This window comes from Elephas maximus, chromosome 2, assembly GCF_024166365.1.
Source record: "Elephas maximus indicus isolate mEleMax1 chromosome 2, mEleMax1 primary haplotype, whole genome shotgun sequence".
In the NCBI taxonomy this organism is placed as follows: Eukaryota; Metazoa; Chordata; class Mammalia; order Proboscidea; family Elephantidae; genus Elephas; species Elephas maximus.
This window is the reverse complement of record NC_064820.1, coordinates 11,065,525-11,209,703: the sequence shown is the minus strand read 5'-3', so window position 1 is coordinate 11,209,703 and position 144,179 is coordinate 11,065,525.

Sequence of the window (144,179 nt, the reverse complement as noted above, 5' to 3'; positions counted from 1 at the left end):
GTAAGTAGGGAGCATTCACATTAAAATGACTATTGAAAGTACAGTACATATAAGCCAGTAACAGAGGCATTTATTATGATTATCAAGACATATATATTATAGGTTACATACGTACGTTACCGTTCTAGGCCTAGCAGAGCAATTGCTTTGTATACAAGAGACATGAGATGTATGTGTTGCCTGTGGGAAACCGGAGAGTTGCTATGTCCGGTTATGCCCTGTACGTCCCTTTCTCTGATCGGGATTTCTGAACTCTGTTATGACCTTATGGAAGCATGAACGTATATGCAGTCAAATGTTGCCCTAATGGACATTATGTAGCACATGACTGTGAAATAAATGGATGTAATATGTTTAGAGAAACAAAAGAACAAATTCATACCATGACGAAGGTACCAGGGACTATCAAAATTGACTATTAGAATTGACAAATAGAAGTTGAAAACAACCAAATAACCAAATAGAAATGAAGAATGTAATATAAACTCAGTGGAAGGGGCAGGTAGAAAATTACAGACTGAACTGGAGCTAAAGATATGATTATATATGGAATCTGGAAGACAGATTTTTTCTTTTCAATTTTTATTGTGCTTTAAGTAAGTTTACAAACCAAGCCAGTCTCTCATACAAAAATTTATATACACCTTGCTATATACTCCAAATTGCTCTCCCCCCAATTAGACAACACACTCCTTCCCTCCACTGTCTATTTTCGTGTCCATTGGGGCAGCTTCTGACCCCCTCTGCCCTCTCATCTCCCCTCCAGACAGGAGCTGCCCGCATAGTCTCATGTGTCTACTTCTTCCAAGAAACTCACTCTTCACCAGTATCATTTTATTTTCCATAGTCCAGTCCAATCCCTGTCTGAAGAGTTGGCTTTGGGAATGGTTCCTGTCTTGGGCTAACAGAAGGTCTGGGGACCATGACCTTTGGGGTCCTTCTAGTCTCAGTCAGACCATTAAGTCTGGACTTTTTACCAGAATTTGAAGTCTGCATCCCACTGCTCTCCTGCTCCATCAGGGATTCTCTATTGTGTTCCCTGTCAGGGCAGTCATCAGTTGTAATAGGGTACTATCTAGTTCTTCTGGTCTCAGGTTGATGTAGTCTCTGGTTTATGTGACCGTTTCTGTCTCTTGGGCTCATAATTACCTTGTGTCTTTGGTGTTCTTCATTCTCCTTTGCTCCACGTGGGTTGAGACCCATTGATGCATCTTAGATAGACGCTTGCTAGCATTTAAGGCCCCAGATGCCACTCTTCAAAATGGGATGCAGAATGTTTTCTTAATAGATTTTGTTATTGTCTGACACAGTTTAGGAGGTTAGAAATCTGAATTCAGACTGCCGGTTCTAAGGGAAGGCTTTCTCCCTCTTTCTCTGTCTTTATTCCTCGGCTCCTTGGTGATCTTCATGTGGCATGGCATCTATCTTCCCCCATCTTCATCTCTGCTTGCTTGCTTAATCTGTGTAAACTGCTCTTTTATATCTCAAAAGAGATTGATTTAAGATACTCCTTATACTAACATAACATAACAAAGAAAACTCATTCCCAAATGGGATTATAACCACAGGTATGTTGTCATTGAAGTTGGTTTCGGCTCATAGAGACTCCATGTAGAACTGCCCCATAAGGTTTTCTAGGCTGTAATCTTTACGGGAGCAGATAAGAGGTTAGGATTTACAGCACACATTTTTTGGGACACAATTCAATCCATAATAGCAGCTGAGCACTTAACCATTATACCACCAGGGCTCCTTACATGAATCTAAAAGAAAAAAAAACCAAGCCCGTTGCCATCAAGTCGATTCTGACTTATAAAGACACGGTATCTGGGGGAATATAAAAGATGTGTTATTCACAAAAATATCTCCTTCAGCAAAGCAGGTCCAACAAGCTCTTGGAAGCAGGGTTTTCTGTGAGCGGGAGTTTATTAAAGAAAAAAAAATTATAATTCAAGCTCAGAATTGGTATAAATTGTTCTCTCCATTGATTTGTGGCTTCACAATACTTTTTGGAAAAGGTAACATGATTTTCTTGAATTCTGAGCATATGACATATAAATAATAAATGTAAATGCATCTAGGTTTGTGTATTAATGTTTATTATAAATTGGAAAATTTCCCAGGGGAAGAATAATGTAAATTAATCTTGTAGTTCTTGATGTCTTGAAGAAAAAGGAATTAATTGAACAATAACTCATTGATACTTAGAAAACATTAGACATATCCTTTTTTTTTTTTCTATTGCCGAAAATGTTTGGGATTTGAGCTATTATTTCTTTTAAAGTAAAGACGTAAAAGATTGTGCTTTTGACAAACAGGCTCCCTGAAGTCAGCATGAGTGGTGGAGGAAAGGAATCTAGGCAAAGCTGGAACACCTTCCTTCATGTTCTCTGGTGGCCATCTGGGCTTGTGACCCTAGCTAGGGTCACATTTAAACTCCCTCTTTCGTAGGAAAAGGCATTTCAGCATCACTAATGGGATATATCACTTTTCTGCTCTAGGAGTCCTGCTCAAATCTTGCCGAGATCAGCGACATCTCAAGCTGGTGACGACTCATCCCTTTCTTCAGTACTCTGTGTCGTGGATTGGATTGTGTCCCCAAAATATGTATCAACTTGGCTAGGCCATGATTCCCAGTGTTGTGTGATTATCTACCATTTTGTCACCTTATGTGATTTTCCTATGTGTTGTAAATCCTACTTCCATGAATTAATGAGGCAGGATTAGAGGCAGTTACGTTAATGAGGCAGGATGCAATCTATAAGATTAGATTGTGTCTTCAGGCAATCTCTTTTGAGATATAAAAGACAGAAGTGAGCAGAGATGTCGGGGGGGGGGCGGCGAGGGAGGGGGTACCTTGTACCCCCGCAAAAAAAAGTAGTGCTAGGAGCAGAGTGTGTCCTTTGGACCCGGGATACCTGCTCAGAGAAGTTCCTAGACCAAGGGAAAATTGATGACAAGGACCTTTTTCCAGAGCCAGCAGACCGAGAAAGCCTTCTCCTGGAGCTGATGCTTTGAATTTGGACTTCTAGCCTACCAGACTGTGAGAGAATAAATTTCTTTTTGCTAAAGCCATCCACTTGTGGTATTTCTGTTATAGCAGCACTAGACAACTAAGACACCCTGCATCAGCATAAACCTGATTTCAGCATTGGTCTTCGGCACAATGTGCTTAGGATACCAATCCCACACTAATACAGACCTCTGGTTGGAAATAGGGGCATATGAGCTATCTAAATTCTCTCCTGATTCTAAGTTTTATAATGCTTTATTTATGTTAATATTGTTATTATTATTATTTTTTTTAAGCAACTGGCTTCAGCACTGAAACAATCATAGTGATTAACTGAAGTATTTTGGCCATTTCTAAGATTAAATACAACACTTCTACAATGCTTCATGGTGACCATTTACTTTGTGCAAATGATTAAAATATTGTACTACATCAATGTTCTAAATAAATACAACCTAAAACAGCCTGTTGTTAAAATAGCAAATAACAGAGGCAAGATGGGGTACTATATAGTTGCATTAGATTAAAAAAAAAAAAATCTATAGGATAATTCAGACCTCAAGGAGAAATATTTGGCTTGTCAAGCTTACTTATTTGTATCTATAATCAAAATTGAACAAAAACAGATCAATTACTCACCTTTGATCCACAGATTTTTATCAAAAGCCAAGAATTTTCCTTAAACTAAAATAAATAAATTCCAACTCACAAATTAGCCAATTCATCAATGATTTTTCAAAGTTTCAAGCACCAATAGATCTTAATGATTACAATTTGATCACTGTAGTGAAAATATATTGGCTGGAGAAGGTAAATGCATAGTATAAATATGATATGACCAATGGCTTTTAATTTTTTCTAAAAATGAAATGAAAAAAAAAAATTACTCCTGCAATGTCAGAGAGTATCCACCATTGTTATGATTCAAACGATATGCTGTAATACATGAAAGACCTTGAGGAAGAGAAGGTACAGACATACTTCCAAGGTCGATGAGGCCAGAGACCTCCCAAAGTGATTTTTTGAGACAACTCTTACACAGATGCCTAATATCAGTGGCGCAAAGGTTAAGCACTAGGCTGCTATCTTAAAAGTTAGTGGTTCGAACCCACCTGGCGGCTCCATGGCAGAAAGACCTGGTGATCTGCTTTTTTACCAAAAAACCCTGGGGGTCAGTTCTACTCTGTTACGTGGGATCACTATGAGTTGGCATTGATTTGACAGCACCCAGCACCCAATATTGGGAATTGTCACTGGGTGGTGTGAACGGTTAATGTGCTTGACTGCTGACTGGAAGGTTGGAATTTCAAGTCCACCCAGATGTGCCTTGCAAGAAAGCCCTGGCAATCTACTTTTAAAAAATCAGCCATTGAAAACCCTATGGAGCATAGTTCTACGTTGATACACATTGGTTTGCCATGAGTTGGAAAAGGTTCCAAGGCAACGGTTGTGGTGGTGTAATGTTGGGAATACTTGTTAAAAAATACAGTAATATTTCTCTTCTGGGCACAGGGTGTATACAGTACTGCAGTACAATGATCTTTGAATTATGGAACCCAAAGGAACCATCTCCATCGCAGATTAACTTTGCCCCTGTGTGTTCTGCTTCTCATTGCTGCTAGCTTGATGAGAACAGACTTTCATCTGCAGCCACAGCTAAGCTCAGAAACATGTCGACAAGTTGAGCAGACTCCATCTGCCTGAGGGCAGCTCAGTGTCCTCCACTTGGATGGTCCCCGTTTCCGTTTCTATGATGCATGACAGAGCTCTGCCTGCCCACTATAAGTCTTTGTGTCACTGACTGATTTCAAAAGAAATTCCTGTTTTGCTTTTGGGTTTGGTTAATGGTAAAAATGGAAGGTATTTAGATGGACCTGGGCCTGCTGAAACAGCTTGGTACTCAAAGGGGAAAGACTGATATGGCTGAGAGTGAGGCAGGGAGCCAGGACTGAGGAGGCCATGGACGCTGGACAATCCCAGAAGGCCCGTCTCAGATACAGGGGTCAGAACGTAGGACAGAGTGGTGCAGGTTAAGTCAGGACAAGCCTCTGTGCCAAGATTGCAAAAGGGATAGATGGGCAATTACTGTTTTATGTGGCTCAGCACTCATTCACCCTTCTTCCGGGAAATGCCCCAATTTTCATTTGGAAAGGAACCCCCTCCCCCACTGTACGTATGTTTGGTAGAACTAATCACCACCACAGGAGTTCCTAGGTGAAGAAAAAAGGTTAAGCACTGGACTACTAGCCAAAATGTTGCCCATTCTAACCTACCAAGAGTCTCCACAGAGGACAGACCTAGTTATCTGCTTCTGAAAGGTCACACCCTTGGAAACCCTAAGGGGCAGTCCTACTCTGCACACAGACTTTTGCCATGAGTCAGAATCAACTCAACGGCAATTAACAACAACAGTAACAGTCACCATCACACCCAGCTCCAGGTGTGACATGTGACTGAGACCTGGTCAATAAGAGCCCCTCATCCTCCTGAGCTCTGTTGCTGGCTCAGGGTGTGCATGTGACCCCATCAGAGCCAAAGAGATGCCATGAGACTTTGCTGGGAATTGTGGACTTGACTTTTCCACCACACTTGAATCTGATAGGAGGTAAGGTCTAGAGCCCCTGCAGCCATTCTATGACAGTTCTGTGACAGTCATTCCTACCTGAGAACGGAACCAACATGGAAGAGAGTGCACTAAGTAAGGAGGGAGAGAGAAACTGCCTCCTGTGAGCCCCTGGATCAAGCCATGCCTGAAAGTAGTTTACCCCTGAATTTTTAAAATAAATTATCATTTTGCTTTAAAAAAAAAAAACTGAGTTTTGCTTTGGTTGAGTACAGAGGAGCCAAAAAAAAAAAAAAGACTGCTTGAAAAATTCAGGAATTTGCAGGCCATGAATAAGAGAGGAGATTAGTCTTTCTATCCTTGACGTTGCATTCTGGAAAGGAGATGGGGTCCTGAGACTGCCATCTAGTTTTCTTATAGGGGAACTCCTGGCAGAGATAACTAACAAAGGCCTTTTGGGTCAATTGGCTAAAGGTGTTGCTATTATGCCATCAAGAGTAGAAGCAACTACGTGGCAGTGCCAAGACAGAGGGCCCTGGGGTAACAGGAATGCACAGACAGCTCGAGCTGTAGCTGGCAAGGACGCCACTAGTTCCTCCTGCTGTGGAGTTCTCTTAGAGACCCCGGACTTATCAGGCAGTACTGATGGTGCTCTGGCTTGCTGAGTGGACAGCCCATGTGGAAACCTACAGGGAGCATTTGCTGGAGCGATGGCTGCAGCTGGTGAAGGCATGTTCACCAAAGGTGTGGGCGTGACGATCCTGCTGAGTGTGGTGGGATAATGGGGGCCCTAGGAGTACCTTGAAGAGACAAAACAGGTAATGTGGTCTTTACAGACAAATGAGGTGGGCTTCTAGTGAGCTCTACTATGCATTGTTGGTTTGGGATAAGATCTTGGAGACGTAGTGTGAGAGAGAGCAGTTTAGCAATGAGCGAGGAGGGCCTGAGCTGAGGGGTACGTGTAACAGCAGAGAGCTTGAGGCAGAGGCTTAGCCCATCTTAGATCCAAGAGAAAGAAGGAGAACATGTGCACGTATATGCTGAGTGTGAGACTGTGGCCCAGGACAGAGGAGAGTCTGCATGAATGAAACCTAGAATGGTGCACACCTGGCTCACCAGAAGAAAAGCACCAGGCCACGCATACGAACAAGGTGAGCAAATGCTGCCCACACTCAAGGAACCAATAGCAGTGGCTGTGGAGAAGACTCTACTTGGTCCAGCCTTGTCTCTGTCTTCCTGGGTGTAATGCTGTTGTAATTTAATGCAGCCCTGAATGACCTGGGTCATGGAGGGAAAAATGTCCATTCCACAGCTTTCTTGTGCTGATTCTGGAAAGCTTACAGTGTGAGCTGAGTCAGCCAGAAGGGAAATAGCCCATTATTCTGGGGAGGCTTGCACCCATAAGGGCCCTTCTACCACTAAGAGAAGAAGTATTTCACAAAATTCTGGAAACTTGTGCCTCTGGTCAGGACCCTCTTCTCTGCAAACACTTGCCCCAGGTGACTTTTCCTCCATTGTTATTGTTGCTGTGTGCTGTCGAGTAGATTTGACCCTTTATAACAGAGTAGAATTACCCCTTCGGGTTTCCTGGGCTGTAATCTTTATGGAAGCACATTGCCATGTCTTTTCTCCCATGGAGCAGCTCAGTGGGTTTAAACCACCAACCTTTCAGTTAGCAACTGAGCGCTTTAACCATTGTGCCACCAGGGCTCTAGGAAGGTTTTATTTCTGACATGTTGTTGTGGTTAGTTGCCGCTGAGTTGATTCTGACTCATGACGACCTCATGTGCATTACAGAATAGAAGTGTGCTCCCTGGGTTTTTCAAGGCTGTGACCTTTGGGAAGTAGCTCTCCAGGCCTGTCTTCCAAGGCACCTTTTGTGCCACCATGCTGGTTATTTTTTACTATCTGCCTGCAAAACCCAACAACCTTGTCCAGATTGTGTTGAATAAATAATAATAATGTTCTCTTCTTATTACTGTGCTACGGCTGCTAACCAAAAGGTCGGCAGTTCGAATTCGCCAGGCTCTCCTTGGAAACTTTATGGGGCAGTTCTACTCTGTCCTATAGGGTTGCTATGAATCCGAATCGACTCAACAGCAATGGCTTTGGCTATGGTAGTAAGAGAACGTTATTATTTTTTTATTCAACACAGTCTGAGCTAGGTTGTTGGAGTTTGCAGGGAGGTTGCAAAAGACAACCAGCTTCAGATCTTAGTAAATGCAGTCATTACATTCATCTACCCCTGTGCTGAGTTCTTGTCCCTTGTAATGGGGGCCTTTGGAATACCCAGGCTGCTGCCTGAGGAAGGCTCCCTCCCTCCACCTGCCCTTTCTCCTCCTCCTCTCCAAGCTTGTGAGCACTGACAACACTCAACACTGCCTCACAAAGAAGCACCATTTGCTTATTTATTTATGCAAGGTAAAATGTTGTAAAAAGTCAAAGAGGAACAGGGGCGCGCCTCCTTCCCTGGCCGACGGCCTGGGCTAGGCATCGATCCGCAGCTATCATAATGAACTCTAATAACAGGTCTATTACCGCCCGCCCGCCCATTGGCCCAGGCGCCCTCCAAATTAGCCACAAAGAAGCCAGCCTGTCAGTATTAATTCCGCCACCGAGATGACTTGTTATGAGAGAACAAAGGTGTTCTGGCTCCAGCTGAACAACTTAACTCCTTGTCTCATAAAATTTAAGCTGCTATTGATCGCCTTCTTCTATTGTGTGAAGGATTAAACACGCAGACACACGGGCACCCACACAGACACACGCGCACCCACTCAGACACACGCGCACAGCCGTGCGCGCACACACATGCGCCGGGAGGCGGCACCGGACCCAGGGCCCCACATCGCTCAGCCGGCCTCAGCCCCGCCTCCCTGCCTACCCGGAATCATTCAGCAACATGAAGCAAATTAAATCAATGAATTCATCCTAGCAGATGGCCACTTTAACACTCAGTTAGCCTTTAGATAATTGAGCGTTGACTCCGGAATCATAAAATGGATGGCTCGTTTGTACATTTTACTGAAATAGATCACCGAGGTTAAATAAATGAAATCCCATTTGTCAGGCGGTAATAAATGGCCTCCCCTTCTGCAAACAGCTCTGTTTGGCCTAATAAATACAGGGACGTTACAGTGCTCCTCCCTTGATAGGGTTACAGCTTAATGAAATGGTCTTCCCTCTGCTTGTTTTTGCCTCCTCCTGCACCGTGTGATAAGTAGCGAACCAACGAAGCTTGTAATTACAATCTTACAGAGAACCCGGCCAATCTGTATATAAATCTCACCATCCAATTACAAGATGTAATAATTTTGCAGTCAAGCTGGTAATGAGGTCTAATACTCACGCCTGTGATAATCCCCGCTGGTTGCTGACTCTATCAGATGTTAGCTTTGTAATTATACTGGCAGAAAATCATTATTTCATGTTCAGCAGAAAAATGAGGTTGGTGGGAAGTTAATTTTCTCTATGCTCTGTGAAGCATAGACAAAATTTTAATGATTTAATCATTATGGTTATCCCTTTTGCAATTGACCCACGTTACTTGTGTAGAACCATTGGCACATTTAAAAGTCCCTGTTACCCGATACAGCTTGCCAGGTATGTAGCATTTAATGTAAGAATAACTGTATACAATTAAACTATTAACCTGCTGATTGAGAAAATCCATTTTATTTTTAGTTTTTCATTATTTATGTGTAAGACCCATGGAAATGTTTGTCTTGTCCACACTATTATAAATGGCTAATTAAAAAAAAAAATTGAATTATGCTTTCCCGATTCTGTTAACCCCATAGAATAGCATCACAGAAGAGGAATCCAAGCAGAGGACAAAGCGTGTGGGCCTGGGAAATTATGACCTCTGCTGTCTTCTGTAAGGAATGAGGACAAAAAATGGTGCACTTCTCCGTATCACATTTGGGGAATTTGGTTTTTCAATTTTAATAAGACTTTAATCCTTGTCAGTTTGGCTGATGGCTCTTTTCAAGGCACTTTTAAATATAATGTGAATAATTTACTTGTAACACTATTTTTCAACATTTTTGGTGATTCTTGAGTGAAATAGTGAAACACACACACACCCCCCTCACAAATAATAGTTTTAAGTCAAGCACAGGCCAAATAATGATCAGAATATTGGCATTAAAATATCTAGAAATGGAATTTAATTATAGACTTTTAAAAAGATAAAGAAAACATTACTCCCAGTGCTGTATTTTGTGGTAAAATTTTTCCTGAAATTCCTAAAAATAAAAATGTCAGGAGAATTTTCCTGCTGGCCTCCCAATTATTGTAAGTAGCTGAAGCTCTTTCTACCTACACCTATAAACTGCCTGTTTGTTGGTCTTTCATACTTTTATGGCTTGTGTATTGCTGTGATGAGGGAAACTGCCACTGGTATTCAAATACCAGCAGCGTCACCCATTGTGGACAGGTTTCAGGGGTGCTTCCAGACTAAGACAGACTAGGAAGAAAGATCTGGCGATCTATTTCCAAAAATTAGCCAACAAAAACCCAATGGATCACAACAGATGAGCCCTCTAGGCTGGAAAACACTCAAAATAACACCAAACCAAAACCCACTGCCATCGAGTTGATCCCGACTCATAGGAACCCTATAGTACAGAGTAAAACTGCCCCATAGAGTTTCCAAGGAGCACCTGGCGGAGTCAAACTGCCAACCCCTTGGTTAGCAGTCTTAGCACTTAACCACTACGCCACCAGGGTTGACACAGTGGACCCTAAAATGGCCTCGAGCATATCAATGATCGCGAAGATGGCACAGAACCAGGCAATGTTTTGTTCTGTTGTGAATGGGGTCACCATGAGTTGAAATTGACTGAACAACAATTAACAATAGCAACAGCTTACGTCTATACCAACTAGCTCTTTGTGTTGACAGAGCTAACCAGTTAACATAATCCCACAAGAAGTTGGACTGATTTTTCCAATCAGTAAACCAGGTATTTGGAATATAATCCTATTCCTGGTTCTAGGCTTATCTCTTTCCTCCTACCTATCCTTTCCTGTGAAAATTAAATCCTCTGAATTAAACTTTGCTCATGCACCTTCCTAGGATCATTGGCTGGTTAGAATGGGCTTTCATGGCTGGCAGACAAGTCCATGTTCGAGCTGGCCTGTGAAGGTGTGTGTATAGCTTTTCAGGGAGTGAACCGACGTCAAGTTTTTTGGAGGAAAATTTCAGATTGGTAAATTAGCCTTTGGCTAACCCTCATTCTTATAAAGATATTGGTATCACCTACAAATGACAGCTGTAGATTGGTACACATTATAATTATAATTTCTACATTAAAAAACCAAACCAAACCAAACAAACCCATTGCTATAGAATTGATTCTTGATCATGGTGACCCATATGTTACAGAGTAACCATAGGGTTTTCTTGGCTGTAATCTTTATGGAAGCAGACCTCCAGACTTTTCTTCCATGGTGCTGCTGGGTGGGTTTGAACTGCCAAAGTTTAGGTTATTTTGTTGTTGTTATTAGATGCCATTTAGCCTGATCCAACTCATAGCAACCCTATGTACAACAGAATGAAACACTGCCCAGTCCTGTGCTATGCTCACAATTGTTGCTCTGCTTGAGCCCATTGTTGCAGCCACTGTGTCAATCCATCTCGTTGAGGGTCTTTCTCTTTTCCGCTGATCCTCTACTTTACCAAGCATGACGCCCTTCTGCAGGGACTGGTCACTCCTGATAACATGTCCAATGTATGTAGAAGCATTCTGGTTGTACTTCTTCTAGGACAGATTTGTTCGTACTTTTGGCAGTCCATGGTATATTCAATATTCTTTGACAACACCGCAATTCAAAGGTGTCATCTTTTCTTCAGTTTTCCTTACTCATTGTCAAGCTTTCTCATGCATAGGAGGCGATTGAAAACACCATGGCTTGGGTTAGGTGCACCTTAGTCTTCAAGGTGACATCTTTGCTTTTCAACACTTTAAAGAGATCTCTTGCAGCCAATTTGACCAATGCAATGCATCTTTTGATTCCTTGACTGATGCTTCCATGGGTGTTGACTATGAATCCAAGTAAAATGAAATCCTTAACAACTTCTATCTTTTCTCCATTTATCATGAAGTTACATATTGGTTCAGTTGTGAGGATTGTTGTTTTCTTTATGTTGAGGTGTAATGCATACTGAGGAGTGTGGTCTTTGCTCTTCATCAGTAAGTGCTTGAAGTCCTCTTCACTTTCAGCAACCAAGATTGTGTCATCTGCATATTAAAGAAAAAAAAAAAACCCTGATGCCTCATTCTTTTTCATATAGTCCAGCTTCTTGAATTATTTTTATTCAGCATACAGATTGAATAGGTATGAGGAAAGGATATAACCCTGACGCACACCTCCCCTGACTTTCAGCCAATCGGAATCTCCCTGTTTTGTCTGAACAACTGCCTCTCAATCCATGTACAGATTCCTCATGATCACAATTAAGTGTTCTGGAATTCTCATTCTCTGTTATCTATAATTTGTTATGATCCACACAGTTGAATGCCTTAGCATAGTCAATAAAATGCAGATAAACATCTTTCTGGTATTCTCTGCTTTCAGCCAGGATCCATCTGACATCAACATTGATATCCCTGGTTCCACGTTCTCTTCTAAACCTGGCTTCAATTTCTGAAAGTTCTCTGTCGATGTACTGCTGCAGCTGCTTTTGAATGATCTTCAGCAAAATTTTACTTGCCTGTGATATTAATGATATTGTTCAATAACTTCTGCATTCACTTGGATCGCCTTTCCTGGGACTAGGCATAAACATGGATCTCTTCCAGTCTGTCGGCCAGGTACCTGTCTTTCAAATTTCTTGGCATAGATGAGTGAGCACTTCTAGTGCTGCATCTGTTTGTTGAAACATCTCAATTAGTATTCCACCAATTCTCGGAGCTTGTTTTTTACCAATGTCTTCAGAGCAGCTTGGATTTTTTCTTCAGTACCATTGGTTCCAATCATATGTTACCTCCTGAAATGGTTGAACTTTGACCAATTCTTTTTGAGGTAGTAACTCTGTGTATTCCTTCCATCTTCTTTTGATGCTTTCTGTGTCATTTAACATTTTTCCTGTAGGATCCTTCAATATTGCAACTTGAGGCTTGAATTTTTTCTTCCGTTCTTTCAGCTTGAGAAATGCTGAGCATGTTACACGTCTTCCCTTTTGGTTTTCTGTCTCTAGGTCTTTGCGCATGTCATCGTAATACTTTACTTCTAGAGCCACCTTTTGAAAGCTTTTGTTTGGCTGTTTTACTTCATCATTTTTTTCCTTTTACTTCAGGTACTCAGGGTTCAAGAGCAAGTTTCAGAGTCTCTTCTGACATCCGTTTAGGTCTTTTCTCTCTCTCCCATCTTTTTAATGATCTCTTGCTTTCTTCAGTATGATGTCCTTGATGTCATTCCTCAATGCATCTGGTCACTGGTCATTAGTGTTCAACGTGTGGAATCTGTTCTTGAGATGGTCTCTAAATTCAAGTGGGTTATACTCAAGGTCATACTTTGTCTCTTGTGGGCTTGTACTAATTTTCTTCAGATTCAACTAGAGCTTGCATATGAGTAATTGATGGTCTGATCCATGGTCAGCTGCCAGCCTTGTTCTGAATGATGATATTGAGCTTTAGGTTAGTAGTTGAGTACAATTTTCTTTACCCAGGGGTCTGTATAATTTCTACATATACTAAGATGAAATGCACAAAACAAAATTTAACTGTATAAATAAATCATAGAGCTTGGTTTCTCCTCTCCCAAAAATCCAGTTAAAACCCTTAAAATTGTCAAGATAATTGATAATTTAAGAATTTGTCTCTTCAGGACAGAAATTAACATGATGGTTATACATGGAAATTACAGATGTCCCTTTTATCATCACTGCTGAGTGTCTTAGAAAACTTAAAAGAACATTAATGCCACTATGGAGTTTACATGAATAAATCAAGCAATGTAGTACCACAGAGAAGATGATAATTCATCCCAATCCTTACCACATTAGATTTTTTTCCCGAGAGAACACGACATAAGAAGACAGGAATACTTCCTGGAACTCAGTGTGATTTTGGTGTTGGGTGGGAAATTCTCAGACCTGACCCAGGAAGTTGTGTAAGTTGCCCAATGCCCACCCCTAAAAGGCATCCTCCCTGTCTTTTTTGCTTTTTGTCTCACTCCTTTTCTTCTACTTATGTCTAATCCTGTTAATTCTGTTTCCTTTACGGTCTTGAATATTCATTGACTTCTCTCTGTTCACACGATTTCATTAAAAACTCTCATTCTTTCATCCCTCAAACCCTCTTTTCACCCTGTCAAACTCCTTAACATAGTATTAAGAGCCTTCTGGCATCTCCAGCATCCTCTGGTCCCATTTTACCCTCTTCCACAGCACATACAAACACACTCACATTCTCTATGGTAACCATATGGAATACCTGAAGTTCCTTGAATGTCCTATGCTTTCTTTCTCTCTCCTTTGGAAGTAATATATCATGCACTCCCATGGTAGTCTATGTGAACACCCTTCCCTGTGGTTGTGCAAAGAGCAAACTGTTTGGCTGTACACAATGACCCAAGGGGCTGTGGCCTTCTGGTTCTTCAGTGTCTGCTAGATTACTCCAAGTTTTGTTACAAAAGACCCTGAATTTCCAAGGATTGTCTGAGCTTCTGCTTGTCCAGGATTCTGTGGAATTTGGTCTCCTGGCATGCCCACCTCTGTGAAGGATTTATCAGCACACAGAATTTTATATGACAGGTTCCTCTTCAGACTGACATTGTCTTTGTGACTTCTTATTCTTTGAATACTGATAGCTATTGCAAAACTTGGAGCTCTGCTTCTGGGCCCCTTGTATCTTGGCAAGAGCCTGCAACACAGGGGAGCTCACCATGAGGTTCTTCATGCCCACCCTATGTCTTGAATAAACTCATGTTAATTCTGCTTCCCTTTCTCAAAAGGAAAGAGGGATTCAAATGTTTGTAGAAAGGACTCTATGTGGACTGAATAGAACTTTGTAATTCCTATCTGCTCCATCATAGAGGAACTGAAATTTGTGGATTGCTGAGCAGGACCACTTCACCCTGCCTTCCACAAGGGCTTTGTTGGCTGGGATGTGGACTCTGGCCCCTGCAACACAGCTGTGTTGTCTATCATTCCCATCAGAGGTAGAAAATCCTTTTGGTTGCCTAAAAATTACCTTCAAAATCCTTAGAACCCCTCATTTTTTTAAAGAACCACTTTCATCCTGCCTACATCAAACAATCTAAAGAATGCTGCATCTGTCTCTTTGTTTCCTCTCAACCTCAGATGACATGAGTATTTTTGATCATCTTCAAGATGGGAATGGTTAATAGAATCATACTCTGGTTTGGAGGAATGGACTTTAGAAAGTCAAAGCAAAGAAGATGACCTAGCTGACAAACATTCTATATGTTCTAGGTTATAGCGGTCAAAATTCAATATACATTCCTGTGAATGGAAGAGATAAGGCACAGGAGTTAAGTTACAAGGTGACTGAATTTTCTACAAAATGAGGAGTATTAAAAATAAAAAAAAAGGTAGCTAGATTTTTGTGGCTGAAATACAAGAAGGTTTGAGAAGCTTGCCTGGACAGTAGGGTAGAGTGTCTACCAGCAGATTGGGAGGAAGCGTCCCCTGCCCCTTCCCTAGCAACCACAAACCTCTAGTGCTTGGTGGGGCTTCGTCATTTCTGAGAGTTTCTCCTTGGCTCTGAAGGAAGGTGATTAAGCATATTTTGACACCAATGTTTTAATTATGTTTCTATTTTATTTTTTCTTAGTTTCTATAAACTCTTTCAGTTCTTTTTTGGAGACAAGTAAGATATATGTGTATGTACATAAGTAAAATGAGAACTTTAATTGTAATTAAAAAATAAGATGTTTGTGTGTCCATGGGATGCTTGGTCAGATGACTGATGCCTGATGCTGGAAGTCATCCCTTGGTGCCACTGTGAGACATCATCCATATTTGCCCCAGGAAGGGCTAGCGCTGAAGTAAATTAAGACTGGGAGCCAAAAGTCAGTCAATGTGGGTTTGAATTCTGGCTCAGCATTTTACTGTGTGAGCTTAGACTAAGCAGCTATTCTTAAATGGATAATGAAAAATAGGCCCTATCCATGGAACTCTTGTGAGCATGGAATGTATAGGTGGTGCTTAGCATATGGCCTGGAAAATAACAATTCCTCAGAAAATGTTAGCCATTATTTTATCTGGATTTGGAGTCAATCTTACATTAACAACCTGCTTTATGCAGATGACACGACTTTGCTTGCTGAAAGTGGAAGAGGACTTGAAGCACTTATTGATGAAGATCAAGGACTACACCTTAAGATGAAGAAAATAAAAGTCCTCACAACGGGACCAATAAGTGACGTGATGATAAAAGGAGAAGAGATTAGAGTTGTCAAGGATTTCATTTTGCTTGGATTCACAATCAATGCCCATGGAAGTAGTAGTCAAGAAATTCATATTGGGCAAATCTGCTGCAAAAGACCTCTTTAAAGTGTTAAAAAGCAAAGATGTCACTTTGAGGACTAAGGCACTCCTGACCCAAGCCATGGTGTTTTCAGTAGCCTTATATGCACATGAACACTGGACAATGAATAAGGAAGACTGAAGAAGAATTGACACCTTTGAATTGTGGTGTTGACAAATAATATTGAATATACCATGGATTGCCAAAAGAATGAACAAATCTGTCTTGGAAGAAGAAGAGCCGAAATACTCCTTAGAAGCAAGGATGGTGAGACTTCATCGTTTACTATACCGGTCCCTGGAGAAAGACATCATGCTTAGTAAAGTAGAGGATCAGCAAAAGGAGGAAAACCCTCAATGAGATGGATTGACACAGTGGCTGCAACAACAGGCTCAAGAATAACAATGATAGTGAAGATGGCACAGGACTGGGCAGTGTTTCTTTTGGTTGTGCATGGGCTTGCTATGAGTTGGAATCAACTCAAGGGCACCTCACAATGCCAACAACTACATATGAACTATACAAAATATATCTTCTAGTTGGAAGGGAGCATTTCAAAAGCATTGTTTAGGTAGAGATGGTATGGATGCTATCTGAATGGCTCAAGGTGATGGAGTCCATCCTTGCTGAGCACTGAAAAGATGGTGTCTCCTTCCTTCCCCACCAGGCACCAGGTCCCAGCTAAACATATCTTATAGATACTACCGTCTTCAATCTTCACTGCTACTCTGTCACTTATAGGCTGCGACCCCCATTCTATGCAGGAAGAAAGAGAGGCACAGAAAGTTAAAGAACTTACAGAAGATCCTGTAGCTGGAAACAGACCAGACTCAAAGCCAAACTCCTCACACCTTCACAATCAGACTTCCTCATAACACGGAAAACATCAACAAGTTGTCCATTAATCGTTTACTATACTTCAGAGTTTGGCAGTTTAGCTCTGCTATCACTATATTCTATTTACCCATTTCTTCCAGAGTTTTGAGTTCTTTACTGTCTTCACTGGAGTTCTTGGTTAGTACAAATGGTTAATGCACTCAGCTGTTAACTGAAAGTTTGGAGGAATGTACCCAGAGGTGCATTGGAAGAAAGGCCAGGTGATCCTCTTTGAAAAATCAGCCATTGAAAACTCTACAGAGCACAGCTCTGCTCTGACATGCACGGGGTCACCAGGAGTAGAAGTCGACTTGACTGAAACTGGTTTTCGTTTAACGTCTTTACTTGTTTGCTATGAAACTTGCCAACTCACCATGAAGCGAACAATTGGATTTTTATTGTCCAAGTGAATTCCCTACATTACCATCCCTTCATGTCATCGATGAAAAATACACTTCTAAGACACATCCTTTCCTGCTTCCTTATGATGCCTTAAATGTTGACGAATCACTTTCTTATTCCTTAAGGAAAAACACTGCTAATTTGAACATATTCTTTTCCATCTCCTCTTCTACTAAAATGTCCATTTGTTCTTTTCTTTATGCAGAAATCACAATGACCATCTGGCAAAAATTCAATTAACTTCATTGAAAGTTTTTCCTATTTACTAAAAGAAAGTCAAGATTTCCCCAAATATTGGAAATATAAGTGACATTTTTATAGTCTTTGTTTTCCCTAAAAATATTACCAACTTTAAAAAAAAAAATTTTATTGTGCTTTAAGTGAAAGTTTACAAATCAAGTCACTCTCACACAAAAACTTATATACACCTTGCTACTTACTCCCAATTGGTCTACGCCTAATGAGACAGCCCGCTTCCTCCACTTTCTCTTTTTGCGTCCATTTCGCCAGCTTCTAATTCCCTCTACCATCTCATCTCCCCTCCAGCCAGTTGATGCTAACATAGTCTCAAGTGTCCACCTGATCCAAGAAGCTCACTCCTCACCAGCATCCCACTCCATCCCATTGTCCAGTCCAATCCCTGTCTGAAGAGTTGGCTTTGGGAATGGTTCCTGTCCTGGGCCAACAGAAGGTCTGGGGACAGTGAAGACAGGGGTCTTTCTAGTCTCAGTCAGACCATTAAGTCTGGTCTTTTTCATGAGAATTTGGGGTCTGCATCCCACTGCTCTTCTGCTCCCTCAGGGGTTTTCTGTTGTGTTCCCTGTCAGGGCAGTCATTGGTTTTAGCTGGGCACCATCTAGTTCTTCTGGTCTCAGGCCGATGTAGTTTCTGGTTTATGTGGCCCTTTCTGTCTCTTGGGCTCATAATTACCTTGTGTCCTTGGTGTTCTTCATTTTCCTTTGGTCCAGGTAGGTTGAGACCAATTGATGGATCTTTGATGGCTGCTTGCTAGCATTTAAGACCCCAGACACCACTCTTCAAAGTGCGATGCAGAATGTTTTGTTAATAGATTTTATTCTGCCAATTGACTTAGATGTCCCCTGAAACCATGGTCCCCAAACCCCCACCCCTGCTACACTGGCCTTCAAAGCACTCAATTTATTCTGGAAACTTCTTTGCTTTTGGTTTAGTCCAGTTGTACTGACCTTGCCTGTATTGTATGTTGTCTTTCCCGTCACCTAAATAGTTCTTATCTACTATCTAATTAGTGAATATCCTTCTCCCACCCTCCCTCCCTCCCCCTTTTAGTGACCATCAGAGAATATTTTCTTCTCTGTTTAAACTATTTCTTGAGTTCTTATAATTTTTTTTTCTTATAATAGTGGTCTTATACAGTATTTGTCCTTTTGCAACTGACTAATTTCACTCAGCATAATGCCTTCCAAATTCCTCCGCATTATGAAATGTTTCACAGATTCATCACTGTTCTTTATAGACGTGTACTATTCCATTGTGTGAATATATCATAATTTATTTATCCATTCATCTGTTGATGGGCTCCTTGGTTGCTTCCATCTTTTTGCTATTGTATACAGTGCTGCAATGAACACGGGTGTGCATATATCTGTTCGTGTAAAGGCTCTTATTTCTCTAGGATGTATTCTGAGGAGTGGGATTGCTGGATCATATGGTAGTTCTATTCCTAGCTTTTTAAGGAAGCACCAAATAGATTTCCAAAGTGGTTGTACCATTTTACATTCCCACCAGCAGTGCATAAGTGTTCCAATTTCTCCACAACCTCTCTAACATTTACTATTTTGTGTTTTTTGGGTTAATGCCAGCCTTGTTGGAGTGAGATGGAATCTCGTTGTTTTGATTTGCATTTCTCTAGTGGTAATGATCATGAGCATTTCCTCATGTATCTGTTAGCTACCTGAATGTCTTCTTTAGTGAAGTGTCTGTTCATATCTTTTGCCCATTTTTTAATTGGGTTATTTGTCTTTTTGTAGTTGAGTTTTTGCAGTATCATGTAGATTTTAGAGATCAGGAGCTGATTGGAAATGTCATAGCTAAAAACTTTTTCTCAGTCTGTAGGTAATCTTTTCAGCCTTTTGGTGAAGTCTTTGGATGAGCACATGTGTTTGATTTTTAGGAGCTCCCAGTTATCTTTGAGTTTTTCTTCTGCATTGTTAGTAATGTTTTGTATACTGTTTGTGCCATGTATTAGGGCTTCTAACATTGTCCCTATTTTTTCTTCCAAGATCTTTATAATTTTATATTTTATGTTTAGGTCTTTGATCCATTTTGAGATCGTTTTTGGCCATGGTGTGAAGTATGGGTCGTGTTTAATTTTTTTTTGTTTGTTTGTTTTGCAGATGGATATCCAGTTATGCCAGTACCATTTGTTAAAAAGACTGTCTTTTCCCCATTTAACTGTTTTGGGGCCTTTGTCAAATATCAACTGCTCATATGTGGATGTATTTATGTCTGGCTTCTCAATTTTGTTCCACTGGTCCATGTATCTGTTGTTGTACCAGTACCAGGCTGTTTTGACAACTGTGGTGGTATAATAGGTTCTAGAATCAGGTAGAGTAAGGCCTCCCACTTTGTTCTTGTTTTTCAGTAATGTTTTACTTATCCGGGGCCTCTTTCCCTTCCATATGAAGTTGGTTATTTGTTTCTCCATCTCATTAAAAAGTGTCATTGGAATTTGAATCAGAATTGCATGAAATCTATAGATCGCTTTTGGTAGAATAGACATTTTTATAATGTTAAGCCTTCCTATCCATGAGCAAGGTATGGTTTTCCACTTTTGAAGGTCTCTTGGTTTCTTGCAGAAGTGTTTTGTAGTTTTCTTTGTATAAGTCTTTTACATCTCTGGTAAGATTTATTCCTAAGTATTTTATCTTCTTGGGGGCTACTGTAAATGGTATTGATTTGATGGTTTCCTCTTTGATGTTCTTTTTGTTGGTATAGAGGAATCCAACTGATTTTTGTATGTTTATCCTGTATCCCGATACTCTGTTGAACTCTTAGTTTCAGAAGTTTTCTTGAGGATTCCTTAGGGTTTTCTGTGTATAAGATCATGTCATCTGCAAATAGAGGTACTTTTACTTCTTCCTTGCCAATCTGAATGCTCTTTATTTCTTTATCTAGCCTAATTGTTCTGACGAGGACCTCCAGCACAATGTTAAATAAGAGTGGCGATAAAGGGCATCTTTGTCTGGTTTTGGATCTCAAGGAGAATGCTTTCAGGCTCTCTCAATTTAGGATGAAGTTGGCTATTGGTTTTGTATAAATGCCCTTTATTATGTCAAGGAATTTTCCTTCTATTCCTCTTTTGCTGAGACTTTTTATCATGAATGAGTGTTGAACTTTGTCAAATGTCTTTTCTGCATCAATTGATAAAATCGTGTGATTCTTGTCTTTTATTTATTTGATGGATTATATTAATTGTCTTTCTAGTGTTAATCCATCCCTGCATACCGGGTATGAATCCCACTTGGTCATGGTGAATTATTTTCTGATATGTTGTTGAATTCTATTGGCTAGAATTTTGTTGAGGATTTTTTCATCTAAGTTCATGAGGGGTATAGGTCTATAATTTTCTTTTTTTGTGGTGTCTTTACCTGATTTTGCTATCAGGGATATGGCGGCTTCATAGAATGAATTTGGTAGTATTCCGTCTTTTTCTGTGCTCTGAAATACTGTTAGTAGTAGCGGTGTTAACTCTTCTCTGAAAGTTTGGTAGAACTCTGCAGTGAAGCCATCCGGAACAGGGCTTTTGTTGTTGTTGTTGTTGGGAGTTTTTTGATTACCTTTTCAATCTCTTCTTTTGTTATCGGTCTATTTAGTTGTTCTACCTCTGTTCGTGTTAGTTTAGGTAGGTAGTGTGTTTCTAGGAATTCATCCATTTCTTCTAGGTTTTCAAATTTGTTAGAGTACAATTTTTCATAGTAATCTGATATGATTCTTTTCTTTTCAGTCGAGCCTGTTGTAATATCGCCCATCTCATTTCTTATTCGGGTTATTTGCTTCCTCTCCTGTTTTTCTCTGGTCATTTTGGCCAATGGTTTATCAATTTTGTTGATTTTTTCAAAGAACCAGCTTTTGGTCTTGTTAATTTTTTCAACTGTTTTTCTGTTTTCTGTTTCATTTAGTTCTGCTCTAATTTTCATTATTTATTTTCTGTTACCTGAGAGTTTCTTTTGTTGCTCTCTATTTGTTCAAGTTGTAGGGATAATTCTTTGATTTTGGCCCTTTCTTCTTTTTGTTTGTGTGCAGTTATTGATATAAATTGACCTCTGAGCACTGCTTTCTCTGTGTCCCAAAGGTTCTGATAGGAAGTGTTTTCATTCTCATTGGATTCTATGAATTTCTTTATTCCATCCTTAATGTCTTCTATAATCCAGTCTTTTTTAAGCAGGGTATTGTTCAGTTTCCAAGTGTTTGATTTATTTTCCCTGGTTTTTCTGGTATTGATTTCTACTTTAATGGCCTTATGATCAGAGAAGATTCTTTGTAATGTTTCAATGTTTTGGACTCTATGTTCCATGTGCACTAAAAAGAAAGTATACTTTGCTGCTGTTGGGTGGAGTGTTCTGTATATGTCTGTGACGTCAAGTTGGTTGATTGTGGCATTTAGGTCTTCCGTGTCTTTACTGAGCTTGTTTCTGGATGCCCTGTCCTTCACCGAAAGTGATGTGTTGAAGTCTACTACTATATTATGGAGCTGTCTATCTTACTTGTCAATGCTGATAGAGTTTGTTTTATGTATCTTGCAATCCTGTTATTGGGTGCATAGATATTTAATATGTTTATATCTTCTTGGTATATTGTCTCTTTAATCATTATATAGTGTCCTTTCTTATCCTTTATGATGGAATTCATTTTAAAGTCTATTTTGTCAGATATTAATTTTGCCACTCCTGCTCTTTTTTGATTGTTGTTTGCTTGATATACTTTTTTCCATCCTTTGAGTTTTAGTTTGTTTTTGTCTCTAAGTTTAAGGTGTGTCTCTTGTAGGCAGCATATTGACAGATCGTGTTTTTTAATCCATTCTGCCACTCTCTGTCTCTTTATTGGTGCATTTAGTTCATTTATATTCAGGGTAATTACGGTTAGGTATGAATTTAGTGCTCTCATTTTGATATCTTTTTTGTGTATTGCTGACAGTTTCTTTTTCCCACTTAATTTTATGTGCTGAGTAGATTATCTTTATATATTGTCCTTCCCTCATATTCATTGTTGTTGATTTTGTTTCTATTGAGTCTCTATTTTTTTTCTTGTATTTTATTTTGATGTGTAGGATAGTGTGTCTCCCTTGTGGTTACCTTATCATTTAGCTCTATTTTTCTAAATTTAAACCTAATTTTTATTTCTTTGTATTGCCTTGTCTTTCTCTCCTTATGGAAGGTCTATGACTACATTTCTCAGTCTGTCTTTATTGTTTTAATATTGCCTTCTTTTACATAATAACATCGCGGTTTCCCTGTTTTGAGCATCTTTTAAATCTTGATTTCTTTTTGTGATTTCCCTGTCTGGGTTGACTTCTGATTGCTCTGCCCAGTGTTCTAGTCTTTGGTTGATACCTGATAGTATTGATTTTTTAACCAAAGAACTCCCTTTAGTATTTCTTGTAGTTTTGGTTTAGTTTTTAGGAGTTCCCTAAACTCCTGTTTATCTGGAAATGTCCTAATTTCACGTTCATATTTGGGAGACAGTTTTGCTGGGTGTAAGATTCTTGGCTGGCAATTTTTTTCCTTCAATTTTTTATATGTCATCCTGTTGCCTTCTTGCCTGCATGGTTTCTGCCGAGTAGTATGAGCTTATTCTTACTGACTGTCCTTTGTACGTGACTTTTCTTTTATCCCTAACTGCTCTTAAAATTTTCTCTTTACCTTTGGTTTTGGCAAGTTTGATGATAATATGTCTTGGTGACTTTCTTTTAAAATCTACCTTACGTGGAGTTCGATGAGCAACTTGCATAGATTTCTTCTCATCTTTCACAATATCAGGGAAGTTTTCTGCCAACAAATCTTCAAGAATTCTCTCTGTATTTTCTGTTCTCTCTCCCTTTTCTGGTACTCCAATCACTTGTAGGTTATTTCTCTTGATAGAACCCCACATGAATCTTAAGGTTTCTTCATTAAAAAAAAAAAAACTCTTTTATCTGATTTTTCTTCAAATATATTAGTGCTGAGTGCTTTATCTTCAAGTTCAGAAATTCTGCCTTCCACATGCTCGATTCTGCCCCTCTGACTTTCTATTGAGTTGTCCACTTCTGTAATTTTATTGTTAATCTTCTGAATTTCTGATTGCTGTCTGTCTATGGATTTTTACAGCTTATTAGATTTTTCATTATGTTCCTGAATAATCTTTTTAATGTCTTCAATTGTTTTATCTGTGAATTCCTTGGCTTGTTCTGGGTATTGTCTCATTTCCTTCCTGATGTCTTGAAATGTTCTGTATATCATTCTTTTGTATTCTGTATTTTGTATTCTGCCACTTCTTTGTAGAAGATCCCTTGATTATTTTGAGAACTTGTTGAGGCAATCATGGTCTCTTTTTTTGTGTGACTTGATATTGACTGTTGTCTCCAAGCCATCTCTAAGTGATTGTATTATTTTAGTTCATGTTTGCTTACTGTAGTGTAGCTTCTTGCTTTGTTTTGTTTTGATATGCCCAAATGGGTTGCTTGAGTGAGCTAGCTTATTTTTGCTTTTGGAGCTCTGACATCCTGTCCCCAAATGGCTTGAGTTGATATATCAGGTATATCAGTCTAGGAGTCTATTCGCTTTTCTTGTATGAATTCAGCTCAGTTGTCCAGGTAGCTGATCATCAAGTGCATGGTACAGGCTCTGTCCTACAGTTAGAGGGGCAGGAGTGACTGGTGTATGTACCAGTATCTGGTTGCAGCAGGGGAGGTCACACTCTGAACAAGGCAAGTGGGTTGAGAATCATCCCCCATGTGTCTCTGAGGAAAGCGTGTCCGTGTTCCCTAGAGCATACAGGTGGGTGTCTTCTGCAGTCAGGCCATGGACACCCAATGTTTTTGGTTGTAAGTACTGCGTGGTACCAGTTATCCCTGGACCCCTGTTACAAGCGGCTGGTGAACAGCGTGGAGCCACCAGTCCTTAGGCCCCTGATGTGGGTAGGTGAGGACCCTGTTTAATAGGCAAAGCAATGTCTAACATCAAACACCCACCTCTCTGCCGCAAAGTGGAAATGTTTGGAATCTGCCAACAAGGGCCTATTCTCCTGAAATAGGTTCACACAGGTCCATGCAGAGGAGAAAGTTACTCAAAGTCCCCGGACTGTTTATGCCTGGACAGGAGCTGCTTCTGTCCTGAGCTCCCCTGGTTAGTGGAGCCAGCAAATTATCTTTTCCCCCAGTTGAAAATTTATTCCTCCTCCAAGGCCAGGAGGATGGCTCTAGGTGCTCAACAAGGCTTATCTCAGGCCTAGGGAAATCAGCCCCTGAAGCCAGCTTGAGAGTTTGGGTGGGGGGGTGGGGTGGTAAAATACACCCAAGTACTTAGCTTTTGCTGAGAGTGCCATTCTTCTCTGGTTTGGGAAGTGTGAGTAGGCTGAGGTGTTGACTGCTTCTTCCTGAGGAAACTGCTCCCAAACACTAGTACTAACCTGCTGCTGCTACTCCCAGGAATGGTGCCTGATGGCTTCCCATGATTCAGGTCCGGTAACTCCTCTCCACTTCTGAACAGTCTCTTCCTCCCCCTGCCCCTCAGTTCGTTTTCTAAGCTTGCCTTTGATATTCAGAACTCCTAGCTTGTTGTAAATATACTCATTTCACTTGTTTTCTCAGGTCTTTGTTGTAAGAGGGCTCGCTGGAAGCCTCTGTCTATTCCACCATCTTGGCTCCACCTCCAATATTACCATCTTTCAGTTTCACTTTTCTCTGGTGTATGATCCAGTGGAAGAGCAATGCAATCACAGGATTTTGTCCAGGTTTTTCCAGTCAGGGGATGAAAGGATTCATCCCTTACATACACCAGGACCCCTCAGCATTTGGTTGGTCACTTTGCAGCTGTAAAAATGTTGCATTTGAAAGTAAGTCCAGTGAATGAGGAAGCTAAGACTCCATAAGAACCTGAATTTCTGGATTTTAGTCCCAAACTAGATTTTGATTGAAAAATTTCCTGCTTTGTTGTTAAGATCACAGACTTTGGAGTAAGAAAGACATGGGTCTTTCTCTTTTATTTGCTCATCTGAGACTCACTGAACATTAATTTAAAATTTCTGAGACTCAGATTCTTTATCTCTTTAAAAAAATGAGAATAGCAACCACTTCATATACCTGCTGGGATGAATAAATGAGTAATATACGTAAAGTAGTACCAGAGAACTTGGTTTCTAGGAAGTACACCGAACATGAAAACTGTATACTGGATAAAAACCAGGTTTCCTCCTAGCTCCTTCCCCAAGGCAAATCTCACTGGGGAGCTGCATTGAACACACACACACACACTCACACACACTCACACACTCACACTCCAGAAAGCCTTTAAAAGCAGTGCATGTGGTCTTTAACAGAAATAGAACTTTGTTGAAGTTCACTCAGTTTGTGGCAGAGGCCAAATTTTTATTGTACAATAGGCAATAGAGAATATCTTCACACCCTTATCTGCTCAAGATCTCAGAGTCCCAGCTGCCTCTTTCTTTCTCTTGTCTCTCCATCTCTGACAGTTTCTACCTGCCATGTTCTCCACCGCAGGGGTAATTTCACACTGTCTTACACAGAACAATCTACTTCTCTAGGTCTTTTCCATTTATAGCTCCTTCTACCAATCCAAGAAGGAAGGCAAAAAGGCCTGTATAGATCCTCCTTAACAAATGAGGGAAAAGGGGACTCAGTATTTGTCATATTTTTGTATCTGACATATACTTCCTACGCATTTATAAAGGAGGCTGGGTAGAACAGTGGTTAAAGTGCTTCACCGCTAACTAAAAAGTTGGCAATTTGAAACCACCAGTGGTACCTCAGGATAAAGATGTGGCACTCTGTTTTCGTAGAGATTTAAACCCTGAAACTCATTGTTATTGAGTCAATTCTGACTCATAGTGACCCTATAGGACAGAGTAGAACTACCCCATAGGGTTTCCAAGAATTGACTGGTGGATTTGAACTGCTGACCTTTTGGTTAACAGCCACGCTCTTAACCACTACACCACCAGGACTCAGCCTTGGAAACTCTACGGGGGTCACTGTAAGTCAGAATCAACTTGATGGCACTTTTTTTTTTTTTTAATACTTTTATAGGAGAAAATTCGATTGCTTATAAACAACAATTCCAGAAGGTGCATTAATAAGCTTATGCTTGTTTGTTTATTTGTTTTCCACTGAAGTGAATAAATGGAAGGAACAGGACTCAGTTTCAGAATGGTGCCTCATCATTGGCAGACTACCCATGAGCTGAAAACAGAGTACTTCCCTACATTCCTAGATGTAAGATTAATCCTATCACACACAGTGGGAAATGTTCAAAATCAATGACCAAAAATATCATTAAGTAAAATGCTCACTCTTTTGAAGTCTGCTTATTCTTCAATTTGTTTGCAAAACCTTTGATATTTGGCTATTAGTAAATTAGAAGTTTTCCCATGGCCAGGCAACTATCTTTTCTACATTCTCTAGTTCTTTTTAAACCTTTGGTGTCATAAATAGTCGTTAAAACTTCATATCAGAATTGCACTTTTGAATCCTAGCTATATGCCTAGAATAAAAAAAAAAAAACCTTTGGTGTCATAAATAGTCATTAAAACTTCATATCAGAATTGCACTTTTGAATCCTAGCTATATGCCCAGAATACATTTTATCAAATATTTATGATAGAGTCATGCATAAAGTGTGTGACCTCAAAAACATGAACTATCAATTTGTACTGCTCTGGACTCAATATGACTAGTTAAGGGATTAGAAATGAGATTTAAGGAGAAGTCAAAAGGTACACTTGTTTATGATAAATACTAAGGTATCTGTCATAGAATGTGGCCAACTCTGTCTTCACTTTGAATAACCAATTTCCATGTTTTATTTTCCTCCACACAAGTTGTTTTCACACATTTTTCAGAGATAACTGCAATGATTTTTCTTGTCCTGAAATTACTGAATTTAATAAGGTGGAATTTTTTTGTTGCCCTGGAATTTGGATACAGGGAGTTCAAGAAGAACAGTGCTTCTTCTTCCTTAAGGTAGAGCCTTAAAGATTCCAGTGTTTCACAGCAAATCTACAAGACAGGGTGTGACGTTGTCAAGTGGAAATCTCTTTTGGTATGTATTCTCTTCATGCCACGCTTTTTTTTCTTTTTATTACTCTACCCTAGGTATGTAATTTGAAGCTAGTTTTACAGATGAGATTTATTTGACTTTAAAAAGATTTACTCAAGGTAAAACCTTTTTTTTTTTTTACTCTTGGAGTAAGCATTATTGACATTCATTTAGCTTCTTGTTTTTAGCAGATTTCTTTTATTCTACAGAGGGAAAAATTTTGGATTAGAGAGAGATTTGGATACATTTGAAGCCCTTTTAATCTCATAAAACTTGTTGGAATGATGTTGAACATGTTTATAAAAAATACATAGTGTTTGCTTTGGTAGGAAGCTTTCCAGGAAATGTCAACAATTTCTAAGTTTTTTTTTTTTTTGGTTCTCTAGACAATAAATGATCATTGAACTATTTTCACAGGTTATTGAAGAATACTTATAGATGCAATTTTTTCCACTTGTAGTAAAAGCAATCCTAGTTTTTTAGAATAATGAATAAAAACTACTTTTTACTTTTAAATATCATAACAATTAAAAGGATAGACTAAAAGCTTTTGCAATATTAAATTTGCTAGTGAAAAACTCTTTTTGCTTCCTTCATCTAAGAATGTCTTTATTTCCCCTTCATTCCTGAACGGTAGTTTCATTAGTTACAGAAATCATGGTTGACAGCTTTTTTATAAGCTCTTAAAATGTTGTGCCACTTCATTCTAGCCTCCATGGTTTCAAACAAAAAATCTGCTGTCATTCAAATTGGTGTTCCCCTATGTTGTTGTTAGGTACCATCAAGTCAGTTCCGACTCATAGCAACCCTATGTACAACAAAATGAAATGCTGCCTGGTCCTGTGCCATCCTCAGAATCTTTGTTATGCTTGAGCCCATTGTTGTAGCCGGTCTGTCAATCCATATTGTTCAGGGTCTTCCTCTTTCTTGCTGACCCTCTACCAAGCATGATGTCTTTCTCCAGGAAATGTCACCATGTGTCTGTCAGTTTGTCATAATGTGATAGCTTGAATGTTACTGTGATACTGGAAGTTTTGTCACTGTTATTTCAAATACCAGCAGCATCACCCTTGGTGGACATGTATCAGTGGATCATCTAGACTAACATAGACTAGGAAGATGGACCTGGCAGTCTACTTCTGAAAGAATTGACCAGTGAAAAACTTATGAAGAGTGATGGAACACTGTTCCCCTATGGGTAATGTGTTTTTTCTCTTTGGCTTCTTTTAAGACTTTTTTGGGTTTTCAGAACTTTAATTGTGATGTGTCTTGCACAGTTTTGTTTATTTGTTTATCTTGCTTGGAATTTGCTAAACTTGAGCCTGTACATTTGCATATTTCACCAATTTGGGATGCATTCAGTCATTATTTCTTTGAATACTCTTTAGCCCCACACTCTTTTTCCTTTCCTTTGGGACGCCAATGATACGGATGTTGAATCTTTTGTTATTTTCCCACAGACTCCTGAGGTTGGGCTCATTTTTCCTGTCTGTTTTCTTTCTGTCATTCAGAATGGGAAAATTCTATTGATCTTTCCTCAAGTTCACTGATTATTTCTTCTATCAGGTCCACTTTACTAGTGAGATCATTTGCTGAGTTTATTTCAGGGATTAGATTTTTTAGTTATGTGATTTTTATTTGGTTATTTTTTATAAATTCTATTTAATGGCTGGGATTTTCTACTTTTTCATTTGTTTCAAGAAAACCCAAATTGATTATTGAAGAATTTTAAATAGCTGCTTTAAAATCTTTGTCACATAATTTTAACATCTTATTCATCTCAGTGTTGTCATCAGTTGATTGTGTTTTCTAGTTCAAGTTGTGATTTTCTTGTTTCCTTGTATCATGGGTGATTTCCTCTTTTATGCTGGAGATTTTGTTTGTTATGTTAGGAGATTATGGGTCCTATTTAGCAGGAAGTCACCGTTTCTAATATTGGCACACAGGTCTTGACCTACTTTTTGGGCTGCAGTTCCAGTGACAATTTAATTTTCCCAGTCTTTGCAATATTATTTTGGCATGGTTGCTTTGCTTGGTACAACCAGGGCTCCTCCTGCTCCATACTGATACTACCTGTGGGAGTTGAAGGAGTTTCCCTGAGGCAGGTGTCTCCTAGTTTGAAATGTGAGTCTCAGGCCTCCAGGGATAAGACAATTTCCTGGCCAGCACTGGCTGTGGCAGGACCTTTCAACAAATGTCCCTTTTCCTGCTACCACAGTATCTCTGGACAGGGAAAGGGAGCCTCAGGTCTGCTGGGGTAAGAGAGTGCTTCCTGTAGGTGCTTATTATTTTTTTCTAAATTTTAGTTGTTTTGTTGTTATTTTTGAGACTATATACAGCAAGACATACACCAATTCAACAACTTCTACATGTTCTATTTCCTAACATTGATTACATTCTTTGAGCTCTGTAAGTAACCATTCTCAACTTTTCTGAGTTGTTCTTCCCTCATTAACATAAACTCACTGCCCCCTCATGTTCCTATATAATCTTTTGAGGTGCTATTCTCAATTTTATCCCATATAGCTAATTCTTAAAACACTATAATGCTCAAGGCAGACCTTTTTTTTACTAGTTGTATGAAACTATTATCTCGTTTTTAGATGACTTCAGGGGAGATGTGTATATATATATATGTGTGTGTGTGTGTGGAAACGCTGGTGGCGTAGTGGTTAAGAGCTACAGCTGCCAACCAAGAGGCTGGCAGTTGGAATCCACCAGGCGCTGCTTGGAAACTCTATGGAGCAGTTCTACTCTGTCCTATAGGGTTGCTATGAGTTGGAATTGACTCAACGGCAGTGGGTACTACATATATAGTGCTTTAAGTGAAGATTTACAGAGCAAATTAGCTTCTCATTAAACAATTAATACATGTATTGTTTTGTGACACACTTTGCTAACCCTTTGACATGTCGACACTCTCTCCTTCTCGAACTTGGGTTCCCTATTGCCAGCTTTCCTGTCCCCTCCTGCCTTCTCTTTCTTGCCCCTGGGTTGGTGTGCCCATTTAGTCTCATTTTGTTTTATGGGCCTGTCTAATCTTTGGCTGAATGGTGACCTTCAGGAGTGATTTCAGTACCAAGTTAAAAGGGTGCCCAGGGGCCATACTCTTGGGGTTTCTCCAGTCTCTGTCAGACTAGTAAGTCTGATCTTTTTTTATGAGTTAGAATTTTATTCTACATTTTTCTCCAGCTCTGTCAGGGGCCATCTATTGTGATCCCTGTCAGAACAGTCATTGATGGTAGCTTGGCACCATCTAGTTGTGTTGGATTCAGTCTGGTGGAGGCTGTGGTACTTGTGGTCCATTATTTCTTTGGGCTAATCTTTCCGTTGTGTCTTTGGGTCTCTTCATTCTCCCTTGTTTCAGGTGGGGTGGCAAAAGTGAAGTGTCTTTGATGACCACACACAAGCTTTTAAGATCCCAGAGGCTACTAACCAAAGTAGGATGTAGAGCATTTTCTTTATAAACTATGTTATGCCAGTTGAGTTAGATGTCCTACTTCAGGGAATTATTTAAAGTTTAAAGATTATCTCAGGACAATAGGTTCATGGGTTTATCCACCTACCATGGCTCCAGAAAGTCTGGAGTCCATGAAAATTTGCAGTTTTGCTCTGTGTTTTCTCCCTTTTGATCATGATTCTTCTATGGAATCTTTGATCAAAATATTCAGTAATGGTAGATAGACACCATCCAATTCTGGTCTGATGGCAAAGGAGGCAGTTGTTCATGGAGGCAATTAACCACACATTCCGTATCCTCCACCTATTCCTGACTCTCTTTCTTCCTCTTTTGTTCCAGGTAAATAGAGACCAATTGTTGTGCCTTGAATGGCCACTTACAAGTTCTTCAGACCCCAGGCACTACACAATGAACTAGGACGTAGAACAGAAGCACTAAACATGTTATTAGTCTAATTAACTGGGATGTGCCATGAAACTATGACCCTGGACCTCCAACTCAAGGAACCAAATCCCTTGAGGTATTTGGTTGTACATAGCAGCCTCAGCAGCTACTCTTTTTTTTTTCTTTTTGTCAATGTTGTAAATATATCTATCGTATAACTTTTGCTAATTCAGCTTTTTGCAGGTGTATACTCATTGACAGCAATTACAATATTCAGCCATGCAACTCTACCCTTAATCAATGCAGTTTTTTCTAGCTTCTTACTTTTAATGGGATTCTTGATCAATTCCTGTTTCCAGTGGTGCCAAGTTCATCTGTTGTTTTCAAAGGGGTACTTGGTCAATCCAGGGAAGCAATGACCCTTCCAGGGTTGCCTTCTGTTGTTGGATTGGTGGACAGAAAGTGTTGGGTTTGGGTCATCTTCTTTTGTTGGTCAGGGGGATGTAATATATCCTGTTTTCTTTGTTGTTTCTCCAGTCTCGGTATCCCAAACCAGATTTTCTTCTTCTTACTACCTTATGGAGTTCTCATTTGATGGTCTCTTGCATTATTTCTAGGATTTATATTTGTTCTTAGCAGGAACAGGGAAAATGAGTCTGCACCATTCAGTTCAAACCAGATGTCCACAATATTAAATCTGAATTAGAGATATTAGGATAAACTCTTCTTGCATATTTGTCTAGATCTTCTCAGAAAATGCCTAGAATCAATGCTAATAATTTAGATTCTAAGTGTTGTATAGTAAAAGGAACCAGGGCTCCTTGTAGAATTGAATGATTCCAGGTTTCGGGCTGGGAATATGCGAGATGGACCTTGAACATCTTATTATACCAGAGAGCAAGGAAGTTCTAAAAAGACTAGGAGAACCAGGCTGAAAAACTTGGGAGCCAAATGGAAGAGATTCCTACCTGCCCAAGATAGAACAATTTGAGCATCAATAAGAGTAATTTTTTAAGAGTAATTATTATAATAGGTTTATACACATTACTCTTGTTAAAATCCAAGGGTTTATAACTATAGTAAAATCATTATTATCATCATCGTTGTCAACCTTTGGGGGCTGCCAGGACACCAAATCTAAAAATTAGTAAGAAAGAACAGAGAATTCACCCTGACTTACATAGGGGCAGACCCTCACAGGAGCTGTCTAATTTATCATCTGCCAGTTTGTCCTACTGTGGTGGCTGTGTGTTTTGATGTTGGAAACTATGCCACCTTTATTTCAAATATTGAAAGTGCCACCAATGATGAACAGGTTTCAGCGTAACTTCCAGACTAAGACAGGCCAGGAAGAAGGGCCTGGCAGTTTACTTTTGAAAAAATTAGCCAGTGAAAACCTTATGAGTAACAGTGGAACATTGTCTGATATAGTGCCAGAAGATGAGCTCCTTAGCATACAAGCCACTCAAAATACGACTGGGGAAGAGCTGCCTCCTCAAAGTAGACTCAACCTTAATGATGTGGGTGGAGTAAAGTTTTCTGAGCCTTCATTTGCTAAAGTGGCATGAGTCAAAATAATATGAAACAGCTACAAACATCCTTTAATAATTGGAATGTGGAACATATGAGTTATGAATCCAAGAAAACTTTAAATTGTCAAAAATGAAATGGAATGCATAAAGATCAATATCCTAGGCATTAGTGAGCTGGAATGGACTAGTATTGTCCATTTTGAATAGGGCAATTATATAGTCTACTATGTTGGGAATGACAGCCTAAAGAGGAATGGTGTATTCATAGGCAAAAAGAACATTTCAAGATCTATCCTGAAGTACAATGCTGTCAGTGATAGGATAATATCCAGTTAATACAACTATTATTCAAATCTGTGAACCAACCACTAGGATAAAGATGAAGAAATTGAAGATTTGTACCAACTTCTGCAGTCTAAAATTGATCATACGTGCAATCAGGATGTATTGTTAATTACTACTGATTTTCAAAAGTTGGAAACAAAGAAGAATTGGTAGTTGGAAAATTTGGCCTTGGTGATAGAAATCATGCCAGAGATTGCATGTTAGATGTTTGCAAGACTGACTTCTTCAGTGCAAATATTTTTTTTCACGAACATAAAGGATGACTATACATGTGGACCTCACCAGATGGAATACACAGGAATCAAATTGACTACATCTGTTGTAAGAGATGATAGAGAAGCTCAATGCCATCAGTCAGAACAAGGCCAGAGGCCAACTGTGGAACAGACCATTAATTGCTCATATGCAAGTTCAAGTTAAAGCTTAAGAAAATTACAGCAAATGCATGAGAGCCAAAATACAAGCTGGGAATGTCTTATCTGAATTTAGAGACCATCTCTGTAATAGATTTGATGCATCAAACATTAGTGACCAAAGACTAGATGATTGTGGAATGCTATCACGGTTATCAGACATGAAGAAAGCAAGAGGTTATTAAAAAGACAGGAAGGGAAGAAAAGACCAAAATCGATGTCAGAAGAGACTCTGAAACTTGCTCTTGAACATTGAGTAGCTAAAGAAAAAGGAAGAAACGAAGACGTAAAAGAGCTGAACAGAAGAGTTCAAAGGGCAGCTCAAGAAGAAAAAGTAAAGTATTATAACGAAATGTGCAAAGACCTAGAGTTAGAAAATCAAAAGGAAACAATATGCTTGGAATTTCTCAAGCTGAAAGAACTGAAGAGAAAATTCAAGCCTCCAGTTGCAATATTGAAGGATTCTTTGGGGAAAATACTGAATGATATAGGAAGCATCTAAAGCATGTGGGAGGAATACACAGAGTCACTGCACCAAAAAGAATTGTTTTACATTCAACCATTTCAAGAAGTAGTATATGACGAGGAACTGATGGTACTGAAGGTAGAAACTGAAACTGCACTCAAGGCATTGGTGAAAAATAAGGCTCCAGGAATTGATGGAACGCTAATTGAGGTGTTTCAACAAGTGGATGCAACACTTGAAGTGCTCATATGTCTATGTCAAGAAATTTGGAAGAGAGCTACCTGGTCCATCAACTGGAAGAGATTTATATACGTGCCTACTCCAAAGAAAGATGATCCCAGGAATGAGGATGTTAACAATATCATTAATATCACACACAAGAAAAATTTTGCTGAAGATAATTCAAAAACAATTAAAGCAGTACTGGAAATTCTGGATTCAGAAGAAGACTTGGAAAGTGGTATATCATTGCGGAAGTCAGATGGATCTTGGCTGAAAGCAGAGAATATCAGAAAGATGTTTACCTCTTTTTTACTGATGGGGCAAAGGCATTTGACTTTTTAGATCATAACAAATTATCGATAACATTGTGAAGAATGGGAATTACAGAACATTTAATTGTACATATGTGGGACCTGTTCATTGACCAAGAGGCAGTTGTTCAAACAGAACAAGGGAATACTGTACAGTTTAAAATCAGGAAATGGGTAGTCAGGTTTGTGTTCTTTCACCTTACTTATTCAATCTGTTTGCTGGGCAAATAATCCGAGAAGCTGGACTATATGAAGAAGAAAGTATCATTAGGATTGGAAGAAGATGCACCAACAAATTTCGATATGCAGATGACACATTTCTTGATGAAATGAAGAGGACTTAAAACACTGATGAAGATCAAAGACTACAAACTTTCAGTATGGATTATACCTCAATATATTAAAAAAAAAAACCAAAATCCTCACAGTTGGGCCAATAAAAAAATCATGATAAACAGAGAAAATATTAAAGTCATCAAAAATTTCATTTTACTTAGATCCACAATCAATGCCAATAGAAGCAGCAGTCAAGAAATCAAAAGATGTTTTGCATTGGGAAAATCTGCAAAAGAACTTTTCAAAGTGTTATAAAGCAAAGATGTCACCTTCAGGTCTAAGGTGTGCCTGACACAAGCCATGATATCTTTAATTGCCCCGTAAGCATATGAAAGCTGGCCAATGAATAAGGAAGACCAAAGAAGAATTGATGCCTTTGAATTATGGTGTTGGGAACGAATACTGAATATACCATCGACTGCCAGAGCAAACAAACCTGTACTGAAAGAAGTACAAACAGTATTCTCCTTAGAAGCAAGGATTGTGAGGCTTCATCTTATATACTTTGGACATGTTATTAGGAGGGAGCAGTCCCTGGAGAAGCTCATCATGCTTGGTAAAGTAGAGGAACAGTGCAAAAGTCCTCAATGAGATGGACTGACAGAGTGGCTGCAACAATGGGCTCAAACATAGTAATGACTGTGAGGATGGCCTCAGAACTGTGCAGTGTTTCTTTCAGTTGCATATAGGATCACTATGAGCTGGGGTTTCTTAAAGGCATCTAACAACAACAACATCATTTGGTCTGAAGAAGACTACAGGGATATAGTTTCAGGGATTCATCCAGGCTCCTTGGCTCCAGAAAGTGTTCAGTCCATGAGAATTTGAAATTCAGTTCTGCATTGTCTTCCTTTTGATCAGGATTCTTCTAGAGAATCTTTGATTAAAATGTTCAGTAATGGTAACTGTGCACCATGCAGTTCTCTTGGTCTTGTGTCAAAGTAGGAATTTGTTCATGGAGGCAATTAGCCACACATTCCATATCCTCCTCCTTTTCTTGACACTCCTTCTTCCTTTGTTACTCCAGGTGAATAGAGACCAATTGTTGTGGCTTGGATGGCCTTTTGCAAGATCTCAAGACCCCAGGCACTATTTAATGTACTAGGTAGTAGAACAGAAGCACTAATCATGTTATTAGGCCAATTAGCTGGGATGTCCCATGAAACCATGACCCTCAATCTCCAACCCAAGGAACCAAATCCCGTGTGTTTTTTGGTTATTTTTTATTTTGTTTTTTAATTTTTAAATGTGAGAGTCCACTGCATGCTTTATCAATGGTAGAAAAAGACCTGCAAAAGGGAGACTCTGAAGAGGGCAGAGACACTAGTGGTTATCAGAAAAGACAGGATTCTGATAAGGACGGATGGGATGGATCACAGCACACGTAGGGGGATTAGCTTTCACACGTGGAACTGCACTGCCTTACTCGTGACAAGAAGAACAGAAATTTGGGTTCCTGTAGGAATAGGCTTGGGGATGGGGCTGTGAACCCATTCTCTGATGGCTTCTATTTCTCTGTAACTTACAGGCAATGTTGTAACATCAGGATCGGTGCTGAGAGTTATAGGTAGCAATGGGGAAGCCAGACAGTTTAAAACGGGAGATGTAATTTGGAATAATTTTTGCTTGAAATGGCAGAGCAAGATGCCCATAGAAACTTTGAAAACTTGGTGGACAGTTGGGAGGCCCAGTGGGAGGTGTTTTCCTTTGCCAAGACTCTGCTGTTTAGCGTGTACACCCCAAGAGGGAAGATGGGCTATTTCCTTCGTGTTGGCATTTTCCCAGCATAGAGGAGCACATGATTTGTAAGGGTGCTTGTAGGATGAACGATGAAGTCCAACTCAGTATAAAGGGAAGTAAAGATGGATGAGGCTGGAGGATAGAAAGTGGTGAGAAGACTGCGTCCCGTGGAGGGAAAAAATATTTTCAGGGCTGACAACCCAGCAAACAAGCTGGGAGGAGGAGATGTGGGTGGAGGTGGGTTTTCCCCCGATGATAGGTCCTCTCAACAACTCACTGTTAATATTGGCAGTATTTTCCAAGAGCGCAGAAAGATATGCTGACGCTGTGTTATTCTCTGCAGAGCCTCTGTTGCTACTTATTAACTGAAAAACCATTTGTGTAGGCAGGTAAAATTTTAATGTATCTGTGCATGTTTCCTTTAATATAGACTTCACAAGGAACCAAAATCAAATTAAATCACATTGTTATGGTATTTTCCTCACTGCCTGAATGTGTAAAATGCCACAGGTATAGAGAACATATTTGACAGGGTAACTTTATTAATCTCTGGACAGAAAAATGGTGAATTCTCAAAAGGGCCATCCCAAATCATCATCCCGCCTTGACCAAGAAGGTCATCAGTACAGTTGAGAACATCTCTCAGCATCAGGCTACCTGTGGTTACGGGGGAGAAAGCACAGGAGTGAAACCAAGTCTTGGTTTACCTCCCCACCAGGAAGTTAGCCTGATTCATCGCTGCACTGAGGACCCCTAGGTTTTGAGGTAGAAACACTGCTGAGATGGGAGAGAGATAGCTGCTATAGGTGCGGCAGGCCCCAAAAGGGCTGCCTGGAACCCCAACTGAATCAGTTTGGGGGGATTACAGCCTGATCATTGGCTTCCGGGAAGAAGCATTAAAGTTAAATCAACTGTGTATTTTTTTTTTAATTGATAGATTTTATTTTTTCAGAACTGTTTTAGGTTTACAGAAAAATTGAGCAGTGAATTCAGAGAGTTCCCAGATACCCCCTTTCTCTGGAACACAGCTTCCTCTATTATTAGTATCTTACAATGGTTTGGTACATCTGTTACAAATGATGGACCAATATTGCTACAGTATTATTGACTGAAGTTCACAATTTACATTATGGTTCACGCTTTGGTTTGTTTTTATGGGTTTTTAAAAATGCATATTTCTTTTTATCATTGAGTGGATGTACCAGACTTTGTTTATCCATTCACCGGCTGAAAGGCATGCATTCTCTCTCATATACTTATGTGGGGTGGGGGGGCAGCATTAAGGTTGACGTCAATTGTGTGCTTTTAAAGTAGGGACACGTTGGGGTCCTCATGCTCCATTTGGAATAAGGAACAAGGTTCTGCTTGTTCGTTGGAAGCAAGGATGGCGAGACTATGTCTCATGTACTTGGAGTGTGTTACCAGGAGGGACCAGTCCCTGGAGAAGACATTATGCTTGGTAATGTAGAGGGTCAGCGAAAAAGTGGAAGAACCTCAATGAGATGGATTGACACAGTGGCTGCAACAATGGGCTCCAGCATGACAACGATTTTGAGATGGCACAGGACCAGGCAGTGTTTTGTTCTATTGTACATAGGGTCGATATGAGTGGAAACTGACTTGATGGCACCTAATGACAACAACAGGTTCTGCTTTGATTTCTAGGAGCCTAAATTTCTTATTGAGAATCCATTGGCGGCGCGAGTGGTTAAGCACTCAACTACTGACTAAAAGGTTGGCATTTGTACCCACTCATACGTGCTTTGGAAGAAAGGTTTGGTGATCTGTGTCCAAAAGATCACAGCTTTGGAAACCCTATGAAGCACACTTCTGTGCTGGGGTTGCCATGAACTGGAACTGACTTGATGACAACTGGTAAGTTTTTTTCAGGTACAAGCCAACTTTGCAAAGAAATCAGAAACAAAGAGGAGTAAATCTTTGTGTATTGCCTTTAGCTCTGTCGTTTCAGCTGTGCCTTGCCTAACCACTGACTAGCAAGTCAAATAAACACTAAACACTTTCTATTTATAGCAGATACATGCTTAACTATCTTACAAGGACAATAAAAATAAATTTAACATATAATATTGAATATTTGACCATGAGAATAAATTATAAATTCTTGATAAAAATGAACTAAATATTGCCTAAAGGTAGCCCTCTATTTCCGGGTTGTCATGAGTTTGCTAAGATTGTATTTCCAGGGTTGCATAAGATAGAAGGACTAAACAGTCATCTTTACTGTGATTGAGAAAAAGTCTGAGGGGGAGGACCAGGGGGTCTAAGACCCAGAAATACGAAAAATCTGAGGAAATTCACATTATACAAGACACTATGTTTTGTATGGTAAACTAAGGGTGATAAACTATTACTTCATTAAAAGTAGAGGGTCTGCGAAAACAAGGAAAACTCTCAGTGAGATGGATTAACACAGTAGCTACAACAACGGACTCAAACTTACCATCAGTCATAAAGATAGCACAGGATTGGGATAATATTTTGTTCTATTGTACACAAGGTCACCGTGAGCAGAGCTGACCCAACGGCAACTAACAACAACTACTACTACTTCTTCGTCTACACTGCGATTCCAAGTGTAACAGACTCAGTCCCTACTGATGTGTCTCATACCATCACAGCCAGGTTTTTCCAGGGAGGGTTTCCAGGAGGAACAAGGTAATTTAAAAAGATAATAATAATTTGAACACAAACAAATCTCTTTATTTCCCCCCTCATCATCATCACTGTAGATGTTATGTGTGAATGAAAATCCATTCTATCAGTGGAACGAGGGCTATTCTGCAGATGAAAACATGGATACAACATTCAGGAAGGGAGCATAAAAGCATCTCCAGAAGGTACATGCTCCCATTAACCATCGTTTAGGTGTTGTCCATCAGAGCTCTTTGCATTTGGCACTAACACCCTGCAAAATTTATTTATGGAAACTTTCCGTCATACATGGAAAGTTTGGCAGATGGTGTCTCTCATTTAATTTTTTTTCCTGATTTATTTTTTTTTCTTCTGAAACTTTAGCTCCAGGCCTTTGACCCCCCCCCAGTTCCATACCTCCCCCCTTTTTTTTAAAATCGATCTAATCAGCGGCATGTTAAACAAGAGGGGATCTTTTATGTATGCTGTGTTAGGACAAGTGGGGAAAGGCTGTAGATCACTAGAATAAACAACTTGGACTGATTCAATTACAATGCCGGGACCCAGCTTTTATCTGGCGGTGACATCATTTCAATCAAAATGTAAAATAATACAATGCAATAGTTGCGAGAGGGGGAGACAGGACACAGGCGGCTGCACTAAGTCATTTAATAAAAAGAGAAGGAGAAGGTGGGGTGGCCCCCCTCCTGACAGCCGGCGAGGGCGTCCCGTTCCCAAACTCCATTACCTGCTGTAATAGTATTCGCAAGAACCGAATGCGGGAAATTGTCTATTACTTTTTATTAGTGGAAGCTGTTATGTAGGATCCAGCCTGCTGCACGGTTTTTTCTTTGTTCGTTTAATTAACCAAAGCATGAAATCTCCCTATTGGCAGCTTGCTTCATGCGGCGTCTCTTGCTTTTCCACCTCCGAGCAGGAATTTTATTCATTTCCTTTGTCTCCTTTGAAATTTTTTTTTTTTGGCAGTGATGTTTTTGAAGACCCTCAAATCATCATGAGAAGAAAAACATAATTCAACGGCAAATATACGGTCTCTAAACTGCTTAGGCTGCTAAAACAATCAGAAGCGCCATTTCCTCCTCCACAGCACTTCGGTAGGAAAGTTTCCCTTTCAGTTCTGAGACTTTGACAACCATTGACTGGAGCACTGGCGAGTCTTCTGCTTTGCGTTTGCTTGATAAAAACAAGACTAACCAGCTCTCTCCATCTTGCCTGAAAGCAAAGAAAGAGAAAAGGGGGTCACGTTTTAGAAAGGATTGAGGTGCACCCTAAAGTCAAACTTCGTGAACCTTGATCTATTTGAATATTGACTGTGGCCTGTGAGCAGGCCAATTTCAGTCAGTTAATGGGCAGACTGTTTTTCCTTAAACTGTGTTTAGTTTACAGCGATCAGTCATTTTCTACATGAAAATAAACAGTTATCTCTCAATATTTTTGATCATTCCATAAGGCAAGCAGTTCCATAAACAAAAATGGCTTGAATGAGCCCTATAATGAGGACAGCCCTAAAATGAAGACAGCGAACACAGCACTCATTTTACAAGAAGGCTTAAAGATATTTTTTCCCTGAGAGTATTTGGATAACTGTGATAGTCAGACTTTGGGATGATTGGATTTGGTCTTCCTAGCAGAAGAGAGACAGATAACTTTTTTTTCCCCCACTGACTTCATAAAGAATACAATTTAGTTGGAAAGTTAATATCTTCATATAAGAAGTTAAATAACAGCATGTTCCTTTATGACCCAGGAGCAAAACAAGTATGGGATTTTGTAAGGGGCTTAGAAAACTGGGTCATGTTCCCAACAGGCAGTTCAACGGGAATTTTCCTCTTGTCTCTGAATTTCAGCTTCTCCAAGCTGAGGAAAAGAGGTCTTCATCCTAAAGAAAGGGCTCAGGCATACCCAAGCAGGACATACTCAAAGAAAGCACAATCTTTCTACTATTACTTGCATGCAACAACATAAGACTTAGAAGGAGATGATGGGAGGAGCTTTGTATAAGTAGTACTCTGGCTTTCATTCTTCAATCACCACCTGTGGTGAAGGGGTGATCCCTGCCCCCATGTCAGATGTTCAGAAGAGAGGCCTCCAAGGAAAGCAGGGCAGAAATTGGGACTCTCATAAAAGGGGAGATGGGCATCCCTCTAGCGGCTGAGCAGCAGAATTTTAGGTATCAGAATGCCCTGGAACCCGAGGCTGATGTTCACAGACAGTCCTGGGGAGAACAAGATATGCAAGCCTAAGATTTTGGAGATGTATGAGAACATGGACACCACCCAGAGCAATCTGCAGAGGGGCTGTTGGCTTGAAAAATCATGATGGCACAGGAAAAGAGAGGGTATTATAGGTGTGCCCATTGAGTTTCCAAAGTTTGGCATGGCAAGACTGTATTAGTTTCTCAGGTACCATGTAGACACAGTAGATGGTAGTGGGCGTGAGCCCTCTTGATGGACAGCCCCTTGCTGTTGGAGAGATGAGCTAAGAGATTGTGGAGGACTGACTATGAAAATGTCCCCAATCATCCCCATCCCCGTATCTGTCCACACCCTTTTGCAACGTGACCTTACAGCTCCGCCTATCAAGAGGTGAAGTCTATTCCCCATCCTTTGAATCTAGGCTGGCTTTGTTCGGATAGCTTTGGCAAATAGAATGAGGCAGAAGTAACAGTGTGACAGTTCTGAGTCCAGGACCCAATAGTCCTGCATGCTTCTGGTCACTGTCTTGGAACTCTGAGATCATGATGTGACCAAGCCTGGGCCAGCCTGCAGGATAATGAAAGACACGTGGCCTAATCACCCATTACCCCAGCCAGGTGACCTGTGAGTGTGAGTGAGGCCACCCCAGACAAGGCAGCCCACAACTGACTTTCTGCTGATTACAGATTCATGAGGGAGCCCAGCCAAGGTCTGCCTACCCTGGCCCAGATCAGCAGAACCCCTGAGCTGACCTGTAAAAAAACTGTAGACTCATGTTATAGCTGTTGTTAGGTACTGTCAAGTCTATCTGGACTCATAGCGACCCTGTAGGACAGAACAGAACTGCCCCATAAGGTTTCTGAGGAGGCACTGGTGAATTGAACCACCGATCTTTTGGTTAGCAGTCAACCACTATACCACCAGGGGTTCAAATATATTAAACTGATAAGAATAGGTACTACTCATGGGCAATCATAAACCCTTAGTGTTTTAAGTCACAGGATTTTGGAATGGCTTACTATGGAGCAATAGATAACAGATACAGGGAATGTCACTGGAGAATTTCTCTTTGGCGTTAGGAAACTTCACAGTAAGAAGCTTTCCGTGTATAAATCTCCATGTCCCACAAATATATCCCATGAGAAAAGCCTGACAGAAAGAAAATCGTGATGCTTGGTCACTGTTCTCTGGTAGCAAATTCCAGAACCTCAGGGATTTAGGACTTGAATTCTTACACCCAGCCTGGATCTTGGAGGAGCCAACAGTAGTTGGAGGTTAGGGAAGGCAGAAAAAAAAGATGAAAGAAAGTCCTGTGCTTGAGCTCCTCCCCACTGCAAGGGTCTGAGTCTTGGGTTAGACCTAAGCTGAGGGGAAGGAGAAGATCTAACCTGGATGTGATACACAGAGGTGATTTAATCTGGAGAAGACATCTTTATATCTGCAAAATTCATGACTGCTGTAACCTAGAGTGACTAGAAATCTCAAAGACATGGCCTAGTGTCCTCAAGGGATGGGGAAGAGAAACCTGATAAACCATGGAAAGAAGCATGATGAGAAAAAAAACTACCCTCCAGATCAGTGACTACAATAAAGCAGTTGCACAAATTTTAAGAGAGATTGACAATAGGGTTCTAAAGGTAAGTTTGAGCCCAGTTGTGGGGACCCTTGAACTGAGAGCTTGGGATTCATTTGGTAACAAAGGAAAACACCTGGAGGTCTTTGCGAGAGATGAGACATGATAAAATTGCATTTTAGAAATATGAATCCTGTCACCGTGCATTCACAGATGAGGGGACAGACTAGACTCACACAAACCCGTGGGGACAAAAATAATAACTGAAACATGAGGTGGTAGTTCCTGGACTAGAGTCATGAGAAGCAGTGGGAAGGGGGAGGGAAGGGAAAATGTGAAAACTTTAAAAATAATTGCTATTACTAATAGTAGCAGAGTCATTTTTGTTTTCTCATTTAAAAAATATTACCTAATAGAGTTTTTTTTTTTTTTTTTTTTTAATAGAGTTAGCAACATGGGGGGAAGAAAAAAAAGAAAGGGTCTAGATGCAACTTTGCTTTAGGCCCTTAAACAAATTACTCGAACTGTCACTCTTCTTAGGTTATGATGTGTTTTACAATGTCTACAACCTGCTGACTTTAATCCATAGAAATATATATATATATATATATATATATATATATATATATATATATATATATATATATATATATATATATATAAACAAAAAAATAAAAGCCGGTGGCTGTTGAGTCAATTCCCACTCATAGTGACCCCATAGGACAGAGTAGAACTGCCCCATAGTATTTCCAAGGAGCAGCTGGTGGATTTGAATGGCTGACCTTTTGGTTAGCAGCTGAACTCTTAACCACTGTGCCACCAGGGCTCCATGTATAGAACACATTAAACTGGTAAGGCATTGGCATTGCCGTGTTCAGACAAACAATGCTGTGTTAGGGGATAATAATACTAATAATAAAAATAACAATGCCACCCCAGACCCAGTGCGGTCAATTCCGACTCATAACGACCCTATAGGACAGAGTAGAACTGCCCCACAGAGTTTCTGAGGAGCACCTGGTGGATTAGAACTGCCGAGCCTTTGGCTAGCAGCCGTAGCACTTAACCATTACACAACTAGCGTTTCCAAAATAACAATAAGAAGAGCTAAATTAAATTGAATGCGTCGCATCCTCAATTGACTGATTGTCAGTGGAGTGCTTACTACACTGCTGAGCACTTTGATTGATTTGTGTTGTCTCACTGAGTTCTCATACAATCCAGTAAGGAAGATGCTCTAATGCCCCTGTTTTAAAAATGAAGGAATTGAGATGTGAAGGTCTTATGTAAATTGCCCAAAATCAAGCAAACAGTACACCCCTGCACTCCAACACTAGTTCCTAGAGATGACCGTTAGGACCTTCTACCTCAGTTCATCACCAACAAGCAGCAAAGAATCTGCTGGCCTGGTCACCAACACTGTTCAAACACATTTGGAATCATCTTGTTTATTTACCAAATACTTGTCAAATGTCCACTCTCTTTTCTGCTGCAAAAAACACAGTCTTAAAAGGGATCTGACTTTGAGTAAAATAATAGAGCACGTTGGGTTCCAAAACACTTGGAAACACTTTGAAATACATTTAAAGTCTTTGTCCTTCTTTCTCTTAGGTCTCAGTCTTTCCCAATATAGTTTCATATGCAGAAATATACACATAAGAAAAGCAAATAAATGAACTGAAAGAGGAAACAAAAACAACTAGCTGATGTACTGAATCTGTCAGTTGGGGTCTCTGTGTTCCTCAAGATCTGTCAAAATAAGCCTGATGCCCTAATCCATGCCTTGCATGAACCCACAGATCTTCCCAAAATGTTTTCAAATTCCCAGGTTGCTGCAGACTTTATGGAGTCTGCATAGTCCAGGCTCTGCTTCTGCTCTCTCTGTCCCGCTCTACATAAACCTACTGTGGAATTTAGCCCCTGTCTCAGATCATGCTAATAACATCCACACAAAGCACTTTGAAGTGAAGGAGACTTTGTGGACGGCCTGGCCACCATGCGTGGTGGTCACATGAAGCACAGTGTCCATAAGATGTGTAGCAGTCAAATAATGTATGAGGGTCACACACTGTATAAAGCTCACCTGAGTGTGGAGGTCACATGATATAGAGTGATTGATCACATGATGCAAAGTGGTTACATGTCATCTAGTGATCATATGATGTATCATGGTCACGTGATGTCTGATGGTTACACATTACACTGTGAAATCACACATCAGGCACACTTATTCTCACAGGAGCTTCTCCCACTCCAGCCTTTTCACCAGTGGTTTGTCACCAAGCTTTACCTTAAAAGGAGCCCAGTTTTGACAACCATTTTTTTCTTTTTAGTTCACAAAAGAAACACCAAAAGAGCTCTCTTGATGCCACTGACCACTGTCCTATTTCACTGTTACGATGTAAGTCATATTGCTGCTGATCACAGAAAACCTCTCTGTTGTCTCCAGTCCCTTTCTTCCATTTTTTTTCCTGAGCCCTCCTTGGTCAGGTTTTTGCTCCCACCACTGCACAGAAATGGCTTTTATCAAGGCCTTAAATCAGCAAACCCGCTAGCTGACTGAGAGTTCGCTATATCTGCACCATCAGCAGCATCGACATAGATGCTCACGCCTTCTGCTTAGAAAACCTCACTCATGGGCCTCCAGAACACAATTCACCATTCATTAATCCTTTCAGCTAGTATCTGCTGAGCTTCTGTCTGTGTGCCAGGTACTGACAAGGAGCTGCAGGTACAACATGAAACAGACAAAACTCTGCCCTCACGGAGCTTTCATTCCAGAGTGGGAAGACAGATAACAAAAATGATGAATACATTATACAGAGTGTTAGGTGGAACCTAAGGTAGAGAAGGATGTGGTACTACTGGGGCAGGAGGAGAGTTTCCCCTGATATACCACCTCTGCTCTCCAGTCTCCTTTGCTGTATACATCCACTTCCTGCTCTTGGAGGCTCCAGAGTTTAGCCCTCTTCTGCGTCTATGCTCACTCTAATTTCACCTCTCTTTAGATATTCAAATATCATTTATATACTGATGAATCCAAGTCTACTTCTTCAGTGAATAACCTCCCCCGACCTGCAGACTCATCCATCCACCTACGCACTTAATAACTCCGACATCTAGTCAGCATTGCAAACATGATCTGTTCAGGGGTGACATTCTTGTCTTCTTCTCCACACCTGCTCATGGGACCCTGCTGTTATGAACTGAATTGTGTTTCCTGACAATATGTGTTGTACATCCTAAGCCCTATACCTGTGGTTATAATCCCATTTGGGAATGGGATTTCTTTGTTATGTTAATGAGGCAGTATTAATGTAGGGTATGTCTTAAGTCAATCTCTTTTGAGATAAAAGAGCAGATTAAGAAAGCAAGCATAAACAGAGGGAAAGATACTTGCCACAAGATCACCAAGGATCCTAAGAAAAGAAACTGAAAAGAGATAAAGACTTTCCCCTGGAGCAGAAAGAGAAAGAGCCTTACCCTAGAGCTGGCACCCTGAATTCATACTTCTAGCCTCCTAAACTTTGAGAAAATAAATATCTGTTCATTAAAGCCACCACTTGAAGTATATCTGTTATAACAGCACTAGATCATTAAGACAAACCCCTTTCTTCCTCATCTCAGTGAAACGTAGCACTTTCCTTCCAATGGCTCAAGCCCTAAACTTAGCATAATAATTTATTTCTATCTCCACATCCCAGGTCTAATCTGACAGTAAACCTGTGGATACCCTCTTTTACAATGTCACCTTTACAATGACCCTGTAGCTGGAATGTTTCTCAGCACCTCTACTGATCTTAGCTGGTTCATGCCACCATCATCACTCACCTGGAACATTGCAGAAGCCTGACAGCTGGTCTCCTGTTTTGCCCTCCTCCCTCAATCTATTCTCTACCCAGCAGCCAGGGTGAGTCTGTTACAATATAAGTCAGGTTCTGTCCCTCCTTGCTCAGAACACTGGAATGGTCTCCTGTCCCTCAAATTAAAAGCCAGCATCTTTGCAAAGTCCTTCAAGACCCTACAGTGTCCAGCTCCCTGTACCTCTCTGATTTCTCCCCAGCTTGGCTCAGCTCCTTGGCCTCTACTCCAGTTGCACTGGCCTCCTCACCGATTTTGGGCTACACCAGGCATGCTCCCACTTTAAGGTCCTTCCTTTCTCCTCTAACTGGAAGGCTCTTTTCCCAGATACCCCCATGTTTTGTTCCCTAAATCTCCTTCATGTCTTTGCTCAGATGTTACCTTCTCTGTGAAGCCTTCCTGGATAACCATTCAAACTGGTCCTTACCTTCCAGTATCCTACAGCTCTTCCTCTGCCTGACAATCTTCCTTGATAGCTATCACTGCATTATATATTATTACTGATTTACTTCACTTCTTTCTCTCCCTCTTCTCATCCAATTTGGTGTGTCCAGGAATTTTGGTCCAACTGCTTCACTCTGGTTTCTCTATTCCCTAGAACCTATGAATCATGCTCCTCCAAGGGCAACAGCTTTTTAAATACACTTGATCCTTATTAGTCACCAGTTCCTTATTTATGAATTTATGTATCTGGTACTTGCTGAAATTTCTTCCAGTCAGTTGGTCAGGTGGCTGTCTTCCAAATTTCTTGGTATAGACAAGTGAGCACTTGCAGTGCTGCATCTGTTTGCTGAAACATCTCAGCTGGTATTCTGTCAATTCCTGGAGCCTTGTTTTTGCCAATGTCTTCAGTGCAGTTTGGACTTCTTTCAGTACCGTATCTTCTTTTGATGCTTCCTGTTTGTTCAGTACTTTTCCCATAGAATTCCTCACTATTGCAACTTGAGACTTGAATTTTTTCTTCAGTTCTTTCAGCTTGAGAAATGCTAAGCATGTTCTTCCCTTTTGGTTTTCTATCTCCAGGTCTTTGCATATGCCACCATAATACTTTGTCTTCTCGAGCTGCCCTTTGGAATCTTCTGTTCAGCTCTTTTACTTCATCATTTCATCCATTTGTTTTAGCTATTCAATGTTCAAAATCAATTTTCAGGTTTTTTTCTGACATCCATTTTTGTCTTTTCTTTCTTCTCTTTTTAATGACTTCTTGCTTTCTTCATGTATGATGTCCTTGCACAACTCATCTGGTCTTTGGTCATTAGTGTTCAAAGCGTCAAATCTCTTCTTGGAATGGTCTCTAAATTCAGGTGGGATATACTCAAGGTCGTACTTCGGCTCTCATAGACTTGTTCGAACTTTCTGCAGCTTCAACTTGAGCTTACATATAAGCAATTTGATAGTCTGTTCTGCAGTCATCCCCTGGCCTTGTTCTGACTGATGATATTGAGCTTTTCTGTGGACATGTTATTAGGAAGGACCAATCTCTTGAGAAGAACATCCTGCTTGGTAAAGTAGAGGGTCAGCAAAAAGAGCTAGACCCTCAAGGAGATGGATTGACACAGTGGCTGCAACAATAGGCTCAAACAGATCTATGATTATGAGGATGTCCCAGGACTAGGCAGTGTTTCATTCTGTTGTACATAGGGTCTCTATGATTCAGAACTGACTCAACAGTGCCTAACAACAAGAAAAATTTATTTCTATCTCCAAAATCAATACTCACCCGGCTTTAGCAGTCATTCATTATCAAGCATAGATATATGCAGAGTGGTGAAAATTTGAGTCACCTGAGGTGCTTGTTCCCAGTTGAAGTTGAACAAGGTGACACTCTGTCATCTTATTTCAGCTCTCATATTGTAAATAAGTGTTCATTTCGTGGTTTATTAATACCATATTTTTTTTTTTTTGGGGGGGGGAGTGTGCATAATTTTACTGTTTAAAATATCCCCCAACTGTAGCTAAAGCACTGTCTAGTGTTTCTAAGCACAAAAAGGCTGTGATGTGCCTTATAGAGAAAATACGTGTGTTAGATGAGTTTGGAGCCCTAGCGATGCAGTGGTTAAGAGTTCACCTGTTACCCAAATCCATAAGTTGCTCCTTGGAAACCCTGTGGGGATTCTAGTCTGTCCTATAGCGTTACTATGAGTTGGAATCCACTCAACGGCAACCGGTTAGATGAGTTTCATTCAGACATGAGTTACAGTGCTGTTGGATGTGAGTTCAATGTTAATGAATCAACAATATATATTAAATAAGATGTCTTTAAACAGAAACACACGTGCAACAAGGTTATATATTGATCGGATGATGAAAACATTGTGACCAGAGGCTCACAGCTACCTAATCCTGTACTTCTCCTTTATCAGTGGTTCAGTATTTGCTAATTTAGTGTTCATGATGACTTTATAGGAAATAACTTCCGCGAATAATGAGAATTAACTACACTAAATCAGGAGGACATTTTTGAAACAAATATTTTTCATGTGCTTATTTCTATAGCTAAGTATTTTTTTGGTTGTTTTGGTCAATATTGATACACATGTTTTCAGGTCTCAATGTGTACCCAGAGGGGCTTAACAGAGTGTTTTTCCAAGGGGAGGGGAGACATTTTTTTCCCCCTAAGAGACTTCCTCGGTAGGCTGATAAAAAAAAATGCAGTTCCCCCAGTCAGATTTTTAATTGTTTTGTCTTGGGAGATGCCCCCATTGTTCATTGGAATGATTCAGTTAAAAGTGAACAGCTGGTCTGAAGGCAAGTTCTTCCACTAAAGTTCAGGAGCATTGTCATAAAATGCCAGTCCGTCACTGTGCAAGTCCATGTTTAGGCACTCAGGCCAGCTGGAAGTCAAATGTTGACAGTTCTGACTATGTAGTCCCCTTAAGGCCTTGCCTTCTGCTGGGACTTTTTATCACAGACTATTTCATTCCTGCTTGTTTTATGTTTTTAGTTGGGAACAAAGTATTTTTTGTCATTGTTGTCAGTTGCCATCGAGTCGGTCCCATACTCATAGGAAGCTGATACATATTGGAGCAAAACGCTGCTCAGTCCTGTGCCATCCTCATCATGATCAGCTGTGGATAGGGCCTTGTGATCCATAGGATTTTCACTGACTGGTTTTAAGAAGTAGATCTCCAGGCCTTTCTTCCTAGCCCATTGTAGTCTGGAAGCTATACCATTCAGGATCCTGTTCAGCATCCTAGCAACACTTGAGCCTCCACTAACAGATGGGTGGTGGCTGCATGCGAAGTGCATCAGTTAGGAATTGAAATTGGGTCTCCCATTCAGAAGATGAAAATTCCACCACTGAGCCAAGAGTGCCCCCATAGCAACGGAGTCCACAGAGAGATTACACATGACTGACCGCCCCTATAGGTGACTCCACATACTCCAGGAACCATTCTGGAAACTGGTTTCTGACTTTGTGATCCTAAACATTGTAATATGTATGGTGAGAAACATTCATTACCTTCAGAAATGCAGGATTATCAGTAAACCCCAGCATAGTTAAGGAAAGAAAAATTGTAAACCCTTCCAGAAAGCATTTCTCCTTTAACTCGAAGGAGTGAAATTAAACCTGGGGCAGGGTCACATCCCTAAATCCATGAGTATGAGGGGTTAAAGTGTTCATAAAATTACCCCCTACATCTTTGAAGGGAGCAGGGAACATGCCCCCACCATTCATTCCCCATTGGAGAGTGAGAGTTTGGCTCTCAAGAGAATGACTCTCCCCACATTCCCTGCCCCTCGCTACAAGCCAGCTCTGAGCCAAGTTCCTGTCACCAGACAAGTCCTCCCATTCCAGTCCCAGGGTTCCTTTTAGCCTTGACCACACTTCAGTCTGCAAAAAAGCTATGTCTAATGACCCGTCTAAAATCCTGGTGGTGTAGTGGTTAAGAGCTACAGCTGCTAAACAAAAAGGTCGGCAGTTTGAATCTACCAGGGGCTCCTTGGAAACCCTAGGAGATGGTTCTACTCTGTCCTATAGGGTTGCCATGCGTCAGAATTGACTTGACAGCAATGGGTTTGGTTTTTGGTTTTTTAATGACCCGTCACTGTCCGAGAATGCCTCATAATTTGCCTTTGCGAAGACTGCTTTGGTTAAGAATGGACCTTAAGATATTGATAGACAAACTTCACAGTGATATGGGAGACAGAGTCATTTTGTGGCTACAGGAAGTTTGTACTGGTGATGTAAATGAGAGCAGTTCCTACAGTCCATGTCTATGTAGAAGTCATGCAGTGGCGAATTCACCTCTGCAGACCAACTGATTCTTGAATGGCCTGTTACAAGGGTAAGAGAAAGAAAAGGCATGATAAAAGGGTCATTGTTTTTTTTTGGTGCCATTGAGTTGGCTCTGACTCATAGCCACCCTGTGTACAACAGAATGAAATACTACCTGGTCCTGGGCTATCCTCACAATCATTGCTATGCTTGAGCCCGTTGTTGTGTCCACTGTGTCAGTCCACCTTATTGAAGGTCTTCCTCTTTTTTGCTGACCCTCTACCTTACCAAGCATGATGTCCTTCTCCAGGGACTGGTCCTTCTTGACAACATGCCCAAAGTATGTGAGAAGAAGGCTTGCCATCCTCTCTTCTAAGGAGCATTCTGGCTGTAATTCTTCCAAGAGATACAAGGGTAGAAAGGCTCAAGGTGAAAAACTGCAGTCTGCATTGAAATGTAACTGGGATCATGACCCACCTTGGCAGATTATTTTATTTTTCTAAAAGGGAATTTATATTGTACAGACTCAGAAAATTACTGTTTTTCTGCAGAGATGTGTGAATTCTTGTCCAAAACCAGGGGTAGAAACCCAGCTTCAGCTGCAAGTTCTTGGGGGCACTCTTTTGGATCATGGGGAAGACCCCTTAGAAGGATCTGGAACATATTGTCCAAGTGCAACCTAGATTGACTGAATCACAGGAATGATATTGAAAGTGAAGAATGCAGGCTTTGAGAAATGTGCTGAGAGTTATTTTTTCCTAAGAGATCTTGCCAGGGCTGGGGTGACACCCCAGAAGCGTGGTCAGGGATGGCCTTTTTCCCTGAAGGACATAGACTATCCTCCCCTCAGCCATGCTGGGCAGAAGCCAATTCTGGAGCCAAAAATGTGGATTCTGGGTAGTTCAAAGAGCTTGCTTTCTCGGGTGAATTAGTGCCAAACTCTGAGGAGGCGGAGCAGGTCCAAGACCTCTTCTTGGGAGGAGGTGATTGGTACCCGCAACATGGTGCAGGCTGGGCCCAATGGGTGGCTTTGTGGCAAGTACTGCTGCAAAGACCTTGAGCCTGTTTTTCTGGGAGCAGCCCTGCTGCATCCAGCTCTGCTGTGCTGGATGGTGTTTCCTCATGTCACCCCAAAGTCTTCAGCAAGTTCTCATAGAGTGAGACCCCCATTGCAGCCATCCTTGTGGGGGAATATAGGCAAGTATGCACCCGAGCTTGCAGCAAAGCAGGAGAGGAGAACACTTGCCCTAGAGAGCTTCCCCTAGTGAGAAGGGGTGAAGTGAGGGAGGCAGTGGGCTGAGGGGCAGCAGGGAAGGCTTTAGAGGGCAATGACATTTCCTGGAGCTTTCTAGACTCACCTGGGAGGGCACACTGGGCTAAAAGTGGGACTTCCCTTCTTGAGTCTGAGAAAACTTATGGCCATTGGCTATGGAAATTAAATGTGATTTTATTACTAAGTCATAAGCTGGTAAGTTTCACAGCATCTGAACCACACAGAACGGCCATTGTTTTGTTCTCTGCCTTTTGAAGGCTCTTTCTCCTCTTCTCTGCTGTTGCAGTTCCAAATACTAGCCCTTCTGAGGTGTTTCCTGTTTCTAAGTTGGAGACAGACCCTCCTCTTGGTAGATGTCTCTATCATACAGATCACGTAACCATCTCCAGGATAGTCTACCTGATAGTGGAAATGGCTTTGGTCTCCAAGAGTTTCTGAAGTGCAGGATTGCATTTTACAAGTTTACACTCGTAGAGATGTTTTACCAAATATCTTGCACAAAATAAATGCTTAATATGTGTTTATTCTATCACTTGTCTATCAGTTTTTTCTATCATGGTGACTTGCAATTTCTGTGATCCTGGAAGCTATGCCACCAGCATAGAGTGGAAGGTACTCAAAATACACAGTGGATGCAACAATGGACTCAAGCACATCAATGATTGTGAAGGTGGTGCAGGACCGGGCAACATTTTATTCTGTTTTACATGGTGTCTCCATGAGCTAGAGCTCACTCAGTGGTAACTAACAGCAATGTGTGTTTATTAAATAAATAGTAGTTCTTGAAAGGCTGGCAGTTCTAACCCACCCAGAGAAGCCTCTGAAGATAGGCCTGATGATTTGCTTCTGAAAAGTCACAACCTTGGAAACACTTTCGAGCAGTTTACTCTGCACACATGGGGTTGCCACGGGTTGGAATCAACAACAACAACGTGAAAATAGTTATTCCCATGGTAATATAAACTGAGGGTAGTTAGTCCTTTTTAACTTTGTTTTTAGGAACAAGATCTGTTTTCAGCAGACTCATTGATGTTTCTGGTCCCCATTATTTTTCCTTTAAAAAAACTAATTTGCCTTTTTTTTAATAGAATAATTGATAGTTACATTAATTTGTCCCAGATCATCACCGGAGTTTGGAAATTAAGAGAAGACTAACCTAAAGTATCGTTTTTTGTGCTCATTGCAACAATGTTCCATGTTGGTTTTTGAACATTGAACCCAAGTTGCTTTTACGTAATTGAGCTTGTAACATAATCAATGGATATCCCTGAATGATTTTAGAATATCAGTCTATGTTGTTGTTGTTAGGTTCTGTTGAGTCAGTTCTGATTCATAGTGACTTTCTGTACAACAGAATGAAACACTATCTGGTTCTGTGCCATCCTTACAGTTGTTGTTATGCTTGAGCCCATTGTCGCGGCCAGTGTGTCAGTTCATCTTGTTGAGGGTCTTCCTCTTTTTCGCTGACCCCCTGTTTTACCAGCATGGTGTCTTGCTCCAGAGACTGGTCCCTCCTGATACCATGTCCAAAGTATGTGAGATGTAGTCTCACCATCCTTGCTTTTAAGGAACATTCTGGTTATACTTTCTCCAAGACAGATTCGTTCCTTCTTTTGGCAGTCCATGATATATTCAGTATTCTTCACCAATACCACAATTCCAAGGAGTCAATTCTTCTTCAGTCTTCCTTAGTCATCATCCAGCTTTTGCATGCCTAGGAGAATATTGAAAACATCGTTGCTTGGGTCAGCTCACCCTAGTCTTCAAGGTGATATCTTTGCTTTTCAACTTTTTAAGGAGGTCTTTTGAAGTGTATTTGGCTAGGGCAATGTGTCTTTTGATTTCTCACCTGCTGCTTCCATGGGTCTTGATTGTGGATCCAAGTAAAATTAAATCCTTGACAACTTCAATCTTTTCTCTGTTTATTGTGATGTTGCTTATTGGTTCAGTTGTGAGGATTTTTTTTTTTTTTTTTATGTTGAGGTGTAATCCATACTGACCAAAGGCTGTGGTCTTTGATCTTCATCAATAAGTGCTTCAAGTCCTCTTCGCTTTCAGAGCTTTCAGCAAGTAACGTTGTGTCATGGCATATTGCAGGTTGTTAATGAATCTTCCTCCAATTCTTCTTCATATAGTCCAGCTTCTCTGCTTATCTGCTCAGCATATAGCTTGAATCAGTATGGTTAAACTATACAATGCTTACACACACCTTTTCTGATCTGAAACCATGAAATATCCCCTTGTTCTATTCAAACGACTGCCTCTTGGTCTATGTACAGGTTCCTCATGAGCACAATTAAGTGTTCTGGAATTCCCATTCTTTGAAATGTTATCCGTAATTTTTTAGGATCCACACAGTCGATTGCCTTTGCTTAGCCAATAAAACACAAGTAAACATCTTTCTGTTATTCTCTGTTTTCAGCCAGGATCCATCTGACATCAACAATGATATCCCTCATTCCATGTCCTTTTCTGAATCTGGCTTGGATTTCTGGCAGTTTCCTGTCAATATACTGCTGCGGCTGTTTTTGAATGATCTTCAACAACATTTTACTTACATGTGATATTAAATGATGTTGTTTGTCAATTCAAGACTCCAAGAATTGACAGAATACAATTGAGAAGTTTCAACAAATGGATATAGCTCTGGAAGTGCTCATTTGTCTTTTTCAAGAAAATTTGAAAGACCAGCTACCTGGACAACTGACTGGAAGAGATCCATATTTATGCCTATTCCAAAGAAAGGTCATCCAACCAAATGCAGAAATTATCGAACAAAATCATTAATATCACACAAAAGTAAAATTTTGCTGAAGATCTCACAGTTTAGGGCCTAGAAATCTGAATTCAGGGCATTGGCTCTAGGGGAAGGCTCTCTCTCCCTTTGGGCTCTGGGGAAAGGTCCTTGTCTCTTTTCAGCTTTTGTTCCTCAGCTCTTTGGCTATCTTCATGTGATATGCTATCTATTTTCTCCCATCCATGCTTCCTTGGCTCTGTGCCTAATCTACTCCTTTTATATCTCAAAACTGATTGATTTACGACAACCATACACTGATATGGCTTCATTAACATAACAAAGTAACACCTATACTGGGTAGAATTCCAACACATATTTGGGCGGGGGGCATAATTCAACCCATAATAAACATCCTCATGGGCAGAAGCACCCCTCTCCCTGGAGACCCACACCAATGCAGAGCATCAACTTTGTGCTACTCAGAACAGCCAGCGTGTTAGAAAGGAACTTGTCCTAATATCAATTTACTTACTAACGTGGCTTTACCTACTAAGATCCTAACAGTGAGAGCCTCATTATTGAGCCCTTTCCTTAAGGAAACGGGAAAATGCCAACCGTTTCCCTTAGGTTATCAAAGATTTCCTGGAATTGTTCGTCTTGGAAGATGATCCATTTTAGTTAGTAAATGACTTTGGAAAGAATCATGAGAAAATGGTGCCCATGAAAGTTGTAACTATTAATTAAACCAAAACTGTTCTGATTGTTAGGACAGGGGAGTGGTCTGTGTGGGCTCATTACCCAGAATTTTGGAATCCCTTAAATTCAGTATGCCAAGATGGTGCTCCAATCAATCAAAAGAGATTACCAATTGATTAATTTATCAGAGTGTGAATCAACTCAGTGGCAACAGGCTTGGTTTTGTTTGTCTTGAGGAGTATTTTACTGATTTTTGGATTCAGTTCTTTAGAAGATTTTAACCTTTTCATTTATTTTTGTTTTCAAAATGGTAGATTACTATTATCTGTAAATGTTTGTCATTTTTCATTTTATCTCAATAAAGGCTCAATGAGTATTCCCTAGAAGACAGGTACTGTTAGATATGCTGGTGATAACAAAACGAAGGGGGCAGATCTCTGCTCTCCAAGCTGCATCAGATCTTCATTTTAAGCTACACATCATTTTCAAAATGCCCATTTGTTTATGCATTAATTTATTTGTCCATTTTTACTGTGATGCTCCAACATCTTTAGTGGCATCCAGGCTCCTCAATGCAAGCCCTCCAAGCCTGCCACAAGACCCTAAAAACAGGCTGTCTGCTCATGTCCACTCAAGCACCTGTCTTGGGCAGCGTTTAACTTCCCTGATTCTCATCTTATCCATCTCTCAAAGTGAGCACAGTTACACTCACCAGATATGTGTGTTGGAAGGGGGACCCAACACAGTACATGTTAAGAAAATCTTTGCTGCTTTCCTCAAATTCCCCTTCTGGGCCTTAGCTCACAGCTCTCCCTTTATAGGAGGGAAAATCCTCATCCAAAGAATCACCCTGAATCCTACGCATTGTTACCTCCTGTGCTTCTCTCTCTCTAGCTGTCTTAATTCTTCCATTAGAGAGTGTCATGGATCACTCACCATGTGCAGAGCATTGTGTTAGGTACAACTTGTGCATCCATGAGCCACACAGGTTCTATTTCCAAGGGGTTTCCCATGTAATAAAAGGGGATAGAAATGTAAATAAGTAAGTTCAATACTGTGTGATTGTCTCCATATTAGAGCTATGTGCTGGGTGCATCTAGAATCACAGAAGAGAAAATGATTGATTCTTCTGGACATGTGAGGTCAGGGAAGACACTGCACAGAGAGTAATGGAGGAGTTGCGTCTTCAAGGATAACCCTGCTCCAAAGACATTTGAGTATTCCCTAGAATACGTCCAAAGACAGGACATGTGGAGAAAGGCATGTCCAGATGAGAGGTGACCCAGGTGCTGAGCAACGTAGCATCTTTGGAGGCTGAGTGGCTTATCGCTGCAACATAGGGGAGGCAGGTGCACCGCAGAAGGGCAGGACTCCCAAGTAAGCATGGTCTCTCCTTTAAATACTCCCCAGAGAGGTTCTGAGGCTTGGGTATTTAGTTTATTCAATTTAACTGACTTACGTAATATGGTTCTAAATGCTTCTTAGGCATCAGATGAAATTGTTATCAGGTACTTTTCCAATTCTTTAAACCAAATCAGGAAAAAATAAAATAAAATCTATCACTTGGAATTGTGTTACCTAAATACAAAGTTTGCTTGACATTGTTTTTTTTAACTTCATTCAATGTACATTCATTGGAGTATCAAGTTTGACCCTGCAAGTGGGTTCCAACTCATAGCGACCCTATGTACAACAGAATGAAACACTTCCAGGTCCTGTGCCAACCCCACAATTATTGCTATGTTTGAGCCTGTTGTTGCAGCCACTGTACCAACACGTCTTCTTGAGGGTCTTCCTCTTTTTCACTGACCCTCTACTTTATCTCCACTCTAGGAGCTGGTCCCTCCTGATAACATGTCCAAAGTACTTGAGATGAAGTCTCATCATCCTTGATTCTAAGGGACATTCTGGCTTTACTTTTTCCAAGACGGATTTGTTCATTATTCTGACAGTCTTTCTGGCAGTCCAGGGTATATTCGATATTCCTTTCCAATACTGTAACTCAAAGACGTCAATTCTTCTTCAGTCTTCCTTATTCCTTGTCCAGCTTTTGCATGCATGTGAGGTAATTGAAAATACCATGGTGTTGATCAGGTGCACCTTAAAGGTATAGTAACACAGTAAAAACTACTTTACTTTTTAAATAATTTATTTTATTTTTTATTGTTGAGAATATACACAGCAAAGACACACATCAGCTTCAGTTTCTACTTGTACAATTCAGTGACATTGATCACACAATTCTTCAAATAGTGCAACCATTCTCACCACTTTTTTCTGAGTTTTTCCTCCCCAATTAACATAAACTCTTTGTTCCCACCTATTCTTTAGAGTTGCTGTTGTCAATTTGCTCCCACATAGATATTTCTTCAAAAAGCATAATGCTCAAGGCAGGCATTCTTGACAGTTATGCTAAACTATTGCTTGATTTTTGGAAGACCTTAGCGAATATTCTTGTTTTAAGGTTTAAAGATTATCTTAGGGCAATAGTTTCGAGGGTTCATCCAGACTCCAATGCTCCAAGAAATCTGGATTCCATGGGAATTTGAAAATCTGGGTTCCATGAGAATTTGAAAATCTGGGTTCCATGAGAATTTGAAAATCTAGATTCCATGAGAATTTGAAAATCTGGATTCCATGAGAATTTGAAAATCTGGATTCCCTGAGAATTTGAAATTCTGTTCTTAATTTCCCCCCTTTTGATCTCTTTTATAGACTCTTTGATCAAAATGTTTAGTAATGGTAGCCAGGCCCCTTCAGTTCTTGTGATCTCATGGCAAAGAAGGCAGTTGTTCATGGAGGCAATTAACCGCATATTTCATTTTCTCCTCCTATTCCTAAAAACTGCTTATGTGCAACCAAACACCTCATGGGATTGGATTCCTTAGTTTGGATGTTTAAGTTCATGGTTTCATGGGACAGCCCGGTTAATTGGTTCAATAACTCATTTAGTGCTTCTGTTGTATGTCCTAGTTCATTCTGTAGCTCCTGAGGTCTTAAAAGCTTGTAAGCGGCCACCCAAGTCACAATAGGTCTCTATTCACCTGGAGCAACAGAGGAAGAAGAGGAGTCAGAAATAGGTGGAGAAAACTGAATCTGTGTCTAATTGCCAGTGTGAACAACTGCCTCTTTTGCCATGTGGCTAAATACTACTTTTGACATCTTATGGAATCTGACATTTAAGTCTTAAACCCACATTTTCAATACACTGTTTTATCAACCTTGAGTGGCACATATTTTAGAAGCAAAAGCATGACATTCTTAAGACTTTTTCATGCTTCCATTTGGAGTCACATCAACATGTTGCCCCAGTCCTAGGAAGGTGTGTCCCACATTGGTGTGGACAGGTCTTGGGTGCTTTCTCTGTTTTGTGAAGCCGATACAGACTTCTGACCTCATGGCTGAGCACAAGGTAGAAACAGAAAAGGTGGAAGGGGCTCCTTCCATTCCGTCTTCCCTCTCCTCTCCCTCCTTCACCCCTCCCTTTTATTTCCCAAACAAGCTAAGAGTTTTTATAATTCATCACCTGGCTGACAGATGAGTTCTGCTGGAGAATATTAGAAAATGTCTCAAATCTCATATATATGCTAATGGTATGCCGAGACTGGTCGGTGGTATGCTGGAGTTTTTAATCTGTCTTGGCCAGTGTGGAAAGTGGAGGAGACAAGTCACTGCGCTCGACAATTTATGATCAAACGACTGAATTGTAAAGGAAGAAGGACATGCAGAAAGGGAGAGTAATTTTCAGATTTAACAGCGTTGTTACTACAAATAAAGAAATCTTGATTTTGACTGTACTCGACATTAAATGAGTTTCCTGTGCCCTGTGCTGAATTTTTCATTTTCAGATTCGTATAAAGCGCCCTGCTTAGATACAAGTGACAGATAAGGAAACGATTGCATATGGAAATCAAATGTGTATAATAAAGCCATCTTCTGTTTATTAAATAAACACATGTAGATTACTTCTGTGGAGGATGCACTGATAATTCTTCATTGTGTTTCCCTTTTTTTGCAAGTCACAAAGAGTCTTATTTAACAACCAAGAATGGTGAGGTGGAAGCTCTCTGTTCATTACCTTCCCACTACCCAGGGGGTTTGGGCTCTGGGATTTATAGCTAACTCCTTCCTCTGGCTTTCTGGTCCCTGCTTCCTCTGTGTTATTTCAGTATATCATCATGAGCACCACGGTAATTTTGGAGGATGTATCATTAAGTTGTGTTTTGCTAATATTGGTCAACAGGGAAGGGGCGGGACATGATTCTAAAAAGCCAGTAGTGTGAAGCAAAGCCTCAGGGTGGTATCTCCACTTTTTTAGAAAGGCAGTGATCAGAAAAGTTTATGTCCAGTGATACCTGGGATCCTCAAGGTGGGTCTGTTCTGGGTTCCTCTCTGGGCCAGGGGCTGGCCAAGGAGGTACCACCATAATTGAAGGCGGGGAGGTAAGGGCCACACCTGGAGAGTGTGCTGTGGATTCAGCTTTCCGTTAAGAAGGAAACCCCTTACACTGGAATCTTAGATGACCTGTGTGGTATCCTCCAATGACATGGCATGGGACATCTATTGTGTTGGTATCTTACTTGGTTTGTGAATCCCTTGAGTGGTACAAACTAGAATGAAGGCACCATTAAAAAGAACACCTTCATGAAGCAGCTGGTGGTGGTCACAGCACAAAATTAACAGCCCAGCAATGTGACGATGAGATGTCACAGGTCATCTTGACCAATGCCAGAATCTGTGTCATTGCAAAGGGTGGGAGAGAGTGCAATTTGGCTGCAAAATCAGAAAAAGAAGGTCTTTTGGAGAATTGAAGAATTGAGCTGACACTGAAGAAGGGAAAGCAGTGCGTTAGTACAAGTTCTTTGCTCTTCTTAGAAATTCCGTGTTAGTAAAAAAGTGCTGACTTCCTGTATTCCTGGATTGTCTAAATGACATTTTTCTAGAAGTTCTAAGCTTCCTGGAAATCAGTTTACAGATCAGTGCCAAAAGGGGGCATGAAAAGCCCAAGGTCTTTTGATGTTTTTCAAGTCACAATATGAATCTAAATTCCCAAGTGTATAAAGGGAGTAATAGAAAGAAATTTTCGTTCTTTTTGGATTGTTACAAGCTCTAATTTTTTAAAAATTTATTTATTTGCTTACTTTATTTTTCTTTCATATCCAGAACCTACACTACCTAGATTTTATTTTAAAAATTTGATAAAGAAAACATAAAGTTATACATTTAAATATTTATAGACATCATAATCTCTTCTGCTATAACAAGGTTTAGCCCCAGGAGTCCCTGGGTGGCTCAGACGGTTAAGCATTGGACTGCCAATGGAAAGTTGGCTGTTCAAATACATGCAGAGGCATCTCCTGGTGATCTGTTTCTGAAAGTTCATAGCCTTGAAAACCCTACAAAGCACAGTTCTGCTCTGCACCCTTAGGGTCACCATGAGTCAGAATCAACTCTGCAGCAACTAGTATGTATAAATATATTTTTAGTCCTAGATTGAATTTGTATGATAACATGGCTCTCAAGGTCCTCAACCTTCCCCATGGGGACAGTTGGCAATGTACAAGGACATGAAGACAGTTGCCTTCCATGTTGGAGATTAGGTTTGATTTCGAGCCAAGGCACCTCACGCACAGCCAACCAACATCCCGCCTGTGGAGGCCTGGGTATGGCTATCAGGGCTTCGAACTGGTTCATTCTGGTTTGTAGCCCCGGTGCGAATTTGCATTCCCACCCCAGATACACCTTTTAACAAGGTCCCCAGGTGATTCTTAAGTATAATATATTTTGAGGATCACTGCTCTACTAGAGATTCCCAGAACTGGTCCCTAACCAGCAGGATTACCATTACCTGGGATCTTGTTAGAAATGCAAATTCTCAGCAGGCATTCAAACCCCAAGGAACCAGTCTGAAGCACTGCCCTGAGTACATAAAACTGAGAAACCAAACCCATAACCGTGGAATCGCTCCTAACTCATAGCAACCCTACAAGACAGAGTAAAATTGCCCCATAGGGTTTCCAACAGTGGGTGGTGAATTTGAACTGCCAGTCTTTTGGTTAGCAGCTGAGCTCTTAACCACTACACCACCAGGGCTCCATAGCTGCTCCCCCCTCCCTTTCTTTTTGTTACCTTCCTGTTAACCTGGGGTATTGCAGAGGTGAGTGGGTAGGTAGGCTGTACCTCCTTAGGTCTAGCCACTGGCTGAGCATCTGATCACAATCTGCCCACATACATTTGACCTTTCCAACCCCTCTTCATCTGTGTCCTTCTCTCGATGTTTCCCTTGATGGGAGACTTGTGGAGTCAGGTCTCAACACCCTGAAAAATGGCCTTAGCCTCCATTTCTCCAAATCACTAGAGACAAAGAACATCACAGAAAACCTGAAAATGTTGTTGCCAAGAACTTCTGCACCTTGACTGTGCTCTCATTAAATTTGCATGGACCATTCTTTCTCTATTAGCAAAGTGATTCTTCCAAGAATCCAGAACTGAACCTTCTTTATAAGGTTTCTGTAGTGAAGGAATGTCAACAACAGGCTTGGGTACGGAAAAGCCACTCCCCCACTGTCTTAGTTGCCTAGTGCTGCTGTAACAGCAATACCATAAGTGAGTGACTTTAACAGCCAGAAATTTATCTTCTCTCAGGAGGGTAGAATCCAAATTTAGGGCGCAGGCTCTAGGGAGAGACTTTCTGTCTCTGTTGGCCCAGGGAAGGTCCTTGTCTCTTTTCAGCTTCTGTTCCTGGGTTCCTTGGTGATCTTCATGTGTTGTATATCTTCCCCTCCATTTGTGCTTGCTTCTCTGTGCCTCACCTGCTCTTTTTAATATCTCAAAGGTGATTAGGTTAAAACATACCCTACACTGATATGGTCTCATTAACATAACAAAGAAAGTCCTAATCTCAAGCACTTGTCTGATAAAAAGGTCAGCTGTTTGAGCCCATCAGCTCTTTGGAAGAAAGACTGGTGAGCTGCTTCCATAAAGATTATGGCCTAGGATAGCCTACAGGGCAGATGACTCTGTCCTGTAGGGTCATTGTGAGTCAGAATCAATTGAACAGCAGGGTTTGTTTTTTAAAATAGGGGTTAGGATTTACAATACATAATTTTTGGGAACACAATTCAATCTGTAACATTGAACCATAAACACCCAGAAGGAACTGGAGTCCTCTTTTAGGCACATGTAATCACACACTAAAACCAATCCAAACCTGTTGCTATGGAGTTGATTCTGATTCTTGGTGATACCATATTTGTCAGAGTAGAACTGCGTTCCATAGGGGTTTCAACGACTGTAATCTTACGGAGGGGAGCTATGGAGGCGCAGTGGTTAAGCACTCAGCTGCTAACCAAAGGTTGGCCGTTTGAACTGCCACCAGCCACTCCTCAGAAGAAAGATGTGGCAGTCTGCTTCTGTAAAGATTACAGCCTTGGAAACCCTATTGGACAGTTCTACTCTGTCCTGTAGGGTTAGTATGAGTTGAATTGGTTCAACAGCATTGGGTTTGGTTTGTTTAATCTTACAGAAGTGTAGGTTGCCAGGCTTTTCTTCCATGATGCCACTGGGTGGATTCAAATCACCAACTTGCCATTTGTAGTGGAGTGCAAATCCTTTGTGCCACCCAAGGAACCTGATCACACACTACTAAATCCATTGCTTTTCCTTTCTTTCCTACCATTGATTAATCTTCATGTAGGGCTGTGAAGCTCACAGGCAGTGGGAGTGAGTTATGGTCTGCCAGAAGAAAAACCATTGAAATTTTGGAGGCCACTGGATGAAAGCAGTTGGTTTATAGACACAAAATTACCCCTCCCACCCTGGCCTGTAGCACCAATGAAGGGCCTCCCTTCATTGCTCTGCACACAGCATTTCGAAACCACACCCCTGGGCACCCAAGAGAAGAGTCACTGCTCTCTGCTCCTCGCTGAGGTGGCCCCACCATTTCTTCTATTGCTATCTCTCAGCCCCTTGTCCTTCTGACACGTCCAAACTCCTTGCTGAACTGTGGGACGAATCGGTTCCCAGTGAGGGGAGGAGCCTCTCCTGTGGTATACATATGCAGGACTATGAAAATATTTTCAATAATATATTATGGTCACAGGCAATTCTGTTTCAAACCAATATAAGCCATTCTGATCATTCACATTTATTAGGGTTATGGAGGCATGCACTTTGGCCTCTGAGAGTTGGCGGTAGGGGAACCTAGCGGTCTCCTCTCCAACATCATTAGTATTAAGTGGAATGTTTCAATAAAAGTAAGCTCCAGTCAGAATTCAGCCACTACCCTAATGCTGATTAGCAAATAGGCACCGAAACAATCATACAAAGTCGTATACCCATTCTGGCAAACTCAAAGGAGCCCCTTAAGAAACCCCAGCAACACCTTGAATGGAAGCCCTGCTCGAGGCAGAGACAGTGGTCAGAACGCAGCTCACTCCCCAGCTGGACTGGGTGACTGGATCCTCTGTTGATATTTGCACAGAAGAACGGACAAAACCAGGACTATTTCCAATACTTTAACCCCAGCTGAATGGTATAGGCTGCTGTGCTCATTGAGTTCTCACGTCCTGTTCAAAGGAGGGCAGAGCTACCGGAATGATTCTCTGGCCAGGCCACATGTCTTTAACACCACTCATTTTACCAGTGAAAACAACCTTCAGACCAACAGGTAAATACACTAATAACAAAGCTTCTTATGAGGATCTGAGGTAAGGTGGGTCCTTGTGCTCTAGTTGCTTCCTCTGCACTGTGAACTTCTGCCAGTGTCCTCAACCCTGGCTGCACACCAGAACCAACTGGAACTTTCTACAAGTTCAGAAACCTGGATCCACGTCCAGGAATTCTCAGGTAATTGGTCCAACTGAGGCCTGGACTTCTGTCCATGTATTACCAATATGTTTCTAAGTCTGAAAGGGGCTACCTGACTTGGCCCTTTCAGGAATAACTCACTGGACCTGTCACAGTGTGTAGGTTAGAAATGTCACACCTGTATCACAGAACGTTACAGGTGGTGTTGATAAAAGCAGTTGCACAGTGGCTGTTACAATCGGAGTATGGTTGTTGGGACGGGACCCCAGAAATTGGAACCAGAGGATTGTACCAGATCGTAAAATAATCTGTGCTTTGTAATTCAATTACTTGATTTCCATTCTTGGATTTACTAGAGTTTGCCCTTCCACAGTTTTTTTTTTTCCCTTTAAAGTCTGATTTTTTTTTTTTTTTTCACTGAAGTAAGAGGTCTGGCATTCTGCTTCTGTAAAGATTATCACCAAGAAAACCCAAAGGAGCAGTTCTACTCTGGGTCTACATGGAGTTACCATGAGTCAGAAGTGACTTGATGGCAACAGGTTTGTTTCGTTTTATGTTTATTTGTTTTGTTTTTTGGGAAGAGAGGAAAGCCCCTGCTTGATACAGTGTTGTAAAGTGGTAGTTGTCCCTCCTCCTAACACAGTTTGGAAAATGAAAACAGATTTTCCCACTGGGCTGGTTCCATGTCCCATGTGAATTGCCATTTTCTTCGATGGGGTGGCTGCTGTGTGGCCAGTGCATCAGGGTCTCACAGGAGAAGCCACAGAAGGTGGGACACTTCTGAACCACTGCTTGAGGGGCTGAGATGCATTGGGTTAAATGTTATTGACTTTAGAGCAGCAGGGTTATTTCTTGGCAGCAAGATGGAGCTTCAAGCTAGTTCCCATTGAATTAATTTTTGTGTTCAGTGTTTGAGGTTCAGATGGGAATAATTGGCTGAGGAAGGATGCCTTGCATTCTCGCCATGTAATGAAGCTGGAGACAGGCATCCCTCATCTCTCTGGGGGCAGGTTTGATTGTGGGGTCTTTGTGTGGTTACCAGGAGACCATTTTGACTCTCTGCCCATAGCAGCAGTAGGCAAGGTAGCAGATGAGCAGGTGGGCAGTGTGTTTGTGATCTCTAGCTGTTTGTTGCTGTAGGTGAGAAGGCAGGCTTGCTGAAACCTCAAGCAGGAGTGGTTTTCCTCCTTTGGCTCCCAGTAATGAGAGCCAGAGCCTTCGGGTTTGTAACATGAGCTTCTGGGGAGAGACCAGACCCAACGCATCATGAAATTCCACTCTTCAAACCCTGCAACCCTCCTCGGTCTGCAGCGTACCAGCGTTATCTGCATGGTATGTGTCAAAGGAGCAAGCTCATTCAACCCTTCAGTTCTTGTTTATTCATTGTTTGCTTTTTCTATATTAGGTGTTGCTTGTAGTGCAAGTATTCTCCCTCCTTTGTGTGCAAACTTACCTCACATTAAATGGGGATTCAGGAATTGGGAGGAAGGCCTCATAGGGACCAGAAATCCCTGGGTGGTGTAAATAGCTAATGCGCTCAGGTACTAATCAAGAGGTTGGAGGTTCAAGTTTACCCAGAGGTGCCTTGTAGAGAGGCCTGGCAATCTACTTCCAAAAAATCAATCATTAAAAACCCAAGAAGCATAGTTCTACTCTGACACACCTGGGGTGACCATGAATTGCAGTAAACTCGAAGGCAACTGGTTGCTGGTTCTTAGTGGTCAACCCTTAACTAAGCTCAGGGGATACAGAATTACCCGGCTATCAAGAAAACAGCCCATGGTGGAACATGGTGGTAAATACTACAGTTAATAGTTTTGTGACTATAATACAATCTGCCTCACAAGGGTGTTGGGAGAATAAAATGAGCTAATGTGCATGAAAGTTCTTCCCCCTGGAGGGATGGACAATGTTAATTGCCATCATTGTTAGTAAAGTGTCTACCATTGATAATAAGTGTTTCCTTCTACAATGTGTCTGCTTTCTAACCAAGTTCAAAACACCAAGTTCGCAACTTAGTAGAAAGCCAAATAAAACTTTACAAAGTATGTTCATTGGCTTATCCATGCAACAACCACTTCAAAAGATGCACTGAGCTAGTTGTTTAGGTATTGATGGTCTCTTAATTGAAAATGGAGTAATATCTCTAAAGGAGAGGCCTTCCCAGGTATAAGTCTGATGTGATACCACTATTTTTGTGCCCTGAATTTTAAATCAACCATCCCCTTGCTGGTGCATAACTCAGTTTCTTGTTATTTGTTGCATCAAGTTGGCCCCAACTCATGGTGACCCCACATACAATGGAACAAAGTATCCCCAAGTTCTTCACCATCTTCACAATCGTTGGTGTGCTCGGGTCCATCGCTGGGGCCACTTGTATTTTGGGTGCCTTCCAACCTGTAGGCTCATCTTTCACCACCATATCAATGTTCTGTTGTGATTCACAGGGTTTTCATTAGCCAATTTTTAGAAGTAGATTACCAGGCCTTTCTTCCTAGTCTTGAAGCACTGAGGTAAACTGGCCACCATGGGTGACCCTGCTGGTATTTGAAATACTAGTGGCATAGCTTCCAGCATCACAACAACACTCAAACCACCACAGTACCATGGACTGATAGACTGGTAGTGGTGATATGAAATCATAGGAAGGCAAGCCTTCTCAGCAAGGGCAGTGGGGCAGGGGAGAGAGGAGAATTCATGTTACACCCTCCACAATATACTAATGAAAGGCCCAAGTAAGCTCTTGACAGGTGTCTTGTTGAGATGATGAAAATAAAACCAGGGAAATATCAAAGTAGGAGACACAAAGTTACGTGCCTGAAGTCTGGGCTCGGGGGAATAGACTGCCACACTGGTGCACTATTTCCTAAATGGCTAGAGGAGGAGGGTTAGCAGATGTGTTGCTCACTCAGGCTTTCAGTGTCTATAAATCTTGTTCATTTTGGTAACTGTGTTTTCTGGAACTTTCATTCACTGTAAATGTCTACTTGTACACCTCTTTTACTGTTTTTTTCTTCTTCCCAGTTATTCCCTAAACATTCCTGCAGTTAACCTTGACCTCCTCACCCAGGTCCCTTCATTTTTATGAAAATCAGGTGAAGATACTTCTAGCAACCCGCCCCTAAACAAACAAGAATACAAAACAAAAAATGAATTTTGGCTTCAAGAATAAAAAAAAAACAAAAACAAAGCAAATGGGAATTAGCGGTACACTAACCTTCCTGCTTTCTGAATGTCCATATGCCTGAGTGCTGCCTCACATAGATGAGGAAAGAGAAACTCCAATGAAATACTTAAGTCCCCCCAATACTTGTCCCTGTCCCCTAACCTTGGATGTGGAGCGGAAGCCAAAGGTCCTGCTGCCAAAATGAAACAGGGTGACATCTAGTGATTGTCATGTCGAACTATAGACACACGTTTCCTGGGCCCCAGAACTAGAGATTCACTAACTTACTCAGTCAACAGATGCTGTTCCAGGACCTTGAACCTAGAGAAATAAACAATTATTTCATATTTATCATTACTAATCCCTTAGACTAGAGATTTTCAAGTGTTTCAGAAAGAAACTTTGAGCTTATGGATGAACCAACCCCCCACCCAGTCTCTGACCCAGAATTTGAATCTTGGTTGTAGACTTCCCATTGGGCTGTGGGCCCATTCCTCTCTGGACTCCACCAGTGGCATAAAGCTCACAAACTCCTAAATCAGTTCATTCCCATTTCACAGAATCTCGTGGAGGCTGGTAAGCATCTTAGAGATCATTTAATATAACACCCTCATTTTACACGTGGGGAGACTGAAGAATAGAAAGGAATAGAGATTTAAGAACGCTCAGACAGTGAATTGGTGGCTAAATGATACTGAACCTGAGTTCTACTTCCTGTTAAGTCACAGTTCTTTCTTCTAGAGGTATTTACTAGAATTTCCATTTCTTTTCTTTCCTTCCTTCCTTTTTTCCTCTCTCCCTCCTTTCTTTCTTCTCTCAAAATTTTTTTCTCCCTGCCCATTTTATGTACCAGATACCATGTGGAATGAACATGAGCCATCCTAGGGGTTTGGGAGCTGACGTTCTTGCGGGAAACAATTAACAAACAGGCAGTTACAGCATCTTGCAAAAAAAGAAGGCAGGCAGTAAGGAAGGTGGAATAATCACCATTACACACGTGGTGAGTAGGGAAAGTACCCAACATAAACTGGTTGAAACAAGCAAACATAAAAGAATGAATTTGCTCATATCCTGGAAAATCCAGGATAGTGGATCCAGGGACCCTTTTTCTCCATCTCTCAGCTCTGCCTCTGTCTTTGTGTCAGCCACTTTCTCTTCCACTGAGGTTGACTCCCTGCAAGGGGAAGAGTGAGTGCTACCCTGGGTATGCATGCCTCCAGACAGCTCTAAGCTGCCATTATCCCACCAACTGACCTAGAGGAATCAGAGCTCATCTCTTCTGAATATGCATATCAAATCCCTGGAAAGGACCAGCAAAACCTGGCTGGTGTTACAGGTTTATACCCAGTTAAGACTGCAGAAGGAGTTTCAAGATGGGTCTTGGTCATTGCTCATCTCTGCAGTCAGGAGGAATGGATGCTGTGCCTGGCAGTCCTACCAGAGCACCATGGATGGAATGGAGAGGGCAAGTTCATTGGAAGTGAGGATTCTGGGTAAATGCAAAGACTGATCCGGTCTGGACATCATCAGATACTTCCCAGACTAAAGTCCAATCCAAGGCCTGAATGAGTTTGATTCAGTCAAGGGAAATGGTTGAGAACTACAACCAGGAAATCAGAAAGGACTGATGACACAGAACATTTTGAACATCGAGAGGGGTCTAGTAGAACTGGCACACTCAGCCAAAGCTATCGGTTTCCTAGTGTAAAATAAAATACTTACAATTGATAACTCCAGAGTCTTTCTCTTCTAAATTTATATGTTTTATACTAAAACCCATACCAGACCTGTTGCTATCGAGTTGATACCAACTCAAAGCAGCCCTATAGGACAGAGTAGAACTTCCCCATAGGGTTTCCAAGGCTGTAATCTTTACAGAAGCAGATTGCCACATCTTTTTCCTGAGGAGCAGTTGGTGGGTTTGAACTGTTGACCTTTTGTTTAGAAGCCAAGGGCTTAACTGCTGTGCCACCAGGGCTCCTTATATTTTGTAGGAGAACACTAAAAATAGGCAACAACTGTTCCTATATCCAGAAAGAAGATAGAAGTGGACATGTGCTTATTTTCTTACCTATAGGCAAGACTCTTCTGATCTCTCTGGAGAACATGCTAAAACACTGACTTAATAACACTAGCTTCACATCAATTCATTTGGACCGACATATTGTAAATATAATCAGCATGCGAGTATAACTGCACTCCTCAAAGCAACTCCAAAAGGAAACATCCAAACAGGTTGACCCCCACATCCCTGGACCTCCTCACACATTTGGTTTGAAGATGCTCTCCAAGGTCCTGCTCTCTCTCCAAGACCTCAATTACTGTTAAGCTAATGCCGTTTGCCCAGAGTAAAATGGTTGCCAGCAGTTAGAGTCAATATTTGCCCAGCACTAGAATATGCAATGGCTGACATGCACCCTCTATTTAAGAGGCAAATGGCAAACGAATAATTTTGAGTGGGTGAGGACGGAAGGAGTCACTTTTCTCTGATCCACATTTGCTTGAGAGCTTGGCAAGTTCAAGATGTATATTCTGAGTTCTAACTTCCTAGATTAAATGTTGTCATTTTAAATCAAATGTAAGCAAAACCTATGTAATATGCCTGACATATATTTATTACAATGTTTTTTAGAAACAATTTCCATCCTGATATGACATTGCCTGACTTATTATTAGAGTTAAGAAAAATGGAGACAAGAGGATCAAGATTAGATTTTTCAGAAATGGAACTACAAAATGAATGGTGCATTATAGGAATATTACAAAAATAATAGAATTTAAACTATTAGACAGATAGATGTCAATTTATAGATGCTGGCTAGTTTGTTTCTCTTTTAATACTCCCATTATCAAAACTGTAAAGCTGGGGTCTTACAGACAGTTATTTTTAGCACATTTGTATGGGAAGCTTTGTTACACTGTGGTGGCTTGCATGTTGCTGTGATGCTGGAAGCCATGCCACCAGTATTTCAAATACCAGCAGAGTCACCCATGGTGAATGGATTTCAGCAGTTCCCAGACTAGGAAGAAGAATCTGATGATCTATCTCTTAAAAACCGACAAGTGAAAACCTTATAAATACCTGTGGAACATTGTCTGATGTAGTGCCTGAAGATGAGCCCTTCAGGTTGGAGAGCACTCAAAATATGACTGGGTAAAAGCTGCCTCAAAGAAGAGTCACCTTAATGATGTGGGTGGAGTAAAACTTTTGGGACTTTAATTTATTGATGGACCATGACTCAAAATGAGAAGAAACAGCTGCAAACATCCATTAATAGCCAGAACTGGAATGTAAGAAGTATGAATCTAGGAAAGTTGGAAGTGGCCAAAAATGAAATGGAATGCAAAAATATCAATATCCTAGGCATTAATGAGCCGAAATGGAATGGTACTGGCCATTTTGAATCAGACCATCACATGGTCTACTGTGCCAGAATGACAAATTGAACAGGAATTGCATAGCATTCATTGTCAAAAAATCATTTCAATAACTATCTTGAAGTACAACGCTGTCAGTGATAGGGTAATGTCCATACACCTACAAGGAAGACCATTTAATAAGACTATTATTCAAATTTGTGCACCTACCACTAATGCCAAAGATGAAGAAATTGAAGATTTTTACCAACTTCTGCAGTCTGAAATTGATCAAACAAGCAATCAAGATGAATAGATAATTACTGGTGATTGGAATGCAAAAGTTGGAAACAAAGAATTGGTAGTTGGAAAATATGGCCCTGGTGATAGAAACAACACTAGAGATTGAAGGATAGGTTTTTGCAAGACCAATGACTTTTTCATTGCAAATATTTTTTTTTCAATAACATAAATGATGGCTATATACATGGACCTCTCCTGATGCAAAGCACAGGAATCAAATTGACTACATCTGTGGAAAGAAACAACTGAGACTCTCAATAACATCAGTTAGAGTAAAATCAGGGGCCAACTGCAGACATTAATTACCCATATGCAAGTTCAAGTTGAAGCTGAAGAAAATTAAAACTAGACCGTGAGAACCAAAGTGCAACCTTGAGTATATCTCACCTGAATTTAGAGGTCATCTCAAAAATGGTTTTGATAAGTTGAACCCTGATGACTGAAGACCAGACAAGTTGTGGGATGACATCAAGGACATAGTATATGAAGAAAGCAAAAGGTCATCAAAAAGACAAGAAAGAAAGAAAAGACCTAAATGGAGGTCAGAAGAGACTCTGAAACTTGCTCTTGAACATAGAGTAGCTAAAGCTAGTGGAAGAGATGATGAAGTAAAAGAGCTAAACAGAAGATTTCAAAGGGCTGCTTGAGAAGACAAAGTAAAATATAATGAAATGTGCAAAGACCTGTAGTTAGAAAACCAAAAAGGAAAAACACAGCAGCATTTCTCGAGATAAGAGAACTGAAGAAAAAAAAATCAAGCCTTGAGTTGCAATATTGAAAGATTCTACAGGGAAAACATTAGTCGACACAGGAAGAATCAAAAGCCCATGGAAGGAATACACAGTCACTGTACCAAAAAAATTGGCCAAAGTTCAGCCGTTTCAGGAGGTAGCATATGACCAAGAACCGATGTTACTGAAGGAAGTAGTCCAAGCTGCACTAAAGGTATTGGTGAAAAACAAGGCTCCAGGAATTGACAGGATACCAACTGAAATGTTTCAACAAAAGGATACAGCACTGAAAGGTCTCACTCGTCTAGACCAAGAAATTTGGAGGAGAGCTACCTGGCCAACCGACTGGTAGAGATCCATATTTGCGTCCATTTCAAACAAAGGTGGTCCAACAGAATGAGGAAATTACTGAATAAGGTCATTAATATAATCATCAAGTAAAATTTTACTGAATATAATTTGGAAATGGTTGCAACAGTACATCAGCAGGGAACTGCCAGAAATTCAAGCTGGATTCAGATGAGGGCATGGAATAAGGGATATCATTGCTGATGTCAGATGGATCCTAATAAAGAATACCAGACAGATGTTTACCTGTGTCTTATTGACTAGGCAAAAGCATTCAACTATGTAGATAATAACACATTTTGAATACCATTGTGAAGAATGAAAATTCCAGAACACTTACTTGTGCTTGTGCCAAACCTGTATATAGATCAGGAAGCAGCCGTTCAAACAGAATAAGGGGATGCTGTGTGGTTGAAAATCAGGAAAATTGTGTATCAGTGTTGTACCCTTTCACAGTATTTATTCAATCTCCATGCTGAGCAAATAACCCAAGAACCTGGAAACATGAAAAAGAATGTGGCATCAGGATTGGGGGATGCTAATTAATAACCTGCAATATGCACATGGCACAAGCTTACTTGTTGAAAGTGAAGAGTACTTGAAGCACTTACTGATGAAGACTAAAGAGTACAACCTTCAATATGGATTACACATCAACATAAAAAAACAAAAATTCCTCAAAACTGGACCAATAAGCAACATCATGATAAATGGAGAAAATATTGAAGTTGTCGAGGATTTCATTTTACTTGATTCCACAATCAACACCCTGGAAACAGTGGTCAAGAAATGAAAGGAAGTATTGCATTGGGCCAATTTGCAGCAAGAGACCTCTTTAAAATGTTCAAAAGCAAATATGCTATTTTGAGGACTAAGGTGTGCCTGAAAAGCCTTGGTATTCTCAATTGCCTCATGTACATGGCAGAGCTGGACAATGAATAAGGAAGAATGAAGAATTGATGCCTTTGAATTATGGTGTTGGCAAGGAATACTAAATATACCATGGACTGACCGAATAACGAACAAATCTGTCTTCGAAGAAGTACAGCCAGTATGCCCTGTAGAAGCAAGGATGGCAAGCTTTTTCTCGTATACTTTGGACATGTAATCAGGAGGGACCAGTCACTGGAGAAGGATATCATGGTTGCTAAAGTAGCAGCCAGTGACAAGAGGAAGGCCTGTAATGAGATGGGTTCACACAGTGGCTACAACAATGATCTCAGACAGCAAGTGCTGTGAGGATGGTGCAGGGCTGTGTATTGTTTTGTTCTATTGTACACAGGGTTGCTGTGAGTTGGAACTGACTGGATGGTACTAACAGCAACAGGAAAAGGGGACAATTTGGAAGTGTCGTGTATCTTTTTTATTATTTATTCTTACTTTTCTAACTTGAAAAAATAGAAATAGAATAAAATCAGAGGACGATACAGTACACAACCATGAGTTTTCCAGCATAAATAAGCAAATGTAAACATTTGCAGTGGGCTTTTAGAACTCATATACGGAAGTGAAACATTACAGATGGACAGATACCCTGGTTCTCCCCAGTGCCTCTGCTCTCCAATCCCCCTTTGGCAGCACTCCCTTGGACAGAGTGTGTGTAGAGTCATATACTCAAGCTTTTATCATACACATGTTAAAAGTACATGCATGCTTTTACTCTGCATATATATTATTGGTTTTTACAATTTGTATACTTTAACACAAATATGTTCCGGTGTTCACTTTTTCTTCAACTTTGATGAAGCATAAAGAACAAAAGAAAATACTCAAATACTTTTAGCAATCCTCATACTGGTGAACTTTAGGAAGGTTTCTAATTTTTGATCTGACAATAGTGGGATGGAGACCACCATTGATAGGATTCCTTGTAGACAAGAGGAAGAGTTTCCCTTGGGGGAATTACCTGAACTTGGAAATGCTGAGTCAAAGGATGGGCACTGCTGGGATCTTGTTACAGACTGAATCGTGTTCTCCCAAAATATGTGTTGTAAATCTTAACTCCAACACCTGTGGATGTAACACCATTTAGGAACAGGGTTTTCTTGATTATGTTAATAAGGTGATAGCAGTATAGGCTGTGTTTTAAGTTAATCGCTTTTGAGATGTAAAAGGAGCAAATTAGTCACAGAAGCAAGCAAGCACAGATGGGGGAAGATAGCTGCCATGCTACATGAAGACCACCAAGGAATCGAGGAACAGAAGCTGAAAAGAGAGTTCCCCCAGAAGAGACTGAGAGAGAAAGCCTCCCCTAGAGCCAGCACCCTGAATTCAGACTTTTAGCTTCCTAAACTGTGAGAAAATAAATTTTTGTTCATTAATGCAATGCACCTACAGTATTTCTGTTACAGTAGCACTAAATAACTAAGACAGTACCCCACCTGCAACAACCACCCACAGCAATTTAAAAGCCCCCTCCCGTTTTCCCACATTCTCACCCACATTGGGTTGCCAAACTTGTAAGTTGTTTATCCATTAAAAAAAATTATCAGGGTTCAAATAGCAATTTGTTTGTAAAATGATTTCTTTTGATTTCCACTAACATTCAGTGTGTTTTCCTGTTTGGGGCTATGTTATTTACACTTTCCTTATTCATTTGTAGAGAACTCTTTATATACTCTGGTTATTAATCAGTTTTTCTATTATCTATAATGTAAACAGCTTCTCCTAGGGTATCACTTCTTTGTTTACCTGCGTTTTATTTATTTATTTATTTTTTAAATTGTGATCTAGGTGAAAGTTGACATAGCAAATCAGTTTCTTATTAAAGAGTTAATGCACAAATTGTTTTGTGACATTGGCTACCAACCCACAATGTGTCAATACTCTCCCCTCCTCCACCCCAGGTTCCTTGTTTTCATTTGTACAGTCTTCCTGTCTCTTCCTGCCTTCTCGTCTTTACTTTTGGGGTGATGTGCCCATTAGCCTTCTATACATGATTGAACTATGAAGCAAGCATGTCCCTCAGGTGTGTTATTGTTGGCCGTATGTTGTTGTTAGGTGCCATCGAGTTGATTCTGACTGGTAGGCACCCCATGTATAACAGAATGAAACGCTGCAGTCCTGCACCACCTTCACAATCGTTGTTATGTGTGAGTCCACTGTGGCAGCCACTGTGTCAATCCATCTGGCTGGGGGTCTTCCTCTTTTTTACTGAACCTCTACTTTAGCGAGAATGATGTCCTTCTTCAGGGACTGGTCCCTCCTGATAACATGTCCAAAGTAAGTGAGACGAAGTCTTGCCACCCTTGCTTCTAAGGAGCATTCTGGGTGTATCTTTTCCAAGACAGATTTGTTCCTTCTCCTGGTAGTCCATAGCATATTCAATATTATTTGTCAACACCATAATTCAAAGGCATCAATTCTTCTTCTGTCTTCCTTATTCACTGTCCAGCTTTCAAGTGACTATGAGGTGATTGAAAACACCATGGCATAGGTCAGGAGCACCTTAGTCCTTAAAGAGACATCTTTACTTTCAACACTTCAAAGTGATCTCTTGCAGCAGTTTTGGACAATGCAATGCATCCTCTGATTTCTTGACTGCTACTACCATGGGCGCTGATTGTGAATCCAAGCAAAATGAAATCCTTGACAGCTTCAATCTTTTCTCTGCTTATCGTGATGTTACTTATTGGTCCTGTCGTGAAGATTTTTGTTTTCCCTCTGTTAAGTTTTAACCCATACTGAAGGCTGTGATCTTTGATCTTCATCAATAAGTGCTTCAAGTCCTCTTCACTTTCAGCAAGCAAGGTTGTGTCATGTACATCTCACAGGTTGTTAATGATTTTCCTTCCAATCCTGATGCCACATTCTTCTTCATGTAGTACAGCTTCCCAGATTATTTGCTCAGCGTACAGATTGAATAAGCATGATGAAGTAATACAACCCTGAAGCACAGCTTCCCTTACTTTCAACCACACAGTATCCCCTTGTTTTGTTCAAATGACTGCCTCTTTGACTAAGTACAGGTTCCTCATTAGCACAATTAAATGTTCTGGAATTTCCATTCTTCACAACGTTATACATAACATGTTATGATCCACACAGTCGAATGCCTTTGCATAGTCAATAAAACACAAGTAAACATCTTTCTGGTATTCTCTGCTTTTAGCCATGATCCACCTGACACCAGCAATGATACCCCTTGTTCCACATCCATTTCTGAACCTGGCTTGAATTTCTGGCAGTTCTCTATTGATGTACTGTTGTACCCACTTTTGAACGATCTTCTGAAAAATTTTACTTGCATGTAATATTGATATTGTTCAGTAATTTCTGAATTCTGTTGAATCTCCTTTATTTGGAATGGGTACAAATATGGATCTCTTCCAGTTGGTTGGTTAGGTAGCTGTCTTCCAAATTTCTTGGCATAGACAAGTGAGCACTTCCAGTACTGCATCTGTTTGTTGAAACATCTCAATTGGTATTCTGTCAATGCCTGGCTCCAGGAATTGTTGGCCCTATAGACCTGTCTAATCTTTGGCCGAAGGGTGAGCCTCAGGAATGACTTCAGTATTGAGTTAAAAGGATACCTGAGGATGATACTCTGGAGGTTTCTCCAGTCCCTGTCAGACCAGGAAAACTTTTTTTTTTGTGTGTGTGAATTTGAATTTTGTTCTACATTTTTCTCCTACTGTGTTGTCCAGGACGCTCTATTGTGATCTTTGCCAGAGCAGTCCATGGTGGTAACTGGGCGCCATCTAGTTATTCTGGGCTCAGTCTGGTGGAGGTTGTGGTACTTGTGGTCCATTAGTCCTCTGGACTAATATTTCCTTTGTGTCTTTGGAGTTCTTCATTCTCCTTTGCTCCAGCCACAACGGGACCAGTAGATGTATCTTAGATGGCCGCTCGCAGGGTTTTAAGACTCCAGTCACTACTCACCACAGTTGAATGTATAGCATTTTCTTTATAGATTATATTATGCCAATTGAGCTAGATGTCCCCCAAGACCATAACTCCCATCGTTTAGCTCAGTAGCTTGGTCTCTTACGGAGTTTGGATGTGTCTGTGAAGATTTAAAATTTTTGTTTAAATGTGTCTTACATAATTGTGAAGTTTTAAAATTTAAAGAAGTCAATTTTATCCTTCTTTTCCTTCCCTATATTTGTAGTTTGCATTTTGTTTGAGAAATCGTTCATTAATACCTTCATTTTTTCTCCACATTTGGTTTAAATCTATCTGGCATATGTGCTTGTGTACAGTGTAATGTAGAGATATAATTTTATTTAATTTTTCATATGAAGGGATTTTTTTAATTGACCATCTGTTCCTCATTGTTTTACAACATTTTCTCTAATTTTTAACAATATTTTTAAAATATTATTGTATCTATTTATGGACCCCCCCATTCATTAACATATTTCCTTCTAAGCACCAATATTGTTGTTTTTAGATGCCATGGAGTCAGCTCTGACTCATAGTGAATCTTTGTACAACAGAATGAAACACTGCCCTGTCCCGTGTCATCTTCATAATCATTGCTATGTTGGAGCCCAATGTTGCAGCCACCTGTGTCAGTCTATCTAGTTGGGGGTCCTCTTTTTTGCTGGCCCTCTACCTAGCATGATGTCCTTCTCCCTCTTGATAGCATGCCGATAAGTGAATCACTATAAATTTAAAATAAGTTTTGATGGCTGATAGTGAAAATTTTTCACTCTTGTGCTTTTCCTTTAAAAAAATTCTTTGACTATTCTTTTATCTTTCTTTTTTTATTTGAAATTTGAAATTAGGTTTTGAATTTCTACTTGTTTATCCTTTCTTTTCTTTAGTTTGTTGACTTGCATTAGATTGAAAGCCAGATTTAGGGATCACCGGGCATCTCAAGGTATCCTTAGATGGTTCAAATAGTTAACACAGTTGGCTGCTAAGCAGAAGTTTGGTGGTTTTAATCCACCCAAAGACACCTCAGAAGAAAGGCCTAGAGATCTGCTTCTGAAAGATCAGCCATTGAAAACATTACAGAGCACACTTATACTCTGACTCTGGGGTGGCTGTGAGTCCGAGTCTGGCAGTTTTGTTTTTTTAATTTAAATTAATTAATTTATTTTGCATTTCAGTTGTGTTGACTCCTCCATTTCGTGCACCTTGTATATCTAGCTATTTGTTGCCTTTTTTAGTTCTTCAACAACGTTGTTTACATTTCTCCACAGTGGTGCTTTATATATTTTGTTACTTTACTCTGATACATTATAGTTTTAGATTTTCTCTTAGTTATCTAGTGCTGCTATAACATAAATACCATAAGTCTGAGCCAGTGATTAAAACAATAGACTGTAAAAAAAGGCTTATCATTGTTGCTGCTGTTAGGTGCCATCTAGTCAGTTCCAACTCATAGCAACCGTATAGGACATAGTAGAACTGTCCATAGGGTTTTCTAGGTTGTAATCTTTACTGGAGGAGATCTCCAGGTCTTTCTTCCACAGAGCCGCTGGTGGGTTCTAATCTTTAATCTTTCAGCTAGCAGCCGAACACTTAACCATTGCACACTAAGTTTCCTTGGCTTACCAGCAAGTTCTCACAAACAAATTCACTCCCAAATTCATCCTTTTCTTTTGTGTCCCCTCCTCACCTGTGCCCCCCATTTTTATGAACCTCTCATAACTACACAGCTAGACAAATGCTTCTCTGAAGTTAACAAAACGCTTAAAAATGTCCAACACCTCAGGAAACGGAGGACAGTAGCTCCTCTAAGAAACTATTTAGGTGACTCAATACAGTGGTTTACTGAGCTTTCTGATTAGTCTTCATTCCCATTCTAGGTGCAAAGCTTTCTCAACCACCCTAAAAAACCACCTTAAGGTGTAGTATTTCCTTATTTTCTTTGCTACTTAGCAATGATGCTCAGATAGCTCATGGTTCTATCCTCAGTAATTACTCAAAGGATACCTGATACAGAACAGGCTGATATAGTCTGAAGCTGGAGCACAGAAGAAAGTAGGTAATTCCTGAAATATGTGAGAACCTTGCAAGGTAATTCTAAGATCCCCCATTTTTTTTTTTTTTAAAGAATAATTGCCTAGTTAGTAGCATTAATAGGGGTGACAAGTAATGAAAATCTGGCAGGTGTAGTTTATAAATGGTGGCTCAGTTCTGGAAACATCGAATGGTACTCTGATGTTCTTCTCCCTCTACAGACTCCAAGCATATCACAACTTCAGTTTGAGCCTGGTCAATAAAGTTATCATGTAATTATCATCAACTGGTCTTTAATTATTAATTGTCACCTCTAGGGCTATCTGTGGACTGAGCTCTATATTTCATCTGAAAAAGGAGCCCAGATTTGACAGATGGGAGGGAAGGGCAGAGAAAATAATCAGTGCCACTATGAATAATTGAGCTTTAATAATTTTGGCTGCATTTAGAAATCATTTCCCACACTTGTTACATGACCAAAGTGCCTGAAGCTGAAAAGTTGATCAGACTCATCTCATACTTGGTGGAACTCTGCAGCCTGAATGAGAGCACTGTGTAGATTTTCTGGAAGGAAGCTCATTAAGAAGGGGTCCAGGTGAGGAGTGTTTGGGTGACCACTGTCCCCCAGTGGGCTATTAGACACACAGTCCTGCTCAATAGGAAGTCCTTCCTACGCTAGGATTGTGAGTGAGCTGAGGACAGGGCTGTTAGTTTTAGATCTGTTCTATCATTTATTCTTTTAACTATAAGAAAGTATTTATTCGTTACAAAACGATGCAACAAGAAGAGTAAATACCCTCCTTCCTTCTTTCGCCTCTTTAGGAGTGACTGCTGTTAATAGTTTCCTTAGTACATGTCCACATATTTTCTACGTATACATTAAAAAGCAAAGATACCAGGTTAAGGACTAAGATTCACCTGACCCAAGCTGTGGTGTTTTCAATAGTCTCATATGCATGCAAAAGCTGAACAATGAATAAAGAATACTGAAGTAGAATTGACGGCTTCGAACTGTGGTATTGGTGAAGAATATTGAATATACCATGGACTGCCAGAAGAATGAACAAGTCTGTCTTGGAAGAAGTACAGCCAGACTGCTCCTTAGAAGCAAGGATGGCAAGACTTCATCTCACATACTTTGTACATGTTGTCAGGAGGGATCAGTTCCTGGAGAAGGACAACATGCATGGTAAAGTAGAGGGTCAGTAAAAAAGAGGAAGACCCTCAGTGAGGTAGATTGACACAGTGGCTGCGACAATGGGCTCAAACATAACAATTGTGAGGATGGCTTCAGGACTGGGCAGTGTTTCATTCTGTTGTACATAGAGTCACTATGCCTTAGAACCTGCTCAACAGCGCCTAATAACAACAGCAGCAATACAAAAATATAGCTTCACGTGATCTGTATTTCTACCTATCCACCTATCCATCCATGGTAGGCTGAGAAATGACTCAACCCAAAATATCTTCCCCAAATCTCTGGAGCTTGTGAATGCTACCACGTTTGGAAAACAGGTCTTTGCCGATGAGATTACGTATGTTGAAATGAGATAATCACGGATTATCCAAGTGGGCCCTAAATCCAATGACTAGTGCTCTAAGAAGGCAGAGGGAGATTTGAGTCAGATAGAAGAGAAGGCACATACAGAATAGGTGGTCACGTGAAGACAGAGATTGGAGTGATGTGGCCACAAGTTCAGGAATGCCAACAGCCACCAGAATGTGGAAGAGGCAAGAAAGGGCTCTATGGCCATCTTAATTTTAGACTTCTTGTCTCTGTAACTGTGAGATAATAAATTTCAGTTGTTTTAATCCATCTAGTTTGTAGTGATTTGTGATTACAGCCCTTGGAAATTAATGTATCTTCCATCCTCTTTTAATGTACAACTGGGTTACATTACATATGCTGTTGTTGGGTCATGGTATTGAGTAGATTCAGACTCATAGCTACCCTGTGTGACAGAGTAGAATTGCCCCATAGGGTTTTCTTGGTTGTAACCTTTATGGGGACAGATCATTAGGTTTTTCTCCCACAGAGTTGCTGGGTGGGTTCAAACCACCAACATTTGGTTAGCAGCTGAGAACTTAACCATTGAGCAACAGAGCCCCTTCCCATTACATGTGCTATTCCACCTTTGTTTTTCTATGGAACAATGGATCTTGGAGGGAGATGTTTCTGGAGCTGTACCTCATTTTCCTGATGGTCTCACAGTATTCCTAGCCTCTAATTGCAGCCATTCAGGGTGACTCCATTTTGTCCCATCACACATGTCCCTGTACTCCTGTGCCTGTGCAAGTAGGCTGGTGGAATAAGCACATGAGCGTGTGATTGCTAGGTTGAAGGGCACGAGCTATATAAGTTTTGGTGATGAATACTGTCAAACTGTCTTTCAAAACTCTGCTCTAGAACATCCTATGACAAGCAGGGTATCGGAGTCTCTGCTTTCTATTACCTGTGTCAACCAGGAGTAGGGTGGGGGAGGTATTAAAAACACAATTGCCAATTTGAAATGTAAGAAAATGTTATAACATCAGTTTGCATTTCTTTTCAAATATTCCCTTTCTATTTCTTATTTTTCTGAACTGCTGGTTTTTCTTGAGTCACTCATCTCATTAATTTGTAAGAGATCCTTTTTGCAACATATGTTGTAAATATGCTTCCCAGTTTTTAACTTGCCACTTGACTTTGTTTATGGGATTTTTAGCTCTGAAGAACTTTTTTCACTATGGTGGAGTCAAAATTAACAGTTTCTTGTTTATTTTGTTATACTTATGAACTCCTTCTCTAATGAAACATTAGTTGTTTCAATTACCTGTGATTTTGTTCTAACATTTTTTAATTAGTATACAGGTAAATCCTTGACTCCTGACATGTTTGAGATATGGCGAATCACACCACCGTACATTTTTTTTTTTTGGGTACATCTTATCATTTTTATCATTAGTAGTATGTACTACAGAAAATATTGTAGCACGTAATTTGCTGATGTTATCATACTCAGATGCTCACGCACAGATGTTTCCAACCCCCAAAGACAAATAAAGGTGGGATTTATAAAAATGGTGATAATAAAAGGAAATAATAATGAAAACTAAAAAAAAAAAAAAAGGAAGTATTCTACTTCAAAACTGACTTATGATGGAGTTGTTGGAATGGAACCCTGTTGTAAGTCAGGGACTGTTGTTTGTTGTTGTTAAATGCCATTTGGTCGATTCTGACTCATAGGGACCCTATGTACAACAGAACAAAACACTGCCAAATCCTGTGCCATCCTCACAATTATTGCCACTGTGTCAGTCCATCTCGTTGAAGGTCTTCCTCATTTTTGATGGCCAGCTACTTTACTAAGCATGATGTCATTCTCCAGGGACTGATCCCTCCTGATAACATGTCCATTGTTTGGGACTACCTGTACTTAAATTGATGCTCTACCAGGAATTTCTTTTGTTGTAAGGCATAAGGTAAATTTCCTAGCTTTATCTTAACTAATTAGCTAGCTGATTGCCTCAATGACATTTAAAAAATAATCTTTGACTCAGTGAGTTGAAATGCTCCTTTTATCATAATAAATGGGGAAAATTAAATTGTCAAAGATTTTAGTTTACTTGGATCCTCAATCAGCACCTATGGAAGCAGTAGTCAAGAAATCAAAGTAAGTATTGCGTTGGGCAAATCTGCTGCAAAAGACCTTTTTAAAAAGCAAAGATGTCACTCTGAGGACCAACGTGTGCTTGACCCAAGCCATGGTATTTTCAATTGCCTCATATGCGTGCCAAAACTGGGCAATGAATAAGGAAGATGGAAGAACTATTGATGCATTTGAATTATGGTTTTGGCGAATAGTACTGAATATACCATGGACTGCCAGAAGAACAAAGAAAAATGTCTCGGAAGAAGTGCAGCCAGAATGCTCCTTAGAAGCAAGAATGGTGAGGCTAAGTCTCACATAACTTGGATATGTTATCTGGAGGGACGGGTCCCTGGAGAAGGACATAATGCTTGGGAAAGTAGAGCGTTAGTGAAAATGATGAAGACACTTAACAAGATGGACTGACTCACTGGTTGTGACAATGGGCTCAAACATAACAACGATTGTGAGGATGGCAGGGGACAGGGCAGGGTTTCGTTCTGTTGAACATAGGGTCACTATGAGTAGGAACAAACTGGACAGCACCAAACAAGGAAAACAACTTTAATGATATAGTTTTGCATTTTATTTCATTTCTGGTTTGCATTTTTTTTTTATTGTTCTACATATTTTTTTTTATTGTTCTACAGGCTGATTTCTCTCCTGTATTGCATAGTTTCCCCCACGTGTCTGTCAGTTTGTCATACTGTGGGGGCTTGCGTGTTGCTGTGATGCTGGAAGCTATGCCACCGGTATTCAGATACCAGCAGGGTCACCCATGGAGGACAGGTTTCAGCTGAGCTTCTACACTAAGACAGACTAGGAAGAAGGACCTGGCAGTCTACTTCCGAAAAGCATTAGCCAGTGAAAACCTTATGAATAGCAGTGGAACATTGTCTGATATAGTGCTGGAAGATGAAACCCCCCAGGTTGGAAGGCACTCAAAAGATGACTGGGGAAGAGCTGCCTCCTCAAATTAGAGTCGACCTTAATGACATGGATGGAGTAAAGCTTTTGGGACCTTCATTCACTGATGTGGCATGACTCAAAATGAGAAGAAACAGCTGCAGACATCCATTAATAATCAGAACCTGGAATGTACGAAGTATGAATCTAAGAAAATTGGAAATAGTAAAAAATGAAATGGAATGCATAAACATAAATGTCCTAGGTATTAGTGAAATAAAATGGGCTGGTATTGGCCTTTTTGAATTGGACAATCATATAGTCTACTATGCTGGGAATGACAACTTGAAGAGGAATGGTGTTGCATTCATCGTCTAAAAGAATGTTTCAAGATGTGTACTGAAGTACAACACTGTCAGGGATAGGATAATATCCATATGCCTACAAGGGAGACCAGTTAATACGGCTATTATTCAAATTTACGCACCAACCACCAGGGACAAAGATGAAGAAATAGAAGATTTTTATCAGCGGCTGTAGTCTGAAATTGATCGAACATGCAATCATGATGCATTGATAATTACTGGTGATTGGAATGTAAAAGTTGGAAACAAAGAAGAAGGATCAGTAGTTGGAGAATGTGGCCTTGGTGATAGAAATGATGTCAGAGATTGAATGATAGAATTTTGCAAGACCAACGACTTCGCTGCAAATACCTTCTTTCATCAACATAAACGGGGACTAAACACATAGACCTTGCCAGGCGGAACACACAGAAATCAAATTGACTACATCTGTGGAAAGAGATGATGGAAAAGCTCAGTATCATCAGTCAGGACAAGGGCAGGGGCCAACTGTGGAACAGACCATCAATTGCTCATATGCAAGTTCATTGTGAAACTGAAGAAAATCAGAGCAAGTCCATGAGAGCCAAAATATGCCCCTGAGTACATCCCACCTGAATTTAGAGACCATCTGAAGAATAGTTTTGATGCATTGAACTCTAGTGACCGAAGACCAGACGAGCTGTGGAATGACATCAAGGACATCATCCATGAAGGAAGCAAGAGGTCATTGAAAAGACAGGAAAAAAGGAAAAGACCAAGACGGATGTCAGAGGAGACTCTGAAACTTGCTCTCAAACATCAAGCAGCTAAAAGAAAAATTGGTAAAGTAAAAGAACTGAACAGAAGATTTCAAAAGGCTTCTCGAGAAGACAAAGTGAAGTATTACAATGACATGTGCAAAGAGCTGGAGATGGAAAACCAAAAGGGAAGAACACGCTCAGCGTTTCTCAAGCTGAAATAACTGAAGAAAAAACTCAAGCCTCAAGTTGCAATTGTGAAGGATTCTACGTGGAAAATATTAAACGATGCAGGAAGCATCAAAAGAAGATGGAAGAAATACACAGAATCAATATACCTAAAAGAATTAGTCGATGTTCAGCCATTTCGAGAGGTGGCACTTGATCAGGAACCAGTGGTACTGAAGCAAGAAGTCCAAACTGCCTTGAAGGCATTGACGAAAAACAAGGCTCCAGGAATTGATGGAATATCATTTGAGATGTTTCAACAAACAGGTGCAGCGCTGGAGGTACTCACTTATCTATGCCAAGAAATATGGAAGAGAGCTTCCTGGCCAACTGACTGGAAGAGATCCATATTTATGCCTATTCCCAAGAAAAGTGATCCAACCAAATGTGGAAACTATAGAACAATATCATTAATGTCACACACAAGAAAAATTTTGCTGAAGATCATTCAAAAGCGGCTTCAGCAGTATACTGACAGGGAACTGCCAGAAACTCAGGCTGGTTTCAGAAGAAGACGTGGAACCAGGGATATCATTGCTGATGTCAGATGGATCCTGGCTGAAAGCAGAGAATACCAGAAGGATGTTTACCTGTGTTTTATTGACTAAGCAAAAGCATTTGACTGTGCGGATCATAACAAATTATGGATAACATTGTGAAGAATGGGAATTCTAGAACACTTAATTGTGGCTGTGAGAGATCTTTACATAGATCAAGAAAGAGGCAGTTGTTCGGAGAGAACTAGGGAATACTGATTGGTTTAAAGTCAGGAAAGGTGTGCATCAAGGTTGTATCCTTTCACCATACCTATTCAATCTGTATGCTGAGCAAGTAATACGAGAAGGTGGACTATATGAAGAAGAACGGGGCATCAGGATTGGAGGAAGACTCATTAACAACCTGCGTTATGCAGATGACACAACCTTGCTTGCTGAAAGTGAAGACGACTTGAAGCACTTACTAACGAAGATCAAAGATCATAGCCTTTTTTTATGTTGCACCTCAACATAAAGAAAACAAAAATCCTCACAAATGGACCAATGAGCAACATCATGACAAGTGGAGAAAAGATTGAAGTTGTCAAGGATTTCATTTTACTTGGATCCACAATCAACAGCCATGGTAACAGCAGTCAAGAAACCAAAAGATGCATTGCATTGGGTAAATCTGCTGCAAAGGACCTCTTTAAAGTGTTTACAATATATTTCAATGACTAGTAAGTGTGCTCCCCTGAATTATTCTTTATTCAAAACTATTCTGGCTAGTTCCGAATGTCATATTTATAGGAGAATTTTAGAGTTGTTATGTCATGTTCCATTAGCTCTCTACCTGCTACCAAACGTAGAAGATCCTATCCATTCTCCACACAGACAAGTTTTTGTTTCAAGTTTACACCATATGACTCTGCTTGTAAACCCACTCATAGATTTCCATTGCAACTGAATCAAATTCCCATCCCATACCTTGAACGGTAAGCCCTCCATGATCTGCCCTACCTATTGCTCTGGCCTCTTCCCTGCCCTCTAGCCACACAAACCTGCCAGCCTCCTTTCTACCTCTGGGCCACTGCAATGGCTGTTCCCTCAGCCTGGAATGTCCTTGCCCTAGATGTCCTTCCCATTAAGTTCGCAGCTCAGATTCGCAGGGGATTTCCCTGATACCCACTGACCTGGTGTCTGAGTTCTTGGGGCTACATCGTGTTCATCTGCTTAGCTGGTTATTATCTGACTCCCCACAACGAGGACACCTCCACAGTACAACCAGATTCCGCCCCCCCACCACACACACTACACGACTCTCAGTATTTGCTGACTGACTGAATGAATGTACATTCTTCACAGCTTTTGTTCCTCTATTTTCTTATTCCCTGGTTTGTATTTTACGGTTGCATCTAATTACCAGTTTTACTGAGGTTTTAGATGCTTCCTTGTTAGTGGTCTCTGCTACTGTTCATAAGTGATTTTGTTGAGTTTAATTTAATTTCCTTTTCACACCCCGGCTTTCCACAGTGAAACCCATAGAAGGCTGGGAATTAAAACTCAGTCATTTGTAAAGCCCATGAGCTCATGAGGAAACACCTCAATTCTGTTATCAGCCGGGGCAAGCTGATCACATCTGACCCGAGGTCAAAGGCCAGGTCAGAGATGAGAGGATACAGGGTGAACCTAGGAGAAAGGCAAGATTTTGTGGAGCCTGTGAAGGTCTAAGGAAGAGATGCGAACAGCCTGCTTTTAATGAGCAGATGGGGTGGCTTGATGCTATCTGAGCCCTGTACAACAGACCACTCCATCATGAATTTTTTTCCCCTGAATCATCACAAGTAAAGACTTTTTTCCTTGATTAATTAACAAATTAATGGGCCTGATTAAACACCCACTATTTTATTTTGTAAAAGATTAAAAGGGTATAACTACAGCTTTCTACCTCCAATGTGCACATGGAAAGGTTGCAACTCACTCTCTGCCCCTATAATTAAATGTCCATGAAACTCATTTTATAATTTCGTAATATATACTGTACGTGTAATTGCTTCTCCTTGGTATAAGCCAAATAATAGCATAAAGCCCCACAAAGCATTGGATGCCAGTAAAAATGAAAACATAAGACTATTTGGTGAAATCTTTCAGTGTGGTTGACCTGGTAGTGACACATCTCCTTTGATGGTATTGCATCTGTCTTGAACATGTGTGTATATGGAGCCCTGGTGGTACAGTGGTTAAGAGCTATGACTGCTAACCAAATGGTCGGCAATTCGAATCTACCAGCCACTCCTTGGAAACCCAATGGGGCAGTTCTACTCTGCCCTCTAGGGTTGTTATGAGTCAGAACTGACTTGATGGCAACAGGTTTGGTTTGGGTTTTTGGTATAAGAGTGTGTGCATGTGTATGTGTGTGTCAGTTTGTGTGACCAAATGTAAGAGTGTGTGCAACTGTGTGTGTGAAACAAGGCTGAGATTTGGAGTGGGAAGTGACTGGTTTTTGACCTCGGTCAATGGTTCCCAAATGTGAGCATCAGCATCACCTGGAGGGCTGGTGAAGGCCCAGATGCCTGGCCCCATCCCTAGAGGTTCCAAGTCAACAGGGTCCAGGTGGGGCCCGAGTGTGCATTTCTAATAAGTTCCCAGATGAGGGTGCTATTGCTGGTTGGAGGCCCACACTTAGAGAACCAAGGATCTAGGTAAAGCCTTAGTTTTTGTTTTTGATCCATGAAGTGGGAGATGATGGCCCCCACCCTGCTCCTCTCAGAGGCTGTTAGACGGATCACTTAGTTGTTGGGTGAGATCTTAGGAAGCTGAAAGTGCTGTATGACGGTTTCCATACTGGGACCTGCTTGTTAAAGTACTCACAGCAGATGGGTAAACTCACCGAGCAAAACAGGTGCTCGGGTTTTAAATATTTATACTTTGAAGGTTACATATTCTCAGCCCCACACACACTCTTTAGGGTCCCTCTCCGTTGCTCGCCCTGTCCCCCCCAATCCTGTTCTTGGTGGGTCCAGTTACACTTAGAAACCTTAAAGCATATTGTCAGAAGAGCAGAGAGTTAAATGGGGATTGCACCTGCTCCCCACTCTGCACACATTCATAAGCACTCACACTTGTGCACACACTTATATACTCACTCCCTCTCTTGTGCACACAACTCATATACTCACTCCCTCATGCACACACACTCATATACTCACTCCCTCTCTCACGCACACACACTTATATACTCACTCCCTCTCTCGTGCACACACACTCATATACTCACTCCCTCTCTTGTGCACACACACTCATACACTCACTCCCTCTCTCTCATGCATATACACTCATATACTCACTCCCTCTCTCTTGTGCCCACACACTCATATACTCACTCCCTCTCTCTTGTGCCCACACACTCATATACTCACTCCCTCTCTCTCATGCACACACACTTATATACTCACTCCCTCTCTCGTGCACACACACTCATATACTCACTCCGTCTCTCCTGCAGACGCACTCATATACTCACTCCCTCTCTCCTGCACACGCACTCATATACTTACTCCCTCTCTCATGCACACACACTCATATACTCACTCCCTCTCTCGTGCACACACACTCATATACTCACTCCCTCTCTCGTGCACACACACTCATATACTCACTCCCTCTCTCGTGCACACACACTCATATACTCACTCCCTCTCTTGTGCACACACATTCATATACTCACTCCCTCTCTCACGCACACACACTCATATACTCAAACCCTCTCTCTTGTGCACACAGTCATATACTCACTCCCTCTCTCGTGCACACACACTCATATACTCACTCCCTCTCTCGTGCACACACACTCACACACATGCTCACACACTCATACACACAGTCATATTTGCACACCTGCACATGTATCGCCTACACACACATATCACCTGCACACACAGGCACACTCATCCTCATGCACACATATCCATACAGTCTCACACATGCATGCACGTATATACACACATGCACACATATGCATGGCTTCTCTTTCACTTTTAGTGCCAAGTTGCTCAGCAAAAACTCCTCAGGTCAGGGAGCCACCAGATACAAGGGTGGAGCACATTCCTTCATTCATTTCCCACAGAAGCTCTGACTGGGTGCCCCGCCCCTACTAGCTAAAGATCCAGAAATGATTAAGATAATCAGATCCCCAAAATGCATAAAGATAAAAGGCTTCCTAGAAGGTCAGTGGAGGGTGGCTAAGGGGGCTGTATCTGTAACACGGTTTGCTGGATAAGTGAATATTTGCAGAAAGAAAAAAGGGTGGGAACATGGTCCAGGGAGATGCGGAAGGGACTGCAGGTTTTGAACTGTAAAAGAACACAGGGTTTGGGGGGTACTGTGAGCAGTGCAGAGTTGGCGGTGTTTCTTGAGGTACCCGTGCAGTCAGAGGTACCTGTAAAATGGGAAGATTGTGAATGAATGATGTTGTATGCAAATTAGAGTTTGTATTTTGTCCTCTTATTAACTGGCAACTAATTATTCACTAATGGGAGATTTTAACCATGGGATAGAGTACTCAGATATGCATCTTAGATAGATAATAATAATGGTAACAAGGGCAATAACTGATGTTTATTAACATTCCTGGTGTTTGCCAATTTATGCTTGGCAATTGGCAAGAGGTTTGCATGCCCTAGCATAACAGCTCTGAGGTCAAGTTCCTCCATTAACCCCACGTTACAGAGGGCGAAATAGAGGCACAGAGAGACTCAGGTTGCTTGGCCATGGCCTACTAGCCAGTGAATAGTTGAGCTGGGACTCAATCCAGGACATACTTTCCCTAGGGCTCATGTTTTTAATATTTTGTGCTGGGATGGCCTGACGGGGCATTTCCCACAGAAGCCCTGGCTGTGGCAATAGGGTTGCTGAGTGATGACAAGTGCTGAAATGAGGTGGCAGAGAAGGAAAGAAGGGATTGGATCTAAGTAGCATCTTTGAGGAAAATCAGTAGGATGCAGAAGCCTGTCTATAGTTACGGACTTGTAAATATTCCTGAGAGATTTTTGTTATTATTAGCTGCTGTCCAGTTGGCTCCATGCCCAATGAAACAAAATACACTGCCCAGTCCTGCCCCAGCCCCACGATCAGTTATAGATCAGACTGGTGTGACTCATTGGGTGTTGTTTGGAAGTAGATAACCAGGCCTTTCTTTCTACTCTGTCTTAGTTGAGAAGCTCCACTGAAACCTGTTCAATGTCATAACAACATGAAAGTCAACACTAACAGATGGAACCTGGACATAAGGGGCATTGCCTGGAAATCTCACCTGGGCCTCCGCATGGAAGACAAGAATTCTACCACTGAACCACCAATGTCCCATGTTCCTGTGGTTAAAAAAAAAAAAAGAAAAAAGAAAACCTCATTGTTGTCAAGCTATTCGGACTCATGACTGTTGATAGCCCCATATGTTACAGAGTAGAGCTGCTCCATGGGGTTTTCCTGGCTCTGATCTTTATGGAAGCAGATCTCCAGGGCTTTCTTTCATGGTGGGGTCGAACTGCCAGCCTTTAGGTTAACAGCCTCACAAGCTGTTTGCACCACCCAGAGACCATGTTTGTGTGCCAGTTTTTCTAGGAAGATAAAGTAACAAAATTAATAAGCAGTAAAACCTAACCGTGTTCACTTCTAGCTCAAGAAGAGAGAATGAGGGAACCGTGGTATGCGGAAACAGGGGCTCCATTCATCCTGGGTTGATCTATAGCCAAGGCATTACTGGCCTTCAGCACCCAGCGCCTTCCTTGACACAAAACTGGACAGTCAAGCACATTCAAACTCGAACTTTTTTTCTTTTAATACAGATTTGTTGTGCTCTTTTTTTCCTTAGTTCAGGGAGACGCAAGATTGTAAAAACAGTTTTGTGCGTGCCCTAATGTGGATAGTTTTCACTGAGCATGATAGAATCATTTTCCTGATTGTCAGTTGTCCAGTTTCTGAGCTATTTCCCATCTGCATAAATTGCTTAATACTCACTGAGGTTGGACCTGTGACCTGGGAGCTTTGTGCAAGATTAATGGGGAAGAAAATGGGAATGAGCAATGGGGTGGGCAGTTCCCTGGAGCCGGCTTTTATCGGACCCTCCACCCATTTCTTACAATTATGGTTTCATCGGTTTCTGAAGCTACAGATCCTGCAAAAGACTTTCCCGTGCCTTCTCCATGTCCTTCCTCATGCCCACCTCATCTATCCAATGGCAATCCACAGAAATTACCACCCTCCCTGAGCTTCTTATTGACATGCTATGGGACATAATTACACGTCGTTACATTGTTTCAAACACAATTGCCGAGACTTCGCAGAATCACTGTTCTGCAGATGTGAGGGTAATGGAAGCCGTCTGTTTCATGTACACCTATCTTTTTCACTTTCTTCTGGACAATGAAAAATTTATGTTTTCTCTTTGCAAAAAAAAAAAATCATGTTTGAAATAAGTAAAAGTAACTTAGCAGGCGATATAAAAAACAAGGAAGAAATATCTCTTGGCTGTCTTCTTTATATTTTCTTGTCACAGATAACTATGTAAAAAATCTGTGTCCCTAGACTTTCTTTTTATATATATATATTTTATTTTTATTGTGCTTTAAGTAAAAGTTTACAAATCAATCAGTCTCTCATACAAAAATTTGTATACACCTTGCTATGTACTCCTAGTTGCTCTCCCCCTAAAGAGACAGCACACTCCTTCTCACCAGCTTGTGTTCTCCATGTCCATTCAGCCAGCTTCTGTCCCCTTCTGCCGTCTCATCTGCCCTCATGACAGGAGCTGCCCACATAGTCTCATGTGTCCACTTAAGCCAAGAAGCTCATTCCTCACCAGTCTCATTTTCTACCCCATAGTCCAGTCCAATCCCTGTCTGAAGAGTTGGCTTTGGGAATGGCTCCAGTCCTGGGCTGACAGAAGGTCTGGGGACCATGACCTCCAGGATCCCTCTAGTCTCAGTCAGACCATCAAGGCTGGTCCTTTCACAAGAATCTGAGATCTGCATCCCACTGGCCCCCAAACTTCTTAAACCTCAAATAGGCATAGCCTGGGGGAAACATTTATTTTGCATGCCTGGAAAGTCTCCCCCTTCCCAGAAGTGCTGGCAGCCGCTCCGTGGGCCAGCAGAGCCTTGGGAAGCAGAGGATGGGATGCCCAGGCTCCCACCTGCCTTCCTGCAGTGCCTGTCTGCCCTAGATTCACCCTGCATCCCCTGCCAGCCACAGCATCCATTTTTTCCCACTGCTGCCACTTACGCCTGTGTGACTCTATCATATAGCCATTTGTCTCGAAGTCTTGTGTGAAATAATTTGAACTGCCAAATCCTGAAATGAATAGGTTTTGTTAACACAAAAGGCTAAGGAACTGCTTGGAAATTTTAAAGAGCTCCCCGTCCCCAAGTTTTAACGGATCATATTGTTCTGCTTCCAGGCATTCTTCTGTCCCCGTCACTTGGCCTCGGTGGGTGGAGGATGATGGATGGGCTGGCGGCTAGAGGCAGAGAGAAAGGAACGCTGGGCCTGGGTCTGGGAATTGGCTAAGTACTTCTGGGCACTTCGACCTCATCATCACGCACAGCGAGCTGGCCTCCTTGATTTATAAACTGGGGTGGTGATTAATGATCTTTTAAGTGGACAAGGCAGGCCAAAGCCTCACAAATCGGGCCACTCAGACATGACTACCACTTGTAGCAGAAGAATAACAGCCTTTGCATGTAGGTAATTGAGACAGCTCCTGAGCAGAAGACATCAATCAGCTCAGAGTCCACCCATTTTTGACACCAGTCCTTCTGACCAAGGCTCCCCTGGTCAGCGTTGGCAGCAAGGCGTAAAGGAAGTGGGGCATGTGGGAGGGAGGGAAGTGTCTCTTTTGCAAAATCAGGGGCAGTTTCAGGAGTGTGTCAGAAGCTCTGGACAGGGCTGAAGACAGTTGGTCAGGCCCTGCTCCTTTTCAAGAACCTCTTTTCTTGCTGCAACTTGAGTCTCATGCAGTGGGCTTGGTGATCTGGGCAATTTGCCCACGATTTAGTCTTGCATTGCCACTCCCAAAGCTGCTGTGGGGACCTTGGTCAGTGGTTAAAGAGCTATGACTGAGCTGCTTCCACGAGAGCACTGGCCCCACTGTCGTTCTGGGCTGGAGGTGAAGTAACTGTAAAAAAAAACAAAAAAAAAACTGTACAAGACAATTTAAATCAGAAGAAACCAGGGCAGGAAGGACTGGGCACAAAACAAGTAAAGGCTTTCCCCTTTGTGCCAAGTTCCACCTCATCTAGAACTCCCTCCCCTGGCTTCCCAGCCAGCAGCCCCTCCCCTAGGCAGTAAAGCATATACACCTCTGTGGGGACTGGAAAGGGGCCGGCGCTGCTCATTGAGTGGGCGGCTGAAGTCTGTAGTGTCTCTGGAAACTCCCCGCCTGGTGATTACGGTATTTGTCAAGTTAATGATTCTAATTGCAGTCAGCGCTGCTGAGGACTCATAAATAAACCTGGGCACGGGGGTACTGCAGCCGTAGGTGTGCCGTGAGCACGTCAATAGTGGAAAACCAACTTCTGCTCAGAAAAGAGTGCTCACGTCTCCCAAGAGGGGATTCCAAAATAATTTCAATCTGTTCTGAACTCCAGGGAAAACCTCAGTGTGTGTAAAGGAGGAAGGAGTGGAAGAGAAATCTCAGAGACAGACTCTGGGAGCACCAGTTATAATGAACTGAGCCCTTTGCTCTGAGGTGTGTAATATCTTCCTCAAATGCCATTTGCAAGGAAAGAAGGTGCAACGAATGCATTACCCTGTAGCTCAGGATATCAGTGGATAATTCCTGGGGCCGCCTTTTGAGGATTTCTGCAAAATACAAAGGTGAAACCCTCAAAGCACGCTTTGTGAAGGAAGAGGTTGGGAGGGTGGGTTACTAACATCAGCACAGAATTTAACACTGAAGAAACAGGCTGATGGAGACCTCGGGAAAAATATTAATTATGCAAATGTATTTCCTGTGAAGTAGAAGTGAGTAAACACAAAGCTCTCTGCCAACATATGATATTGCTCCTTTTCCCAAGCAGAGATATATTTTTGGTTCTGTTTCTGGTTTTCAAAGACAAGAGGATAGACTATCAATTCAGAATAATGCTTTATTTGTGGCTCACAAATTAGACAACAGGTGGTTCAACAGGCTGCTAAGTGATAAGCATCTTACTTTACTTCAATTACAAAACCTTTAATCCTGATTGCCCAGGCATATGTAGGAAGGGCCGACATTGCATGTCAGCAGTGGCTGTCACTGGTAATAGACTTGCTTGTTCTTTCTCTTCAATTACGGTTTTGGATACACTTTATGTTTTCTTTGAGTTTCCTGTTTTTCTTTTTTTTTTAATTAAAAAACATGTATTAATATTTTAATAGAAAGCTTAGCTTAAATACTCAGTGACTTTCACATAGTGCCTTTAGAAGAAAGGAAAGGGTTTGGAAGACAAAAGCAACATGTTGGCTGCATTTGGCTCTGCTCTTTGAAACTACCCTTGGTTTTCAAAAGAATTCAAAGATTCGTCTACTTAGTAAGCCATTTACCCTAAGGTTTTCATTCATCTTCTTTTTACTTTTAGAAACAATGGAAAGAGTCCGTTTTGGCACATCCTCACTGTGTAAACTCAGCAAATTACTCAGTCTTTCTAGGCTAAGAATAACAATAACTAGCATTTCTGTAGCTCTTGGCACATGCCAGGCACTGTTCTAAGCCCTATTGCACATAATATTGCATTAATCCTCATGACAGCCCCATGAGAGAGGCACTATTCTTACAGAGGAGGAAGCTGAAGCCCAGAGGGGGCAAGCAACTTGCTCAGGATTGCACAGCTATCAAGGGCAATGGCAGGATTCAGTGCCAGGCAGTCTGGCTCCATAAACGAATTAATGTGGCTCTACCGCAAGGGTTGCTGTAAGAATCGACTAAGAAAACTATGAGACTGTGCCATACCCAATATTTTTTGGCTCCTTTCCTTTTTTCCTTTGCTTACAGAAAATCAGATAGTTGTTATTAGTTGCCACTGAGTCGATTTCAAACAGATGTGTGTGGAGTAGAACTGTACTCTGTAGAGTTTTCAAGGATGCAACCATTTGGGGGCAGATTGCCAGGCCCGTCTTCCAAGGTGTTTCTGGGTGGATTTGAACTGCTAATCTTTTGGCTAGCAGTTGAGTGCTTAACTGTTTATGCCACCAGGCATTTGGGTAGCCCCCTTAACCTAAGTTAAACTAGACAACAAGTGGTTCAAAAGGCTAAGTGGTAAATCATTTGCTCTGGCGATATTTGTCTCATCAGTTCTTAACAGTGTACCATTTTGGACTCACCTATTATTATTATTATTTTTTTTATTATAGTTCAAATTCCTTTCCTCTGTGAATTGTAGTTTTTCAAACCACTGAATTCTCCGTTGCTCTCTTCTGAACAAAATGATCTAAAGATTATTGATTTTTTAACCTGTGATGTTGTAACACTTTATAATTAGCAGTAAGCTAAACTATTATACATTATCTGTTTATGTTGCTGGCTCAAGTTGGCTTTCTAAAGGCAAGTTCAAAAAATAACAAACCTGGATTTACGAAGGGCCCCTAGGACAAATCTGAATTTTCCTCATCATTCATAAATCACTCCCATCTGAAACCATTTCTTTCAGCCTATTTGCAGCTATCAAATTGTAGACTTATTTGCTGTACCTAATGGGAAAAAGAAAACCAACTCGTCAACATTTGGAGAACAAAGGCTGTATTTATAGCAACAGTGTTGTACAACATAAAATAGTTCAGGGTAATTGACTTTTTGGGTGGGATTATTTTTGGAGAGAAAGCGACATTTATCTAGATCCCACATCTGCAGCAGATACTGTGTGCTCGCAGAAACTGCTGAAGCACCCTTGAAAAGTTTATTTTGCTATGGGTTGTTTCATCTTCAACCAGTTGTAGTATTGATTTCTCTCAGTGGATTAATTATTAGAGGCAGTTGCAGACTTCCCCGAGATGGACGGAAGGAAAAATGATGTTTTCATTTTCAATGGAGCCTGTTGGCAATTGTGCTTGGGTTTCTCCTGAGCCCCAGAGTCAACTGAATTAGAAGACCATGTCATGGAAGAACTGTGCATGAAATTATTCATCTTATCTGTGCTTGTGAAGGCTTGGCATGGTCTGGGGACTCTGGAAAAAGAGCTTCACATGGTTTTCTGCTACTATTTGTAGAAGGAACATTCAGCCCTAGGGGAAGGGAAAAAAAAAAAAAGAGAGAGAAATTATGGAATAGCCTAGACATGGAAGCCTGGGTTATTTATAGTGCAGCCGACTTTCTGACACGTGGAAGATTTAGATGGCTTGGTGAGACAGAGAGCTATTACACCAAAGCATTATGGCATCTTCTCCACGAGAGCGCATTTAAAGAGCCATCAAGAAGCACCAGGATGGTTAACAGTCCTTTGAGGTTCACTTCTATGTACCCTGAGAATCCAGATGGTTAAAGCGAGCAAAGTACTTAAAATCCATCTTGGCACTTGTTCTTATAAATTCTCTGTGCTACATAATAGTAACAACAATACTTTATGCTTGAGTATCAGCGTTCACTTTTCAAAGTGTCAAGGAGTTTCTCCTCTCATTTTATCCACAGAACACCTCTGAGCAGTAGATAGGGCAGGGTTATTGATTTCTGTGATGATGCCACCTTTAAAAAACTCTTTGGGGGAAAAGAAGGTTGGGTTTTCAGGCGAGTCACTATTTTTTTTTTAATTTATTCTGGTGTTAATGGAGCTGAGATTCATTTTGCATGACACCGTTATCCTATAGAGAATTTAAATAGAACTTTCAGGATTTTTAAAGTTATTATAACCTTTATTTTGTTCTTAGTATAAATTAATAAGGCAACAGTAAACATGTTGTCAAACAGAAATCAGGATATAACGACTATTGTCGTTGAGTTGACTTGGACTCATAGCAACCCTGTAGGACAGAGTAGAGCTGCCCCATAAGGTTTCCAAGGCTGTAATCTATATGGAAGAAGACTGCCACATCTTTCTACTGTGGAGCGACTGGTGAATTTGAATCACCCACCTTTCGATTAGCAGCCGACCACCTAACCACTGTGCAACCAGGGCTCCCCCTAGTATATTCCACTGCATGGACACACACACACACACACACACACATATGTAGAGAGAGAGAGAGACTGACAGATTTTTATGGAACTGGCTCATGTGATTGTAGGTGCTGACAGACCTGAAATCTGTAGGACAGCTGGCAGGCTGGAAACTGAGGCAGGATTTCCGCGTTGCAGTCTTGAGGCAGAATTTCTTTCTGGGAAGCCTCAGTTTTTGTTCTTAAGGTCTTTGAACTGATTGGATGAGGCCCAGCTCTGTTATAGAGGCTAATCTTCTTTATTTAAAGCCACCTGACTCTAAATGTTAATTACATCTATAAAATGCCTTCATAGAAACATTCAGTGTCCCGTCAAACAACGAGGTGGCACAGCCTGGTCAAGTGGGCAAGTGAGAGGAGAGAGACGTGGTCTCTGTCAAGTAGTTGTGAGGGACTGTGCCACTCTTGCAGTTAGGATTCTTATGCAGTCCCTGGCCCATCCGTCTCTGTGCCAGCAGCATACTGACAGGATTATTGTAACTTTAAAACTGTGTACTGTCCCAAAGTCTTTTAAAGTTTTAAAAAGCAAAGATGTCACTTTGATGACTGAGGTGCACCTGACTCAAGCCATGACCTTTTCAGTGGTCTCATCTGCATGTCAAAGATGGACAATGAAAATGGGAAACGAAAAAAGAACTGATGCTTTGGATTTGTGGTGTTGGCAAAGGATATTGAATATACCTCGGCCTGCTAGAAGAATGAACAAATCAGTCTTAGAAGAAAGACAACCGAATGCTCCTTAAAAGTGAAGACGGTGAGACTCGGATGATTTGTTTAGTACATGTCATCAGGAAAGTTCAATCGCTAGAAAAAGACATGTTTGGTCGAGGGTCAATAAAAATGAGGGAAACACTCAATGAGATGGATTGAAACAATGGCTGCAACAATGGGCTCAAACACACCAATGATCATGAAGATGGCCTGGGACCAAGCAAAGTTTCATTCTGTTATACATGTCACCATGAGTCAGAGCTGTCTGGACAACAACTGACAACAGGGTTGTAGAGAAGGTCTTCAGTATTCTTCCCAGCATTTCCTGCTATTTCTGCACGTCTATCCTTTTTTTTTATCCTTCCAGGTGGATTTTAAAATCAATTTATGAGATTATTTAAAAGTACCCTGTGGTATTTTGATTTGAAATGGCTTGCCTTTCTAAATTAATTTAGAACCCAATGACATTTAGGCAGATTCTGTTTGCTCTCAGTCCTTCTCTCTTCTGCAGTGATGCAGACACTGGTGGGCTTTCTCTTACCCAGCAAAGCAGGGGCATAGCACCCGACATCGTCAGTACAAATTGTAGGCAATAAACAAACATTTTCTTCTTTGGGGTTAAAAAAGAACAACTAGGTAACATTACCTACATTTAAACCTGGGCTAAATCAGCACTAGTTTTAAGATTCAGAATACAAAGGTGTCTTTGTCAGGCACCCACTGTGGGCCAGGTGCAGGGAAGGCAGAGTGAGCAAAACCTACCAGCCTCCCGACTCAAGGAGTCCCGGCTTGGGGGTTTTACAAGAAACAAAAGATTCCTGGACACTGATTCGAAATACTTGCTTTGGTAGTAAGAGCTACTTCTCCAGATGTTGACTTGTATTCCTTATTTCCCTGTTTGTTTTCACTTCCTCTATTCTAGCTGAAATTTAGCTTCTGGGCAACACAGAAGAATACCCTAACAATCTCTCCTGTGACTGATCCTTGGGTGTACATAAAGCTAGAGTCATTTTCACACTCTTTCTGAGATGGGTTTAAGTGAACTTCACAGAGGGTAAGTGACTTTAAGTAAAATCAAAGCGCTAGCATTGAAACTCATTCACCATTCCTCAAACCTTTGGTCAGCACAAAGGACAAGAGCTGGCCACAAGCAATGTCTAAGAAACATACGACAAAGTCAGGTTGTGAAACTCATGCCCAAATATTCTAATTCGGTAGGTCTGGAAAGCTGCCTAAAAGTCTGAAGTTCAAACACATCCCCTCAGGGAATTTGAGTGCAGGTGATGGATGGGCAAATCTTTGAGAGAGGAGCTCCTGCTCTGTGCATTTTTGTTCAGCTGATGGCTCACACCTTCCTAGTTTTGCAGAAAAGAGCAAAGATCCTCATCTCATAAGGAAAGTTCTCTCTGCTTTGCAGTCAGCTGCCTCATTCATGCTTTCTGCCCACCCAAGGAGGAAGGGCTCAGACACCACTGGCTATCCCAGAGTCATGTGGTCCATCGACTTTATCTGTATCTGGGAGACCCAACGCTGATGGCGCAGCCAGGACCACTGTTTTTCCTCTCAGCACCCACCCTGGGATGAGGCCACCTCCCTCTCTATCCCACTAGTCCTAGCAGAGAAAGAGGGTGAAGGGGAGGAAAGGTGTTGTTGCAAGCAAAGCTGGCCGCACCCCGAGGTTAGGGCAAAACCCAGTTACCCTTTGAGTTGACTCTGACTCATGGCGACCCTACACTGGGTCAGAGCAGAACTGTGATCCACAGGCTGATAAAACAGCCGGTTTTTCAGAAGTAGATCACAAGGCCTTTCTTCTGAGGTGCATCTGGGTGGACTCGAACCTTCACCCTCTAGGTTAGCAGCCAAAGCATTAATCTTTTGCACCACCCAAGGACTCTAGAGAGCCTAGAGGTTAGGGAGTGATGCTGAAAGCTTAATGTGTATCAGAATCTTCGGAGGGAGCTTAAACCCCAGATTGCTGGGCCCACCCACTCTAGAGTTCTAGATTCATCAGGTACGGGTGGCGCCCAAGAATTTGCATTTCTTTCAGATACTCAGGTAATGCTGTTCTGGGGACAACACTTTGAGAATCACTACTTAGGGGATTTGTTTCTTTCTTGCTGTTTATCAGTTGCCATGAGTCAGTTCTGACTCAAGGCGATTCCATGTCTGTCAGAGTAGAACCGTGCTACGAAGGGTTCTCAATGGCTGACTTTTTGGAAGCGAATCACCAGGCCTTTCTTCCGAGGTGCCTCTGGGTGAACCTGAACTCCCAACCTTTTTGTTAATGGCCGAGTGTGTTAACTGTGCCAGCCATGGACTCTCTCTTTGTTAATCATATTTAAGATATCACTTGATTAACCTTTCCTGAAGCTTTCTTATACTATTTAAAAACAATGAAGCTTTGTTTCTAATACAGCTTTAAAATAAACTTTTAAATCTCTTCAGAAAAAGCGTTTCCATCTGTTAATTAATTTTTAAACATTATTTGAACTGATACATAGAATTTACTTCTTTCTTGACCATTTTCTTTGGACAGCAAGGAGTGGCACTGCTACTTGCGACTTAAGCCACTTAAACTGATTCTGAGGAACAGAAAGGAAGAAAGCTCAACACTGTAAAGGTTACAGATGCTAAGTAATGTGAAAATCTATCCATCTTTCTTCTTTGTTCCTTGGAACAAGTAAATGAACTGGGCAGGGAATTAAAGACATATCGAATTCCATGCTCTGGCTCGCATCCAAGAGTGAGCTGGTTCTGCCTGAACAAGCCGAAATGGCATGTGGAGTAACGGAGGCCTTTTGAACACACTCGTATTGCAGATGGAATTCTGGATAAAAAAAGTGAGTCAAAACATCAATGGCCAATTTATCATTTGATCATTAGCTGGGAAAGAGCCTGATTTATTTTTAAGTTGGTGCCTGTCATTTCCCTTAATCATAATTACCATGATTTGTGACACATACATCCTATGATTTATTGGAAAGTAAATTCATTTCAAATAAATGAATTTGAATGTGAATGGAATACAGCCTTTAAGTGAATGATTTAAATAATCTGTTATACAGAGAGCGTGTATGGCTATGTAACGACAACTAACAAGCATCTGATAGGAGAGTGGGAGTGGAGATTACAGAAAGCCTTTCAAGCTGTTCCAAGCAGGTTGAAGATAAGAATCCAGTTTTCTCATTTGAACTTTGGAGTCTGAAGAACATGTCTCTGGAGCCCAGGAAGAGGAGAGTTCCTGGTTTCTGGATTCCCAAACTCATGTTTCCCATATGCTTCTGCCCTGTGGAAGGCAGCCTTGCTGTTCGGGTGAACGACCTTGGTGGTGTCAGGAGTGCTTTGCTCCGCTGGTGTCCACACCCCAATCAGCACTCAGGATTCTGAGGATTAACCCATCTGTGTATGTTTCACATCTCAAGGAGATGGCAAATGCCTTGTAGCCACTCACAATAGCCCCAACTTTGCCCATTCCTCAGTCGTCATCCATTCCATGCATAGAGTCCAGCCCTGCTTCCAGGTCAGCTGACGGCGTCTGTGGCTGGGCCACCTGCAGGGGAGGTGCCTTCTGGGAAGGATTTGGGGCATACAGAAAGCCACTCCCACCCCTGCCCCAGCCCACAGGCTGTTCCTGACATTAGGCTTTATTTTCAAGGGCCCTGGAATATTTTCAGCTTCCTTAGATTCCTTATTGCAGGGCATTGGTGGTTCGGTGGTAGAACTCTCATCTTCCGTGGAAGAGACCCAGGATGGCTTTCCTGCCAACATACCTCATGCACAGGCACCACTTGTTCACCAGCTGAGTCTCGTGTGTTGCCGTGATGCTCAACTGGCTTCAGAGGAGCTTCCAGGCTGAGATGGACCAGGAGGAAAGGCCTGCTGATATACTTCCAAAAATCAGCCAGTGAAAACCCTACGGACCACAGCGGTCTGATCCCATTATGTAAGGCGTTGCAGAGAGTTGAAGGCCAACTCCTTGGCAGCTAACAACAATGACAAAATTTCTTATTAAAATACAAAGGCTTGTGGAGCGAGGAACACCCAGTGGTCATTGGTTTTCTGACTATACCTGACAGGGGTCATGAGCACACCCAGGACAGGAAAGGTGCAGGACTGAGGAGTGCACCCAGAAACCAAGGACAAGAATCAAGACTGAGAAGACTGCTGGATATAAAGATCACACCCTGATACTTTTTATTTTCTGCATAAAATGCAGGCATTCACAATTCCGTTTATCCCCCTCCCTCATCTCTGTATCTCTCATTGCTACTTCAGGGCCCAGCCCCATGGGAAATCTTTTGCATGAGGAAGATCAAGAAAGAGGCAGGTCAGCTCAGGCTTATATTCCATCCAAGTGGCTCCTTATTGTTGTACATTGACTTGGGCAAATTGAATTCCTTGACAGTTATTGTTGATGTTAGTGGCCATCAAGTTGGCACCATTCTTGGTGACCTTACACACAACAGAATGGAATCTCGCCTGGTCTTGCACCGTCTTCACAATGGTTGATACGCTTAAGTTCATTGTTGTGGCTACTGTGTCAATCCACCTCACTGAGGGTTTCCCTCATTTTTGCTGACCCTCTACTTTTCCAACTGTGCTGCCCTTTTCTAGTGATTGGTCTTTCCTGATGGCACATCCAAAGTAAGGGAGTTGTTACCTTGCCATCCTTGCTTCTAAGGAGCATTCTGGTTGCATTTCTTCTAAGACCGATTTGTTCATTCTTCTGGCAGTCCACGGTGTATTCGATATTCTTTGCCAGCACCACAATTCAGATGCACTGTTTCCGTGCATTGGAATGGAATTATTCCTCTGGAGTTTCTCATCGTCACTCTAATTCCTCCATGCCTATGCCCCCTTCTGAATTTACATTGGCTCCACGAAGAGGGAGGATTCAGAATCATCAGAGCTTGAATCCACAGTAAGTAATGGATATCATAGTATATTGATTGCTTTACTGACCCCAGTTCTTCATCCCTGCTGGTATCCATGCCCTCTGCAGGGCTCTCCCACTAGACTGAAGCATGTGGATTACTTGACCAAGGAGACGGTGGCAAATGTGACATAAGCAGAGGCTTGACTGTGCTGGCATGTTTCTGATGGCCACAAGTTTTTGCCATCCACACATGCCTGGGCTGGCCTGCTGGGAGATGATAGACAAGATGGAGCCAGGTCCTGGACCTCCCAGCCGACTCCCAAGTCCAAGAGCCCAGACAGGGTCTGCAGAGCTGCCCCCTCACCCTGCTTCTGACCACAGGTGCCTAAGGGAGTACAGTCAAGATCAGCCAAGCTCAGCAACTCTGTCCCTCAAGCTCCGGAGTTGAAGGGCTATTCTTGCGGCATGCCACTCAGGTTTGTGGCTGTTTGCTATGTGGGGTCATTGGGCCAGAAGATACTTTTTATAGAAAATAACCATTAAAATTGACTTGTTAAGCCAGAAGAGGCTTGGTTATCGTGAATGGGTCTTCATAAAATTATATTAATCAACCACCAGGCATCCATTCAACAATTTATCCAAAAGTATTTGTTACACACCACATGCCAAGTACAGTGCAAAGCACACTGCAGACTTAGGGGTCAGAGCCATATCTCCACACACTAGCTTAGGACAGATTTAAAGCAAATCAAAGCTACCAAACAGCGAATTATCGCAGATGAAAGTCACACACACACACGCACACACGTAAAAACATAAAATGGGAATTGTTTGCGATTAGGATTTGAAGAATTTTGAAAACCATAAGGTGATAAAGCAATAACTAAACAGCTGCTGTATATTATCTGTGAGGTTTACAAAAAAAAATGTGTTTATAGAAGATGTCTGTATCCACAATTCCATGATTTCTGGGTCTCAAGTCTACTGGGAAGCCAGCAGTGACCTGACCCCAGGGGTCAAAAAATGCAGAATAAAGCTGGGATATCTGCCTTGAGACTTTAATGTTATAATGCCGACTCAAACAGATGTGGTCACATTTTCTAAGAACTTTATGAAGGCAAGAGAGGCGGGGGTGGATAAACACAACATGCAGAAAAAATTTACATAGCAAGCACTTGTGTTCATTCTAGAAAAATGCCTGCGTAGGGGTGGGAGTGGGGCAGGAAGCGTTAGGCAGTTACTCTGTCCTGGTTTTATTAATGGCTTTCTCGCACTTTCATTAAATCAGGATGTTTTAATAGTCACTTGTGAATTCAATATTTTGTCACCAATTATAGGATACAAATCACTGGTTTATGACAATCACTTAAGGCTTAGTGATGATCTGCCCTGGAATTAGACTTCTGGGTCTTATCACTGTTTGTGAGGGATAAGGAGACTGCTGAGGAACAGAGAAACATCCAGAAGCAATTTACAGCCAATCTTCCAGGAGAATTTGTATCTCTCTTGTAAACCAGCCTGCTCATGACCATAACTCACATTAAATTCGCAGTTTTCTTTGAAGCCTACAGAGTTTTCCACTGGCCTCCTGTGAAGATGGGGTCAACCTGCTCTGCTGGTGTGATTTGTGTCTACCACCAAGCAGCCTAATGGATGACTAATTAACCAGAGTACGTTTCTCTTAATGGAGTGTTGATTTGACACAGGTCATGTCTCTACTTTCTTGGCCACGTTTTACAGGAAAAGAAGTAACGGGCTCTTTTCACTCAGCCCTCACCCTGAAGTCTGGTGCCTGGTGAAAGGTGTTTTTCAGCCAAATGAAATAAAATTGTGTTTTCAGTGACTGGAATTCTCTCTACATGTCAAATTTTCTTGTATTCAAATTCCCTTTAGCCCTGGATGCTTAAGGTATGGGTTCTCCCATGAGGCATGGAACTCCTCTCTCTGAGATTTTTCAGTGGAAAAATAACAGCTACCTCCCACACCGAGCTTTTGGGGTGAATAAATGATGAAACCAACTTGACAAAAACATTCCAGAACGGTAAATGTATGGAACCCATTACCACAAGAAGCCCAAAGAGATTCTCATACCCCGGCCCTGATTCCTCTCAAATTAATGTACATTTACATGGTATTTGGGATGTAAAACAAATAAGATATGATTGTTTTAGAGCCAATCAGAAGTGACCTTTTAATTCTTCCCTAAAAAAAAAAGTCAGGTTCCACTATTTCAAGAAATTGAGAAAAGAATCATGACAGTGTTTATATTTAAAGCTTGGAAGAGCTTTATGTTTATTAATTTATTTATCTCTCAGAGCTTCTGGATGGTATGGTCAGTATTATTGCTCCTCTTTACAGTTGGGGAACTAAGGCAGAGAGAGGTTCAGTGAATTTCCCAAGATCACACAGCTCTAAGTGGCAGTGTCTTGAAATGACCTTAACTTCTCCTTTGGCACAATTCCACCCTTCCATCTTAACTTTCCTTCTTGCCTGGTTTACAAGTCTCCTGAACACTGCAAGTTTCCTCTCTGTCCTAGGAGTATGCTTGGCCTTTCGAGCCTGTTCTTTTCTTTAAACCCTATTTTAGTTTCTTATGGCAAAAAAACAAATTACCACAAACCAGTGATTTAAAGCAATGCAAATTTATTCTCCCACAGTTCTGGAGGCCAGAAGTCTGAAATCAAGATGTTGAGAGAGTTACACTTCTCTGAGGGCTTTAGGGAAGGATCTTCCTCACCTCCTCCAGTTTCTACTGGTTCTTGGCATTCCTTGGCTTGTGGCCACATCGCTCCAATCTCTGTTTCTGTGGTCATGTTGCCTCCTTATTTTCTCTTTGTCATTTATAAAGCCCCTTGTCATTGTACTTAGGTCCCACCTGGGTAGTCCAAGATGATCTCATCTTAAGATTCTTAACTTAATCTGTAAAGGCTCTTTTCCCTAGGATTTCTGGGTCCTCAGTGGGTCAGTGAGGGAGGTTTCTTGGGGCAGAAGCTCACTACCATCCTCATTTGTGGGTTCTCTTTTTTCACTTTTTATTTTTAAAATAATTTCACACTTAAAGAAAAATTGCAAGAATAGCAATAAGAACTTCCATATGCCCTACACCCAGATTCTCAATATTTAACATTCTGACACATTTTCTCTATCATTCTGTTTGTTTCCATGTGTGTGCACAGGTGTATGTTTATATAATTTTTTTACGAGTGATTTGAGCGTTCATTGCTGACACCATACCTCCTAACACTTCAGTAGTATTTCCTAATAACAAAGATTGTGGGATCTCTCTTGGTCCCAAGTGACTGGGTCTGCTCAGAAGTTCTTTTCTACCACAGCTCCTACTGTTCTTTATAAATCTATGAAGATGGACAAGCTTTTAAAATGTCCAATGCAAGTATATCTTCCATAGTTCAATGCAATTATCATCATGATTATAACAGCACTTCCTTCGGTAGAGAAATAGGAGTCATCAAGAGTGTTTTCTACTCTAAAAAGCAAGGCCAGCAGTTCTTTGCTCCATGCCAGCTTCCTCCCCCTTACCTCTACCCTCTCAGGGAGGGAAATTGTATTTTCTGCTCAGGGAGTGCTACACTCACCTCACAGCTGCCTTCATTGTCCCTGCCACCAACCAAAGTCATAACCACATTTTGAATCAGTGTTAACAGATTCGATTTGGCCAAGGCATAAATATACAGTCGACATTGCCATTTGTCCCCAATGTGTCTCTCAGTTTGTTGTCCTGTGGGACCTTGCTTGTTGCTGTGATGCTGGAAGCTATACCACCGGTATTCAGATACCAGCAGGGTCACCCATGGAGGACAGGTTTCAGCTGAGCTTCCAGACTAAGATAGACTAGGAAGAAGGACCCAGCAGTCTACTTCTGAAAAGAATTAGCCAGTGAAAACCTTATGAATAGCAGCAGAACATTGTCTGATATAGTGCAGGAAGATGAGCCCCCCAGGTTGGCAGGCACTCAAAATATGACTGGGGAAGAGCTGCCTCCTCAAAGTAGAGTCGACCTTAATGTCATGGATGGAGTAAAGCTTTCGGGACCTTTATTTGTTGATGTGGCACGACTCAAAATGAGAAGAAACAGCTGCAAACATCCATTAATAATCGGAATCTGGTATGTACGAAGTATGAATCTAGGAAAATTGGAAATTGTCAAAAATGAAATGGAACACATAAACATTGATATCCTAGGCATCAGTGAGCTGAAATGGACTGACATTGGCCATTTTGAATCAGACGATCTTATAGTCTACTATGCTGGGAATGACAACTTGAAGAGGGATGGTGTTGCATTCATAGTCAAAAAGAACATTCTTTTTTTTTAATCCTGAAGTACAATGCTGTCAGTGATAGGATAATATCAATGTGCCTAAAAGGAAGACCAGTTAATACGACTATTATTCAAATTTATGCACCAACTACTAGGGACAAACACGAAGAAAAAGAAGATTTTTATCAGGTGCTGCAGTCTGATCAAACGTGCAATCAAGATGCATTGATAATTACTGGTGATTGGAACGAGAAAGTTGGAAACAAAGAAGAAGGATCTGTAGTTGGAAAATATGGCCTTGGTGATGGAAAAAATGCCGGAGATCGAATGATAGAATTTTGCAAGACCAAGGACTTCTTCATTGCAAATACCTTCTTTCACCAACCTAAACAGTGACTATACACATGGACCTCACCAGATGGAACACACAGAAATCAAATAGACTACATCTGTAGAAAGAGATGATGGAAAAGCTCAATATCGTCAGAGAGAACAAGGCCAGGGGCAGACTGTGGCACAGACCACCAATTGCTCATATGCAAGTTCAAGCTGAAACAGAAGAAAACCAGAGAAAGTCCACGAGAGCCAAAATATGCCCTTGAGTACATTCCACCTGAATTTAGAGACCATCTGAAGAATAGATTTGACTCATTGAACACTAGTGACTGAAGACCAGATGAATTGTGGAATGACATGAAGGACATAATACATGAAGAAAGGGAGAGGTCATTGAAAAGACAGAAAAGAAAGAAAAGACCAGGGCGGATGTCAGAGGAGACTCTGAAACTGCTCTTGAACATCAAGCAGCTAAAGCAAAAGGAAGAGTTGATGAAGTAAAAGAACTGAATGGAAGATTTCAAAGAGCAGCTTGAGAAGACAAAATAAAGTTTTATAATGACACGTGCAAGGAGCTGGAGATGGAAAATGAAAAGGGAAGAACACACTCAGCATTTCTCAAGCTGAAAGAGCTGAAGAAAAAATTCAAGCCTTGAGTTGCAATAGTGAAGGATTCTATGGGAAAATATTAAATGACGCAGGAACCATCAAAAGAAGATGGAAGGAATACACAGAGTCATTATACCAAAAAGAATTGGTTGATGTTCAACCATTTCAAGAGGTGGCATATGATCAGGAACCAATGGTACTGAAGGAAGAAGTCCAAGCTGTTCTGAAGGCATTGGCAAAAAACAAGGCTCCAGGAATTGATGGAATATCAATCGAGATGTTTCAACAAACAGATGTAGTGCTGGAGGTGCTCACTCATCTATGCCAAGAAATATGGAAGACAGCTTCCTGGCCAACTGACTGGAAGAGATCCATATTTACGTGTATTCCCAAGAAAGGTGATCCAACCAAATGTGGAAATATAGAACAATATCGTTAATATCACATACAAGCAAAATTTTGCTGAAGATCATTCAAAAACGGCTACAGCAGTATACTGACGGGGAACTGCCAGAAACTCAGGCCGGTTTCAGAAGAAGACGTGGAACCAGGGATATCATTGCTGATGTCAGATGGATCCTGGCTGAAAGCAGAGAATACCAGAAGGATGTTTACCTGTTTTTCATTGACTATGCAAAGGCATTCGACTGTGCGTATGATAACATATTATGGATAGCATTGCAAAGAATGGGAATTCCAGAACACTTTATTGTGCTCATGAGGAACCTTTACATAGATCCAGAGGCAGTTTTGGGGACAGAACAAGAGGATACTGACTGGTTTAAAGTCAGGAAAGGTGTGCATCAGGGTTGTATTCTTTCACCATACCTCTTCAATCTGTAGGCTGAGCAGATAATCTGAGAACGTGGACTATATGAAGAAGAACAGGGCATCAGGATTGGAGGAAGACTCATTAACAACCTGCGTTATGCAGATGACACAACCTTGCTTGCTGAAAGTGAAGGGGACTTGAAGCACTTACTAATGAAGATCAAAGGCCACAGCCTTTTCTTTATGTTGCACCTCAACATAAAGAAAACAAAAATCCTCACAACTGGACCAATGAGCAACGTCATGATAAACAGAGAAAAGGTTGAAGTTGTCAAGGATTTCATTTTACTTGGACCCATAATCAACAGCCATGGATGCAGCAGTCAAGAAATCAAAAGATGCATTGCATTGGGTAAATCTGCTGCAAAGGACCTCTTTAAAGAGTTTAAAGTTTAAAACTTTCAAGTGTTGAAGAGCGCAGATGTCACCTTGAAGACTAAGGTGCGCCTGACCCAAGCCATGGTATTTTCAATTGCATCATATGCATGTGAAAGCTGGACAATGAATAAGGAAAACTGAAGAAGAATTGATGCCTTTGAATTGTGGTGTTGGAGAAGAATATTGAATATACCATGGACTGCCAAAAGAACGAACAGTTCTGTCTTGGAAGAAGTACAGCCAGAATGCTCCTTAGAGGCAAGGATAGCAAGACTGGGTCTTACATACTTTGGACATGTTGTCAGGAGGAATCAGTCCCTGGAGAAGGACATCTTGCTTGGCAGAGGACAGGGTCAGTGGAAAAAGGAAGACCCTCAATGTGGTGGACTGACACGGTGGCTGCAACAATGAGCTCAAGAATAACAACAATTGTAAGGATGGCTCAGGACTGGGCAGTGTTTCTTTCTGTTGTGCATAGGGTGGCTATGAGTCAGAACTGACTCGATGGCACTTAACAACAGGAACAGAGGATCCAGTCTAAGAGAACCATACTGGTATCACTTATTATTTTGCTTTGTGAACAAAGATTATTTGACAGCTACTTGAGAAAAAAAAAAAAACAACTAAATTTCCAGTGGCCTGGTGGTAGTTCGGGTGTGGAGGTTGTGGCGGTGTTAAGAAAAGGGAGCTGCTATAGGAATAGGGTAAGTGGCCCCATGTCTGCTCCTGTCTGCCTTGTGTGGCTTAAGTTCCTGTCAGGTTAGTAAGTCTCCAGAGACTGCAGACTGGAAGCCCTCAGACAGGTAAGATACCCCTACTTGCCATATATGAGAAATGGCCCAGCTTCCATTAGACACAGCTCTGCATCCTGGACCTTCTACTTTCTCTGTGTTTGACCTGAGGAAGCTCCAGAACCTCTATAAGACTCAGCTTTCCCAGCTGTACACCGAAGTATACCGTATAAGACTGTGAAGCTTAACTGGGATGGGCAACCTGATAAAGTGCCTATTGCCAGGGGACCCTCTACCTTAACATCCATCCCCTTCTCCTCTGGCTAGTCAGGTGAATTTGAATGAAAAGAGTATACATACAAGCCTAAGGGTTTATGTGTTTTACTTGAACCTCAGGTTATTATTTTTTTCTTATAGTTATCGAGGTATACTTGACATACAATAGACTTTACATAAACCAAAAAACAAACCCATTGTCGTTGAGTCAACTCCAACTCATAATGACAACACACGACAAAGTAGAACTGCCCCACAGGGTTTCCAAGGCTGTAGCTTTTGTAGAAGCAGACTGCCACGTCTTTCTCTCTCAGGGTGGCTGTTGGGCTTGAACCACTGACATTTCAGTTAGCAGACGAGCACTTTACGACTGTACCACCAGGACTCCTTAGACTGTGCATAATTAAATTTTATTACATTTTGATGAGTGTTGACATATGCCTTCACCTGTGAATCCAGAACGGTTAAGATAGGGAACTTATCCATCACTCCAAAAGTCCTTTTTGTAATCCCTCCCTGCTTCCTCTTTCTTGAAACTCCACTGTGGTCCTGGCAATCACTGATCTGCTTACTGTGACAAGAGAATAGTCTGTATTTTCTAGAGTTTTATAAAAATGGAAGTATAAAGTACATATCTTTTTTGTATACATTTATTTTTTTTCCCTCGGCTTAATTTTTTTTTTTTTTTGGGGGGGGAGATTTCTCAATGTTGTAGCATGTTTCAATATTTTGTAACTTTTATTGCTAAATAGTATTCCATTGCACCACTTGTCTGTACTGTGGTGGCCTGCATGTTGCTGTGATGCTGGAAGCTGTGCCACCAGTATTTCAAATAACAGTATGGTCACATGGTGAACAAGTTTCAGTGGAGCTTCTAGACTAAGAAAGACTAGGAAGAAGGACCTGGAGATCTACTTCTAAGAAAATTGGCCAGTGAAAACCTAATGAACAGCAGTACAATATTTTCTGATACAGTGGTGGAACATGAGCCCCTCAGGTTGGAAGGCACTCAAAATATGACTGGGGAAGACCTGCCTCCTTAAAGTAGAGTCGACCTTAACGATGTGTATGGAGTCAAGCTTTCAGAGCCTTCATTTACTGATGTGGCATGATTCAAACTGAGAAGAAACAGCTGTAAACATCCTTTAATAATCAAAACATGAAATATATGAAGTATGAATCTAGGAAAATTAGAAAAGGTTAAAAATGAAATGGAGTGCATAAACATTGATATCCTAGGCATTAGTGAGCTGAAATGGACTGGTACTGGCCGTTTTGAATTGGACAATCATATGGTCAACTATGCCAGAAATGACAGGTTTGATGAGGAATGGCACAGCATTCATCATCAAAAAGAATATTTCAAGATCTTTCCTGAAGTACCACACTGTCAGTGATAGGATAATATCCATATGCCTATAAGGAAGATCAGTTAATAAGATTATTATTCAAATTTATGCACTAAGGCCAAAGATGAATCAATTGAAGGTTTTTACCAATTTTTGCAGTCTAAAATTGATCAAACCAAGAATCAAGATGCACTGACACTGACTGGTAATTAGAATGCAGAAGTTGGAAACAAAGAAGAAGGATTGGTAGTTGGAAAACATGGCCTTGGTGATAGAAATGATATTGGAGATCACATGATAAAATTTAGCCATACCAATGAATTATTCATTGCAAATATCTTTTTTTCAACAACATAAATGGCAGCTAAACACATGGCTGTGCCAGATGCAACATTCAGGAATCAAATAGAACACATCTGTGGCATGAACTGATGGAGAAGCTCAATATCATCAGTCAGAACAAGGCCAAGGGCCTACTGTAGAGGAGGTCATCATTTGCTTACCTACAAGTACAAGATGAAGCTGAAGAAAATTGAAACAAGTCCATGAGAGCCAAAGTATGACCTTAAGTATATCCCACTTGAATTTAGGGACTGTTTCAAGAATAGATGTGACGTATTGAACGCTAATGACTGAAGACCAGATGAGTTGTGGGATGAAATCAAGGACATCATATACGAAGAAAGCAAAAGGTCATTAAATAGACAGGAAAGAAAGAAAAGACCAAAATGAATGTCAGAAGAGACTCTAAAACTTACCCTTTAATGTGGAGTAGCTAAAATGAACATAAGAGCAGCTTTAGAAGAAAAAGTAAAGTATTATGATGAAATTTGCAAAGATCTCGAGTTTGAGAACCAAAAGGAAAGAACATGCTTGACATTTCTCAGACTGAAAGAACTGAAGAAGAAATTTCAAGTTTCGAGTTGCAATATTGAAAGATTCTGTGGGCAAAATATTGAGCAACCCAGGAAACATCAAAGGAAGATGGAAGGAATACACAGAGTCACTTTACCAAAAATAATTGGTCAATATTTAAACATTTCAGGAGGTGGCGTATGATGAACAGCCAATGGTATTGAAGGAAGAAGTTCAAGCTGCCCTGAAGGTGTTGGTGAAAAACAAGGATCCAAGAATTGAAGCGTTATCAACTGAAATGTTTCAACAAGCCTGTGCAAAACTGGAAACACTCAATTGTCTATGCCAAGAAATTTGGAAGGCAGCTACCTGGCCAACCAACTGGAAGAGATCCATATTTGTGCCCATTCCAATGAAAGATGATCCAACAAAATGGATAAATTCTTGAACAATATCACACGCAAGTAAAATTTTGCTGAAGTTAATTAAAAAACAGTTGCAGTGGTATATCAACAAGGAACTGCAAGAAATTTAAGCTAGATTTAGAAAAGGACATGGAATGAAGATATCATTACTGATATCAGATGGATTTTGGCTTGAGGTGGAAAATACCAGAAAGATGTTAACCTGTGTTTTACTGACTATGCAAAGACATTCCACTGTGTGGATCAAAACGAATTATGGATAATTACTGCAAAGAATGGGAATTACAGAACACTTAATTGGTCTCATGTGCAACCTGTACATAGACCAAGAAGCAGTTGTTTGAAAAGAACAAGGTGATACTGCTTGGTTGAAAATCAGGAAAAATTTGTGTCAGGGTTGTATCCTTTCACCATACTTATTCAATCTGTGTAGTGAGCAAATAACCCAAGAAGCCAGACGATATGAAGAAGAATGGGGCATCAGGATTGGAGGAAGATTCATAATCAACCTGTGATATGTGGATGACACAACTCGGATTGCTGAAAGTGAAGCGGACTTGAAGCACTTACTGATGAAGATCGAAGACTATAGCCTTCAGTGTGGATTACACCTCAACATCAGGAAAACAAAATTCCTCACAACTGGACCATGATAACAGGTGGAGAAAGTATCAGTTTTTTCAGCAATTTCATTTTACTTGGATCCACAATCAAAACACATGGAAACAGCAGTCAAGAAATCAAAGGATGTATTGCATTGCACAAATCTGCTGCAAAAGACCTCTTTAAAGTTTTAAAAACCAAAGGTGTCACTTTGAGAACTAAGGTGGGTCTGACTCCACCGTCGTATTTTCAATCGCCTCATACACATGTGAAAGCTGGACAAGCTTTGGAAACACTTCCTTCAAGTATTTTCTTTAATTTGCAAATTTTTTTTTTCAGATTTTTGTTGTTGGTGGTGGTGTTATTGATTTCTAATTTAATTTCTCTCTGGTCAGAGAACATATTTTATATGATTTAAATTCTTTTAAATTATTGATATTTGTTTTATGTCCCAAAATATGGTCTCTCCTCGGAAGTATTTTATAGGCTCTTGAAAAGAATGAGTATCTGCTGTGCTATCTGAATGTCAGGTGAAATAGGTTCATAGAACTTTCTAACTCTTCTCTCTATCCTTACTGATTTTCTGTCTACTTGTTCTAACAATTATTTATGGAGGGGTATTAAAATCTCTTACCATAACTGAGTATTTTTCTAGAACGAGAAGAACTCCTTTATTTTCTTCAGCCTGTGTTTCAAGCATTCTGAAGCTCTGTTACTATCTGCATAAATGCTTACAATTGTGGCTTCTTGATAAAGTGAAACCTTTGTTACTAGAACTGATCTTTTTTATCCTTGGTAATAGTCTTTACTACAAAATCTATTTTGTCTGATATTAACATGGACAGTCCAGCTTTACTTTGGTTCTTGTTGGTGTAGTATGTTTTCCATTCTTTATATTTAAAGTGGGTTCTTGAGGCAGCATTTTGGGTCTTGATTTTTTTTTTTTTTTAATTCCAATATGACAATCTCTGTCCTTCGATTAGGATATTTAAAATGTTTATATTTTATATGATTATTGATGTGGTTGGATTTTAACCTATTTTTTTTTACTTGCTATTTGGAGCCCTGGTGGTACAGTGGTTAGACCATGGCTGCTAACCAAAATGCTGGAAGTTCAAATACATCAGCTACTCCTTGGAAACCTTATGGGATGGCTCTACTCAGTCCTATAGGATCATTGTAGAGTCAAAATCAACTGGATGGCAATGGGTTTGTCTTTTTTTTTTTTTACTTGCTATTTGTTTTGCATTCTCTTTTTATCTTTTCCGACCTTGTTTCAGATTGAGTATTTATAATTCTACTTTTTGTCCTTTGTTGGATTATTATCTATAACTCTTTGCCCAGTTATTTTTAGTGGCTTATTTAGGGATTATAGCACGAAGATTTATCATTGTTTACCTTCAAGTAATATTGCATTACTTCATGTACAGCATAAGAGTCTTGTTAGAGCGTACTTCCAATTCCCCCCAGGCCCTTGTGCCTTTGTTGCCATGCATAGTATGTCTGCATATGTCATGAACCCCACAATACACCACTGTTTTCTTTAAACAGTCCATAATTTTAAAGAGGTTATTTTTAAAGAAGAGCCATTTATATTTATCCACTTATTCACCTTTATTTATTTTAAATTGCCATCTGGTGTCATTTTTCTTCCCAAAAGCCTTGATTTAATATTTATTTTAATGCAGGTCTCCTGGCTATGAATTCTTTTAGCATTTGTATGCCTGAAATAAATAAATACATAATGAATGAAGGAATAAATAAAATACTTTGTTTTACCTTCAATTTTGAAAGTTATTTTGTGTTGGGTATAAAATTATAGGTTACTTTTTTTTTTTTAGGACTTTATAGATGGTGCTTCACTGTCTTCTGGCTTGAATTTTTTTGAATTAGAAATATGCTTATCTTTGTTTATTGTATATCTCTTTGTCTGGCTAATTTTAAGATATTTTTCTTAATCACTGGTTTAAAGCAATTGGCTTACAATATACCCTGGGTTATTTTTCTTTATGTTACTCATACTGGAGATATATTAAGCCTTGGGTCTGTAGGTTTATGTTTTATATGAAACTTGAGAATTTTCCAGGCCATTAACTTCTTCAAATATGTTTTCTCCCCCTACCTTTGGGGTTTCCAATTACACATCCAGGCAGTCCCCAGGTTATGAATGTCTGACTTGTACAACACCTGTAGTTATGAATCAGCCCCCATAAAGCCTATTATATTAAAAATTTGAAGTACATACAATGGTTTATAATAACAAATGGGCACTACATTGGGACGTGCATCAGAAAATTATTATTAGTGTCATTATTACATTAAAGATGCTTACATGTGTCTGGAAGTGTTTTTTTTTTAAATCTTTTTTTGTGCATAGAAAGGTACACTGTTGTTGTTAGGTGCTGTCGAGTCGGTTCCGACTCTTAGCGACCCTATGCACAACAGAACGAAACACTGCCTGGTCCTGCGCCATCCTTACAATCGTTATGCTTGAGCTCATTGTTGCAGCTACTGTGTCAATCCACCTCATAGAGGGTCTTCCTCTTTTCCTCTGACCCTGTATTCTGCCAAGGATGATGTCCTTCTCCAGGGACTGATCCCTCCTGACAACATGTCCAAAGTAGGTAAGCTGCAGTTTTGCTGTCCTTGCTTCTGAGGAGCATTCTGGTTGTACTTCTTCCAGGACAGATTTTTTCTTTCTTCTGGCAGTCCATGGTATATTCAATATCCTTCGCCAACACCACAATTCAAAGGTGTCAATTCTTCTTCGGTCTTCCATATTCACCATCTAACTTTCACATGCATATGATGCAATTGAAAAAAACATGGCTGGGGTCACGTGCCCCTTAGTCTTCAAGGGGACATCTTTGCTCTTCAACACTTTAAAGAGGTCCTTTGCAGCAGATTTACCCAATGCAATGCATCTTTTGATTTCTTGACTGCTGCTTCCATGGCTGTTGATTGTGGATCCAATAAAATGAAATCCTTGACAACTTCAATCTTTTCTCCGTTTATCATGATGTCGCTCATTGGTCCACTTGTGAGGATTTTTGTTTTCTTTAAAAAAAAAAAAAATCTTATTTTTATGTTGAGGTGCAATCCATACTGAAGGCTGTGGTCTTTGATCTTCATTAGTAAGTGCTTCAAGTCCTCTTCACTTTCAGCAAGCAAAGTTGTGTCATCTGCATAATGCAGGTTGTTAATGAGTCTTCCTCCAATCCTGATGTCCCGTTCTTCTTCATATAATCCAGCTTCTCGTATTATTTTTTCAGCATACAGATTAAATAGGTATGGTGAAAGAATACAACCCTGACGTACACCTTTCCTGACTTTAAACCAATCAGTATCCTCTGTTCTGTCCCCAACACTGCCTCTGGATCTATGTAAAGGTTTCTCATGAGCACAATTAAGTGTTCTGGAATTCCCATTCTTCACAATGTTATCCATAATTTGTTATGCTCCACACAGTCGAATGCCCTTGCATAGTCAATAAAACACAGGTAAACATCCTTCTGGTATTCTCTGCTTTCAGCCAGGGTCCATCTGACATTTAGCAGTGATATCCCTTGTTCGACGTCCTCTCCTGAAACTGGCCTGAATTTCTGACAGTTCCCTGTCGGTATACTGCTGTAGCTGTTTTTGAATGATCTTCAGAAAAATTTTGCCTGCATGTGATATTAATGATATTGTTCTATATTTCCACATTTGGTTGGATCACCTTTCTTGGGAATAGGCATAAATATGGATATCTTCCAGTCATTTGGCCAGGAAGCTGTCTTCCATATTTCATGGCATAGAAGAGTGAGCACCTCCAGCACTGCATCTGTTTGTTGAAACATCTCAGTTGATATTCCATCAATTCCTGGAGCCTCATTTTTTGCCAATCCCTTCAGAGCAACTTGGACTTCCTCCTTCAGTACCATTGGTTCCTGATCATATGCCACCTCTTGAAATGGTTGAAATTCAACTAATTCTTTTAGGTATAATGACTCTGTGTATTCCTTCCATCTTCTTTTGATGGTTCCTGCATCATTTAATATTTTCCCCATAGAATCCTTCACTATTGCAACTTGAGGCTTGAATTTTTTCTTCAGTTCTTTCATCTTGAGAAACACTGAGTGCGTTCTTCCCTTTTGGTTTTCCATCTCCAGATCTTTGCACATGTCATTATAATACTTTACTTTGTCTTCTCCAGAGGCCCTTTGAAATCTTCCATTTAGTTCTTTTACTTTATCAGTTCTTCCTTTTGCTTTAGCCGCTCGACGTTCGAGAGCAAGTTTCAGAGTCTCCTCTGACACGCATTTTGGTCTTTTCTTTCTTTCCTGTCTTTTCAGTGACCTCTTGCCTTCCTAATAGATGATGTCCTTGATCTCATTCCACAACTCCTCTGGTCTTTGGTCACTAGCATTCAGTGAATCAAATCCGTTCTTCAGATGGTCTCTAGATTCAGGTGGGATGTACTCAAGGTCATATTTTGGATCTCGTGGACTTGCTCTGATTTTCTTCAGTTTCAGCTTGAACTCACATATGAGCAATTGACGATCTGTTCCACAGTCGGTGCCTGGCCTTGTCCTGACTGATGATATTGAGCTTTTCCATTGTCTCTTTCCACAGATGTAGTAATTTGATTTCTGTGTGTACCATCTAGTTGGTGAGGTCCATGTGTATAGTCGCCGTTTATTTTGGCAAAAGAAGATATTTGCAATGAAGAAGTCATTGTTCTTGCAAAATTCAATCTCTGGCATTGTTCCTTTCACCAAGTCCCTATTTTCCAACTACCGATCCTTTTTGTTTGTTTCAAACTTCCGCGTTCCAATCACCAATAATTATCAATGCTTCTTGATTGCATGTTTGATCAATTTCAGACTGCAGCACCTGATAAAAATCTTCTATTCCTTCATCTTTCACCCTAGTGGCTGGTGCATAATTTCAATAATAGCCGTATTAACTGGTCTCCCTTGTATGTGTATGGATATTATCCTCTCACTTTCTGCACTGTTTCTCTCTCCCCCATCGCTTAGGCTGATTCCTTAATTTTGCCTTTGATGCTCAGCATTTTTAGCCTACCATCTATATAATCTTTTTTTTTTTTGGGTCTTTGTTGTAAGAGGGCTCAGTGGAGGCTTCTGGCTTGTTTGCCATTTCACCCCACCTCCTACACCAAACTTCTTGATATTGAAAACAAACTATTTGAAATAAAAAATATACTGCATGAAATAACATCAAATAATTCAATATAGAAGTAAAGATTAGTTAACTTGAAGAAATAGTAACAAAAAGTATCCAAAATTAAATTAAGCACGTAGAAAAAAGGCTGAATAGAACATTAATGAGTTGTGGGGAGACTTTGAGCAGCTATGTATATACAAGCTGTCACCAGATTACAAACTAGTTCATTTCCTAAGTCTGTCTTTAAGTCAAATTTGTACATGAGTTGTAACAGTTAGGTACATTTCTAATGTCAGTTATTGTAATGTTAGTTTTATACATACTATGTAGAATATATATATATTTTTTTCTATAGAAAGGTACACTATATACTATTTAGAAAGTGCCAGCAGCCCAACCTGCTGGTGTGATAGCTGCAGGACTGGCGGTGCAATTTAGGACGCAGCTGCTTCAGTGAAAGGAGGAAAGCACAGGGCGCAGCCCTAACACCCTGGGGCAATCTCAGCGGGGACCCAGCCAGTGCACACAGGCTACACACACCTCTGGAATCTGAGATAAAACAGTGGTCTCGACACAAGATAAGTGATCTTGTTTAATTTACCACATAGACCTAATGCCTCCTTCTTTTGAAAGAACTCTCTCCTATCTATCTAATCCCTTTCCCCTCTGTCCCACCTGACTTCATTAACAGTTGATTTCCCTGGGTCTGAGATAGAACCTGTTGTGTTTCCTTAGCCATTCTCCTGGTCTGGAAGAAGGAACAAATTAACAAACAGGGGAAAAATAATCTACAGACTCCCCTTATCTGAAAGCTCAGAGCAGAAGTGGCTCCAATCCGGGCATAAGTGATCCACAGACTTTGTCTTTCACCCCTATGTGTAACCCGGTGGCTATAATATTGCAAGGGCAAATCTGTATGAGGTCTGACTGTAACTGTGCACTGGAGAGGCAAGTTCGGAGGTCTGATTCTACTCTGCCAATTAAATAGGGCCTTCAACTACCCACAGCTGGGGCCCGAGGACTGGAGGCTCCATGCACACCACCTAGCCACCCACAAAAGGATAGTTTTTGGTCCTTACAGGTATAAGCATTGGGTGCCTAAGGTACAGCTGCAGATCCTACCCACCGGAGCACTCTAAAGAACAGACACGCTTGTTCCTCACTGCTGCTTAGGGGAAGGCTGTCAACTCTCTGCCTTCCTCAGAGTGTGACCCCCTGCCACTAACAGAAACCTGTGCATACACCCATCACCACTGCTCTTCTAAGATAGTAGGTGAGAGCCTACACCACACACTAGGTGACTGGCTATCAGAACACCTGAGCTGAATCTATACAAGAATAGTGGATGGACTGCTAGGCTCATAACAGCTCTAGCCATCTGGTAACAGGATATTAGTGCTTCAAAGACTCCAATAATCAAGTTAGTTCACTCTAGTAGCCTATTTGGCTATATTGAAACAAAACAAAGCAAGAAACTAGGACACAGTGAGCAAACATTAAATAAATTAATACAATAACTTATAGGTGGCTAAGAGACAACAGTCGATATCAAATCACATAAAGAAGCAGACCATGATAGTTTCAACAAAGTCCAAAAACAGAAAATCAAGGACTCTCCAGGATGAAGATCTATTCCTGGAATTACCAGATGTAGAATATGAAAGATTAATATACAGAATCCTTTGAGACACCAGGAATGACAGCAGGAATGAGATCAGACAACAAACAGAAAAAGCCAAGACACACAGATAAAGCAGTTGAAGAAATTTAAAAGATTATTCAAGAAAATAATGAAAAATTTAACAAATTGCAAGAATCCTTGAAGAGACAGCATTCAGAAATTCAGAAGATTAACAATAAAATACAGAATTAGGGAACTCAATAGAAAGTCAGAGGAGCAGAATTGAGGAACTGGAGGGCAGAACTTGAGACTGAAGATAAATAACTTGGCACCAATATATTTGAAGAAAAATCAGATAAAACAATTAAAAAAAATTGAAACCCTAAGAATCATGTGGGACTCTATCAAGAAGAATAACTTGAGAGTGATTGGAATACCAAAACAGGGAGGGATAACAGAAAATACAGAGAGAGTTGTTGAAGATTTGTTGGCAAAAAAGTTCCCTGACATCATGAAAGATGAAAGGATATCTATTCAAGATGCTCATCTAACCCCATACAAGGTAGATCCCAAAAGAAAGTCACCAAGACGTACTATCACTAAACTTGCCAAAACCAAAGATAAAGAGAGAATTTTAAGATAGCCAGGTATAAGCAAAAAGTCACCTACAAAGGCGAACCCATAAGTTTGGACTTCTCAGCAGAAACCATGCAGGCAAGAAGGCAATGGGATGCATATATAAAGCATTGAAGGAGAAAAACTGCCAGCCAAGAATCATATATGCAGCAAAAATGTCTCTCAAATATGCAGGCAAAATTAAGACATTTACAGATACATAAATGTTTAGAGAATTTGCAAAAACAAAATCAAAACTACAAGAAATGCTAAAGGGAATTCTCTGGATAGAAAATCAATAATACCAGATATCAACCCAACACTAGAACACAGAACAGAGCAGCCAGATATCAACTCAGATAGGGAAATGATAAAAATGAATGAAGATTAAAAAAAAAAAGCTCAAAACAAGGGATCAGTGCTGTCATTTTGTAAAAGATGACAATGATCAATAAAGTGGGACTAAATAAAGTAGGCATAGAGCTTTCACATGGAGAGGAAATCAAGGTGATATAGAGAGATACGAGTTAGGTTTAAGCGTAGAAAAATAGGGATAAATATCAAGATAACCACAAAGAAGACTAATAATCCTACACTTCAAAATAAAATACAAGATAAAAATAAAGACTCAGCAAAAACAAATTCAACCACAATGAAAAAGAGGAACACAAAATTTACAGAGAAAAAACTTCTCAGCACAAAAAAGTGGAAAAATGAAACTGTCAACAACACGCAAAAAAGGCATCAAAATGACAGTGCTAAACTAATACCTATCTACAATCATGCTGAATGTAAATGGACTAAATGCACCAATAAAGAGACAAAGAGTTGCAGAATGGATTAAAAAAACACGATCCAGCTATATGCTGCCTACAAGAGACACACCTTAGACTTAAAGACACAAACTAAAATTCAAAGAATGGAAAAAAATATAGAGCAAACAATAATCAAAAAAGAGCAGGAGTGGCTATACTAATTTCTGACAAAACAGACTTTGAATTTAAATCTACCACAAAAGATGAGGAAGGACACTATATAATGATTAAAGAGACAATATACCAGGAGGAGATAACCATATTAAACATATATGCACCCAATGACAGGGCTGCAAAATACATAAAACAAACTCTAACAGAATTGGAAAGTGAGATAGACAGCTCCACAATTATAGTAAGAGACTTCAACCACTTTTGATGAAGGACAGGACCTCCAGAAAGAAGCTCAATAAAGACATGGTAGATCTAAATGCCACAATCAACCAACTTGACCTTATAGACATATGAAGAACACCCCACCCAACAGCAGCCAAGTATACATTCTTTTCTAGTGCACTTGGAACATTCTCTAGAATAGACCACATATCATAAAGCAAGCCTTAACAGAATCCAAAACATCAAAATATTACAAAACATCTTCTCTGGCTGTAAGGTTATAAAAGTAGAAGTCAATAACAGAAAAAACAGGGAAAAGAAATCAAACACTTGGAAACTGAACAATACCCTGCTCAAAAATGACTGGGTTAAAGAAGACATCAAGGATGGAGTAAAGAAATTCATAGAATCCATTGAGAATGAAAACACTTCCTATTAGAACCTTTGAAACACAGCAAAAGCAGTGCTCAGAGGTCAATTTGCATCAATAAATGCACACATCCAAAAAGAAGAAAGGGCCAAAATCAAAGAATTATCCCTACAACTTGAACAAATAGAGAGCAACAAAAGAGACCTTCAGGCAGCAGAAGAAAGCAAATAATAAAAATTAGAGCAGAACTAAATGAAATAGAAAACAAAAAGACAATAGAAAGAGTTAACAAGACCAAAGCTGGTTCTTTGAAAAGATTAATAAAATCGATAAACCACTGTCCAGACTGACAAAAGAAAAACAGAACACGAAGCAAATAACTCAAATAAGAAATGAGATGGGCGATATCACAACAGACCCAACTGAAATTAAAAGAATTATAACAGAGTACTATGAAAACTTGTACTCTAACAAATTTGAAAACCTAGAGGAAATGGACAAATTTCTAGAAACATAGTACCTACCTAAACTAACACAAACAGAGAAAGAACAACTAAATAATACCTATAACAAGAGAAGAGATTGAAAAAGAAATCAAAAAACTCCCAAGGAAGAAAAGCCCTGGCCCTAACGGCTTCATTGGAGCATTCTACCAAACATTCAGAGAAGAATTAACACCACTACTACCAAAGGTATTTTAGAGCATAGAAAAGGATGGAATACTCCCAAACTCATTCTACGAAACCAACATAACACTGATACTAAAACCAGGTAAAAACTCCACAAAAAAAGAAAATTACAGGCCAATATCCCTCATGAACTTAGAAGCAAAAATCCTCAACAAAATTCTAGTTAATAGAATTCAACAACGTATTAAAAAAATAATTCACCATGACCAAGTGGGATTCATACCAGGTATGCAGGGATGGTTCAACATTAGAAAAACAATCAATGTACACCATCGCAAAAATAAAAGACAAGAACTACATGACCTTATCAATTGATGCGGAGAAAGCATTCGACAAAGTGCAACATGCATTATGATAAAAACTCTCGGTAAAATAGGAATAGAAGGACAATTCCTAAACATCATAAAAGGCATTTATACAAAACCAACAGCCAACATCATCCTAAATGGAGAGAGATTGAAACCATTCCCAATGAAAACAGGAACCAGACAAGGATGCCCTTTATCACCACACTTATTCAACATTGTGATGGAGGTCCTAGCCAGAGCTATAAGCTAGATAAAGAAATAATGGGGAATCCAAATGGGCAAAGAAGAAGTAAAAGCATCTCTGTTTGCAGATGACATGATTTAATACACAGAGAAACCTAAGGAATCCTCCAGAAAACTACTGAAACTAATAGAAGAGTTCAGTAGAGTATCAGGATACAAGAAAAACATACATAAATCAGTTGTATTCCTCTACATTAATAGAGTGATGAAGAGGAAATCAACAAACCGATACCATTTACAAGAGCCCGTAAGAAGGTAAAGTACTTAGGAATAAATCTAACTAGAGACGTAAAAGCCCTATACAAAGAAAACTACAAGACACTACTGCAAGAAACCAAAAGAGACCTTCGTAAGTGGAAAAACATACCTTGCTCATTAATAGGAAGACTCAACAATGTAAAAATGTGTATTCTGCCCAAAGTGATTTATAGATACAATGCAATCCTGATCCAAGTACCGGTGACAGTTTTAATGAAATGGAGAAACAAACCATCAGCTTCGTATGGAAGGGGAAGAGGCCCTGAGTAAGTAAAGCATTACTGAAAAAGAAGAACAATGTGGGAGGCCTCACACTACCTGACTTTAGAACATATTATTATGCCATGGTAGTCAAAACAGCCTGGTGCTGGTACAACAATGGATACATAGACCAATGGAACAGAATTGAGAATCCAGACATAAATCCATCCACGTATGAGCAATTGATATTTGACAAAGGCCCAAAGCCTGTTAAATGGGGAAAAGACAGTCTCTTTAACAAATGGTGCTGTCATAACTGGATGGTGCTGTCATAGCTGGATATAAATCTGTAAAAAAATGAAACAATACCCATACCTCACACCATGCACAAAAATGAGCTCAAAATGGATCAAAGATCTAAATATAAAATCTAAAACAATAAAGTTCATGGAAGAAAAAGTAGGAACAATGCTAGAAGCCCTAATACATGGCATAAATAGTACACAAAACATTACTAGAACTGCAAAAACAGCAAAAGAAATTTGATAACTGGGAGCTCCTAAAAGTCAAACACCTATGCTCATCCAAAGACTTCACCAAAAGAGTAAAAAGACTACCTGCAGACTGGGAAAAAGTTTTTAGCTATGACATTTCTGATCAGTGCCTGATCTCTAAAATCTACATGATACTGTGAAAACTCAACAACAAAAAGACAAATACCCCAATTAAAAAAATGGGCAAGGGATATGAACAGGCACTTCACCAAAGAAGACCTTCAGGTAGCTACGAGGTACATGAGGAAATGCTCAAGATCCTTAGCCATTAGAGAAATGCAAATCCACCTCACTCCAACAAGGCTGGCATTAATCCAAAAAACACAGAATAATAAAAGTTGAGAGATTCTGGAGAGACTGGAACACTTATACACGGCTGGTGGGAATGTAAAATAGTACAGCCACTTTGGAAATCTATTTGGCGCTTCCTTAAAAAAAAAACTAGAAATAGAACTACCTTATGATCCAGCAATCCCACTCCTTGGAATATATCCTGGAGAAATAAGAGCCTTTATGCGAATAGATATGTGCACATCCACATTCATTGCAGCACTGTTTACAATAGCAAAAAGATGGAAGCAACAAAGGTACCCATCAACAGATGTATGGATAAATAAATTATGGCATATTCACACAATGGAACACTATGCATTGATAAAGAACAACAATGAATCTGTGAAACATTTTTTAACATGGAGGAACCTGGAAGGCATTATGCTGAGTGAAATTAGTCAGTTGCAAAAGGACAAATATTGTATGAGATCACTATTATAAGAACTCAAGAAATACTTTAAACAGAGAAGAAAATATTCTTTGATGGTTACTAGAGGGGGGAGGAAGAGAGGGAGGGAGGGGGGATTCGCTAATTAGATAGTAGACGAAACCTAATTTAGGTGAAGGGATGGACAACGCATAATACGTGAGAGGTCAGCAAAACTGGACTAAACCAAAAGCAAAGAAGTTTCCTGAATAAACCGAATGCTTCCAAGGCCAGAGTAGCAGAGGCAGATGTTTGGAGACCATGGTTTCAGGGGACATCTAGGTCAATTGGCATAATAAAAACTGTTAAGAAAACATTCTGCATCCCATTTTGGAGAGTGGTGTCTGGGGTCTTAAAAGCTAGCAAGTGGCCATGTAAGATGCAACAACTGATCTCAACCCCCCTGGAGCAAAGGAGAATGAAGAACGCCAAAGACGCAAGGCAAATATTAGCACAAGAGTCAGACTAGACCACGTAAATCAAAAACTGCATCACCCTGAGACCAGAAGTTCTAGATGGTGCCCAGCTACGACTGATGACTGCCGTGACAGGGAGCACAACAGAGAATCCCTGAAGGAGCAGGAGAGCAGTGGGATAAAAAATGCAGACCCTAAATTCTGGTAAAAAGATCAGACTTAATGGCCTGACTGAGACCAGAGGGACCCCGGAGGTCATGGTCCCCAGACCTTCTGTTAGCCCAAGACAGGAACCACTCTCGAGGCCAACTCTTCAGACAGGGATTGGACTGGATTACAAGACAGAAAATGATACTGGCGAGGAGTGGGCTTCTGGGATCAAGTAGACACATGAGACCATCTGGGCATCTCCTGTCTGGAGGGGAGATGTGATGGCCCAGGGGAATAGAAGCTGGCTGAATGGACATGGAAACACAAGGTGGAGAGAAGGAATGTGTTGTCTTGTTAGGGGGAGAGCAACTAGGAGTATATAGCAATGTGTATATAAGGTTTTTTATGAGAGACTGACTTGATTTGTAAACATTCATTTAAAGCACAATAAAAGTTAAAAAAAAAAAAAGAAGTTTGGGTGTAGGTCTATTTTTTATATCTTCCATGTCTCTTCTTAAAATCTTTGTTTCCCTCTACTTTATAAAAAATATGGATTACAATAATAATTGCTTTAATGTCCTTGCCTACTAGTGAAGCCCTTGTTGTTGTTATTTCTAGGTCTGTTTCTATTTTTATTCTTCTCATCTTTGTGGTTCATGTTCTTCTGCTTCTTGGCCTCCATGGTAATTTTTTAACTGCATGTCAGGCTTTGTGAATTTTGCCTTGGGTACTGGATATTTCTGAACTTTTATAAACACTTGAGCTTTATCTTCTGAATTTCTTGGACACGGTTTGAAACTTCCAAGGCTTACTTTTTTAAGCTTTGTTGTATGGCACTAGAGCACTCTTTAGGCTCAGCTGATTTTGCCCCACTGCTGAGGAAATGCACTTCTGATTATCTCCTCGTTGCCCCATGAATTACACCTTGTTCTTTATTCTGGTTGGTGGAAGCACAGACCATTCCTGCCCTTGTATGTGCTCTCTTGATTTTTCTCTGATCACAGACAATTTTCTTATTGCAAGCACTGATCAATACTCAGGTAAAAATTCAGGAGGGCCAGGCGTCCTTTGCAAATCTCTAGAGCTCTCTGGGCAGATTTTCTCTCTCTAGCACACTTCCCTGTAGGTTCTAACTGACTTGAGCTCCACAAACTCCCAATTCAGCTTTCTCAGCTCTGGGAATACACTGGAGTTTGCCTTGGTTTCCCTTCTTCCACTGCCACTTTGAAACTCTCTCCAGCAGTAACCTGGGGGCAAGCTAAGGGCTCACCTGGTTTCTTTCCTCTATCTCAGGGATAGCTGACCTTTGGCACCTGATGTCCAATGTCTGCAAACTGCCATTTAATATATTTTATCATGGGTCTATAAAAGATAGGAAGATCCCCAGCAAGATGGATTGACACAGTGGCAGCACCAATGGGCTTGAACATAGAAACGATTGTGAGGATGGTGCAGAACCAGGCAGTGTTTCATTCTGTAGTATAGAGGGTCTCTATGATTCAGAACTGGCCCAACAGGACCTAACAAATCATTTTTTAGTTATATTAGGTGTGTTGCTGTGACGCTGGAAGCTATGGCACTGGTATTCAGATACCAGCAGGGTCATCCATGGAGGACAGGTTTCAGCTGAGCTTCCAGGCTAAGACAGACTAGGAAGAAGGACCCAGCAGTCTACTTCTGAAAAGCATTAGCCAGTGAAAACTTTATGAATAGCAGCGGAACAGTGTCTGATATAGTGCTGGAAGATGAGCCCCCCAGGTTGGAAAGCACTGAAAAGATGACCAGGGAAGAGCTGCCTCCTCAAAGTAGAATCGACCTTAATGACGTGGATGGAGTAAAGCTTTCCGGACCTTCATTTACTGATGTGGCATGACTCAAAATGAGAAGAAACAGCTACAAACATCCATTAATAATCAGAACATGGAATGTACGAAGTATGAATCTAGGAAAATTGGAAATTATCAAAAACGAAATGGAACACATAAACATCGATATGCTAGGCATTAGTGAGCTGAAATGGACAGGTATTAGCCATTTTGAATTGGACAATCATATAGTCTACTATGTTGGGAATGAAAACTTGAAGAGGAGTGATGTTACATTCTTCATCAAAAAGAACGTTTCAAGATCTATCCTGAAGTGCAACGCTGGCAGTGATAGGGTAATATCCATACACCTACAAGGAAGACCAGTTAATACGACTATTATTCAAATTTATGCACCAACCACTAGGGCCAAAGTTGAAGAAGTAGAAGATTTTTATCAGCTGCTGCAGTCTGAAATTGATCAAACATGCAATCAAGATGCATTGATAATTACTGGTGATTGGAATGCAAAAGTTGGAAACAAAGAAGAATCAGTAGCTGGAAAATATGGCCTTGGTGATAGAAACAAGGCCAGAGATCGAATGATAGAATTTTGCAAGACCAACGACTTCTTCATTGCAAATAGCTTCTTTCACCAACATAAACGGTGACTATACACATTGAACTCTCCAGATGGAACACACTGAAATCAAATTGACTACATCTGTGGAAAGAGATGATGGAAAAGCTCAATATCATTAGTCAGGACAGGGCCAGGTGCCAACTGTGGAACAGACCATCAATTGCTCATATGCAAGTTCAAGCTGAAAATGAAGAAAATCAGAGCAAGTCCACGAGAACCAAAATATGACCTTGAGTATATCCCACCTGAATTTAGAGACCATAGGAAGAATAGATTTGATGCATCAAACACTAGTGACCGAAGACCAGATGGGTTGTGGAATGACATCAAGGACATCATCCATGAAGAAAGCAAGAGGTGACTGAAAAGACAGGAAAGAAAGAAAACACCAAGATGGATGTCAGAGAAGACTCTGAAACTTGCTCTTGAGCGTCGAGCAGCTAAAGCAAAAGGAAGAATTTGTGAACTAAAAGAACTGAACAGAAGATTTCAAAGGCCTCTGGAGAAGACAAAGTAAAATATTATAATGACATGTGCAAAGATCTGGAGATGGAAAACCAAAAGAGAAGAACACATTCGGCGTTTCTCAAGCTGAAAGAACTGAAGAAAAAATTCAAGCCTCGAGTTGCAATAGTGAAGGATTCTATGGGGAAAATATTAAATGACACAGGAAGCATCAAAAGAAGATGGAAGGAATACACAGAGTCACTATACCAAAAAGAATTAGTCATTGTCCAACCATTTCCAAAGGTGGCATATGATCAGGAACCAATGGTACTGAAGGAAGAAGTCCAAGCTGCTCTGAAGGCAGTGGCGAAAAACAAGGCTACGGGAATTGATGGAATATCAATTGAGATGTTTCTACAAACAGATGCAGCGCTGGAGGTGCTCACTCATCTATGCCAAGAAATATGGAAGACAGCTTCCTGGCCAACTGATTGGAAGATATCCATATTTATGCCTATTCCCAAGAAAGGTGACCCAACAGAATGTGGAAATTACAGAACAATATCATTAATATCACACACAAGCAAAATTTTGCTGAAGATCACCCAAAAATGGCTGCAGCAGTATATCGACAGGGAACTGCCAGAAATTCAGGCCAGTTTCAGAAGAGGATGTGGAACCAAGGATATCATTGCTGATGTCAGAGGGATCCTGGCTGAAAACAGGGAACATCAGAAGAATGTTTACCTGTTTTATTGATTATGCAAAGGCATTTGACTGTGTGGATCATAACAAACTATGGATAACATTGTGAAGAATGCAAATTCCACTTAAATTGTGCTCATGAGGAACCTTTACATAGATCAAGAGGCAGTTGTTTGGACAGAACAAGGGGATACTGATTGGTTTAAAGTCAGGAAAGGTGTGCGTCAGGGTTCTGTTCTTTCACCATAGCTATTCAATCTGTATGCTGAGCAAATAATCCGAGAAGCTGGACTATATGAAGAAGAACGGTACATCAGGATTGGAGGAAGACTCATTAACAACCTGCGTTATGCAGATGACATAATCTTGCTTGCTGAAAGTGAAGGGGACTTGAAGCACTTACTAATGAAGATCAAAGACCACGGCCTTTTCTTTATGTTGCACCTCAACATAAAGAAAACAAAAATCCTCACAACTGGACCAATGAGCAACATCATGATTAATGGAGAAAAGACTGGAGTTGTGAAGGATTTCATTTTATTTGGATCCACAATCAACAACCATGGAAGCAGCAGTCAAGAAATCAAAAGACACATTGCATTGGGCAAATCTGTTGCAAAGGACTTCTCCAAACTGTTGAAGAGCAAAGATGTCACCCTGAAGACTAAGGTGTGCCTGACCCAAGCCATGGTATTTTCAATCACATCATATGCATGTGAAAGCTGGACAATGAATAAGGAAGACCAAAGAAGAGTTGACGCCTTTGAATTGTGGTGTTGGCGAAGAACATTGAATATACCATGGACTGCCAAAAGAACGAACAAATCTGTCTTAGAAGAAGTACAGCCAGCATGGTCCTTAGAGGCAAGGATAGGGAGACTGTGTCTTATATACTTTGGATATGTTGTCAGGAGGGATCAGTCCCTGGATAAGGACATCATGCTTGGCAGAGTACAGGGTCAGCGGAAAAGAAGAAGACCCTCAACGAGGTGGATTGACATAGTGGCTGCAACTATGAGCTCAAGCATAACAATTTTAAGGATGGCACAGGACTGGGCAGTGTTTCGTCTGTTGTGCATCTGGTTGCTATGAGTCGGAACCAACTTGACTGCACCGAACAACAGCAAGAGGTGGAAGAGTAAATAAACCCCACCCCTTTGCTCCATCTTGGCCAGAAGCAGAAATCCAGGTTACGTTTTGAGAGTTATTTAAGTCAACTACCTACATTAACAGGTCAAATCATTGAATTCATGTGTTTTATTAATATATATTGGGAATCAACAATGTGCAAGACATCTTTACTGGTGCAGGGGATACAGCAAGGGCCCAAACATACAAAATCCCTTCCCAAGTGGAGCTTATAGTCTATCAGGTGTAGACTTACAATAAACAAGTAAGCAAAGTGAATAATATGCTGTAGAAGAAAAGGTCAACAATAAGTCAAAAACAAAGATGAGACGATAAGATGTCAGGGAAACTAGAATACTGGAAATGAAACAAACTGAACACAAAGGGAATGTTGATGCATTGTAATAAGTATAACTAATTTCACTGAACAATTTGTATGGAGATTTTCAAATGAGAACATAACTTCAAAAACTCAATAAAATATTATTAAAAAAATTCTGCAGAAGAAAATAACTCTGGGTGGTCAGGATTTGGAATTTCTGGTTTATATGAATTTTAGAATATGGTGACATTGGATCAAATACCCTTAGTGGAGATGTGGGAAGAGATCTGGGGAAAGAGAGTTCCAAGCAGAGAAGGTAGCATGTGAATATCATTGCTTAATACTCCAGAAATCCTGAGAAATAAATAGAAAAATACACTATAGATTGGCAAAACAAAGGTTTGGAGTAGCGTAAGGATATTCTTGGACCCCGTTAATAGTCTGCATCAGCTTTAAGAATAAAATCCTACTCTCCAGTTCTTTGGGTCCAGCACTAGAGTGATTGTTAGACATAGTCTAGAATAATCTTCCTGCCACTGTCTCTAGACAGGAAGACTGCAGTGGATTAGAATGAAGAGACAAGCTCAAGAGATGATCTATTTTGACAGCAGTCCTGCTATAGAAATAGAGGGGAAAACTACTGTATCTGACAGATGTGTCTAGAATAGCTTTGGCCACTCATGCTTCCCCTCCTCTCTGCAGGTGACTGAAGTGAGGAGGATGATGTGTGTGTTGGTGACTGAGAATATCTGAGTGGTAACTTAATCAATTCATAACCTCCATCTGTTATTGATACTATTTCTGTTTCAATGAAATGGAGATTTAGTGGATAGACGAAGATTCTGCAGAGTCCTGGAGCAGTTTCTATAACCTTTAAAACTTAGTCATTTCAGCTATAAAATAGGAATAAAAATGTTACCTACCTCACAGGGTTTTAGGAGAATTAAAGAAGTTAATGCATGCTAAACCTTTAGAAATATGCTTGGTATACAGTAAATATACATACGGTGAGATGATATTAGCTATCATCACTGCCTTAGTCACCTAGCACTGCTGTAACGGAATACCCCAAGAGGATGGATTTAACAAAGAGAAGTTTATTTTCTCACAGTAAAGTAGTCTAAAAGTCCAAATTCAGGGTATCAGCTCCAGGGGAAGGTTTTTTGTCTCTGTCAGCATTCTCATCAATGTTCCCTTGGACTAGGAGCTTCTTTGCACAGGGACCCCTGGTCCAAAGGATGCACTCTGCTCCCAGCATTGCTTTCTTGGTGGTATGATGTCCCCAACTCTCTGCTTGTTTCACTTTCCTTTTTATCTCTTGAGAGTTAAAAGACGGTATAGGCCACACCCCAGGGAAACTCCCTTTACATTGGATCAGGGAGGTGACTTGAGTAAGGATGGTGTTACAATCCCACCCTAATCTTCTTAACATAAAATTACAATCACAAAATAAAGAACAACCACACAATGCTGGGAATCATGGTTTAACCAAGTTGACACATAAATTTTGGGAAACATAATTCAATCGATGACAATTACCAACAACATCATCATCATCACTGTCACCACCACCATCACCATCATCACTGTCACCAGCATCATTACCATCATTTACTTATTCCCGAAAAGATTATCTTCCCACTCCAGAAAATTTCAACACACTGATGACCATCAACAGAAGGGCCGTTGAGGTACATGAGCTTTCATTCAATGGGGCAATGAGAACGTTACAAGCTGAATGCCAAGTCAATCTTTCCATTCCGAAGAATGGGAAATAAAAACAAACAACAACAACAAAAAACACCTTGATTTCAGGCTCCAGGAAATGTCTTCTTCCTTCAGACAGTACAAGTTACACACTACCCCCTACTGTTTCCAATTCCACCCTTGAATTCATAGCTGAAAGTGATTCCACCAGTACCAGAGTGGAATGAATTTCAATTTCCATCATTTTATCGGCATGACAAGGTATACAAGAATTGCCGATGTTAATACATCAAATCCTGGTGGCTCAGAAGCGATTGTACAGTATGTGTCTCTATGTCTCATTACCATCTTTCTAAGTCAGTGTCAAACTCGACCTACTTTAAGGTGTTCCTGCCAAATTTTAGGCTTATTTCAATTTCATATAGCTCTTCTTACATCTTCTTTGACAGGGTTTCTTCATCATTTTCAAAAATTGGGGAAGAATATTGTCTACATTTTTGCTTCTTGTAAAGAGGAGTAAAAACCATTTTCTGTCCAACTTAGTGCTTTCTTATGACAATTTCTGAGTTGGATTCCAACTACATTTTCTGGTTAGTGAGATATAAGGCATCTGAGGTAAGCCTGGATTATTATTTCAAATGTTATGTCTGTCAGGTCAAAATTTGGATGTTTAGAATTAGTCAGGGTTTTTGGTCAAGTATTAAATACTTAGGAAATACAATTTATGCAATTTAGTAGTTACACAGGAACCTTTCTACCAATTTTGTTCACCATCCAATCTTGAGATAAAATTATTGGTGTTGGGATGTGACAGTGTAGCCAACAATTCAATAACACCTTTGGGAATTAACATCATAGCATCAAGGAGCATTGCATGATCATTTTTTTTAATTTCCCTTCATGGGTTTCTGCACCGGTGTACTGCCATGATTACGTGGGACTCAGACAGGTTGCTTTGTATAGTAATAAAGTAGTATTTTCTTAAGATCTCATCTCTTTTTACCTTATTTTTTTTTTAACACAACCAAGGACTTTGTAGCATTTCAATTTTTTTTCTATATTTCATAACCCCCTTTAAATCCTTCTCCTTGCATCCCCACATCAGTCCTTCTACACAGGAGATAGATATCAGCCATATAATTTCCCTGTGCCAAAGATTAGAAAATTTAATGTTCCCTGGGCAGTGCAAATGGTTAACACTTGGCTACTATCTGAAAATTTGAAGGCTTGAGTCCACACAAGTGCTTTGGAAAAAAGGTCTGGCAGTCTAATTCCAAAAAATCAGCCACTGAATAAACTATGAAGCACAATTCTACTCTGAAACACATGGGGTCACCACATACTGGAATCGACTCAACAGCAACTTGTAAGTGGTATCCTGACTCAATTCTAGTATCTTTAGTCTTACACTAATATGTTATATTTCTGGAATATTGAGGCTTTTCTGATAACCCCAAACCCAGTGCCATCGAGTCAATTCTGACTCATAGCGACCCTATAGATAAAAAAAAAGATAGTACCTAAAAAAAAAAAAAGTTGGCTAGATTTTTAAAGTTTTTTTTTTGTTTGTTTTTTAAGCATTTGTTATATTGCAGTGCAGGTAGCCTGCAAACCACATCATGTACATTGAGATGCTCAGTTTACAACTTTGCAGCCTAGTGGTGTTTTCTCTAATTTACAGATGAGGAAACTGAGGCTCAGATATTAAACAGCTTGTCCAAATCATGCAACTACAATTGAGTCCTACCAGCATTAACCCAAAACCCACTGCTGTCGAGTCGATTCCAACTCATAGCTACCCTATAGGACAGAGTAGAACTGCCCCATAGAGTTTCTGAGGAGCGCCTAGAGGATTCAAACTGCCAATCTCTTGGTTAGCAGGCATAGCACTTAACATTAGCCTGACTGTTTCATCACCCCTGGGCTGAGCCACGGGACTGGTAGACGCAGTTCACATAGGAGAAGGAACTAAATTATGTTAGTTCCAGGAGAGTATCCTCATCCTTGGGAATTATTTCTGGGAACATTCTTGTGTGCTTACATGAAAAGTGTCTGTTCCAATGGAGTAAAAACTTCAGTCTACCTTCTGGCAATATCCTTTATTATCAGACCTCTCCACTATTTCGATCCATGTGGTTAGTCCTGCATACATAGTTGAATAATTTCAGGTTAACAGATAGTAGAATATTATGATTTATATTTGTTAGATTACATAAAGACTATATTACTCAATAACTAATCTAAAACTTCCAAATGATTTCAGGGTTGGACTTGTTAGATCAGAGTTTTGTTAGTTAACTTCTCATGTGAAATAAAAGAAATGGCAAATAATGGTAAATAATATTTCCCAAAATCAGTGCAGAGTTTTAGGGTATGTTGTTGTGGTTAGGTACCATTGAGTTGGTTCCAATTCACAGCGACCCTATGTACAATAGAATGAAACACTGCTTGGTCCTGCACTGTGCTTGCAATCATTGTTATGCTTGAGTCCATTGTTACAGCCACTGTGTCAATCCATCTTCTTGAGGGTGATCCTCTCTTTCACTGATCTTCTACTTTACCAACTATAATGTCCTTCTCCAGGAACTGGTCCCTCCTGATAACATGTCCAAAGTCTTAAGACAAAGCCTCACCATCCTTGCTTCTAAGGAGCATTCTGGCTGTACTTCCTCCAAGACAGATTTGTTTGATCTTCTGGCAGTTAATGGTATACTCAATATTCTTCACCAGCACCATAATTCAAGGCATCAATTATTCTTCAGTCTTCCTTATTCACTGCTCAGTTTAGGGTATAGATTTAAGCATTGATTAACTTGAAGACCTTGATGATAATGATGATGATAAATTCAGGCCAGTTTCATAAGAGGACATGGAACCAGGGATATCATTGCTGATGTCAGATGGATCCTGGCTGAAAGCAGAGAATACCAGAAGGATGTTTACCTGTGTTTCATTGACTATGCAAAGGCATTTGACTGTGTGGATCATAACAAACTATGGATAACATTGCAGAAAATGGGAATCCCAGAACACTTAATTGTGCTCATGGGAACCTTTGCATAGATCAAGAGGCGGTTGTTCAGACAGGAAAGGTGTGCATCGAGGTTGTATTCTTTCACCATACCTATTCAATCTGTATGCTGAGCAAATAATCTGAGAAGATGGACTATATGAAGAAGAATGGGGCATCAGGATTGGAGGAAGATTCATTAACAACCTGCATCATGCAGATGACACAACCTTCCTTGCTGAAAGTGAAAAGGACTTGAAGCACTTACTAATGAAGATCAAAGGCCACAGCCTTTTCTTTATGTTGCACCTCAACATAAAGAAAACAAAAATCCTCACAAGTGGACCAATGAGCAACATCATGATAAATGGAGAAAAGATTGAAGTTGTCAAGGATTTCATTTTACTTGGATCCACAATCAACAGCCATAGAAGCAGCACTCAAGAAATCAAAAGATGCATTGCACTGGGTAAATCTGCTGCAAAGGACCTCTTTAAAGTGTTAAGAGCAAAGATGTCACCCTCAAGACTAAGGTACGCCTGACCCAAGCCATGGTACTTTCAGTCACATCATATGCATGTGAAAGCTGGACAGTGAATACGGAAGACCGAAGAAGAATTGACGCCTTTGAATTGTGGTGTTGGCGAAGAACACTGAATATACCATGGACTGCCAAAAGAATGAACAAATCTGTCTTAGAAGAAGTACAGCCAGCATGCTCCTTAGAGGCAAGGATGGCGAGACTGCATCTTACATACTTTGGACATGCTGTCAGGAGGGATCAGTCTCTGGAGAAGGACATCAGGCTTGGCAGAGGACAGGGTCAGCGGAAAAGAGGAAGACCTTCAACAAGGTGGATTGACACAATGAGCTGAAGCGTAACAATGATTGTAAGGATGGTGCAGGACTGGGCAGTGTTTCGTTCTGTTGTGCATAGGGTTGCTATGAGTTGGAACTGACTCCATGGTACCTAACAATAACAACAACAACGATATTATCTACCCTTTAAAGTGGTAAAAAGCAAAGATGCCACTTTAAGTACTAAGGTGTGCCTGAGTCAAGCCCTGGTGTTTCCAATCACCTCATATGCGTGTTGAAACTGGACAATGGCAACTTTAAATTACTGTGTTGGTGAAGAATATTGAATATACCATGGACTGCCAGATGAACGAACAAGTCTGTCTTGGAAGAAGTACAGCCAGAACGCTCATTAGAAGTGAGGATGGCGAGACTTCATCTCATACTTTGGACGTATTATCAGGGGGGACCAGTCCCTGGGGAAGGACTGAAGTAACTTGTCCCAGTGAATACAGATAATGATGGCAGAGTGTCTGTATGTGAAACTTTCTCCTCTACAGGAAAGAATTCTATGACTCTGGGATAGGGCTTTGCTCTGCAGATAACAGGCTTAGGCACAAAAATCAAGAAGTATACATAAAAGATGGTTTATTAGAGGAGCAATATGAACAGTGACCTCTCTGAAGGTGGAGGCTGCATGACACGATTAGAGAAAGTTTCCCCCAGCATCTGCCTCACTTAAGGACAGCGTTGCCTGAAATGGCAGCATTTTATAAGACCTCAACTGCTCTACAGTTGGAGGGGTAGAACATGGGGTCAGGTAACATGTTACTCTATAGAAGGGTATGGTTAAGTTCTCACTGCTGACTGAAAGGTTGGCGGTTTGAACTCACTCATTGGCTCTGAGGGAGAAAAACGTGCTGATCTGCTCCTGTAAAGGTTGGCGGTTTGAACTAGCCCAGTGGCTCTGAGGAGAAAAACATGCTGATCTGCTCCTGTAAGATTACAGCCTAGAAAACTCTGTGGGGCAGTTCTACTCTGTCACAGGGGGCCGCTATGCGTGGAACAACAACAAAATAACAACTAACAGCAACAACAATATAAGAGGATACAGGGAGGAATTGGGGTGGAGCAGAGAGGCCTGTGTTGCTCTTGTAGGGTAGGGTACTCTGAGTTGTCAAAAATCAATGTGAGAACTGGGCATCTTGGCGTGGGGGTGAGATGGCTAAAGGAGGGTGGAGTGGAGATTGGAGAGGACCACCCACAGCTTCCCTGAATGGTCAGCCCCTATAGTACTCTGAGTGGCTTTGTTGAACTTCACATATCTGGCACCGAACTTTTGAAAAATTTCTACTACAGGATTGGTAAGAAAACATAAAGAGTGATTTTTTGCAACTGAAAACTTGTGGCTTAAATTTTTCCTTAATTCAAAAATGACACTTTTTTGAAGCATGTTTTGTGGCATCACAAACACACCTGGGCGTGTTTTTATTTTAGGGACTTCACGTCTGCAACAGTTTACTAACATTCTACGTTTTAGTATTTTGTGATTGTGTCTCCGGTGGTTAAAATGCTTTGAGACAGGGCTTTATCTCAAATACATTTGCTTTTCCAAAACCCAAAGGTGCCCAACTCACTGTTTGTGAAAGAAAATGGATAATGGAGCACTTTAGTTAATGTGAATATGATGAAATTTTAACTGCGGTTGATGGGCTCCAGTTAAGAACCAATCGCTGTCTCTTAATTCTCTGACGAATCTGAGAAAATGTGAAGTAAAACAGCACAAAAGATACTGGCACAGAAAAAGCCAATCGGAAGGGAAGGCTTTTGACTTATTAGATGCCAGATAGGATGGGCACAATGCAACATCTTGGACCTTATGAGCCTATGATACTTGTGTAATGAAGGTTATTTCCGGTCTGTATTCAATCATCATCCTATAGTGTGAGACTTGGATTGAAATACATATTAGTTATAGAAAGAATCCTTCTGTGGATTGACAATGAGATGTGTTTCAGTGGCAAGACAAATGGGTGAAGAATCGCAACAGGGATCCCTGCAACTCCCCACAGGGAGTCAACAGGTCCTGAGTGATTTCCTCTTGGGTGGGGCTCTCTAAAGATTGGAGGCTGGGATTCCATCAATAGCCTGAAGTTCTAACTAAAGACAAATTTACTTGAACATTTAAACCTTGGTAAAGCCAGTTGCCTTCCAGTCCTTTCTTACTCATGGTGACCCCATGTGGGTCTGAGAGGTGTGCTCCATAGGGTTTTCCATGGTTGATTTTACTGAAGGTAATTCAAAAATGGTGGCAGCAGTATATTGACAGAGAACTGCCAGAAATTCAGGCCAGTTTCAGAAGAGGATGTGGAACTAGGGATATCATTGCTGATGTCAGATGGATCCTGGCTGAAAGCAGAGAATACCGGAAGGATGTTTACTGTGTTTTATTGACTATGCAAAGGCATTTGACTGTGTGGATCATAACAAATTATGGATAACATTGCGAAGAATGGAATTCCAGAACACTTAATTGTGCTCATGAGGAGCCTGTATCATAGATCAAGAGGCAGTTTTTGGGACAAAACAAGGGGACACTGAGTGGTTTAAAGTCAGGAAAGGGGTACATCCCTCACCATGCCTGTTCAATCTGTATGCTGAGCAAATAATCTGAGAAGATGGACTATATGCAGAAGAATGGGGCATCAGGATTGGAGGAAGATTCATTAACAACCTGCATTATGCAGATGACACAACCTTGCTTGCTGAAAGTGAAAAGGACTTGAAGCACTTACTAATGAAGATCAAAGGCCACAGCCTTTTCTTTATGTTGCACCTCAACATAGAGAAAACAAAAATCCTCACAAGTGGACCAATGAGCAACATCATGATAAATGGAGAAAAGATTGAAGTTGTCAAGGATTTCATTTTACTTGGATCCACAATCAACAGCCATAGAAGCAGCACTCAAGAAATCAAAAGATGCATTGCATTGGGTAAATCTGCTGCAAAGGACCTCTTTAAAGTGTTAAGAGCAAAGATGTCACCCTGAAGACTAAGGTGCCCCTGACCCAAGCCATGGTATTTTCAATCACATCATATGCATGTGAAAGCTGGACAAGGAATAAGGAAGACTGAAGAAGAATTGACGCCTTTGAACTGTGATGTTGGGGAAGAATATTGAATACACCATGGACTGCCAAAAGAATGAATAAATCTGTTTTGGAAGAAGTACAACCAGAATGCTCCTTAGAAGCAAGGATGGCGCGACTGTGTCTTACATACTTTGGACATATATAAGTCCCTGGAAGAAGGACATCATGCTTCGTAAAGTATAGGGTCAGGAGAAAAGAGGAAGACCTTCACCAAGATGGATTGACACAGTGGATGCAAAAATGGGCTCAAGCATAACAAAGATTGTAAGGGTGGCGCAGGACTGGGCAGTGTTTCGTTATGTTGTGCATAGGGTCACTCTGAGTCAGAACTAAATCAACGGTGCCTAACAACAAGAAAGACTGGGTGGGTTCAAATCGCCAACCTTTCCATTAATAGTCAGCTTAATCATTTGTGCCAACACAGGGCTTCTAGAAGTCTGAATTAGGGTGTGGCTCTAGGGGAGGTTCTTCTTTGCCAGTAGCCCAAGGAATTCCTTGGTGTTCCTTGGCATCTGCCTTCCCTTGTGTGTCTCTGTGTCTATTTTGCTCTTTTTATAACTCAAGGGACTAGGTTTAGGGCCCATCCTACTCTGGTATGACCTCATTAATATAACAAGAGAATATTCCTATTTCCAAACAGTATCGCATCCAGGTACAGGGGTCAGGGTTTCAGCATATATTTTGGGAGACACGGTCTATAGCAATGGGGCCTTAAAAGAAAAGTGATCAATTATTCCAGAGTCTAATGCACTGTAGAAGCTCACCTGTGCATGGTGTTTTTTATTCATGTGAGAATTTCACAATCATTAACTCCCTTACTCCTGTAGTAACACGTCAGGGAAATGAAGCCCTCGTGGTGGAGCAGTTAAGAACTCACCTGCTAACCAAAATGTGAACAGTTCGAATCTACCAGCTGCTCCTTGGAAATCCTATAGGGCAGTTGTACTCTGTCCTATAGGGTCACTATGAGTTGGAATGGACTCGATGGTGAGTTTGTTTGGTTAATGCAAGTACCTGCATTTTAGAAATAAGACATCACAGCTTCATAAGGCCCAGCAGTTAGTGTTTAGTAGGTGCTGGGCCTGGGAGCCCAGAGCCTCCTGCCGGGTGGGCTCAGGGAGGACAGGCAGCCATCACTGCTTCCAGTCCCAGAGTCCTTGATCCTGAGCTTAGCAAATCACATACAAAAAAAAAAAAAAAGTTTTCTTTGAGTCTTCTCTGACTCATAGTGACCCCAAGTGTGTCAGAGTAGAACTGTGCTCCATAGAGTGTTCACTGGCCGATTTTTTGAAAGTAGATCACCAGGCTTTTCTTCTGAGGTACCTCTGGGTGGACTTGAACTACCAACCTTTTCTTTATCAGTCAAACTCATTAACTATTTGTACCACCCAAGGATTCCTAACACAACACAGCCCAGGTAAATTCCAACAGGGTCTTTATAAGTGTGAATCAACTCAGTGGCAGCGGGTCTGGTTTGGTTTCCATTACACTGATGACGAATAATGAGCTTAAGCAGAAGTGCATGTGGCAACTACCTCCTAAAGTCCTTGAACACTTTATCGGCGACTCCCCAGAGAACTGTAACTATTCTTAGCAAGATCAAGCTGCTGATGGGAGAACGAAGCATTTTAGGTCTAAGCTCATTACTTTGTCTTCCGTGCTCCATTTTATTGTAGCATTGTGTGAGCAGCTCACACCTTGCAGCTGTCTTCAAGTCCCCGCTCTCACTCTGGGACACGGGCAATGCTTTCCCACGGTAACAGACACGGCCCTGTCAATTAAGCATCACTTTCAATTTCCCTGTTTATAATCCTGTGGCTACTAAACATCAATAATTCCTGCCCTCTTTCCTTGTCACTGGAAGATTGATGGTGCACGTCATCTCTCATATGAAGACATTTAAATGAAAATCACACTTCTGTCTGCCTCCCATTTTCCTGCCGAGCAGGAGACGTAACTCTATTAAATCAAATTATATGTGACTTTTAAAACTTCCCTTTACAGCATCCAATTGAAAATTTAAATCCTATCATAATACATTGCCTTTTTATGAGTAAATTGACTTTACTTGCTCCCTTGGGGGTTTCCAACCTCCTTTTCCATTTTAAGGGGGAAAATGCTGACCCTCCCCACAGCACAGGGTGTGTGACTGAGTTGCAAGACTGAGCCTGGTAGGCAGGGGAGTCCGGGCCACTGTTGGTGCTAGATGTGAAGGAGACCCAGGTTTGATTCCCAGACAATGCACCTCGTGCACAACCACCACCCATCTGTCAGCAGAAGCTTCCTTATTGCTTTGATGCTGAACAGGTTTCAGTGGAGCTTCCAGACTAAGACTAAGAAGAGAAGTCTGGTGATCTGAAAATCAACCAGTGATCCCAGTGGTTTGATCAGCAACAGATCATGTGGATGGCTCAGGACTGGGCAGCATTTTGCTCTGTTGTGTGTGGGGTTGCCAGGATTCCGGGCCAACTCAACTCAATGGCTGCTAACAACAACAATGCAAGTCAGCAGCTCACTTGTCATCATTGCAACCTAGGACACAGGCACCATGGGCCTCTTGCTAAATGCAGAGACCAATTCAGTGGGTCTTGGGTGGGGCCCAAGGCTCTGTCTCTCATTAACTCCATGTGATGTTGATGCTGCTGGTTCCAGGCAGGGAGGGCCTAGTGTGGGAGTGGTTGTCTGTAGGGTAAAGTGAGCCCCAGGGCAATTGACGGGCAGGTTTCAGAGGAGCCTGTCCTCTGCAGAAGCTCTGCAGCTAACAGGAAGGGCAGGTGAAGCAAGAGGAAAGAATGTCCTGGGAGGGGTTCCCAGGATGGCAGTGTGACCCCCAAGGAAACCCAGGAGATTTGCATGACAGGCCACATGCACCAACTTCCTCCCTTCCATCCCCAGTCACAGGCCTGAGATAGCTCACCCCTCCAGGAATGCCATGGAATCGACCCATTCTAGGATGATTATGGAAGGTGTCGTTGGTGACTGTGTGCATGACTTTCAAGTGCAGAATAACAAGCTGGAGGACTTGGTAGAGGCACCAGGGGCATCTTCATCTTGCTTCCTTCTTAAAAGAGGATGGATGAATCTGGAGAAGGGTACTATTCTGATGACTTTTATCTCCCATGTGCCAGGAGCTCCCACATGGAGTTCATTTCGTGTAATCATCGCAGGACCTCATCCTAGTGGAGAAGGAGGGGAAGGATCCAATGATGGCCGTGGTGATGGATGTGTCTGCATGTGCTTGTGTATGTGTATGCGTGCACACACACACGTGTCTGCCTGTCTGTCTGTCCATTGATCTCTCTATGTATCCACCTATATATTCTTTTCTGGGCAAAATACTGAACTACCCAGGAAGCATCAAAAGAAGATGGAAGGAATACACTGTACCAAAAAGAACTGGTCAATGTTCAACCATTTTAGAAGGTAGTGTATGATCAAAACCAATGGTACTGGAGGAGGAGATCCAAGCTACACTGAAGGCACTGGCCA